Source organism: Manis javanica, chromosome 15 (assembly GCF_040802235.1).
Source record: "Manis javanica isolate MJ-LG chromosome 15, MJ_LKY, whole genome shotgun sequence".
NCBI lineage: Eukaryota > Metazoa > Chordata > Mammalia > Pholidota > Manidae > Manis > Manis javanica.
In genome coordinates, this window is record NC_133170.1 from 36,237,263 (window position 1) to 36,381,441 (window position 144,179).

At 43.1% G+C, this 144,179-nt stretch overlaps 1 protein-coding gene across 5 annotated transcripts; it reads right to left on the minus strand.

The window, feature by feature from the left end:
- Nucleotides 1-20,226: 20,226 nt before the first annotated feature.
- LOC118969761 (prostatic acid phosphatase-like) lies at nucleotides 20,227-86,296 on the minus strand. 5 transcript variants are annotated; one of them, XM_073223418.1, is made up of 7 exons: nucleotides 86,078-86,296; nucleotides 81,813-81,911; nucleotides 76,269-76,361; nucleotides 54,092-54,224; nucleotides 50,055-50,137; nucleotides 40,285-40,388; nucleotides 20,227-23,403 (listed from the first exon to the last, which is right to left on the minus strand). In XM_073223418.1, exons 1-7 carry the CDS (start codon nucleotides 86,183-86,185, stop codon nucleotides 23,307-23,309), a joined length of 717 nt encoding a protein of 238 aa, XP_073079519.1. In that variant the 5' UTR covers nucleotides 86,186-86,296; the 3' UTR covers nucleotides 20,227-23,306. The 5 variants fall into 5 exon arrangements, with proteins under 5 accessions (XP_073079519.1, XP_073079524.1, XP_073079521.1 ...); XM_073223422.1 differs by lacking the exon at nucleotides 20,227-23,403 and adding an exon at nucleotides 38,755-40,059; XM_073223423.1 differs by lacking the exon at nucleotides 40,285-40,388 and having other exon boundaries at nucleotides 86,078-86,295.
- Nucleotides 86,297-144,179: the final 57,883 nt, after the last annotated feature.

A 144,179-nucleotide genomic window follows, 5' to 3' on the forward strand; every position in this document is an offset into this window, starting at 1 on the left:
GACAAAGATCACAGAGTCAACACGTGAGGAGACAGACCTAACCAGTCTTCCTGAAAAAGAATTCAAAACAAAAATCATAAACATGATGACGGAGATGCAGAGAAATATACAAGAGCTAAGGGATGAAGTCTGGAGGGAGATAACAGACACCAGAAGAAGATTACAGACAACCAGAAGGAGATTAAAGAAGGGAAACAAACTCTGGAAGGATTTATGAGCAGAATGGATAAGATGCAAGAGGCCATTGATGGAATAGAAACCAGAGAACAGGAACGCATAGAAGCTGACACAGACAGAGATAAAAGGATCTCCAGGAATGAAACAATATTAAGAGAACTGTGTGACCAATACAAAAGCAACAATATCCATATTATAGGGGTACCAGAAGAAGAGAGAGAAAAAGAGATAGAAAGTGTTTTTCAAGAAATAATTGCTGAAAACTTACCCAAACTGGGGAAGGAAATAATCAAACAGACCACGGAAATACACAGAACTCCCAACAGAAAGGACCCAAGGAGGACAACACCAAGACAAATAATAATTAAAAGGGCAAAGATCAAGGACAAGGACAGAGCTTTAAAGGCAGCTAGAGAGAATAAGGTCGCCTGTAAAGGAAAACCCATCAGGTATCATCAGACTTCTCAACAGAAACCTTACAGGCCAGAAGAGAAAGGCATGATATATTTAATGCAATGAAACAGAAGGGCCTTGATCCAAGGATACTGTATCCAGCACGATTATGATTTATATATGAAGGAGGGATTAAACAATTCCCAGACAAGGAAAAGTTGAGGGAATTTGCCTCCCACAAACCACGTCTACAGGGAATTTTAGAGGGACAGTTCTAGACGGGATCACTCCTGAGACTAAACAGATGTCACCAGAGAAAATAAACTCACAGCAAAGAAAGCAGACCAACCAAATACTAACTAAAGGCAAAAAATAAAATCAACTACCAAGTAAAAGCACTTAAAGGAAGCACAAAATAGCACAGAATAAAACAACCAACATAAAAAGAATAGAGGAGGAGGAATAAGAAGGGAGAGAAGAAAAGAATCTCCAGACAGTGTATATAACAGCTCAATAAGCAAGCTAAGTTAGGCAGTAAGATACTAAAGAAGCTAAACTTGAACCTTTGGTAACCACGAATCTAAAGCCCGAAATGGCAATGAGTACATATCTTTCAACAGTCACCCTAAATATAAATAGACTGAATGCACGAATCAAAAGACACAGAGCAATAGAATGGATAAAAAAGCAAGACCCATCAATATCCTGCTTAGAATAAAGTCACCTCAAACCCAAAGACATGCATAGACTAAAAGTCAGGGGGTGGAAAAATATATTTCAGGCAAACAACAGTGAGAAGAAAGCAGGGGTTGCCATACTAATATCAGTCAATATAGACTTCAAAACAAAGAAAGTAACAAAAGATAAAGAAGGACGTTACATAATGATAAAGGGCTCAGTCCAACAAGAGGATATAACCATTCTAAATATATATGCACCCAACACAGGAGTACCAGCATATGTGAAACAAATACTAACAGAACTAATGGGGGAAATAGAATGCAATGTATTCATTTTGGGAGACTTCAACACGCCACTCACCCCAAAGGATAGATCCACTAGGAAGAAAATAAGTAAGGACACGGAGGCACTGAACAACACACTAGAACAGATGGACCTAGTAGACATCTATAGAACTCAAATCCAAAAGAAACAGGATACATATTCTTCTCAAGTGCACATGGAACATTCTCCAGAATAGACCACATACTAGCTCACAAAAAGAGCCTCAGTAAATTCCAAAAGACTGAAATTCTACCAACCAACTTTTCAGACCACAAAGATATAAAACTAGAAATAAATTCTGCAAAGAAAACAAAAAGGCTCAAAAACACATGGAGGCTTAATAACATGCTCCTAAATAATCAATGGAACAATGAACAAATTAAAATAGAGATCAAGGAATATATGGAAACAAATGACAACAACAACACAAAGCCCCAACTTCTGTGGGACACAGCAAAAGCAGTCTAAAGAAGAAAGTATACAGCGATCCAAGCACACTTGAAGAAGGAAGAACAATCCCAAATGAATAGTCTAACATCACAATTATCGAAACTGGAAAAAGAAGAACAAATGAGGTGTAAACTCAGCAGAAGAAGGGACATAATAAAGATCAGAGAAGAAATAAACAAAATTGAGAAGAGTAACACAATTGAAAGAAAATCAATGAAACGAAAAGCTGGTTCCTTAAGAAAATAAACAAAATAGATAAGCCTCTAGCAAGCTTATTGAGAGAAAAGGAGAATCAACACACATCAACAGAATCAGAAATGAGAATGGAAAAATCATGACAGACTCCACAGAAATACAAAGAATTATTCAAGACTACTATGAAAACCATTATGCCAACAAGCTGGAAAAGCTAGAAGAAAAGGACAACTTTTTAGAAAAATACAACCTCCCAGGACTTACCAAGGAAGAAACACAAAAGTTAAACAAACCAATTACGAGCAAAGAAATTGAAACGGTAATCAAAAAACTACCCAATAACAAAACCACGGGGCCGGATGGATTTACCTCGGAATTTTATCAGACACACAGAGAAGACATAATACCCATTCTCCTTAAAGTTTTCCAAACAATAGAAGAAGAGGGAATACTCCCAAACTCATTCTATGAAGCCAACATCACCCTAATACCAAAACCAGGCAAAGACCCCACCAAAAAAGAAAATTACAGACCAATATCCCTGATGAATGTAGATGCAAAAATACTCAATAAAATATTAGCAAACCGAATTCAACAGTATATCAAAAGGATCATACACCATGACCAAGTGGGGTTCATCCCAGGGATGCAAGGATGGAACAGCATTCGAAAATCCATCAACATCATCCAACACATCAACAAAAAGAAAGACAAAAACCACATGATCATTTCCATAGATGCTGAAAAAGCATTTGACAAAATTCAACATCCATTCATGATAAAAACTCTCAGCAAAATGGGAATAGAGGGCAACTACCTCAACATAATAAAGCCATATCTGATAAACCCACAGCCAGCATTATACTGAACAGCGAGAAGCTGAAAGCATTTCCTCTGAGATCGGGAACCACACAGGGATGCCCACTCTCCCCACTGTTATTTAACATAGTACTGGAGGTCCTAGCCATGGCAGTCAAACAAAACAAAGAAGTACAAGGAATCCAGATTGGTAAAGAAGAAGTTAAACTGTCACTATTTGCAGATGATATGACACTGTACATAAAAAACCCTAAAGACTCCACTCCAAAACTACTAGAACTGATATCGGAATACAGCAAAGTTGCAGGATACAAAATTAACACACAGAAATCTGTAGCTTTCCTATACACTAACAACGAATCAATAGAAAGAGAAATCAGGAAAACAATTCCATTCACCATTGCATCAAAAAGAATAAAATACCTAGGAATAAACCTAACCAAAGAAGTGAAAGACTTATACTCTGAAAACTACAAGTCACTCTTAAGAGAAATTAAAGGGGACACTAATAAATGGAAACTCATCCCATGCTCATGGCTAGGAAGAATTAATATCGTCAAAATGGCCATCCTGCCCAAAGCAATATACAGATTTGATGCAATCCTTCTCAAATTACCAGCAACATTCTTCAATGAATTGGAAAAAATAATTCAAAAATTCATATGGAAACACCAAAGACCCCGAATAGCGAAAGCAATCCTGAAAAAGAAGAATAAAGTAGGGGGGATCTCACTCCCCAACGTCAAGCTCTATTACAAAGCCATAGTAATCAAGACAATCTGGTACTGGCACAAGAACAGAGCCACAGTCCAGTGGAACAGATTAGAGACTCCAGAAATTAACCCAAACATATATGGTCAATTAATATTTGATAAAGGAGCCATGGACATACAATGGCAAAATCACAATCTCTTCAACAGATGGTGCTGGCAAAACTGGACAGCTACATGTAGGAGAATGAAACTGGACCATTGTCTAACCCCATATACAAAGGTAAACTCAAAATGGATCAAAGACCTCAATGTAAGTCATGAAACCATTAAACTCTTGGAAAAAAACATAGGCAAAAACCTCTTAGACATAAACATGAGTGACCTTTTCTTGAACATATCTCCCCGGGCAAGGAAAACAACAGCAAAAATGAGGAAGTGGGACTACACTAAGCTGAAAAGCTTCTGTACAGCGAAAGACACCATCAATAGAACAAAAAGGAACCCTACAGTATGGGAGAATATATTTGAAAATGACACATCCGATAAAGGCTTGACGTCCAGAATATATAAAGAGCTCACACGCCTCAACAAACAAAAAACAACCCAATTAAAAAATGGGCAGAGGAACTGAACAGACAGTTCTCTAAAAAAGAAATACAGATGGCCAACAGACACATGAAAAGATGCTCCACATCTCTAATTATCAGAGAAATGCAAATTAAAACTACAATGAGGTATCACCTCACACCAGTAAGGATAGCTGCCATCCAAAAGACAAACAACAACAAATGTTGGCAAGGCTGTGGAGAAAGGGGAACCCTCCTACACTGCTGGTGGGAATGTAAATTAGTTCAACCATTGTGGAAAGCAGTATGGAGGTTCATCAAAATGCTCAAAACAGACCTACCATTTGACCCAGGAATTCCACTTCTAGGAATTTACCCTAAGAATGCAGCAATCAAGTTTGAGAAAGACAGATGCACCCGTATATTTATCGTAGCACTATTTACAATAGCCAAGAATTGGAAGCAACCTAAATGTCCATCGGTAGATGAATGGATAAAGAAGATGTGGTACATATACACAATGGAATACTACTCAGCCATAAGAAGTGGAAAAATCCAACCATTTGCAGCAATATGGATGGAGCTGGAGAGTATTATGCTCAGTGAAATAAGCCAAGCGGAGAAAGAGAAATACCAAATGATTTCACTCATCTGAGGAGTATAGGAACAAAGGAAAAACTGAAGGAACAAAACAGCAGCGGAATTACAGAACCCAAAAATGGACTAACAGGTACCAAAGGGAAAGGAACTGGGTAGGATGGGTTGGCTGGGAGTGATGGGGGGGGGGAAGAAGAAGGGGGGTATTAAGATTAGCATGCATGGCGGGGAGGGAGAAAGGGGAGGGTGGGCTGCATAAAACAGAGAGGACAAGTAGTGACTCTACAACATTTTGCTAAGCTGATGGGCAGTAACCGTAATGTGGTTGTTAGGGATGACCTGATATAGGGGAGAGCATAGTAAACATAGTATTCTTCATGTAAGTATAGATTAAAAATTTAAAAAAAAAAAGAAAGAAAGAAAGAAAGAAAAGGGGGATTACTCCTTGATAGGATAAAACTATTGTAAATCAAAGATCAACGCATGCTTTAAATATCCTTAATGTTGATCACTTAAAGGGTGTCAGATGATCAGCTATGGAGGTACTCTTTTCTGATAATATTCCTTTCTTTTAATAAAAAAAAAAAGCAGTTACTGTGTGCTGACCTCCAATGAGTTCTGCACAATGGTATAGAGGGCCTGTCAAAGTGTGGGCAAAGGGTCTGTTTGTTTCTATGCAGAAGATCAAGGCCTAGCTTGGATACCCAGAAAATGAACTAAGATACGATATGAGGAGGAGCTTCCGGCATCAGCACTCTCTGGAGGACTCGTGCCGGGGGATGATCATCAAAAAGCCTCCACAGGGATCCGGATGATGCTGCGGTTGTGGCTGCATCCAGCCCACCGTCTCCTGGACTTGCCATAGGAATGAGGAGGGAGATGTCTAGGCTGGCATCTGCATACAGTGAGACAACGAATTTGACCGGATCTGTACTGTTGGAACTCAACCAGGAGTTGGGAGGGGTGCAAGGTGTAGCACTCCAAAATCTTATGACTATAGACTATCTATGGTTAAAAGAACATATGGGATGTGAACAGATCCCAGAAATGGGCTGCTTTAATTTGTCTGATTTCTCTCAGACTGTTCAAGTACAGTTGGACAATATGCATCATATCATAGACAAATTTTCACAAACGCCTAGGGTGCCTAAATGGTTTTCTTGGCTTCACTGGAGATGGATGGTAATTATAGATTTGCTTTGTTTATGTCACCGTATTCCTATTATGTTAATATGTGTGTGCAAATTAGTTAGTAGTTTAAAACCTATACATACTTAAGGTACTCTACAAGAAGATATGTCAAAGAAATAATCAATCGTCCCATGTTTCCTTCCATATGCTACATCTGTAGCTTTTCTTCTTTCTTCCTAATTACAACCCTTAAATAGAATTCGTGCCTCATATCGAATTTACCGAGTATCATAATTCCTCCAGGTGGTAAAGATACCTTGAGACAAGTGCTGGGCATAGAAGCCACAGGGCATAAATCTGCAAAGAAGTAAAATGCTAACCTTTTCAAAAAATATGGCTTCTCTCTCACTTACCAACTTTACATTTCCCTGTATGGCCCCGGAAGATGACTGGTTAGCCAGAGACGGGTAAGATTCCTCAAGGGAGGAACAACCTAAGACAAGCACAGTCACAGGGGGGCCATCAGGTGAGAATTTGGGGATCAACAGAGGTGAGGCTCAGAACCTCACCCCCCCTGCTTTGAGAGAAATCTTCTGCATCCGTGGATGTTTTGCTGCCCTTGTCTAGCCTGGATTAATACTTAGTCCATAGGCACACACCTGATCATCTGATCATCTACATTTGCCCTCTTACAGCACTAAACTATGTTTTCTACCTTTATCTTGCATCTACCTACCACTTCAGCATTTTATTAAAAATAAAAATAATAATAATAATAAAGGGAGAAATGTGGGATCAACATATAAATCACGTACAAAAATCAAACGAATATTCATATTTGACCTGATTGTTTATAGGTCATAATGCGTGATCAAAACCGAAAGTTTCTGTGATGAATACCCTTGTACTGTTCACCATGTAAGAATTTATTCACTATGTAAGAATTCGTTCACCATGTAAGAACTTGTTCGTTATGCTTCAGAAGATTGGAGACTGACGAGAATTAGACTTGAGATGGATTAATGATTGTACATTGAGCATTGACCCCCCTATACTGAATTTTATTGTTGTTAACAACCATTTGACCAATAAATATGAGAGATGCCCTCTAAAAAAAAAAATAGATGGATGGATGGGTGGATGGATAGATAGGTAGATGATAGGAATGTTTAGTCTTTCCTTTAGATTTCCATCCCCCCCTGCTTCTCTAAATTGGTATTTTAGTATTTGGAGTGGGGGGGGGTGGAGAGGAGCGCCACAGCTCTACTCTGTCAAATCTGCTCCATCCGCTGCTTTCCAGACTGATCTGAAGTCCCTTGTCCACCTGCTTACTACATACTTGGTTAGCTTCTGACGCTGCAACCTAGAGGTTAAAGCCCAGTCCTGGTGAGAAAGTCTAGTCCCATTCCCTTGCTCTGTGAACCCCTTGGCTTTAACCGTTACTCACTGCTTAGATTTGGAGGCTGCCTTATTATTTCTAGGACATATCTTTTTCTTAATTTTGAGTTATGTTTTATATGCATATTCGTGTATATTTAAATTTATGTTTATATTTATAAATTTATATGTATTAAAGTATTTTTTGATAAAAAAAAATGGCAAAGACAGACTTTTAAAAGCAGCTAGAGAGAGAAAAAAGATCACATACAAAGGAAAACCAATCAGGCTATCAGCAGATTTCTCAACAGTAACCTTACAGGCCAGAAGGGAGTAGAATGATATATTAAATGAAATGAAGCCAAAGGGCCTCAAACCAAGAATATTCTACCTGTCAAGATTATCATTTAAATTTGAAGGAAAGATTAAACAATTTCCAGATAAGCAAAAGCTGAGAGAATTTACCTCCCACAAACCATTTCTGCAGTGCATTTTGGAGGGACTGCTAGAGATGGAAGTATTCCTAAGGCTAAATAGATGTCACCAGGGGAAAGAAAACCACAGGAAAGTAGAACAATTAATTACTAAGTAGATCCAAAGTCAAATCAACTACCCCCAAAGTCAATCAAGGGATAGACAAAGAGTACAGAATATAATAATACCTAACATAAAGAATGGAGGAGGAAGAAAAAGGAGGAAAAAAGAATGTTTAGGTAGTGTTCGTAATAGCATAATAAGTGAGTTGAATTAGACTTTCACCCTTGAAAACTTGGTAACCACAACTCTAAAGCCCGCAATGGCAATAAGTACATACCTATCAATAATTACCCTAAATGTAAATGGTCTGAATATACCAATCAAAAGACAAAGAGTCATTGAATGGATGAAAAAACAAGACCCATCTATATGCTGCCTACAAGAGACTAAATTCAAACCCAAAGACATACAGAGACTGAAAGTGAAGGGATAGAAAAAGATATTTCATGCAACTAATAGGAACAAAAGAGCAGGAGTTGTAGTACTTGTATCAGACAAAATAGACTACAAAAACAAAGAAAGTCACAAGAGAAAAAGGACAGTACATAATGACAAAAGGGTCAGTCCAACAAGAGGATATAACCATTATAAATATCTATGCACCCAACACAGGATCACCTACATATGTGAAAAAATACTAACAATTAAGGGGAAAATGGAATGCAAAGCATTCATTTTAGGACACTTCAAGACACCACTCACTCCAAAGGACAGATCAATCAGACAGAAAATAAGTAAAGAGACAGAGACACTGAACAACATATTAGAACAAATGGACCTAATGGACATCTACAGAACACTGCACCCAAAAGCAGCAGAATACATTGTTCTCAAGTGCACATGGAACATTTTCAAGAATAGATCATATACTAAGCCACAAAAAGAGCCTCAGTAAATTCAAAAAGATTGGAATTGCACCAACCAGCTTCTCAGATCACAAGATATGAAACTAGAAAAAAATTACACAAGGAAACAAAAAAGCCCACAAACACATGGAGGCTTCACAACATGCTTCTAAATAATCAATCGATCAGTGGCCAAATAAAAACAGAGATAGAGATTAAGCAATATATGGAGGCAAATGACAACAATAATTCAACACCACAAAATCTGTGGGATGCAGCAGAGGCCAAGCTAAGAGGGTAGTATATTGCAATACAGACCTACCTCAGGAAAGAAGAACAATCCCAAATGAGCAGTCTAAACTCACAATTAATGAAAATAGAAAGGAAGAACAAATGAGGCCCAAAGGCAGTAGAAGGAAGGACGTAATAAAGATTAGAGGAGAAATAAATAAAATCAAGAAGAATAAAACAATAGAAAGAATCAATGAAAGCAAGAGCTGGTTCTTTGAGAAAATAAACAAAATAGATAAACCCTAGCCAGATGTATCAAGAGAAAAAGATAGTCTATGCATATAAACAGAATCAGAAATGAGAAAGGGAAAAATCACTAATGACACCACAGAAATACAAAGAATTATGAGAGAATACTTTGAAAGATTATATGGTAACAAACTGGATAACCTAGGAGAAATGGACAACTTTCTAGAAAAATACAACCTTCTAAGACTGACCAAGGAAGAAACAGAAAATCTAAACAGACCAATTACCAGCAATGAAATTGAACTGGTGATCAAAAAACTACCTAAGAACAAAATTCCTGGTCCAGATGGTTTCACTGCTGAATTTTATCAAGCATTTAGTGAAGACATAATATCCATCCTCCTTAAAGTTTTCCATAAAGTAGAAGAGGATGGAATACTCCCAAATTCATTCCATGAGGCCAACATCATTCTAATACCAAAACCAGGCAAAGACACCACAAAAAAAGAAAATTACAGACCAACATCCCTGATAAACATAGATACAAAAATACTCAACAAAATATTAGCAAACTGAATTCAAAAATACATCAAAAAGATCATCCATCATGATGAAGTGAGATTCATTCCAGGGTTGCAAGGATGGTACAACATTCAAAAATCCATCAACATCATACACCATATCAACAAAAAGAAAGACAAAAACCACATAATCATCCCCATAGACACTGGAAAAGAATTTGACAAAATTTAACATCCATTCATGATAAAAACTCAACAAAATGGGTATAGGGGGCAAGTACCTCAACATAATAAAGGCCATATATGACAAACCCACAGCCAACATTATACTTAACAGAAAGAAGCTGCAAGCTTTTCCTTTAAGATAGGAAGAAGACAAGGATGCCCACTCTCCCCACTTTTATTCAATATAGTTCTGGAGGTCCTAGCCATGGTAATCTGACAGCACAAAGAAATAAAAGGCATCCAGATTTATAAGGAAGAATTCAAATGGTCCCTGTTTGCAGAAGACTTGATATTGTATATAACAAACCCTAAGGAATCCACTCCAAATCTATTTGATCTAATATCTGAATTCAGCAAAGTTGTGGGATACAAAATTAATACACAGAAATCTGCTGCATTCCTATATACTAACAATTAACTAGCTGAAAGAGAAATCAGGAAAACAATTCCATTCACAATTGTATCAAGAAGAATAAAATACCTAGGAATAAACCTAACCAAGGAAGTGAGAGATCTATACTCTGAAAACTACAAGATACTCATGAGAAAATTAAAGAAGATGCCAATAAACGGAAACACACATTTTGCTCATGGACAGGGAGAATTAATATTATCAAAATGACCAACCTCCCTAAAACAATAAAAGATGCAATGCAATTCCTATCAAAATACCAACAGCGTTCTTCAATGAACAAGAGCAAATAGTTCTAAAATTCATATGGAACCACAAAAGAGTGCAAATAGCCAAAGAAATCATGAAAAGGAAGAATAAAGCAGGAGGAATTATGCTCCCTGACTTCAAACTCTACTACAAAGTGACAGTAATCAAGACAATTTGGTACTTGCACAAGAACAGACCCATAGATGAGCGGAACAAACTAGAGAGGCCTCATATAAACCCAAGCATATATGGTCAATTAATATACAACAAAGGAGCCATGGGTATGCAATGGAGCCATGGATATACACCTCTTCAGCAGCTGGTGCTGGCAAAACTGGACAGCTACACATAAGAGAATGAAACTGGATTATTGTTTAACCCCATACACAAAAGTAAACTCGAAATGGACTAAAGACTTGAATGTAAGTTATGAAATCATAAAACTCTTAGAAAAAAACATAGGCAAGAATCTCTTGGACATAAACAGGAGCAACTTCTTCATGAACACGTCTCCCTGGGCAAGGGAAACAAAAGCAAAAATGAACAAGTGGGACTATATCAAACTAAAAAGCTTCTGTACAGCAAAGGACACCATCAGCTGAACAAAAAGACACCCTACAGTATAGGAGAATCTATTCATAAATGACGTATCCAATAAGGGGATGACATCCAAATTATATAAAGAGCTCACACACCTCAACAAACAAAAAGCAAATAAGCCAATTAAAAAATGGGAAGAGGAGCTGAATAAACACTCCTCCAAAGAAGAAATTCAGATGGCCAACAGACACATGAAAAGATGCTTCACATCCCTAATCATCAGAGAAATGCAAATTAAGACTACAGTGAGATATCACTTTACACCAGTTAGGATGGCCAACATCCAAAGGACAAACAACAATAAATGTTTGTGAGTATGTGGAGAAAATGTATCCCCACACTGCTGGTGGGAATGTATACTACTTCAACCATTGTGGAAAGCAGTATAGAGGTTCCTCAAAAAATTAAAAATAGGGGCAGAGCCAAGATGGCAGCATGAGAAGAGCAGTGGAAATATCCTCCCCAAACCACATATATTTTTGAAAATACAACAAAGACAACTCTTCCTAAAAGAGAGAACAGAAGACGCAGGACAACATCCAGACCACATCCACACCTGTGAGAACCCAGCACCTCGTGAAGGGGGTAAGATACAAGATTTGGCCCAACAGGACCTGAGCACCCCACACCCCAGCTTCAGGTGGGAGGAGAAGAGTCGGAGCAGGGAGGGAGAGGGAGCCCAGGACTGCTAAACACCCAGCCCTAGCCGTCCGCACCAGAACGCAGACACAGTGCATGCGTGGGGTCCTGGATACTAGGGAAACAGGACAGTAAGACCTGTGAGTGGGTCCCTGCAGCCGGTGCCCTGGGGACAAAGAAAAGCAAGTGCTTTTTGGAAGTCTTAAAGGGACAGGGACCCCAAAACCGGACGGAAGTGTCCTGGGACACTTAGTCCAGGAGCAGGGAACTCCAGGCACCCTAAACCCCTGGATAGCAGTTCAGCTCAGAGGCCCCTCACAGAGATAAACAGCCTCCCAGCCATTACCCCTGCAACGCGACTCCACCATAATGGAGCAGCAGCCCAAGGCAGGCCACGCCCAAAGCAACAGCAGAGATAAACTCCATAGTGGCCAGGCAAGAATCAGAAGCCCGGTCTGTGCACAACTGCCCAGCACAAGCCACAAGAGGTCGCTGTTCTCCCAGGAGAGGAAGGCCACAAACCAACAAGAAGGGAAGTTCTTCCAGCCATCACTCATGCCAGCTCTGAAAACTATCTCTATCGCCATAAAAAGGCAAAATTTGAGGCAGACGAAGATTACAGAGACAACACCTGAGAAGGAGACAGACCTAACCAGTCTTCCTGAAATAGAATTCAAAATAAAAATCATAAACATGCTGACGGAGATGCAGAGAAATATACAAGAGCTAAGGGATGAAGTCCGGAGAGAGTTTACAGACGTCCAGAGGGAGATTACAGATGTCCAGAAGGAGATTACAGAAGTGAAACAAACTCTGGAAGGAATTATAAGCAGAATGGATAAGATGCAAGAAGCCACTGATGGGATAGAAACCATAGAACAGGAATGCTTAGAAGCTGACACAGACAGACATTAAAGGATCTCCAGGAATGAAACAATATTAAGAGAACTGTGTGACCAATCCAAAAGGAACAATATCCATATTATAGGTGTACCAGAATAAGAAGAAGACAGAAAAAGGGATAGAAAGTGTATTTGAAGAAATAATTTCTGAATACTTCCCCAAACTGGGGGAGGAAATAATCAAACAGACCACGGAAATACACAGAACTCCCAACAGAAAGGACCCAAGGAGGACAACACCAAGACACATAATAATTAAAAGGGCAAAGATCAAGGACAAGGACAGAGCTTTAAAGGCAGCTAGAGAGAATAAGGTCGCCTATAAAGGAAAACCCATCAGGTATCATCAGACTTCTCAACAGAAACCTTACAGGCCAGAAGAGAAAGGCATGATATATTTAATGCAATGAAACAGAAGGGCCTTGATCCAAGGATACTGTATCCAGCACGATTATGATTTATATATGAAGGAGGGATTAAACAATTCCCAGACAAAGAAAAGCTGAGGGAATTTGCCTCCCACAAACCACCTCTACAGGGTATTCTAGAGGGACTATTCTAGACGGAAGCACTCTTAAGACTAAACAGATGTCACCAGAGAAAATAAAATCACAGCAAAGAAAGCAGACCAACCAAATACTAACTAAAGGCAAAAAATAAAATCAACTACCAACTAAAAGCACTTAAAGGAAAAACGAAAGAGCACAGAATAAAACAACTGACATATAAAGAATGGAGGAGGAGGAATAAGAAGGCAGAGAAGAAAGGAATCTCCAGACAGTGTATATAACAGCTCAATAAGCAAGCTAAGCCAGACAGTAAGGTAGTAAACAAGCTAACCTTGAACCTTTGGTAACCACGAATCTAAAGCCTGCAATGGCAATAAGTACATATCTTTCCATAGCCACCCTAAATATAAATGGACTGAATGCACCAATCAAAAGACACATAGTAATAGAATGAATAAAAAAGCTAGACCCATCTACATGCTGCTTACAAGAAACTCACCTCAAAGCCAAAGACATGCACAGACTAAAAGTCAAGGGACGGAAAAACATATTTCAGGCAAACAACAGAGAGAAGAAAGCAGGGGTTGCAGTACTAATATCAGACAAAATAGACTTCAAAACAAAGAAAGTAACAAGAGATAAAGAAGGACACTACATAATGATAAAGGGCTCAGTCCAACAAGAGGATATAACCATTCTAAATCACCCAACACAGGAGCACCAGCATATGTGAAACAAATACTAACAGAACTAAAGGAGGAAATAGAATGCAATGCATTCATTTTAGGAGACTTCAACATGCCACTCACCCCAAAGGATAGATGCACTGAACAGAAAATAAGTAAGGGCACGGAGGCACTGAACAACACACTAGAACAGATGGACCTAATAGACATCTATACAACTCTACATCCAAAAGCAACAGGATATACATTCTTCTCAAGTGCACATGGAACGTTCTCCAGAACAGACCACACACTAGGTCACAAAAAGAGCCTCACTATATTCCAAAAGATTGAAATTCTACCAACCAACTTTTCAGACCACAAAGGTATAAAACTAGAAATAAATTCTACAAAGAAAACCAAAAGGCTCACAAACACATGGAGGCTTAACAACATGCTCCAAATTAAAGTAGAGATCAAGGAATATATGGAAACAAATGACAACAACAACACAAAGTCCCAACTTCTGTGGGACGCAGCAAAATCAGTCTTAAGAGGAAAGTATATAGCAATCCAGGCCTATTTAAAGAAGGAAGAACAATCCCAAATGAATAGTCTAACATCACAATTAATGAAACTGGAAAAAGAAGAACAAATGAAGCCTAATATCAGCAGAAGGAGGGACATAATAAAGATCAGAGAAGAAATAAACAAAATTGAGAAGAATAAAACAATAGCAAAAAATCAATGAAACCAAGAGCTGGTTCTTTGAGAAAATAAACAAAATGGACAAGCCTCTAGTCAAACTTATTAAGAGAAAAAGACAACCAAAGCACATCAACAGAATCAGAAATAAGAATGGAAAAATCACGACAGACTCCACAGAAATACAAAGAATTATTAAAAACTACTATGAAAACCTATATGCTAACAAGCTGGAAAACCTAGAAGAAATGGACAACTTCCTAGAAAAATACAACCCTCCAAGACTGACCAAGGAAGAAACACAAAAGTTAAACAAACCAATTACGAGCAAAGAAATTGAAACGGTAATTAAAAAACTTCCCAAGAACAAAACCCCCGGGCCAGATGGATTTACGTCGGAATTTTATCAGACATACAGAGAAGACGTAATACCCATTCTCCTTAAAGTTTTCCAAAAAATAGAAGAGGAGGGAATACTCCTAAACTCATTTTTGTGAAGCCAACATAACCCTAATACCAAAACCAGGCAAAGACCCCACCAAAAAGAAAATTACAGACCAATATCCCTGATGAATGTAGATGCAAAAATACTCAATAAAATATTAGCAAACCATATTCAAAAATATATCAAAAGGATCATACACCATGACCAAGTGGGATTCATCTCAGGGATGCAAGGATGGTACAACATTCGAAATTCCATCAACATCATCCACCTCATCAACAAAAAGAAAGACAAAACCACATGATCATCTCCATAGATGCTGAAACAGCATTTAACAAAATTCAACATCCATTCATGATAAAAAGTCTCAGCAAAATGAATATATTGGGCAAGTACCTCAACATAATAAAGGCCATATATGATAAACCCACAGCCAACAGCACACTGAACAGCGAGAAGCTGGAAGCTTTTCCTCTGAGATCGGGAACAAGACAGGGATGCCCACTCTCCCCACTGTTATTTAACATAGTACTGGAGTTCCTAGCCACAGCAATTAGACAAAACAAAGAAATACAAGGAATCCAGATTGGTAAAGAAGAAGTTAAACTGTCACTATTTGCGGATGACATTATATTGTACATAAAAAACCCTAAAGACTCCACTCCAAAACTAATAGAACTGATATCAGAATACAGCAAAGTTGCAGGATACAAAATTAACACACAGAAATCTGTGGCTTTCCTATACACTAACAATAAACCAATAGAAACAGAAATCAGGAAAACAACTCCATTCACAATTGCATCAAAAAGAATAAAATACCTAGGAATAAACCTAACCAAAGATGTGAAAGACCTATACCCTTGAAACTACAAGTTACGCTTAAGAGAAATTAAAGGGGACACTAACAAATGGAAACTCATCCCATGCTCATGGCTAGGAAGAATTAATATCGTCAAAATGGCCATCCTGCCCAAAGAAATATACAGATTTGATGCAATCACTATCAAATTACCAGCAACATTCTTCAATGAACTGGAACAAATAGTTCAAAAATTCATATGGAAACACCAAACACCCCGAATAGACAAAGCATCCTGAGAAAGAAGAATAAAGTGGCAGGGATCTCACTCCCCAACTTCAAGCTCTACTACAAAGCCACAGTAATCAAGACAATTTGGTACTGGCACAAGAACAGAGCCAAAGACCAGTTGAACAGGTTAGAGACTCCAGACATTAACCCAAACATATATGGTCAATTAATATTTGATAAAGGAGCCATGGACATACAATGGGGAAATGACAGTCTCTTCAACAGATGGTGCTTGCAGAAGGGGACAGCTACATGTAAGAGAATGAAACTGGACCATTGTCTAACCCCATACACAAAAGCAAATTCGAAATGGATCAGAGACCTGAAGGTAAGTCATGAAACCATAAACTCTTTAAAAAAAACATAGACAAAAATCTCTTAGACATAAACATGATGACCTCTTCTTGAACACAACTCCCCAGGCAAGGAAAACAAAAGCAAAAATGCACAAGAGGGACTATATTAAGCTGAAAACTTCTGTACAGCAAAAGACACCATCAATAGAACAAAAAGGTACCCTACAGTATGGGAGAATATATTTGTAAATGACAGATCCGATAAAGGCTTGACATCCAAAATATATAAAGAGCTCACTCTCCCACCTCAACAAAGAAAAAACAAATAATCCAATTAAAAAATGGGCAGAGAAACTGTACAGACAGTTGTCAAAAAAAGAAATTCAGATGGCCAACAGGCACATGAAAAGATGCTCCAAATCTCTAGTTATCAGAGAAATGCAAATTAAAATCACAATGAGATATCACCTCACACCAGTAAGGATGGCTACCGTCTAAAAGACAAACAACAACAAATGTTGGCGAGGTTGTGGAGAAAGGGGAACCCTCCTACACTGCTGGTGGGAGTGTAAATTAGTTCAACCATTGTGGAAAGCAGTGTGGAGGTTCCTCAAATTGCTCAAAATAGACTTACCATTTGACCCAGGAATTACACTCCTAGGTATTTACCCTAAGAATGCAGCCTCCAGTTTGAAAAAGACAGATGCACCCCTATGTTTATAGCAGCACTATTTACAATAGCCAAGAACTGGAAGCAACCTAAGTGTCCATCAGTAGATGAATGGATAAAGAAGATGTGGTACATATGCACAATGGAACATTATTCAGCCATAAGAAGATAACAAATCCTACCATTTGCAACAACATGGATGGAGCTAGAGGGTATTATGCTCAGTGAAATAAGCCAAGCAGAGAAAGACAAATACCAAATGATTTCATTCATCTGTGGAGCATAAGAACAAAGGAAAACCGGAAGGAACAAAACAGCAGCAGAGTCACAGAACCCAAGAATGGGCTAACAGGTACAAAGGGAAAGGGACTGGGGAGGATGGGTGGGTAGGGAGGGATAAGGCGGGTGAAGAAGAAAGGGGGTACTATCATTAGCATGCATAATGTGGGGGTTGGGAGAAAGGGGAGGGCTCTGCAACACAGAGAAGACAACTTGTGATTCTACAACATTTTGCTATGCTGATGGACAGTGACTGTAATGGGGTTTGTAGGGGGAATTTGGTGTAGGGGAGAGCCTAGTAAACATAATATTCTTCATGTAATTGTAGATTAATGAAAACAGAAAAAAAATAGAAAGAAAAGGGGATTACTCCCTGATAGGATAAAACTACCTGCAAATCAATGATTGATGCATGATTTACATATCCTTAATTTTGATCTTTTAAAGGGAGTCAGATGATCAGCTATGGAAGTACATTTTTCTGATAATATTTCTTTCTCTTAAAAAAAAAGCAGTTCCTGTGTGATGATCTCCAATAGGTGCTTCACAATGGTATAAAGGTCATATCAAAGTGTGGGCAAAGGGTTTGTTTTTGTTTATACAGAGGATCAAAGCCTAACCTGGCTACCCAGAAAACGAATTAAGATACGATATGAAGAAGAACTTCCAACATCAACATTCTCTGGAAGAGTCATTCCAGAAGATGATCATCAAAAAACTTCAACAAAAATCCTGGCGCTCTTGCAGTTGTAGCTGCATTCATCCTGCCGGTTCCTGGACTTTCCATTGGAATGAAGAAGGAGATATCTAAACTGGCCCATGCATACAGTAAAGCAACGAACTTGACTGGTTCGATATTGTCGGAACTCAACCAAGAATTAGGAGAAGTGCAAGTCACAGTGCTCCAAAATCGTGAGACTATAGACTATCTACTGTTAAAAGAACATATGGGATGTGAACCGTTCCCAGGAATGTGCTGTCTGTTTTAATTTGTCTTATTTTTTTCAAACTATTCACATTCAGTTAGACAATATCCATCATATTATTGATACGTTTTCACCAATGCCTAGAGTACCTAACTGGTTTTCTTGGTTTCACTGGATATGGATGGTAATTGTAGGTCTGCTTTTGTTATGTAGCTGTATTCCCATTATGTTAATGTGTGTACGAAATTAGTAGTTTGTTAAAACCTATACATGCTTATGTTACTTTACAAGAAGATATGTCAAAGAAATAATCAATCTTCCCATGTTTTCTTCCATCTGCTACTTCTATGGCTTTTCTTCTTCCTTCCTAATTACAACCCTTTAGTAGAATTCGTGCCTTATATCAAATATTACCAAGTATCATAATTCTTCCAAGTGGTAAAGATACCTCAAGACATGCTGGGCATAGAAGCCACAGGGCATAAATCTGCAAAGAAGTAAAAAGCTAACCTTTTCAAAGAATATTGCTTCTCTCTCACTTACCAACTTTACATTTCCCTGTATGGCCCCGGAAGATGACTGGTTAGCCAGAGACAGGTAAGATTCCTCAAGGGAGGAACAACCTAAGACAGGCACAGTCGCAGGAGGGCCATCAGGTGAGAAATTGGGGATCAACAGAGGTGAGGCTTAGAACCTCACCCTCCCTACCCCCCACCCACCCATTTTGAGAGAAATCTTCTGCATCCATGGATGTTTTCTTGCCCTTGTCTAGCTTGGATTAATACTTAGTCTATAGGCACAGACCTGATCATCTACATTTGCGCTCTTACAGCACTAAATTATGTTTTCTACCTTTATCTTGCATCTACCTACCACTTCAGCATTTTATTAAAAAAAATAATAATAATAATACTGGAGAAATGTGGGATTCACATATAAATCAAGTATAAAAATCAAATGAATAATCATATCTGACTTGATTGTTTATAGTTCATGATGCATGATCAAAACTGAAAGTTTCTGTGATATGACTGCCCTTGCACTGTTCACCATGTAAGAACTTATTTACTATGGAAGAACTTGTTCACCATGTAAGAACTTGTTCATTATGCTTCAGAAGATTGGAGACTGTTGAGAATTAGGCTTGGGGTTGATTAATGATTGTGCATTGAGTCGCCTGTACAGAATTTTATTGTTGTTAACAACCATTTGATCAATAAATATGAGAGATGCCCTCTCAAAAAAAATAGTGATTAGAATAAAAATTTGGATCAAGGGGCTTATAGAAATTTTGAAAAAATAGAATGGATAGAAATTAGGAGTGGATAGAAGTCCCATAACTATATCCAAATTAAGCTTAAATTTTTATTATGAGCATTACTCCAAAATCAAAAAGTTCTTACATTTAGATAGATTTGGGGGTTTTCTGTAATATGTGTTAAGTAGCATCCTTTTGTATTTTTGTTATACATAAAAAGTTTTAAATTTGCACACAGTAAAAAAAAATTAAAAATAGAAATCTCGTTTGACCCAGGAATTCCACTCCTAGGAATTTATCCTAAGAATGCACTAGCCCAGTTTGAAAAAGACATATGCACCCCTATGTTTATGTAGCACTATTTACAATAGCCAAGAAATGGAAACAACCTTAGTGTCCATCAGTAGATGAATGGATAAAGAAGATGTGGAATCTTTATCCAATGGAATATTATTCAGCCATAAGACGAAATCAAATCCTACTATTTGCAACAACATGGATGGAACTAGAGGGTATTATGCTCAGTGAAATCAGCCAGGCAGAGAAAGACAAGTATCAAATGATTTTAATCATCTGTGGAGTATAAGAACAAAACAAAAACTGAAGGAACAAAACAGCAGTGAACTCACAGAACCCAAGAATGGACTAACAGTTACCAAAGGGAAAGGGACTGGGAATGATGGGTGAGAAGGGATGGATAAGGGTGGAGAAAAAGGGGAATCACAATTAGCATGTATAATGTGGGGGGGGGACACGGGGAAGGCAGTATAACACAGAGAAAACAAGTAGTGATTCTATAGCATCTTACTACACTGATGGACAGTGACTGTAGTGGGATATGTGGTGGGGACTTGATAATAGGGCGAGTCTCATAACCATAATGTTGTTCACGTAATTGTACTTTAATGATAGCAAAATTTTTAAAAAATGTGAAGAAAGCAAACATCACCCCAGATTATGTTAATATTTTGGTGAAATTCTCCCCATTTTGTTTTTCATTAAATCATTTTTGCTTTCAACAATGTGGTGGAGAACATTCTCTGTCAATATTTCCATCATCTTTAATGGCTGTATACTATTGCATTTTATGGTCATACCACATGTATGTTTTAATCAATATTCTGATGATGGAGATTTAGATTTTTTCCTGTTTTCTCTATTATAGACAATACATCAGTGAATATCTGTGTATGTAGATCTTCTACATATATCTTAGTCATAGTCAAAGGGATGCATGCTTTTCATTTTCATACACATTGCCAGAATGTCCTTCAAGAAGACAGTTTCAACTTTCACTCCCCAAATTAATGTCATGAAAGCTATCAGTTTCATTCATCCTTGCCAAGCTGATCTATGAAAATATTTTAATTTTCACAGCTTTCATTACTGAGAAATCAAGATAAACAGAAAGAAGTTTTGAAATTAACTCAATACTTCAAGGAAATAGCAAAATGAACTTTTGGAGCTAAATCACAAATACTGAGAAAAGTATCTCCTAAAGAAGCAGGGCCAAAAGTCATAAATTATACCAGCATTTACTGAAGATACTTGAGATCCATGAACTCTTGTTTTTGTGTTAGGAATTATTATGATAGTAATGAGCACTGAAGCAAATGCAGACTGCTTATACTTGGTGTTCCAGTTTTTGTACATCTAATTCTATATTTCTTAAAGTTCATAGAAGTGTGATATAAAATATACATTTTCTCTCTTTCTTACTGTTATTATTACCAAATATTTTCTCCATATGACTATTTTTCCATGCACACCAAAGAGAAGAATGTATCCTCAACAATGTCATTTTGTGACTTTGGAAACAAACAAAAGAACACATTTCTGATTAAACAAATTCTAATTTTATAAATGTATCTTAAGAATATAATTGGACAAAAGTATAAAAATGGATATATTAGACGTTCATCATAGCCTTGTTAGTAATGGTAAAAATGTAGGAACAATATAAACACTCAGCAGTAGAGATTCTGTTTAAAAATTACTGAAGAGGCAAAACCACAGAGACAGAAAGGAGTCTAGTGGCCACCAGTGACTGTGGGAAAAGAGAAATCAGTTTCTTTTGGGGGTGATGGAAACGCCCTGAAGTTAGACTGTGGTGATGAATGCACAGCTCTGTTAATAGATCAAAACTATTGAACTGTATACTTTAAGGAGGTCCATTTTAATGGTACTGACTTATATCTCAAATAAAGCTGTTTTAGAAATGATGTAGTCCATTAAATCAGTGGAATACTCTATCATATATGATGTTTATAATAACTGTTAAATTAAAAAAGCCACTTAATCTGCCACAATAGAACAGAAACATCAAGTTTACCCTTACTTCATGCTAGTGTACCTGCCCTGTGGTGTGAGTGGGAGGAGGAGGAGGGAGGAACTCCAGGCTCGCCGCTCCGCCCTGCCGAAGCCCCTCCCTAAGCAGGGGTTGGAGGCTGCAACAGGGCTGGGGGAAGCCAGAGGGCACTCTGGAACACTGGCCCATCTGCTTTCTTGGCCTCAAGGCAAGTGTGCCCCACACTTTAGGGTACATTAGTGTCACCTGAAATGCTCATTTAGGAAAAGAAGTTCAGGTCCCCTTCCTTGAGGTGATTCAGTAGTTCTGTTCTGAAAACTAAGCCCTTTTCAGCAACCAGCTGGTGATTCTGACCCTGCACTTTGGGAAGCACTGCTCTGAGTCTGTAAGAGTCAGTGGGTCCTGAACACCCGTGTGATCAGGGGGCCTGGGAGACACCAACCCCCTGCAGTGCAGCTCCGCGGAGAGGGGAAGGGATGTGGGCGTGGTCTGGGAAAGGGCCCCTGACTCGACACTGAGAAACCAGCTCTTCGCGCCTCCTCTGCTCCTCCCTAGGGGCAGGGCCTTGAGGAGAGAGCACAGACTCTCCGAGCCTCTTCATCCTACCCATGAAGCCTCTCTCGCAGGTTTGAGAACCACATGGCAGATGACAGCACTTAGAAAACCACAGAGAGCTAAAAAGATTGGAGGTATTGTTAAATATCTTTAAACATTAAGGGATTAGATGATATGAAGACCTTCCAAAGTATGTGAACATGTTTGTGTGAGAGAGAAAATGGAGAAGAGAGCAGATGGGAAAGGGAGGCGAGACAGAGCAAGGAGGTGGAGGTGCCCAGACCAACCCACTGCTCGGTGCCTTTGGGGTTTCTCAAATTCTTGGGTTGGATTTTTGTTCTCTATTCATTCTAACTAAATTTCTTTATTTTTTATTTCTGCCTTTTTCATAACATCTGAATTTTTTGAAAAAATATTGAGTTTGTACTGTACAAAACAAATGATCTCTGGAATCTTCATGTTAATATTATCTGCACCCTGTATATTTTATCAATTTCCATTTTTATGCTGAAATATTTTAAAGTGAATTATAGATATCATGATATTATATCCCTAAATATTCAGCATGAATCTCTAAAAAGATATTTTCCATAGGCCTTCAATAGCATTTCACGCCAACTCAATGAATAGTAATTCCGTATTCTTAACTCCTTCTCTTGTACATTCAGATTTCTCCACCTATCCATAAAGGTGATAGGAAATCAATCCAGGAACTTATAGGAGCCATCCAGGTTGTTCCAATCTTCATGGGGATGCAAACTGCCTCAGGGACTGCTGTCATTTCCATGAGCTCCCGTGCTCCTGCGTCCTCTTCCCTGAGAGTGGCATGTCCCAGTAGGGGCTGCTTCTGTGGCCTGGATCCTGGAATGAAGAAGATTCATGGCAAGTGCCCATCAGAGCTACCCTCAACTTGCAGGTGACATGTAATACAGGTGGGCAAATAAATTCTTTGTTTTTGTAAGCCACTGGTATTTGAGAATCCGACCACAGAATTACCAAGAGGACTGTCCCTCTGAGGTCTGGTTGGCCATGTTACTTGTTTTACCATGAAGTGGAGTGAATGTGATGTGTGCCAGTTCCAAACACAAGCTTTAAGAACTACTGTCAGGTATTGGTGAACGAGTAGGGGTCGCCTGTTCTTTCTTGATATCAAAGGCTTTACTGAAAGCCTTGGAGAAATCGTCAGTATAATAGCTGCTCTGCAGAATCACATAGATTCTACAAAATAGGTGAGTTCTAGACCTGCTCACTGCAGAAAAGGGGGACTTATGTCCATTCCTTGATGAAAAAATGCTGCTTTATGTAAACCAATCAGGAGTACTCAGAGAGGCAGCAATGAAATCAGCTGATCCAGCCTCTCAGTTTCATCCACAGCTCTCAGAATCATGGGGAGTTTGGTCCCACTTTTGGAACTTGGCATCCAGGCTACCCCCTTTTTTGGACCCCTGTTAATGCTTTTCCTAGCCCTGCTGTTGAGGCCGTGCTTATTGATCCTCCTAGTTAGATTAATTTCTTCTAGACTCAAGCCCATCAATACCAACATCCTCCTCTGTCATGGCTTCAGACCCTTGCTGAAAAAAGAAGACCCCAACTTCCCCAGCTTCATGGGACCCCTGATGGCCACCTGTGTGGTTGCCTGGCAATTACTCCATCCTGATAGACTGCAAGCATTTTGGATCCAAAGGACTGCAATGTCCTATAACAAGAAGCAGGCAGACTAGTCCTTGCCCCACTTCCCCAGTGATTTGGGTCCAAACTGCTAAAGGCAGGGATGTTAGACAGGAAGCCAGAGATAAGCGGGAGGAGAGGTCGCGGTGACCATGGAGCTGCTGCGACTAGAGAACTGAGTCTACAGAGAGCTTCCACCACAGAAAATCCCTGGCAGGGGCACTGAAACCACAGAGACAATTCCACAAGCTAGAGTCCAACTGGGAGTGCTCCTGGGCCATCCCGAAGTGGCTTTTCCTCATTATAAAGTCATTAGAATAAATCTGCACTGCAGTTTAACCCCCCTGATGGGCAATCAGAGAGAATTCTGGGAAAGAGCATGTGCAATAAAAATCAGCTTATATCATTGCCAGCCTGTCAATCAACACTTGTTTCCATAACAATATCCCTCCTAAAAACTCCTTGCAAACCTCAGGAAAAGAACTTTCCCAAATATTTGGGGCCATTAGACACTAGGATGGAGGCCTGTAATTACAGAGTGTAATAAACTTGCTTGTCTGCTTTCTTGACTTTGGTTTCACTCTGACTTTCCTGCATCACCGAAACAAACTCCTTCCCAACTCCTGGAGTGCAGTCCCACCAAACTGGGGCAAGGAGGAAAGGCCGCTTTTTAATGAGTACTTTTTTTACTCTCTTTAGATGTTCATGAATGGCTTGTGTAAGTAAAAAGCAAACTTTTGAACAGTGGGTGGAACTCACAGAGCAGCTCAGGCGGGGCTCCTGGGAGCTTGCGCAGTGACCCCATGGCTACCACACTCACAGAAGGGAGGACGTGGTCCAGACAGGCCAGTGAATGCACAGCAGATGTGGGTCTGGTGTGTTTCCATTTTTCAGGTGAGAAACTGAGCTTTTAGACAGTGATGATATGTTCCTGGGTTTTGAGAAGGTGAGACATGACACCAGGGCTGGCACAGACACACATATGCCACACAAAGACTCACATAAAGACAGGCACACACACACAGTTTTCCCTGCACGCTGCCTGTAGTATTTACTCAGAGAAGAGCACACAGGTTCACCCAGCATGCATGTAACACACACACACTGACTCATGTAAACTGACACACACAAGTGCATGCACAACCATGAATACAATGCATGTAGACTTGTCCACAATTACACACTCACAACTATACACACACCCAGAAGCAGAATCCCTCCCTGGATTTATACACAGACACACCCACACATACGAACACATGAAATAACATGCAGCACACCACAGCCCTGCTGCTCCCTCACAGCCTCCCCACCCACCCCCAGAGCTGGGCTCTCTGGGCCCTACAGGGATGCAGCTGGGACAAGGAGGTGGTGAGCGCAGAACAGGGTGGTCTCCACCTTTGCAAGTTCAGGTAGCAGCTTGTGAATGTGTCTGTGGGTCAGCATGGGTCTGTGTGTGGTTGTATGTCATCTGTGAGCCATGACAGTGTGTGCTTGACGAACGTGTTCCGCTGTGCACCAGGCAACAAGTGGGACTGGGCCAGCGCTGAGCAGGGCAGGCCAGGTGTGTCTAACTGCACAGGTGGGAGTGCTGGGTCTGAGGCTGGCAATGGGTGTGCAGTGAGCCTGAGGGTGGGGAGATTGCCAAAGTATATGACCCCCAGGGTTGTGCAGATATATCCCTGTGTCAGTGTGGGACCACTTTCCCTCCCCTTCCCAAACCACCTCCCCAAATGGGATGCAGGTTTAAACAAAATGGAAGAGACTGGGGCCTGGCCTCAGGGATTTGCTACTTAGAAAATCGTATAAAGTGCCCTGGCTGGGGGTGGGGTGCAGTGGGGATTCCCCTGGAGGGAAAAAGCAACACTTTGCCTCCCCTCCCCACCCCCATATCTGGCCACCCTGGGCCAGCTCTGGGAGGCAGGCCTGGAGCACAGAGTGTGAGGGGAGTCTCTTTGGCACACCCCTCCCCACAACCTAACCCTGAGCTTCTGTAACTGCCCATCCCTCAGGACTTCTTGATCCTCTGAGGGAGGCCACCCACCACCCAGTCCCCCTCTGGGGCAGGTCCTTGTACACTAGCAGCCCCTGGTGGGAGATGTGATTGTGTCCTGGAGCCACACCATGCCAGAATCTTTAGCATGGACCCCTTTAGTCTGTGCAGATGGTGGACCCCCAGTTAGGGAGAAGTAGAGGTGAAAGAGTGGAGGTGAGATAGAGAACAGAGCTTTGGCAAGGGAAAGGAAGCACCTGCCCCCCAGTAGCCCAGGTATAAAAAAAAGGAACTCAGAGGATAAGAGTGTAGACCTATCCCCAAGAATAGTCACTCAGCACCAGTCACATGCACACTGTGACATCCCACTGTCACCTGGAATGCAGCCACACCACACGATACAGTTCGCCACTCATGGGCAACTCCCTAACCACTACACACTCACAGGGGACACCCGTGGTCACCCAGGGTACACACAGCATCCTGGAAATCCTGTGTTGACACTTTGGGAGCACAGGAGCCCCCAAAGCACCCCTTCAGTGTGGATACTACCTGACACGGGCAGCAGACAGACCACCAGAACCCTCACATACAGTCAGGGATGGTGGCTGGCCTAGGGTGCACCTGCTTCCTCCCAGCCGGGGTCCTGCCTGCAGAGCAGGGGCTGGTTCGGTGGCAGTCCCTGGGACTGGGGGTGTGGCCGCCGGCCTGACTCCAGGTTCCGGGCTCCCGCGGACACAGCTGCACACTCTCCACCCGCTCCTCAGAAACCATTTTCCACTAGCTAGCACACTGCGCTTGGCTTGGCCTGGGCACGGCAGGGGGCCACCCACCTTGCAGGGCCCGCCAGGCGCCCCTTCCCGACCCAGGCTGCTGCCCCTGCCCCAAACCACTCTCCCCCGGAATCTGGTCAGGCGCTCTGGGTCACGCGCTCCAGCCTCTCACCCGACCAGGGGCCAGGCGGAGGCCTGGCCTGGGGAGGACCCAAGCCCAGGAGACCCACCCTCCCCGCCAACTCCTCGGCGCCCATGCGGAGTCCCCCCACCTGGCGTCCCCAGCTGCGCCCCGTGCCAAATCTGCCCCAGGCCACGGTGGGTAGGTGGCGGCGGGCGGGGTTCTAATTGAGCCCCTCCTGGGCAGACTCCGCCCTCGCACCCCCAGACCTTGCATCTTTCGCGGGGAGCCCACGCACCACCGCAAAAACTCCCCGGGCATAAAGGAAAATGGGGTGGCGATTTCCCGCGGCGCTGCGGGCTGAGGAGAGGTTGGCGTCTGAGCCAGCCCACCAGGTTCCCGGCCAGGCAGGGCCAGAGGCAGGAGTCGGCGGCCCCCAGGGAGGGGCGGCCGCGCCCTGCCCGCCGGCCCGCAGGTGTCCCCGCCAAGCCAGCCCTCCCCTACGCTGCAGGCACCCAGCGCTCTGGCCCTACCTGCCGCTCCCTCCCTGGCCCCGCCATGGGGCGGGCGGCCAGGCGCCATGGCGGTGGGTTGCTGGGCCCTGGTCGGGCAGGCTGTGGAGGGGGCGGATCGTGCGGGCGCGTCCACACACACACACACACACACACACTGCAGGGACGCTGGCTGCCCGGGCCTCCTACACTAAGGCACACAATGCAGAGGCTGGCGCGTTGCACCCAAGCACCCACAGCATGCCGCAGACACACAGCCTGTGGGTGTCACCTGTATGCGCAGGGACCCCCGCACATGGCTGGCGCAGGGTTTCAGACACACCCCTCCGGCAGGAGGCCTCCAGCACAGACTCATACAGCCTGCGGGGGACACACAGACGCGCCCTGCATACTCACGGCTGTGGGATGTCAGCCAGACAGCCACAGCCTCCATGTTGTCACATCCACAGACTCCCAACCTATAGGGTGTCGTCCAGACATTCACACAGATCGACAATTGTAGAAAGATACTCCAGAGCCCGGACTGACCTAACAGCTCCCAAGACCAAACCCCAGGCCACCACACCAGCCACCCTGAGGGCAGGTGTCAATACACAGTCACAAGCAGAAAAGCGGGAAGACTGGACAGATGCAGACAGAGAAACTCAGAGACCCAGGGCGACAGACTGGGGGACAGGGTGCCCTGGGGGTCTGGAGGCGTTCCAGGCAGGGTGGGGGTAGGGAGCATGCTGCACGGCCCCATAGGTGGGAGAAACAGGCATCCCCCCTCCCTCCCCATGGTGATTAATGGCGATGCCTCTGCAGTAGGGTAGGCGACTGGCAGAGGAAGGTCAGTGTACCACCCTTGCAGCATGGGCTTCAGCGGGCTGGGACGCAGTGCTGCAGGGCCCCCCACCCCATCCCCAAGCAGGCTCCCTCCTCAGGCCTCCACTGAGTAGCTGAGTAGGTGTCTCCCCTTTTCCCCCACCCAAGCTCTGCTTCTGGCTCAGCTGAGGGAAAAGGGGAGGGACGTTGCCCAGACCTGGTGGGGTGTATGAAATTCTGTCATCTCCCGTCCAAGGTTCCCCCTGCCTGTGACCCCAGTTCCCCTCCCTGGGGCTCCAGAATCCAGACTCCTCTGGAAAAGTCCTTCCCAGCTTCCCCGTGGAGGACGCCAGGGTTTAGTACTAATACCTCCATCCCCATTTCAGGGATGAGGAAACTGAGGCTCAGAGAAGTTTAGACACATGCTCAAGGTCGCCCAGTTGGCAAGTTATGATGGTTCAGTGGACACTTTCCTGACTGAATCACCTAATTTTAACTTCTTTCACAATATGAATAGGCTAAGAATCTCCGAAATCATCAATCCTGGTTCTGTTTTGCTTAATTCTCCCCTCCATCTTTGGATTTCCTCTTGGATAAGCAGCAAGAAGAAAATGAGCTGCACCTCTCACAATTACCTGGAAATTTCCCTCCACTAAATAGCCAAGTCCACCACTTACAAATTCTGCTTTCTGTATAACAATTCTACTAAGCTCCTACCACTGTATAACAAGGATACCCTTTCCTGCAGATGTATTGCCCTGCAGTTCTTCCATCATAGGGCATTCTTAGGAGACAGACTGATTAACAAACCTATAAAAATAACTGTAGCCTTACAGAGACCAAATAAAGGATAACAAACAATAATGTTTGGCACACATCAAAATAGGTAAAGATTTTTAAGTTGATAAAACCCAGTGCTGGTGAAGATGTGGTGAAACAGGCATTTTCATAAATTGCTTGGAGGTAAATTGTGTACAAATTGGGAAAACAGTTTGGCATGCATGGAAGAGGCTTAAGACAAGTTCAGACTTTATGGCTCAACTTCCCAAAGTCTAATTTGAACTTAGGAAGACATATGTATGTCCCTAAGGATAATTATACTTGCCATATACTTGCAAAAATTGCTACAGATCAATGTTTGACAACTTTTCACATTATCACCCTGTAGCTCTGGGAGAAGGGGGGTTTCTCTTCACTGGGCAAGTTCACTATGAATTCAAAGAGACAAAGAAAGGCAGGGATAAAAAGTTGGGAAGGAAAGGGCTTATTTTCATGGTGGCCTCGCCTCACTCTAAGCCCAGGCTTTCCGTGAGAGCTGCAGCCCCCTTCCCAGGTTGCGAAGCACTCCTGCTCCACCCCTACACCCAGGCTGAGCAGGTGAGTTTGAGCTTCCATTTTTGGCAGAAGCCCTCTGCCCACATGGCTTTTGTGTTTTGGGGATTCAGTAATAAATGGAATTGTTTTGTCTGGGTCAGAAGTGGGGAAACTGGCTTCCCTAATGACATACCCCTCCCTCTCCGGCAGAGATTACAAGATGTCCATCAAACTCCAGGGAACCACACTCTTATGGCCTGGGTGACTGCAGCACTTCTGGCCCATGTGGCCCAGACAGGGTGATTTGCCATCTTTCACCACTAGATGGCAGATGTGTGCTGAGCTCCGAAAGGTGTTCATGGGAGTTGGGCATGAAAAATATCATCTACGATATGGACCATCAGGGTCCAAATGAGGAGCTGTTCGCGGTGGGAATGAGAAATATGATGCTTCAAAAAGTTTCCCCATCTCTCTTGGGTCCCTAGTGATTATTCTTGCCCCTCACTTAGGGAAACCGATAAATGAGATTACTCATTCTATAGAAGATCTAGGAGAGGTTGAGACAATGAGAGCTTGGAAGGAAATGCAGTCTGCTGCTGAGAGAAAGGGTTTAAAGGGCCCTGGGAAGGTCTCTAGCACCCAGATGTGGGTTGATTTGAAAAAAGGTGAGGGGAGTAAAGGAGTAAGTAGATGGACAGCCCAATAAGACATTACTATGGCAGCAGTTAAAGCTGGAGCATCAGTTCTGGCCTCTGAGATACAACGCATGGAAATGGGGGCAGAGCTACATGTCCAGCCCATGTGTCTGCAGGACTTCCTGTGGGAGAGTTCTCAGATCTCACCTGGGCCCCCACCCCCACAGGAAGACAATTGGGTGGTGCAGTTTGACTGGGGTGGTCAAGGCCCCCACATTGGGTGGAATGGTGGGGACCAGAGGCCACATGCTGAATTAGCAAATCACTGGTCTCAGTGAATATGTAGTGTGTACTAGCTCTGGTGGACACACGAGCTGAATGCTCCCTGATTTATTGTGACCCTGAGCAGTTTCCTTGGACCCCCATTGTTATAAATAGTTGCAGGGGTATTGCTGTCAGAGTGGAGCAAGCCTGAATCCCTTTGGAATAGGGCACCTAATCCTTTGTCTGTTGTTACACTTACCTCTGGTTCTCTTAAATATAACTGTGGCATTATTGCAAGTGGTTTTTTTCTTGTAGGCTACTGAAAAGTGTTTATCCTGTACTTCACACAAATTCTGGGCCTTTATGCCATTTGGCATGAGAGGGCATCAGGTGGGATGAAATGTGCACTTACCTCCACCATTGCAAAGTGGGCAGTCAAGGCCATACAGGCCTTAAGTGAGAGAGACCCGTCAAGGTTCTGTGAGCTGGATGGCCATGTGACTGATGATGACAGTGGCTGGGACCTCTGGCAGCAGCTTGCTGGTCATTTGCCTTAAGCTTCCCCAGGGAATTATGAAGCAAATGACTTGGTCCAAGGCAGAAGACAATGTGGGCTGTAGCCATCAGTGAGAACTGCCTCTGAGTTTTGGAGAAGTCAGCAGAACCCCGCAGGGGTGCATCGTGTGATGAATCCCACAGAAGCCTGGAGACTACGTGGCCTTAGACATTTCTATACGTGGACCAGTGATGGCGGCTTGCCCTTCTTTCACCTTGAGGACAAGGCCTGGATCTGGCCTCCTGCATATTATGGTAATGTACCCAAAATGGCTGGAAGGTAAGAGCATCTTACTGGGAGTCTTGTCTAATTATTGTGGCCAGTGCATGCACCTCCAGTAGCCCTACCTATCAACCCATCACTCCCACAGTGAGAGAGGTGAAGGTCTGGTATGTTAGACCAGGATGGGACCTCATTATTGCCACAGTTCTATCACAGGACCACTCTCTTGCATGAATCCTAACTGATGGACAATATTTACCTATGTTGGTGTCCTTAAAACATGTGTCTTATTGCCCTTAAGGTCGATCTCCTCCACAAATGGACTGGGCCAACACCCCAGCAACAGCTGCTGTCTCTGCCAAGGCGAATGGCCACTTCTTGTACTAGGAAGTTCCCAACACTGAACACAATCTGTCACCCCAAAATTTTTACCTGCTGCCCCTAGGTTCAATCTTGAAGACCACACAGAACAAATCCAATTCTTTTTCCTTAAAGAAGTTCAAATATTGAACTCACTTTTTAGAGACCTCTTCATGTTACAGACTCTTAAAGAATGTTCTGGGGGCTAAAACCAGTGGTATGTTAGTAAGCTGGATCTATATAAACAAAAAATAGAACTGTGATTTGTGGAATATGCTGATTTCTGTGGTGAAAATATATGCAGCATGATGCCACGACCTGTTTCAAACTGCTGAAGTGAGATCATTGCACCCATGAGAAGCAATGTACACATTTCACTCTTGAGATCTGTTTGATCTGGCTCTGGCCTACCAATCCTTAAGTTTTCTTTTTATTAACATTTACTGCTAAATTATATCTCACTGTATTTGGATATGGAATAATGTCTTGAGGAAAATTATTCTACAAACATGCTTTAAGTAGATTTAATGAGAGGAAGGGACAGATTGGCTGTGGTGGATGGAGAGAGGCTGGGATCAAAAGTAACTCCTAGGTTATTGGGTGTCACTTCTAATCAAGATAGAAAGAGTAGATTCCAGGAGGAAAGGTACCTAATTATACATACATTGAAAAAATATTTATTTAGTGCTAATCCATTCTAGGTGCTGAGGATAGAATATAGGAGGGAACACAACAGATACAAAGCCTTGCTCTTGTGGAGATGATTAGAATTGGCCCCTTGAGGAAACCTGTGGGAATCTGTTTGGACCCTGATCCTCTGCCAAGTAACTCCCATCTCCTCTCCAGATTCAAGCTGCCAGGACGTTTGCTGAATGCCTTTCTGGTACCTTGTACTGCACCGTTAGAAACCTCCATCCAAACGGAAGTCATATGGTGCCGTCATCACCTCCTCCTGATGTTCCTACCGCCTCCCACCTTCTCGATCCAGGAACTCTTGTTCCCATAGCAGCCCTTGTAGTTGTAAGACATAACCCTTGTTATTCTCTGTAATATGCATCTTTTTACTTCCCCACTACATTGTATTTCCCAAGGGCATTTTCTGAGCAAATTCAATTTTAAGTAGATGAAGCAGAGCAGTCTATTAGCTTGGCCTTTATCTCAAGTAGCAAAACCAACTAAAAACATTTTCAATATAAAATATTCATTTTAACCAGCTGAATCATTTTTACTTTATATTAATATTTTCCCTGCTCTTACATTAAAGTAAAATCCCCAAACAAGAATAGAGCCCATAAAAATCTGTCCTTCAGGAATTTTATTCTGCTTAAACCTCACACACACTTTTCAAAATGCATTGTAATTGTAATGCTTTTGAGAAACTTCTGGCAAAAAAGATGGCAGAGTAGGAAGGCAAGGTGGAAAACTCCTTCCACATACACATTGAAGAAGTGACTACAGAAAAAAGAACTAACTCTGAAAACTACCTGAAGACCATAGAACAGGCCACCTACCCCTGGGGAAGGAGAGGAGACCACGCAGAGAAGGGTAAAGTGGCACAGCCGTGACCGAGCAGGACCCACGCCCTTCCCCCATCAAGCAGAAGGGAGCAGAACAGAGCAGGGATGGGATAGGCGCCCAGGAACTCTGCACACCTGGCCCTGGAGATCTGCCCTGGGACAGAAGTCCACATTGCACTGGGCTTTGGTGATTAATAGGGATGGACACCAGGGAGAGGGGAGCACTCTGGGAGGCTGAGACTCCTGTTGCTTGTGAAGGACTGGCATGCTCCATAAGTTCCGCTGAGACCCAACTCAGAGGCTAGAGTTTGAGAGATTTACCAGCAGCAGGAAGGGTGCCAGAGGTGCAGGGGCTGGATGGAGCTTTGCCCACAGGAGAAAGGGCAGACAGATGATTATTTCTGCAGCCCTCCCTCAGTCCAGCTGCAGGGCACTCACAGGAACCAGCCCCAAATGCTCCACTGCCCTGCTGGCAGCTCAGCCCTGAGGCACTGCCCTGTGCACCTTCCCTACCCATCCTGTTGTCCCGGTAGCACCACCATCACAGCAAGGCAGGGAGCATGGCCTTCCCACCACAACACACAGAAAGGTAGCAGCATGGCTCACAAAGCCTATACTGGATACACAAAGACTTAAATAAGAAATCAAATCATACCACTAAAGAAAACTGGCAAATAACAAGAGAAGAGTATATTAGAGGAAGAAAAGATCAGAAAAGACATGCAAAAACAACCTGAAAACAATGAATAAAATAGCAATAAGTGCATACCTATGAATAACTACCTCAAATGTAAATGGACTGAATGCACCAACCAGAACACACAGGGTGGCAAAATGGCTAAAGAAGCAAGACTCGTCTATATGTTGCTTACAAGAGACTCATGTCAGACCTAAAGACATACACAGGCTGAAAGTGAAGGGACAGGAAAAGATATTACAGGTAGAAAAAAGCAGGAGTTGCAGCACTATATCAGACAAAATAGATTTCAAAACAAAGAAAGTAACAAGAGACAAACAAGGATATTACATAATGATAAAGGGGTCAGTCCAACAAGAGGATATAACCATTATAAATATCTATGTACCCAATATAGGAGCACCTAAATATGTGAAACAAATACTAACAGAACTAAAGGGAGGAATAGATGGCAACTCAAGTCATATTAGGGGATTCTAACAGACCACTTACATGAATGTACAGATCAACCAGACAGAAAATAAATGAAGGAAACAGAGCACACTTGATCATATGGACTTAACAGATGTCTACAGAACATTCCACCCCAAAACAGCAGGATACACATCTTTCTCAAGTGCACATGGAATGTTCTCCAGAATAGATAACATATTAGGACACAAAAATAGCCTCAATAAATTTAAAAAGACTGAAATTATATCAAGTATCTTTCCAGATCACAATTGTATGAACTAGAAATCAATTACACAAAGAAAATTTTAAAAAACTCACAAACACATGGAGGCTAAACTACATGCTTCTAAATAAACAATGGACCAAAGAAAAAATTAAAACAAATCAAGAAATACATGTAAACAAATGAAAACAAAAACACAACAGTTTAAAATATGTGGGATGCTGCAAAAGTGGATCTAAGAGGGAAGGACATAGCAATACAGGTTTACCACAAGAAACAAGAATAACCTCAAATAAACAGTCTAAACTCTCAACTAAAGAAACTCGAAAAAGAAGAAAAAATGAAACCCAAAGTTAGTAGAAGGAGGGACATAAGAAAGATCAGAGGAGAAATAAGTAAAATAGAGGAGAATTAAAAAAATAGAAAAAATTGAAACTAAGAGCTGGTTCTTTGAGAAGACAGACAAAATAGACAAACCCCTAGCCAGACTTATCTGAAAAAAGAAAAAAAGAGAGAGGGCACAAATAAACAAAATCAAAAACAAAAAAAAAAAAGGAATAGTTACAACATGCCACAGAAATACAAAGAATTATTAGAGAATTCTATGAAAAATTATATGCCAATAAATTGGGCAATCTAGGAAAAATGGACACCTTCCTAGAGAAGTACAACCTTCCAAGACTGACCCAGAAAGAAGCAGAAAATCTGAACAGACCAGTCACCATCAATTAAATCAAATTGGCAATCAAAAACTCCCAACAAAGTCCAGGACCAGTTGGCTTCACAGAAGAATTCTACCAAACATCTAAAAATCACTAATACCCATCCTCCTTAAAGTTTTCCAAAAATTAGAAGAGGAGTGAACACTTCCAAACTCATGCTATGTGGCCAGCATCACTTTAATTCCAAAACCAGACAGACACTGAAAAAAAAATTATAGACCAATATCCTTGAAGAACATAGATGCAAAAATCCTCAACCAAATATTAGCAAAATGAATTAAAAAATACATCGAAAGGGTGATCCATCATGACCAAGTGGGATTTATTCCAGGGATGTAAGGATAGTACAGTACTTGTAAATAAGCCAATGCGATACACCACATTAACAAAAAGGATAAAAATCACATGATTATCTCAATAGATGCTGAAAAAGCATTTGACAAAATTCAACATTCATTCATGATCAAAACTCTCAAACAAAATGGGTATAGAGGGAATGTACCTTAACATAATAAGTGCCATATATGACAAATCCACAATTAAAATCATACTCAATGGCTAAAAGCTAAAAGCTTTTTCTCTAAGATCAGGAAAAAGACAAGGATGCCTACTCTCACCACTTTTATTTAACATTGTACTGGAGATCCTACCCATGGCAATCAGACAAGAAGAAGAAATAAAAGGCATCCAAATTGGTAAGGAAGAAGTAAAACTGTCACTATGTTCAGATGACATGATATTGTACATAGAAAACCCTAAAGACCCCACCAAAAGACTGTTAGAACTAATAACTGAATTCAGAAAAATTGCAGGATACAAATTAATACACAGAAATCTCTTGCATTCCTATATACTAACAATGAACTAGCAGAAACAGAAATTAGGAAAACAATTCCATTTACAATTGCATGAAAAAGAATAAAATACTACTAATGAACCTAGCCAAGGAGGTGAAAGACCTATACTCTGAAAACTACTATACTCTTGAGAGAAATTAAAGCTACAAATAAATGGAAATTCATCCTGTGCTCATGGATAGGAACAATTACTATTGTCAAAATGGCCCTCCTGCCTAAAGCAATCTACGGACTCAATGCAATCCAGCATTTGTCAATGAACTGGAGCAAATAATTCTAAAATTCATGTGGAACCACAAAGGACCCCAACTAGCCAAAGAAATTCTCAGAATGAAGAACATAGCTGGATATATTATAGTTTCTGACTTCAGTCTGTACTACAAAGGTACAGTAATCAAAGCAGTACGATCCTAACACAAGCACAGACCCATAGATCAATGGATTAGAATATAGAGCCCAGATATAAAACCCATACATCTATGGACAATTAATAGATAATAAAGGAGACATGGATATAAAATCAGGAAAAGACAGCCTCTTCAAAAACTGGTGTTGGGAAAACTGGACAGCTACATGCAAGACAATGAAACTGGATTGTCTAGCTCCTTACACAAAAGTAAACTAAAAATGGGTTAAAAACCTGAATGTAAGACATGAAACCATAGAAGAGAACATAGGCAAAAATCTTTTGAGCACAGGTATGAGCAGTTTTTCTAGGTACATCTCCTCAAGCAAGGGAAACAAAATAAAAGATGAAGAAGTGGGACTACACCCAACAAAAAGCTTCTGTACAGCAAAGAACACCATCAACAGAACAAAAGGCATCCTACTGTATGGAGAATATATTTGTAAATGATTTATCTGATAAGGAGTTAATATCCAAAATATATAAAGAATTCATATGACTCAACCATAACAAAACAAATAACCCCGTTAGAAAATGGCCAGAGGACCTGAACAGACATTTTTCTGAAGAAGAAATACAGATGTCCAACAGGCACATAAAAAGATGCTCCACATTTTTCATCACTAATCATCAGGGAAATAAAACTCAAAACCACAATGAGATTATCACTTCACACCCATCAGAATGGCCACTATCTGAAAGACAAGAAATAACAAGTGTTGGTGAGGATGTGGAGAAAAAGGAACCCTCCTACACTGTTGGTGTGAATGTTAGTTGATGCAGCCACTGTGGAAAGCAGTATGGCAGTTCCTCAAAAACTAAAAATAGAAATATCATATGACCCAGTAATTCCACCTCTAGGAATTTACCCAAAGAAAACAAAATCCCTGATTAGAAAAGACATATGAACCCCTATGTTTATTGCCATATTATTTATAATAGCCAAGACATGGAAGCAACCTAGTGGCCATCAGTGTATGAATGGATAAAGAAGACGTGTTACATATACACAATGGAATATTATTCAGCCATAAGAAGAAAACAAATCCTACCATTTGCAACAGAATGGATGGACCTAGAGGGTATTACGCTCCGTGAAATAAGACAGATGGAGAAAGACAAATATCATATGATTTTACATATTTGTGGAATCTAAAACCAAACCAAAACAAAATGAACAAATAGCAGTAGACTCATAGACACTGAGAAGTAACTGGTGATTTCCATGGGGGAGGGGCTATGGTAGGTTGGTGGGAGGGGGTGGGGGATGAAGGGCACAAAAATTCTCTATCATAATCCGAGTTTTCTGTAGGAATGGCATCACAGCATGGAGAATATAGCCAATGAATCTGTAACATCTTCTTATGTTGAAAGATAGTAACTGCACTAGTGGGAGTGAGGATTTAGTAATTTGGGTAACTGGTGAACAACTGTGTTTTTACACCTGAAACCAATGTAAGATTGTACCTTGTAAGGTACACCTGAAACCAATTGTAAGATCTGTACTTCAATAATAAATAAATAAATAACTTATACTTGTTAAGTACTTAACAAAGAAAAGTAATACTTTTGAAATTCTTAATAATGACTTTATTTACTACTCACACTTGGCTCACCACTGGAGGAAAGTCCCACACATGGAGAAGAAAGAATAATGGAATAATGAGATAATGGCCCCAAGACCACACATCTACTTGGGAAAGAAATAACAAAAATAAACTTATCAATTAATGTCTTGTGTCAGTCATTCCATGATCAACTAGGAGAGGGGATGGCTTTGCTCTATAGACTCTGGCATCGAGTAGAAAATACCTCTAGATGCCATTTCATCCTTATCCTTAATAGTGACATAGCATGGTGTTCTCCAGATGTGTTCAATCTGCCACCTGGCATATCTACAGGACTCTGAGGAGTGTCACTGGAACATGATATTTTCTTGTATAGTGAGTAGTTTTAGCCAGACCTGTGAGTGTGTTTAGGTTTTCTGAAGTCACAGAATGAAAGCGTTATACATTCCTTTTGTCCTCAGAACAGGTTTCACAGGAAGAGTGAGGGCGTGCGGCTCACACTGAGTCTCATTCCGATAGTACATCTCTATGAAGTACTCCCTGGTGGAAGAGGGTAGAGGACAGAGCTGTTAGCTCTGTGTTGTTGAACTGCCATTGAATTTCTTTCCCCATGACCTGTAACATGTCAGCTGAAGGACTACTGGAAGAATCTGTGGGCCAATTAAGTCACAGGAATAGGGAGACTGCGGCAGGTGGGACTGATCTGGAAGGAGGAAATGAGAGGTCTGGTTTCTTAGATAAGCAGGGGAAAAGGAGGTGGAAACCAAGGTGCTCAATCAGAGAAGATGCTGAGAGGTTTGAGGGTGATTTGAGGAGCCTTTGAATAAGAAGTAGGGGGCGGGCAATGAGGTACTGGGTGTTGTTTCCCCTGTTCTCTCCCTTTCATGCTTCTTATCTGCTCCTTCATTTCTGTTTTTAATTCTCTCAGTATTTCTTTCCACCTTTCCCCTGAATGAATGTATCTCCCCTCTCCTTAACCAGGCCATAAACATGGAACTGAATGATATATAACATGTGCTTGAATATACAGCAAAGCTTTATCAATGATATACTCAGAAAGAAGGGGTGGTGTATTTTCAAGTCCTGTGTTCTCTCATATTAAGGAGGGCTCTCTCAATACTGTATTTCATAAAACTATGTAATGTTTGGCCTGAACAAACCTTGCAAAGCTAGTATGAGGTGCTTGTGGAAGTCATTTGCCAAAGAGGCAGGAGGGAAATTCAAGCAGGATTCAGCAATCCTTCTTGGTGTGGTGACCTCACCATGGCAACTCCAAATGTTATAAACAAGTCTTTTAAAACATCTCTTTAAAAAGCAGTAACTACAAATAGTCACTTATAAGGTCTATTTTTTAAAAGTTCCCTGATATTATGTGAATGAGGACTTTTATTGTAGGATAACTTTTCCAATGACAGCATCTTCTATCTCAAGATGATATGCAAAGATAACTAATATTCCACCGAAATTTTTTGTGATTCTTTTTCCATAAAATAGAGTTATGGCTGAAAATGTAACCCCAGACCCCGTTGCACCTAGCTGGGTTGAAGTGGCTAATTATAGCCAGAAAGGAGGGGGAAGGGCTTTGTGTCCTTCTGGGATAAGGTTGATGAGCACGTTGCCTTATCCATCCTCTCTTCCTTTCTGCAAGGCACCTGCAGGTGAACACAGTCCAGAAATGGAGCCCTGGGTCCCCACAGCACATGTGTGAATGACAGCATGGCAAGGCACCTCCAACTGGCCAGGCGCACCTGCATCAGACTGTCATATGAGGGAAAATCAATCTCCACTGGGTCTCTGAGGATTCAAGGTCCATTTGTACAGCAGCCCAAATCACTCTTATTAGCCAATGTATCTGGAAAACAGGTTTTGGTGTGCAAAATGGGCTCTACCAGTAAAGAGAAAACACATACAGTTTGGGTAAAATTGTTTCATAAAACTTGAAAGTGGAAAAAAGCATTTTTATTCACTTAACTAAAAATTAAACTTTTTAAGACTATATTAAAGTCAATACCAATCATAATAATAAAAACTGAGGTCCAGTGATATTAACTGTGAAGAGCTGCTCTTAGACACTTACCCCTTCTCAAGATACAATTCCATTAAGTGGCAGGAAGCATAGGGAGGAAGGATTCCGTTGTAAACATACAGCACCATCTGTAGGCCACTCACAGTAGTGTCGTGCTACAGAGATTTGAAATAAATCATTTTTTATTTTTGTCTCCAGTTGAGATTCATGTTCAGTACGTATGCGCCCAGCGCCTGTAAGTGCCGCCAGGGCTTGTGATTCGGTTACTTCTGTCATGCTCCCAATGACTCAAGTAGAGAAGGGAAAACTGATTCCAGTTGGCCATCTGCTGTGTGTCGAACAGTGACATTCACACACATACCACTATTTCCCTTTAAAAGATGAAGAAATGGACCCAGGTAGATCAAGTAACTTGGTCAATGTCACATAACTGAAAGACGGAAGAAAGGGAATTTGGGTCAAGTCCTTTGATTCTGTCCCATTCCTTTTCCCAATAGAACATATCTCTGCTTTAGCTTGTTTTGTTGACTATCATTAAGTTTTACAATATCTTGGAACATTAATGCTGGATTACATTTTTTCTATAGATTAGAACAATCTGTGACTTTAAAGTTAGGGAAGAATATATGAGATTTTAAGTGTTTAGAGAGGATAAAAGGTAAGGAAGTAAGCTTGTAGTGTAAAAATAATTTAAACGTTTATCCCAGAGTGGCTGGAAAGCAGAGGGTACTATAGTGTTCAGTCCCAGTTTTGCCACTGATTAACCACATAACTTTTGAAAGCCTTCAACTTTCATATGTACAAAATGGGTATAACATTTCATTGCTTAAATTTTGTGGCAGTGTACACATAGTCAAAAGAGGTTAGAACAGATTTACTAGAAAAAGAAATCGAGTCACACAAGTTAGAACTGGAAACCAGATCAGAGACTAGAAAAACCAGCAGAACTGACTGACCTCAGGCTCACCTCTTTCCAGGAAGCCTTATACTTTGTTCCCTGCAGAGCATGTTCTCTAGTTTATATCACTTAGAACCCCTAATGATAAACTTCCCTGTCTTTAATCACTTCTCCTGTCTTTACTGCAGAAAGGAAAACATGGCTCTTTCCAGACAAAGCCCATCGGAGAGGCCCCCTGCCATGGAGAAGTGGGTGGGAGGCTGAGCCGCCTGCTGCTCCCTGTCCCCTGCTCATCCCCACTCCATGGATGGCCGCTTCCATGCATGGCAGACACATCTGCAGCCTTCTCCCCGTCTGCAGCCTTCTCCCTGTCAGTGTCCCCGGGGTGGCCATCTCCAGGATCCCTCTCTCTTTCTGCACTCAAGCATAACTCTACCTTCAATGTGCTGTTTGTCCTTTTCTCTCTTCTATCCCCTCCACCATCTGGAGCTTTCTGCTGTGATTTCCAGCCCATTTCTCTAATCTGTACATCCTCCCGGCCCACGACATCCTCTGTTAATAGTTTCACCCTCCTTTCGGCCATCAAGGCTTAAAACACCGCCCTCAATCTGTGGCTTGACCTTGCGCATCACCCCCTCCACTCACGTGCCAATCCATCCCCAGGTCCTCTCAGCTTTTCCTCTCCTGCTGCCCTGGCTGTCATCTAAGCAGAAGTGATGGTCCCCCCTCTGAGGCACCAAACGTTTGCTTGCATGGCATTGCTATACTGCTTTGTCAGGTACTTATGTGTTTACTTGTCTTCTTGTCAGGATTAGTTTGTAAGTTCCTCAAGGGCCAGAATTATGTACTTAATTTTAAAATTAAAATTTTAAGCTTAAAAAATAAAATGAAAGGGGGCGGAGCCAAGATGGCGGCATGAGTAGAGCAGAGGAACTCTCCTCCCAAAACCACATAGAATTATGAAAATATAACAAAGACAACTCCTAAAATAGAGACCAGAGGGCACAGGACAACATCCAGACCACATCCACACCTGTGAGAACCCAGCACATCGTGAAGGGGGTGAGATACAAGCCCCGGCCTGGCAGGACCCGAGCGCCCCTCCCCCCGGCTCCCGGCGGGTGGAAAGAAACCAGAGCGGTTTTTTTTTTTTTTTTTGGCGAGTGCTTTTTGGAAGCCTTAAAGGGACAGGGACCCCAATACTAGGGAAATAGGGCAGCAAGACCGGTGAGCGGGTACCTGAGAACGGCGCCTGAGGACAAACAATATCGCACGTATCTCCCTTTTTTTTTTTTTGGTGAGTGCTTTTTGGAAGCCTTAAAGGGACAGGGACCTCAATACTAGGGAAACAAGGCAGCAAGACCGGTGAGCAGGTGCCTGAGACTGGCGCCTGAGAACAAAGAAAATTGCGCGTTTTTTACCTTTTTTTTTCCCTCTTTCGTTGTTGCTGTTGTTGTTTTGGTTTGGAGAGTGCTTATTGGAAGTCTTAAAGGGGCAGGACAGGACACTTAGCCCAGAGGCAGGGAATCTGGGGATCTCTGGGCACTCTAACCCCTGGGCAACAGGGAACACAGAAGCCCATTATGGAGATAAATAGCCTCCTGGCCACTCCCCATCCAACGGGGCTCCACCATTTTGGAGGAGCAGCCCCAGCCAGGCCACACCCACAGCAAAAGCGGATCTAAACTCCATAGCAACGAGGCAGGTAGCAGAAACCCTGTCTGCGCACAGCTGCCAAGCATAAGCCACTAGAGGTCACTATTCTCCCAGGAGAGGAAGGCCACAAACCAACAAGAAGGAAAGCTGTTCCAGTGGTCACTCGTACCAGCTCTGCAAACTATCTCTATCACCATGAAAAGGCAAAACTACAGGCAGACAAAGATCACAGAGACAACACCTGAGAAGGAGACAGACTTAACCAGTCCTCCTGAAAAATAATTCAAAATAAAAATCATGAACATGCTGACAGAGATGCAGAGAAAAATGCAAGAGCAATGGGATGAAGTCTGGAGTGAGATCACAGATGTCAGGAAGGAGATCACAGAAGTGAAACAATCCCTGGAAGGATATATAAGCAGAATGGATAAGATGCAAGAGGCCATTGAAGGAATAGAAAACAGAGAACAGAAATGTATAGAAGCTGACATAGAGAGAGATAAAAGGATCCCCAGGAATGAAACAACACTAAGAGAACTATGTGACCAATCCAAAAGGAATAATATTCATATTATAGGGGTACCAGAAGAAGAAGAAAGAGGAAAAGGGATAGAAAGTCTCTTTGAAGAAATAATTGCTGAAAACTTCCCCAAATGGGGGGAGGAAATAATCAAACAGACCACGGAAATACACAGAACCCCCAACAGAAAGGATCCAAGGAGGACAACACCAAGACACATAATAATTAAAATGGCAAGGATCAAGGACAAGGAAAGAGTTTTAAAGGCAGCTAGAGAGAAAAAGATCACCTATAAAGGAAAACCCATCAGGCTAGCATCAGACTTCTTCACAGAAACCCTACAGGCCAGAAGAAAATGGCATGATATATATAATGCAATGAAACAGAAGGGCCTTGAACCAAGGATACTGTATCCAGCACGACTATCATTTAAATATGATGGCGGGATTAAACAATTCCCAGACATGCAAAAGCTGAGGGAATTTGCTTCCCACAAACCACCTCTACAGGGCATCTTACAGGGACTGCTCTAGATGGGAGCACTCACAAAAAGAGCACAGAACAAAACACACAACATATGAAGAATGGAGGAGGAGGAATAAGAAGGGAGAGAAGAAAAGAATCTCCAGACAGTGTATATAACAGCTCAATAAGCGAGCTAAGTTAGGCAGTAAGATACTAAAGAAGCTAACCTTGAATCTTTGGTAACCACAAATCTAAAGCCTACAATGGCAATAAGTACATATCTCTCAATAGTCACCCCAAATGTAAATGGACTTAATGCACCAATCAAAAGACACAGAGTAATAGAATGGATAAAAAAGCAAGACTCATCTATATGCTGCTTACAAGAAACTCACCTCAAACCCAAAGACAAGCACAGACTAAAAGTCAAAGGATGGAAAAACATATTTCAGGCAAACAACAATGAGAAGAAAGCAGGGGTTGCAGTACTAATATCAGACAAAATAGACTTCAAAACAAAGAAAGTAACAAGAGATAAAGAAGGACACTACATAATGATAAAGGGCTCAGTCCAACAAGAGGATATAACCATTCTAAATATATATGCACCCAACACAGGAGCACAAGCATTTGTAAAACAAATACTAACAGAACTAAAGAGGGAAACAGACTGCAATGCATTCATCTTAGGAGACTTCAACACACCACTCACCCCAAAGGATAGATCCACTGGGCAGAAAATAAGTAAGGACACACCGGCATTGAACAACACACTAGAACAGATGGACCTAACAGACATCTATAGAACTCTACATCCAAAAGCAACAGGATATACATTCTTCTCAAGCGCACATGGAACATTCTCCAGAATAGACCACATACTAGCTCACAAAAAAAGCCTCAGTAAATTCCAAAATATTGAAATTCTACCAAACAAGTTTTCAGACCACAAAGGTATAAAACTAGAAATAAATTCTACAAAGAAAACAAAAAGGCTCACAAACACATGGAGGCTTAACAACATGCACCTAAATAATCAATGGATCAATGAACAAATTAAAATAGAGATCAAGGAATATATAGAAACAAATGACAACAACAACACTAAGCCCCAACTTCTGTGGGATGCAGCAAAAGCAGTCTTAGGAGGGAAATATATAGCGATCCAGGCACACCTGAAGAAGGAAGAACAATCCCAAATGAATAGTCTAACATCACAACTATTGAAACTGGAAAAAGAAGAATGAGGCCTAAAGTCAGCAGAAGAAGGGACATAATAAAGATCAGAGAAGAAATAAACAAAATTGAGAAGAATAAAACAATAGCAAAAATTAACGAAACCAAGAGCTGGTTCTATGAGAAAATAAACAAAATAGATAATCCTCTAGCCAAACTTATTAAAAGAAAAAGAGAATCAACACAAATCAACATAATCAGAAATCAGAATGGAAAAATCACGACAGACTCCACAGAAATACAAAGAAATATTAAAGACTACTATGAAAACCTATATGCCAACAAGCTGGAAAACCTAGAAGAAATAAAAAACTTCCTAGAAAAATACAACCTCCCAAGACTGACCAAGGAAGAAACACAAAAGTTAAACAAATCAATTACAAGCAAAGAAATTGAAATGGTAATCAAAAAACTACCCAAGAACAAAACCCTGGGGCGGGACAGATTTACCTGAGAATTTTATCAGACACACAGAGAAGACATAATACCCATTCTCCTTAAAGTGTTCCAAAAAACAGAAGAGGAGGGAATACTCCCAAACTCATTCTATGAAGCCAACATCACCCTAATACCAAAACCAGGCAAAGACCCCACCAAAAAAGAAAATTACAGACCAATATCCCTGATGAATGTAGATGCAAAAATACTCAATAAAATATTAGCAAACAGAATTCAACAGTATATCAAAAGGATCATACACCATGACCAAGTGGGATTCATCCCAGGGATGCAAGGATGGTACAACATTCGAGAACCCATCAACATCATCCACCACATCAACAAAAAGAAAGACAAAAACCACATGATCATCTCCATAGATGCTGAAAAAGCATTTGACAAAATTCAACATCCATTCATGATAAAAACTCTCAGCAAAATGGGAATAGAGGGCAAGTATCTCAAAATAATAAAGGCCATATATGATAAACCCACACCCAGCATTATACTGAACAGCGAGAAGCTGAAAGCATTTCCTCTGAGATTGGGGACCAGACAGGGATGCCCACTCTCCCCACTGTTATTTAACATAGTACTGGATGTCCTAGCCATGGCAATCAGACAAAACAAAGAAATACAAGGAATCCAGATTAGTAAAGAAGAAGTTAAACTTCACTATTTGCAGATGATATGATACTGTACATAAAAAACCCTAAAGATTCCACTCCAAAACTATTAGAACTTATATCGGAATACAGCAAAGTTGCAGGATACAAAATTAACACACAGAAATATGTAGCTTTCCTATACACTAACAATGAACCAATAGAAAGAGAAATCACGAAAACAATTCCATTCACAATTGCATCAAAAAGAATAAAATACCTAGGAATAAACCTAACCAAAGAGGTGAAAGACTCTGAAAACTACAAGTCACTCTTAAGAGAAATTAAAGGGGACACTAACAAATGGAAACTCATCCGCTGCTCATGGCTAGGAAGAATTAATATCGTCAAAATGGCCATCCTGCCTAAAGCAATATACAGATTTGATGCAATCCCTATCAAATTACCAGCAACATTTTTCAACGAACTGGAACAAATAGTTAAAAAATTCATATGGAAACACCAAAGACCCCGAATAGCCAAAGCAATCCTGAGAAAGAAGAATAAAGTAGGGGGGATCTCACTCCCCAACTTCAAGCTCTACTACAAAACCATAGTAATCAAGACAATTTGGTACTGGCACAAGAACAGAGCCACAGACCAGTGGAACAGATTAGAGACTCCAGAAATTAACCCAAACATATATGGTCAATTAATATTTGATAAAGGAGCCATGGACATACAATGGCAAAATGACAGTCTCTTCAACAGATGGTGCTGGCAAAACTGGAGAGCTACATGTAGGAGAATGAAACTGAACCTTTGTCTAACCCCGTATACAAAGCTAAAGTCAAAATGGATCAAAGACCTGAATATAAGTCATGAAACCATTAAAGTCTTGGGAAAAAACATAGGAAAAAACCTCTTAGACATAAACATGAGTGACCTCTTCTTGAACATATCTCCCCGGGCAAGGAAAACAACAGCAAAAATGAGCAAGTGGGACTACATTAAGCTGAAAAGTTTCTGTACAGTGAAAGACACCATCAATAGAACAAAAAGGAACCCCACAGTATGGGAGAATATATTTGAAAATGACAGATCCGATAAAGGCTTGACGTCCAGAATATATAAAGAGCTCACAAGCCTCAACAAACAAAAACAAATAACCCAATTAAAAAATGGGGAGAGGAACTGAACAGACAGTTCTCTAAAAAAGAAATGCAGATGGCCAACAGACACATGAAAAGATGCTCCACATCGCTAATTATCAGAGAAATGCAATTAAAACTATAAAGAGGTATCACCTCACACCAGTAAGCATAGCTGCCATCCAAAAGACAAACAACAACAAATGTTGGTAAGGCTGTGGAGAAAGGGGAACCTTCCTACACTGCTGGTGAGAATGTAAATTAGTTCAACCATTGTGGAAAGCAGTATGGAGGTTCATCAAAATGCTCAAAACAGACCTACCATTTGACCCAGGAATTCCACTCCTAGGAATTTACCCTAAGGACGCAGCAATCAAGTTTGAGAAAGACAGATGCACCCCTATGTTTATTGCAGCACTATTTACAATAGCCGAGAATTGGAAGCAACCTAAATGTCCATCGGTAGATGAATGGATAAAGAAGATGTGGTACATATACACAATGGAATACTACTCAGCCATAAGAAGAGGAAAAATCCTACCATTTGCAGCTATATGGATGGAGCTGGAGAGTATTATGCTCAGTGAAATAAGCCAAGCGGAGAAAGAGAAATACCAAATGATTTCACTCATCTGAGGAGTATAAGAACAAAGGAAAAACTGAAGGAACAAAACCGCACCGGAATTACAGAACCCAAAAATGGACTAACAGGTACCAAAGGGAAAGGAACTGGGGAGGATGGGTGGGCAGTGGGGATAAGGGGGGCGAGAAGAAGTGGGGTATTAAGATTAGCATGCATAGTGGGGGGGAGGGAGAAAGGGGAGGTAGGGCTGTACAACACAGAGAGGACAAGTAGTGATTCTACATTTTGCTATGCTGATGGACAGTGACCGTAATGTGGTTTTTAGGGGGGACCTGATATAGGGGAGAGCATAGTAAACATAGTATTCTTCATGTAAGTGTAGATTAAATATTAAAAAAAAAAAAATCGGTTCCTGTGTGCTGACCTCCAATGAGTTCTACACAGTGGTATAGAGGGCATGTCAAAGGGTGGGCAAAGGGTCTGTTTGTTTCTATGCAGAAGATCAAGGCCTAGCTTGGCTACCCAGAAAATGAACTAAGATATGATATGAGGAGGAGCTTCCAGCATCAGCACTCTCTGGAGGACTCGTGCCGGGAGATGATCATCAAAAAGCCTCCACAGGGATCCGGGCGATCCTGCGGTTGTGGCTGTGTCCACCCCACCATTTCCTGGACTTGCCATTGGAATGAGGAGGGAGATGTCTAGGCTGGCATGTGCATACAGTGAGACAATGAATTTAACCAGATCTGTACTGTTGGAACTCAATCAGGAGTTGGGAGGGGTGCAAGTTGTAGCACTCCAAAATCTTACGACTATGGACTATCTACGGTTAAAAGAACATATGGGATGTGAACAGATCCCAGAAATGGGTTGCTTTAATTTGTCTGACTTCTCTCAGACTGTTCAAGTACAGTTGGACAATATCCATCATATCATAGACTAATTTTCACAAATGCCTAGGGTACCTAAATGGTTTTCTTGGCTTCACTGGAGATGGATGGTAATTATAGATTTGCTTTGTTTATGTCACCGTATTTCTATTATGTTAATATGTGTGCGCAAGTTAGTTAGTAGTTTAAAACCTATACATACTTAAGGTACTCTACAAGAAGATATGTCAAAGAAATAATCAATCCTCCCATGTTTTCTTCCATATGCTACCTCTATAACTTTTCTTCTTCCTTCCTAATTACAACCCTTAAATAGAATTCATGCCTCATATCGAATTTACCGAGTATCATAATTCCTCCAGGTGGTAAAGATACCTCAAGACAAGTGCTGGGCATAGAAGCCACAGGGCATAAATCTGCAAAGAAGTAAAAAGCTAACCTTTTCACACAATATGGCTTCTCTCTCACTTACCAACTTTACATTTCCCTGTATGGCCCCGGAAGATGACTGGTTAGCCAGAGATGGGTAAGATTCCTCAAGGGAGGAACAACCTAAGACAGGCACAGTCGCAGGGGGGCCATCAGGTGAGAAATTGGGGAACAACAGTGGTGAAGCTTAGAACCTCACACCCCCGCCCCCTGTGTTGAGAGAAAGCTTCTGCATCCATGGATGTTTTATTGCCCTTGTCTAGCTTGGATTAGCACATAGTCTACAGGCACACACCTGATCATCTACAATTGCTCTCTTACAACACTAAACTATGTTTTCTACCTTTATCTTGCATCTACCTACCACTTCAGCAGTTTACTGAAAATAAAAATAATAATAAAGGGAGAAATGTGGGATCCACATATAAATGAAGTATAAAAATCAAACGAATATTCATATTTGACCTGATTGTTTATAGTTCATAATGCGTGATCAAAACCGAAAGTTTCTGTGATGAATGCCCTTGTACTGCTCACCATGTAAGAACTTATTCACTATGTAAGAATTCGTTCACCATGTAAGAACTTGTTCGTTATGCTTCAGAAGATTGGAGACTGAAGTGAACTAGGCTTGAGATGGAGTAATGACTGTGCATTGAGCATTGACCCCCCCTATACAGAATTTTATTGTTGTTAACAACTATTTGATCAATATATATGAGAGATGCCCTCTCAAAAAATAAATAAATAAATAAAATGAAATTTTAAAAAGAGCCAACCATGTACACACAAGCACATATCCAGGAGCTCTGACAGGTCAGTATTTAACAGCTTTGAACAGGTGTCTGCCACCCAGTGGGCAATAAGGAAACGGTGGCGAGGACAATGAGCCCTGCTTAGAGAGGCCACACGCTTGAACCCAGATGTTGAAAGAAGACAGAAATCCTTACTGCAGAATACATGATCAGTCTGCAGCGGCTCGCGGGCTGTGCTGCGCTCCTCATGTGATTCAGGACCTCACCGACCAGGACACCTTGAAGAAGACAAACCAGCAATGGAGTTGAACCGAACATGGGCATATATTTTTTTTCATAAGCCTGAGTCTCATGATTCTCAACATTTGAAAAGAGGGAAAGAACAAATTTGGGTTGAGCATCTGCTCTGTGCTAGTAGCATAATTTATGTACGTTATTTAATGGAATCCTACTTGTACTCCCTGCTCATAGGAGAGGGAGCTGAGTCCCGTGACACGGCTCCCAGAGCTGGGGAAGGAGAGCTGCGCCGGTACCGGAGGACTCCACTGTCCAGGCTCTGTTAAAGCCTGCACCAGGGGGCTGAGGAGCCGGCAAGGGCTGCAGATGGCTTTCCCACCCCGCTGTCAGCCAGTGCTCTTCTCAGGAATAGCCTGAAGTGACAGCATGACATGTGCTTCTCTGCCTTCGCCCATCCTGCTTCTGTTCTCTGGCACCTGGCCCCGTGGGAGGCCGTGAGGACAGCAGCTCTCGGCATGCCTGTGCCGTTTCCTGTGGGCTGTTTATCCAGGTCCCCAGGCCCACACTGGTAGCATCCTGAGCCTTCACATGAGGGCTCCGTCTGTCCTTGGTGGAGGAGAGCTGCTGCCCATCACACCCACTGCCCCAGTGGGTGGGGAGCATGAAAGGCAGACGCATGCCTCAGAGCCTCCATCCTGTGGTGGACGCTGAAGGCTCAGGGGTGCTGTTTTGAGGACATTACCTCATGAATGTCCACACCAACACCTGAAGATTCCTTGTGTCTGTTTGGTGGTCTCTCTACTACACATGTACTCTCCTGGCTGAATGATGACCAGATTTTTTTTTTAATTAGCAAGGCATTCATATTAACAGAGTGACAATAATTCCAGTCTTGGTGGTCCGCTCAGCAAAAACACACTGAGCAGCTCTGATGGGCCAGATACTATGCTAGGTCAATCAGACATAGCTCCTGCCCTCAAAAAGCTCATAAAATAGCAAGAAGAGACCTTATTCTTCTTTTCCCTAGGCACCGTAAAGGGTTAATTATGGAGTGGGTGGTCTGATTTCCTGTAGATGGTGGGACATCCTTGACTAGGAATAGAAGAAGTGAGATGCTGCATTTCCAGCAGGTCCACCTGTCTCTGCTTCCAAGAAGGCTGCCTCCTGGGGGTCCTTCAGGGACTTCAGAATGATCTTAAGGCCACGCTGGTCCTGAACTCTGTGGCCAAGTTTCCAGAGGCCATGACAGCTATCTTCAGTCAGCAGCTGGTCCTCACCAACAGGAGCCTTGGCGGCAGCCCTGAAAGGCCAACAGTGCAATATGGTGTCAGCTCTTGGTTCTGGGGTGAGGGTACACCCTGCCCCAGAAGAGACTAGGTTACCACGACCATCCCCAGGCTCTGTACTAGTAACTGTGTTTTATAGGAAGGAAAACTGAGGCTTAAAGAAGTTCAGTGACTTTTCCAAGATCACACGACTCGAGAGCAGAAGGCCGAGCTTCTCCGGACCCAGCGTGTCCTGCCTGGCAGCCCTCCGCCCTGGGTGGTGGGGCCTTGCTGTGGCCAGGCTGCCGTCCAAGTCCCCTGGTGCACCACTCATTGAATCTGCATGAACTTGACAAAATGCTATTGGTTGTACATAATCTTCCCTTATTTTTGGGCTACAGCAAGGGCTGCAAATCTCTTTCTGTAAAAGGCTAGGTAGTGAATATTGGAAGCTTTGCGGTGCATGTGACCTCTGTGATTGTGCACTCGGGTGGAAGCACAAAGGCAGCCATAAAACTACCTGAGGGAATGAGTGTGGCTGAGTTTCAGTAGCATTTTATTTACAGAATATGGACAGAAGGTTGGTTTTAGCTTATAGGCTATAGTTTGCCATCTCTGGTGTACAGCAAGAAGAGGTTTCCATTAACATAGTTATGACCAGCCATTTATCAGCTTTAAAAATTTTCTTGGTGTGTGTGTGTGTGTGTGTAAGTGTGCCTGTGTGTGCATGTGTGTGTAGCACAGGAGATTACTGCTGGTGACACCTCTGAAACTGATGGAGCAAAAGTTTTGACAAAGGTCAGAAGATACCTGATATTCCTATGTGACTATGTCACCCAGACAATACAGGACAGGTTTTCTTTGTATGACTGTGTTCAACCAGTTCATAATTCAACAAACATGTGGCTGACAAATCTCTTGTCCAGCCAAATCTGAACAATTGGCTTGTGTTTTGGCAGAAATCAGGAAATGACTTCTAGGCTTATAAATAGCCCTGGACTCCACCAGAACATGGGACAAGTGAGTTCTCATGAGCCTTCTGGGCCCAAGACCAAAGGAGCCCGTCAGGGAAGGACTCCTACAGGCAGAACCATGAGATGGGGAAACAGGCCAAGCAAGGAGAACCGACCTCCCCAAAATGCTACCTCTTGTAGCCAAAGGAGAACAGAGGTGGGAGGACAGGCAGGCTGATAGGGAAACCCATCTTTCCTTCATGTGTGGGCCTGATATCTATTACTAGAATATTGTCAATTACTGCCTAGCTATCCCTGCACTTTCCTTTACATCTCTTGCATCTAGACAGGTGCTTCTGAAAGGTTAATGAACATGTGAACACCTAGGGATTTCATCGTAATACAGATTCTAATTAAGCTGGTCAGGAGTGGGGCCTGTGACTGCATTTGTAGCCAGAGGCTTGGTGATCTTATGGTATCTGGCCATGGACAGCGTTTTGAGTAAAAGGAGCTGAATTCTGAAGTCCATCATGACTAGGGAAATAAATGGGGGGAAATAAATCAGCAGTCCTGTCCCTACCATCTGATGTGGCTTGGGATTGAGTCCTGCTGCTGGTACCCGTAGGTGCAGGGGGGAGACCTGGTGCTTGTATAGCCGATGGGGCCCTGCGTCCACCCTTTGAGTTCTTTGTTGTTTAGGACATAATATTAAGCTGATTCCTGGGCTCTGTTCCTACACACAGCCCTCAGTGAGCATCCTTCCAGTCTGGCCCAACCCCCAGGATGCTTTTCCTCTAGGTGTCTCCTGGGGTTCTGCTGAACTTGTCCTCACCTCACGGTGAACAGGGTCTGGCAGTGGTTGGAGTCCCGAGAGGTTGTACCATTTACCTCAAACTGTCTAGAGTATATGACTCGGAATATATCCTGTGGCTTAGAATTCCTTCACTGCCAGGCCACCCTGACATACTGACCTCCTTTTGCTCTCCATGCTGAGTTTTGGCTCTCCATTACTGACACCGGACCCCACACTCCTCTGGGGCCTTGGCCTGCCTGCCCAGCTGCCACCAGCGGCCCCCCAGCTGCCTGGTCCTGGCTCCTTCCCTTCACCCGCCGGTCCTGGTATCATGGGCTCCACCGCCTTTTCTGGGTCTGCCTTCATCACGGCAGGATGTCCTGGGCTTCAAAGGACCAAATCTAGCTGAGAAGGGGCATCACTGAGAAATAAAACACCTCTCAGCACCAATGGAAGACTTAAGCTGTGCCATAAATGCAGGAACTGCACCAGGCATTACTCTGCAAAATAAAACTGCAGAGCATGTTTCATTAGCTTTAACAGTGGCTGCCAGCAAGGGTTTGAGGAAAACACACCACTGTTGTTATACCTCCCACTTGAAAAATTCATCCTATAGGCCATCAGAACAATTGATACACAATTGTTAGATGCAAAATTGTTGAGTCTTTGATCTGAAAGGATGAAAAATATTATTCAGCTTAAGCCCAAAACTTTTTTTATCCAGATGAGAAAACTAAAGCCCAGAGGGTAAACTAAAGGTACTAGAAATGATTATAATGACACATAATGTTTATTGACAATGTATTATCAGGTACTGTTTGTCCTAAGCCTCTTGAATATATACATTCATTTGAATCCTCACTGCCTGTAACATGGTGTCATCATTACCCTATTTTGCAGAATGGAAACTGGTAGAGAAGTGATTAAGTGACAATTTCAAGGTCACAAATCCAATACATTCCTCTCATTAGTTTGTATACTTACCCCCTTGCAGTCTAGATTTCTCTTTCTGCTTGTGAATCCCATACAGGGACAGGAGGGACAGTTCTGATAATTCTCTCAACTTAGCCATGGTGTCCCCTATGACCCAGGAGGGTAAAGTGAAATTGTGAACACCCTGTCACAAAGAAAAAGGAAAAAAGTGTGCATTTTTATTTCTGACTATCCTCCTTGTTTCTTAATCTCCTTTTCCCCACGGGAACTACTAGGTCCAACCTTTCTTGTACTGACATTTATTCTAGGAAAACATTACTTTGTTATAAGTAGTAGTGGAATTTTCAGAAGGAAAATTCACCAAAATGAATGCTCCATTTTCTACAAGTCCATAGCTTTCAGCTTCACTGTGGGTCAAAGGAATGATTCCTGTTTTGTGAGTAAGGGTGCGGTAGGGCGAGAACGTGCCTCATCCCTTTCTGAAAGGTTTAGGAACCTCTCTCTTCTGTGTGGAAGGTCAGGAACCCATCTGATGGGGTGGGATGCTGTTTCCTGGAGAGCTGCGTCAGGGGCCTGAGAGGGAGGAGGGGCAGGGCCTGGGACAGCACCGTCATAAGTCATCCTGCCTATGGGGAAAATGCCCAGATACAAACAGTCTAGTAAGAATGGGGGGACCCCATCTGAAGGCTAAGATTCCATTTTAAAAACCAGGGAGTTAGGAGGTAATATTTCAAACATACTTTATGGTAATTAGCCAACAACTGACCTTATTTCAAGGCAGGGCAAGCAGTTCTAAACACCATGTTGCCACTGCTTGAGGGGAACTATTGTCTTGGAGAAGAACAGGATCAAGAAATTCCTTGTGTTAAGCTCACCTTACAGACTATGTGGAGGGCTGACTGAGCAGGCGACACGATGTCCCTCCCTGCAGAGGCCCCGAGGCCACATGGTGAGCCTACCCACCCTTGGCTCTTGGCCTCATTCTTGGAATCTTTAAAAACCATGAATCCTAAGCCTTTAACCTTTTCTGAGGTTGCCCACCCACCCCTCTCCTTTGAGTATGGACTTTGCCTTAAATAAAGACTTCTTGTTGCGCAGATTATTGCATTTTGGCTCTGCATTCTTCCAAGCCTCTTGGGAAGTTAATACAAGACCCTCTTTCCCCACGTTAAGTGTCTTTGTTACTCTGCTATTTCATTCAATTTTCTAGACTCAAGCACAAGTCTTCACTTTCTCTGTCCTACTTCAGACAAGTCGGGAGGGGCTGCTGAGGTCTCTGCTTTGGGCCTGCACATTCCCACTGCCTGATTCTATATGATCATGCTCCTTAGCAGCCTGCCTGACAATCTCCTTTCTTTGCCTTTGGGAAGTTATCAGAACATAATCTCCCTCCATCCAGGGCTCTGCAGCTCCCCCAAATCCTGGGGTGGTGGGGGTTCAGTTCCCATGCTGTGCAGATTCATGTGGACACTGGACACCAGGTGACCCTGGCTTCAGGATTTGGCAGGCATCTGCCCCATGCTGAGCAGGAGTTCAGGGAGCTTCCCTTCCCCCCCTCTGCTGCCTGCACAGCTGCTGCCATTCACTTCTTTTCTTGCTTTAATGAATTCCTTCCTTACCCATACTTGTCTGACCTGTTTGGGAATTCTTTTGTGATCAGAGTCAAGAATCCTTCCCCATCTGAGTTGAGGTTTTATATAATGTGCAGGGAGATACCTCCCCAGATGCAGCTGCCCAGCAACAAGAGGACAGCTAGAAAAGGTCATAGATAACTGGAGCCTTCAACACTACACTCCCACTCCTATCAGCTTCCAGTTCCCTGCCTTTTGGATGAGTCACAGTCTCAAGGTGTTGGATTCTCCCTGAGGAGGACGCCGCCCCAATTCACTCACGAAAGGCGTCTCTTGATGCAACAAGCAAGAGGAATTTATTCAGGAACCAGCTAGCGGGGGTCCAAGTTAGTCCGACGCAGCGGGTCTCAACAAGGACCCTGAGCACACAAAGCCAGAAGGTTTTATAGCATTTTCAAAGGGGGCAACATTTTCCACAATCACAATACAGTGTTTTTTCATAGACACATAAATCTTTGGCTGGGGCCACATCCTGGGGTCTGGTTAGATAAGATTACCTTCGGAATGTTTAGGGTGGTTCTAGCAAGATAAGCTTGGTGTGTATGATTAACTGATTTGAGGTCAGCTAACTAAAGGTCACTACATTTAACACTGGCTGACTAACTTGCTTTTCAAGATTCTAATAATTTTCCTCCTTCTAGGTTAGGGGGTGGTATTTAAGCCTTTAAGATGGCTGTACTTCTGCTAACTTTTGATTTTTCAGATCCTACATTTCCCCACTTCTCTTTAGGGGCATTCCAATCATGGAATGTTTGTGTCTCCTTGTTGGGTGAGTGAATGATATTGTTGCCTCAACATCAGTACATGAACGGCACTCACTCTTTTTCTAACAAAAGTTATCAGCCGATTTAATATACAGGGTCCTAAAGTGAGGAGCAACACAAGGATGAGTAAGGGCCCAGACAGAGTGGATATCAGGGTTGTAAACCACGGGGATCTAGTGAACCAAGATTCAAATAGCCCTTGGCCGGCTTCCCGTTCTTTCTTTCTCTGGTCTAGCCTTTCCCTAAGCTTTGACATTGAATCTCTTACTATTCCAGGATGATCTGCAAAAAAGCAGCATTCTTCTTTTAAAGCTGCACACAGTCCTCCTTCTTTTAGGAACAGCAGATCCAGCCCTCGTCTATTCTGCAAGACTACTTCAGAGAGGGAAGTCAGAGATTCTTCAAGTTTTGTAATGGATTGCTCTATGGTCTTTAAGTCTTCATTAATAGCTGTCCTTAGTCCTTCATAATGTTGGTTCCCTTGGACTGTAGGATCTGAAGAATCAAAAGTTAGCATAAGTACAGCCATCTTAAAGGCTTAAATACCACCCCCTAACCTAGAAGGAGGAAAATTATTAGAATCTTGAAAAACAAGTTAGTCAGCCAGTGTTAAATGTAGTGACCTTTAATTAGCTGACCTCAAATCAGGCTTATCTTACTAGAACCACCCTAAACATTCCGAAGGTAATCTTATCTAACCAGACCCCAGGATGTGGCCCCAGCCAAAGATTTATGTGTCTATGAAAAAACACTGTATTGTGATTGTGGAAAATGTTGCCCCCTTTGAAAATGCTATAAAACCTTCTGGCTTTGTGTGCTCAGGGTCCTTGTTGAGACCCGCTGCGTCGGGCTAACTTGGACCCCCGCTAGCTGGTTCCTGAATAAATTCCTCTCGCTTATTGCATCAAGAGATGCCTTTCGTGAGTGATTTGGGGTGGCGTCCTCCTCTGGGAGAATCCAACATTTGGGGGCTCGTCCAGGATCATGCGCTCACCCCGCTTCACTCCCAAAGTCGCTCTTGGAGGAAGAGGTAAGATTAGTGGCGCCTTGGTTTGTCTGTGTTCTGTTTTCTGTTTTTCAGTGAGACCGGTCAGAATTCTGAAAGGGGGTACCCACTGTCTGGCAGCTGTCCCAATCCCGTAAAGGGGTCGAGACTGCGGTTGGTAGACGTACTAGGAGCACCGCAGGCTGCAACCCTGGGGGACGCCTTGGGGAGGTTGGGAGGCCAGGGACGCCTGGTAGCCTCCCGTCTGTTTTCCGGCAAGGTGAATCTGATGAGATAGGGTTGATTTTCAGGCGCCAGGAATATCAACCCTCTGATTCCTCTCGGTTTCTGTTTGAAAATCTGAGAAAAAACAAAAAGCAGCCGCTGTGTGTCTAATCTGTGTGTGTCTGTTTTTTGTGTCTTTCACGTGCCTAATAATTGTTATACTGACAATGGGACAGACTCAGACAACCCCCTAAGGGTGTAAATGAATATATCTTTCTACCTCCGGATGGTATTAATGAAATTGATTTAAAGACAAGCGCTTGTGAAAATTGAGTATTCTAAAACTTTCAGAAAACCTGATAAAAAAGTGTTAAGCATTAATGCTAATTTGAGTTTGCCTAAGGCGGGCATGTCTTGGTAGTTGTCGGCTGCCTGAGTTTACCTAGAGTCATTTGAGTCATGTTATCTGCTAAATCTTTTAAGAATAGAATGCTTAGAAGCTTGGCTTTGTCTAGTGTTCAGTGGGGGTCTTGTGAGTAGGCTAGCTTAGTTGTTGCAGGTAGGTGAGCTGGATAAGTGTGGCAAGTGAACACCTTTTTAATTGTGTGTTGCAGTGTGTATGCCTACCTGCAGCCTGAGAATCTTTGTAGTAACTTAAAGCCTTAGAGTTTTGTTAAGTTGAGAAGATGTGCTCTGTGTTTGCTGGGAGATTGTGCTGTGAAGCTCATGGTTGCAGAAATTGTAGAATGTGTTCGTAAGTTTATTGCCGGAGACCAAAAGGGCCCACACCCATAAGATGGCGGATTTCCTGCTTCTTTTCCGGGTTTACTATTCCCGCCAGTACCCACCAAGACCCAATCACCCTTGTACACATTCCTGCTAGCACCACTTGGTGACCAATCATCTTCTGACCCTCCCCTTCCTTGCTGACTTGTATAAATTAAGCCTGCTGCAAATAAACTGCGCCAGCTTGATCAGACATCCTGTCTTGCTGGTCGTTCTTTGTGTCCCTTGCTTGTTCATTTCTGCAGGCGTCTCCGGCTACACTCCACGTTAATCCCGCGGGTCGGGACAACTGGCGCCCAACGTGGGGCCCCCCGGGACTCCTGCTGAAATGTCTGCTCGGAAGCCCTGGCCAGGCATTCATTTGAGTCACCGCACGGGTATTGACCTGATGTCGACTCTGCATGGAGAAGGATCACTGCGGCTCACCCGTCCGTAATACAGATCCTTGAGAGGTGAGTAGACGAATCCCCCAAGCAAGATTCCAAACAACCTCTTGGGTGTTCAGCAGTCCATTTGATCTTATCACTTCCCTCCAGTTTGCTGCCGCGATTTATTCCTTGTTTTGTTCACTAGTTGTTCCTCTCTGAAAACCTTGTGTTTACTTTGGGCTAACGGTCGTTCACCTCGAAGGCATACCCGGGGGACTCCGACTCCAGAGTCCCTGCCCTAGAGGGTCCGAGCAGGCGGATTGTACCTGCCGACTGTCCTACGTAAACAAGGGCTCGTCTGAGCTGACGAGAGTGGCTCCAGTGTTTCAGGACATTGATGTAATTGCAGCTAAATTGGAGGAAAGGATTCAAATTTTTACAGTGCAAGGGTTGCGGCCATAGTGATGGGCAACTCTCTGAACTCCCATGAAGTCTTCCTTACTGGACTCAAGGAGTCCCTCAGGACACGAGGAATTAGGGTTAAAAGAAAAGACCTTAGGTATTTTTTTACTTTTATCCATGAGACTTGTCCCTGGTTTCCCCTAGAGGGCACTATTGATCACAAACAGTGGAAAAGAGTTGGTGATGCCCTTCAAGATTTTTAATCGACCTTTGGCCCTGAAAAAGTTCCTGTCTCAGCATTTTCATATTGGAACCTTATTCATGACGTCCTTGAAGTTCATTCACAAGATCCCGACATTAAAACTATAATCAAAACAGGAGAAAAAGCTCTCAGAGAGGACTCCCGACCGCCCTCTGCCTGCCCTTCAGTAGCCGTAGATATTCTTGACGAACCCATAATTCCTACTAACAAATCCCCTGAATTTCAACCAGACACAGAATCCCCAAATACCCATGATAAAATTGATACCCAGGACATAGCTGATCCCCCTAAGATTCCAAATATTTATCCCGCACTTACGTCCTTTAAATGGCAAACAACCAGGACATTTTGCTCGCCAGTGCCAGGCAGAGACTCAGCCTCACCCGCCTCGCACTTCCCTGCCTCATACACCCCTGACTCATACTCCCCCCCAAAACCCTATGCCCTCGGTGTCGGCGTGGTTTCCATTGGGCTAATGAATGCCGTTCTAAAACGAATATTGAAGGTACCCCCCTTCCACCACTCCAGGGAAACTCCCAGAGGGGCCAGCCCCTGGCCCCACCACTGAATACGAACCAAGGGGCTATCAGGTTCATTCCCCAAGCTCAACAACAGCAAATCCTCCCTGCGCAAGCATCAGCTCCCTCTCCCGTGCCACCCCAGGAAGCGCAGGCTTGGACCTCTGTTCCGCCACCGACACAATATTAGTACCCGATCAAGGTATTCAGTTGCTCCCCACAGAAACCTATGGACCGTTACCCTCCAGTACCTTTGGTCTAATATTAGGACGGGGGAGCTCTACATTAGCTGGCCTTCATATTGTACCAGGAGTTATTGATAATGATTATACAGGACAAATTACCCTCCTAGCTTCTGCTCCGACAGGCCCAATATCTATTTACAAAGGAAAAAGAATAGCTCAACTCCTATTGCTCCCGTTAGACTTAACAAACAAAAGTTACAATAAAAATTTCAGATTGAATGCTGCCTTTGGTTCCTCTAATGCTTATTGGGTGCAACAAATTACCACTGAATGGCCTTTGTTAACCCTACAATTAGATGGCAAGTCCTTCGAAGGTTTAGTTGATACAGGAGCAGATGCTACAGTAATATCAGCCCAACAGTGGCCTCCCAGTTGGCCCTGCAGTACGTCCATAACCCATCTCAAAGGCATTGGTCAATCTACTAACCCAAAGCAAAGTTCTAAAATCTTAATTTGGAAGGATAAGGAGGGAAATTCAGGACAAGTCCAACCTTACATAGTCGCTGGATTGCCCATTAATCTATGGGGCCGTGACATTCTATCCCAATTGAAGCTCGTCATGGCCAGCCCAAATGACATAATTGCCCAACAAATGCTTAATCAAGGCTATCTGCCTGGCCAAGGTTTAGGAAAATACAGTCAAGGCATAAAAGAACCCCTTACTGTTATACCCAAGAATGACCGTTTCACATATTCTGTTACAACCGATGCAGTTACCAAAGCTAGCCAATATCATGCTCTTCACCATGTGAATGCTCATACTCTTCGGCTTTTATTTAAACTCACCAGAGAACAAGCTAGGCAGATTGTTAAAAATTGTTCAGGGTGTGTTACCTCACTGCCCCTCCCCCATTTAGGAGTCAACCCGAGAGGTTTACTCCCTAATGAGATCTGGCAAATGGATGTTACCCATATTCCTGAGTTTGGAGCTCTTAAATATACCCATGTGACTATCGATACTTACAGTGGTTTTATATTTGCCACCCTTCACAGTGGGGAAGCCACTAAGAATGTCATAGCCCATGTTCTTCAATGCATTACTGTTATTGGTAAGCCTCAGACTATTAAAACAGACAATGGACCTGGATACACTTCGCAAGCGTTCCAAAATTTTTGTCACCAATTTCAAATCAAGCATATCACTGGTATCCCGTACAACCCCCAAGGACAAGGAATAGTCGAGCGGGCCCATCAGACAATAAAGAGTACAATTAACAAACTTAAAACCAACACAGCATACCCTATAAGAGGCTCTCCAAAAAACCTCCTTAATCATGCTTTATTTACACTCAATTTCTTACAATTAGATAGCCACAATAAGTCAGCCGCCGACAGGTTGTGGCACCAAGAAACAAAAACCCAATTTGCAGAAGTCCTATGGAAAGATCCTTTAACTTTTAAATGGCATGGTCCCGACCCAGTTCTTATCTGGGGTAGAGGTCACGCCTGTGTTTATGATACACAGGGAAACGGACCTCGATGGTTACCCGAACGCCTTGTTAAACCCATCAATACTTCTTCAAAACGAAATTGTAATAATTCAATACATTCCAGGGAGGAGAATCCACCCTGAGAACAGTTTTTCCTTGCCTTTCAGGGAGAAGATAAATATTCATCATCATTGGACAAGGTAAGCCCATCTGACCTTTGTTAGCACAGTTGTAGGCCCACTACCAGTGATCTTGCCTATTTTCATTTAAACCCTAAAATGTCATCATGTCTACTACCCATTCCCTTATCGCTACTGTAATAGTCACTGTTGTCCTAGGAGGGTTTGGACCCCCTCCAAATAAGGAAGAACTCCTCATTCAGCTGTATGGAAGCCCTTGTGATTGTAAGGGAGGAGTGATGGATTTAGAACCTAGCCTGAGAGGACATACACAAATAACATCTCAAGGGACAAAATATTTACCTGGTCAAATTATTACCAGAAGACCCGTAGACTGCCAAGACAAACTAGCATACCTCACAGCAGATATCTCTGCATCTGGAGTGGGTTGGACTCCCCAGTCTTGGAAATGTGTAAGAAAACCCAAAATTATACCTACAATTGATGGCAAACCAGGGCCTTGTCCCGACCCCTGCCAAAAAGCCACTGAATTACACTCTACCTGTTACCGCACTGTCCAACAGTGCACTGGTGCCGATGGCAAAAAATATCTAACAGCCATCTTACAAAATGGTTATGCTGGTTCCTTTGGAGGCGAGTATGATTATAGCAACCCCCAAGGACATTCTAAATATGCTCAAGCCTCCTGTCATGGTAAACTTGGCAAGGCGACCTGCTGGCCACTGCAAGCCCCAATCCACATATCTGATGGTGGTGGACCAACAGATCAGGTGAGAGAAGCCCAAGTTCAAAAGAAAATTGAAAAAATTATCAAAGAAATATACCCTCCCCTAGAGTATCACCCTCTAGCCTTGCCCAAGTCTCGTGGCATAGATCTTGACACCCAGACTGCTGATATTCTAAAAGCCACCCATAGCGCACTAAACGCTACTAATCCCAGCCTTGCTGAAAATTGCTGGCTATGCATGACCCTTGGTACGCCTATGCCCCTCGCAATTCCCACTAACGCTACCACTACACTGCCAGAACAGAATTGTACTCTTAACTCACCCTTTAGAGTACAGCCTGTAGGATTTAACACATCCCTATGCATACAAAAGCAGCCCCAGAATAATAGTGATGACGTGAACGTAGGATTTGCCTCTTTCACAAATTGCTCCCAAGTTTCTAATTATTCCTCAGCTCTCTGCCCTGCTATTGGACAAGTTTTTATCTGTGGAGGAAACCTGGCCTTCACTGCCTTACCCTCAAATTGGACTGGGTTATGTGTGCAAGCCAGTATTCTCCCAGATATTGATATTATCCCAGGAGAAAAACCTATCCCTATACCCAGCTTTGAGTATATGGCAGGGCATTCACGCTCTAAAAGAGCCATCCAGCTTATCCCAATCCTAGTAGGCCTCGGGATTACTACCGCAATGGCCACAGGAACAGCAGGGGCAGGAATAGCCATACATTCCTACCATAAGTTATCCCATCAATTAATTAATGATGTTCAAACACTCTCAGGAACAATCAATGATCTCCAGGACCAAATTGACTCACTTGCAGAGGTAGTTTTGCAAAATCGTCGAGGTTTAGATCTCACAGCAGAACAGGGAGGTATCTGTTTAGCTTTGCAGGAAAAATGCTGCTTCTACGCCAACAAGTCAGGCATTGTTCGGGATAAGATAAAGATTCTCCAAGAAGATCTCGAGAGAAGAAGGAAAGAACTCCAGAAGAACCCTCTTTGGACAGGATTGAATGGACTCCTCCCGTACCTCCTTCCTATATTAGGCCCTCTTTTAGGATTACTACTAGTACTTTCTTTCGGCCCCTGGGCTTTTCAAAAACTTACAATGTTAATCAAACAGCAAATTGACTCCCTCGTAGCAAAACCCATACAAGTTCATTATCACCGCCTTGCTTTAGCTGACCAAGGTGTGAATCTTTACATAGAGCCCTAAGCTGGCAATAAAATAAACCAGGAACGAGCTATGTCAAGGTTTCTTGTCCTGTCCCTTGACAACATCTCTGGGCAATTAAGGCGGGTAGTCAATGACGGGTAATTAAGAGGTTGTACCTGTAGAAATACAGGACAGACACAAGACCTCTGATAAAAATAACAGGGGCCGATCTAATACTGGGGCAAGCTCCTATTTATGTAGGCCGATCCAGTATTAGGGCAAGCTCCCCTGAAGACACCAGGCCGACTCCAAAAAGAGGCAAGCTCCTGGAAAACAGAGGCCAGGTACTAAACCTCTAGACCTAAGACAGGCACCGTCTACCCAGTGGATAAATAGCTCCAAGTTCCTGTCCCAACCCCTCCTAAAAGAATAGAAAAGGAGGAGATGCCGGAGACCAAAAGGGCCCACACCCATAAGATGGCGGATTTCCTGCTTCTTTTCCGGGTTTACTATTCCCGCCAGTACCCACCAAGACCCAATCACCCTTGTACACATTCCTGCTAGCACCACTTGGTGACCAATCATCTTCTGACCCTCCCCTTCCTTGCTGACTTGTATAAATTAAGCCTGCTGCAAATAAACTGCGCCAGCTTGATCAGACATCCTGTCTTGCTGGTCGTTCTTTGTGTCCCTTGCTTGTTCATTTCTGCAGGCGTCTCCGGCTACACTCCACGTTAATCCCGCGGGTCGGGACAGTTTATCAGTCTAGGGAATGTTGGTTTGACAGTTTGCAGTGTCCTGCTTCTCAGTGTTCACTGGAGGTTGAAGTTTCTAATAGTTTTGAGTTCTGGTTAGAACTGCTTAAGGTGATGGAGAGGGCATTTCTCTATGCTGCAAGATGTATGTTTTGATGAGAGAAAGTGTAAAGAACGGAAATTCGTTTTGTTGAAAGTAAAAGAGAGTGATTGTTAAAGAGAGAGAACACTGAATGTAAAAAGAAAGTTGTAGAAGGCTTGTGGAAGAGTTAGTATAGTCATGCTATGTGAAATTGAAGCGAGTAAGTCTTGGTATCGAGTGCACAGCAAAATTAGAATCTCGTTTCCAGTTAAACAGTTTTTTTAACTGTTAGTCTGCTCTTAGTGTTGAAAGATCAAAGCAGTTTCTCATGCTTAAAGTCTCAGTGAGTTGCCATAAAATCGTAATATTAAAAAGACTAAAAGCTAAAGTTTGTTAACTGTATAACTCTTATTTGCCTTTGAAATATTTTGTTATTGAAAATGATTGCATGGCCTGAGAAATTGAATTCCTAAGCAGAATGGTAACAAAGCTTTTTTCAGCTGATTAAATGCACTTAGTTAACAAACCAAAATTTATTCTTAAAAATTAAACTGTAGAATCTGGACAAGATTATGTTTCTCCCAGAAAAATAGGTTTCACTGTAAAGGTTTAGATAGATGAACGTGTGACTACTTTTGAGAAAAGTTGTAATAGATTTTTTTGAGAACCACCAGGTCTTCCTGTTTAATTTATATGCTGTGGATATGTTTGTATGTTTTAAAAAACATGGAGGACTCCATATTTTTTAATGCAAATAATCTTATAAGCTGCTATGCAAATTCTATTAAAAAGCTCTATCTACTATTAAAGAGTAAAACATTCTTGAAGCTTTCAGGGAAGACCTGTAGACTTAGGCACTTTCTCTGCTTTTTTGTATCTGGTCTTAGACAGTTATGCTGAGTTATGTTCTTATTATTTTCACTGTTTGTAAGCTATTGATTGTAAGCCAAAGGTCATCATTTCTCAGTCCCTAAATGAAGAAGTAAAATGCCTGATCTCTTTCATCTCAAAGCATATTTCTGGTCATATCTGAATATCTGTGTGAAAGAAAGAGACATTTAAAGTTGAGATTCTGCTTAAACTTTTAAGTTGAATTTGACTATAGCCATATTCATTCTTTGTATGTATCTCTAACAGGTCTTTTGTATGCCTGGTGATATTATACTCTGCCTTCAGTTTAGACAGTTCTTTCAGCTAAATGTGAATTCTTATTGTAGCTTTTTTTCCCTTCCTGAAGATGAAAGCAGAGGAATCTACCATCTGCTACCATTCTCTCAAGAATGCTTAGTAACGTAGAATTATTTTGACTTTCTATATATTGTCTTTTAAACTGACAGCAGCAGTCTCCCCTGCTGCCCCACCTTTTTAAAGTATCTCGTTTACTGTGCTGGGTATATAGATAATAAATGTGTAATGATAGACAGTTCTAATAGAATTAAATGCAAAAAAGTGCTTTTACCTCTAGTTAACTCTGACATGTTCCAGAGGGCCCCTGGAACATGTCAGAGGATTTTTTTCTCATTGGAGAAAGTATTTGACTGGTTTGGCTTGTTTATCTGATATATATATACATACATACATATATATATATATATATATATATACCAGAAAAGCACTGTCAAAGAGAATGATGCTAAATTTTGTTAGTGAATGTTTTGTATTACAGAAATATCAGAATTTCCTTATGTCAACTGTCTTACAGTAAGCTCTCATCAGATCTTAAACCATTGTCATTTGTAAGTCTTTTGTCATTTATAGTCAGTTTTGTTATTCCTAAACTAGTAAAGAACTAGATTTGAGCAGAACAGGTATTAGTTACATAAGATAACATAAACTAAAGAAAATGATTTTGTGTCTTTTTGTTTCAAATGTTGCTGATAAAGTGTTTTAACCTTGTTCTCTTAAACTGACAACAGTTTAGTAAATGACTCAGAATTGAAACATCCTTCTCTCTACCTGATCCCTCCAGAGTTTAAAAACTTTCAGTGACTGTTTTTGTATTCCATGGCAGTATGTTTATTTGCATGAGTTCAATAAGAATCTGCTTTCCTTGTGAGAAGACTACTTAAGAACACTGGTTATACTACCAGGGCTGTGACTGGAATGTCATACCTGAGAGACATGTGCATGGACTCAGATGTGAACAACTTTAAGGAACTAAGATTGACTTTATAAAGCCAACAAAGCCCCTTGGAAGAACTGGCCTGGTACCTTGCTTACAGAGTTCCCAGCAGCCTTACCAGGTGAGTAAAGAAGGTCACTTCCTGGCAGGTGCAGAGACCTCGAGAAGAGAAGAATTCATCCAAATCTACAGGTACTGCAGGCAAAGCCTGATGGCAAGTCTGGCTTGGCTGTCTGGCCTCAAGAGGCCTTTAAAAGTTCAATCTGAAATTCCTTACAAAAAGTTCCAGCAAAGCATATTTAAAAGAGCCTGTGTAATCAATTGCTCTTCTTGCTGCACCTGTGCAAATAATCAAGCCAGCTGTTAATTATTTTCTTAACCTAGTTACTTCTAGTAAAAATGAGAGTGATTTTAGAGAGAAGTATTGTTTCAATAATGCAGCCTCCTTTCAGAATAAAAAATCCAACTCCAGATGTTGCTACATAACCTAATAACACAATTTGTTTTATCTTGCCTAGAAGCCACAAAACTGCAAATAGTAATAGAAATGAAACCCAGAATGGAAGCGCCAGCCTTCTGAGGCCCTCTCAACTGACCAGTGATGATGCACCCTTTACTGCGCCCCCGTCTCAGCACGAAGCAGCCAGAGCGGTCATCGCCCCTTTTCCCTAGCAGCAGCTAGAGTCTCTATCTGTAGAAGAAAGAATGAAACCATACCCATAGCCTTCCCTGGTAAAAACAGGTATTTAATCCCTCTTCCCGAGGGATAGTGGGCTTGTAACACTGGAGTGACCCCATGTGTCTCTACTTCTGCCTTCAACTCCTCCCGTGATTTCTGTATCATGGTCCAGCTGGTGCCCAGGTTGATGTATCATGATGATCTCTCATTCGTAGCTGAATTTGAACCTAGGCATAGATATAAGAGAAAGCCGGTCTCGCTGACCTTAGCTGTGTTGTTAGAGATAAGAGTCGCAGCCAGAGTGAGAATGGGGGCAGCCGCTATTGTCCAAGGGAACCAACATTATGAAGGACTAAGGACAGCTATTGATGAAGACTTAAAGACCATAGAGCAATCCATTACAAAACTTGAAGAATCTCTGACTTCCCTCTCTGAAGTAGTCTTGCAGAATAGACGAGGGCTGGATCTGCTGTTCCTAAAAGAAGGAGGACTGTGTGCAGCTTTAAAAGAAAAATGCTGCTTTTATGCAGACCATTCCGGAATAGTAAGAGATTCAATGTCAAAGCTTAGAGAAGGGCTAGACCAGAGAAAGAAAGAACGGGAAGCCGGCCAAGGGCTATTTGAATCTTGGTTCACTAGATCCCCGTAGTTTACAACCCTGATATCCACTCTGTCTGGGCCCTTACTCATCCTTGTGTTGCTCCTCACTTTATGACCCTGCATACTAAATTGGCTGATAACTTTTGTTAGAGAAAGAGTGAGTGCCGTTCATGTACTGATGTTGAAGCAATAATATCATTCACTCACCCAACAAGGAAACACAAACATTCCATGATTGGAATGTCCCTAAAGAGAAGTGGGGAAATGTAGGATCTGAAGAATCAAAAGTTAGCATAAGTACAGCCATCTTAAAGGCTTAAATACCACCCCCTAACCTAGAAGGAGGAAAATTATTAGAATCTTGAAAAACAAGTTAGTCAGCCAGTGTTAAATGTAGTGACCTTTAATTAGCTGACCTCAAATCAGGCTTATCTTACTAGAACCACCCTAAACATTCCAAAGGTAATCTTATCTAACCAGACCCCAGGATGTGGCCCCAGGCAAAGATTTATGTGTCTATGAAAAAACACTGTATTGTGATTGTGGAAAATGTTGCCCCCTTTGAAAATGCTATAAAACCTTCTGGCTTTGTGTGCTCAGGGTCCTTGTTGAGACCCGCTGCGTCAGACTAACTTGGACCCCCGCTAGCTGGTTCCTGAATAAATTCCTCTTGCTTATTGCATCAAGAGTTGCCTTTCATGAGTGATTTGGGGCGGCGTCCTCCTCTGGGAGAATCCAACAGGATAATAGTGGCTGCCCCCGTTCCCACTCTGGCTGCCACTCCTATCCCTAACAACACAGCTAAGGTCAGCGAGACCGGCTCTCTCTTATATCTATGCCTAGGTTCAAATTCAGCTACGAATGAGAGATCATCATGATACATCAACCTGGGCACCAGCTGAACCATGATACAGAAATCACGGGAGGAGTTGAAGGCAGAAGTAGAGACACATGGGGTCACTCCAGTGTTACAAGCGCACCATCCTTCGGGAGGAGGGATTAAATACCTGTTTTTACCGGAGAAGGCTATGGGTATGGTCTCATTCTTTCTTCTACAGATAGAGACTTTAGCTGCTGCTAGGGAAAAGGGGCGATGACCGCTCTGGCTGCTTCGTGCTGAGAAGGGGGTGCAGTAAAGGGTGCAGCTAGGTCTCCATCACTGGTCAGTTGAGAGGGCCTCAGAAGGCTGGCGCTTCTATTCTGGGTTTCATTTCTATTACTATTTGCAGTTTTGTGGCTTCTAGGCAAGATAAAACAAATTGTGTTATTAGGTTATGTAGCAACATCTGGAGTTGGATTTTTTATTCTGGAAGGAGGCTGCATTATTGAAACAATACTTTTCTCTAGAATCACCCTCATTTTTATTAGAAGTAACCAGGTTAAGAAAATAATTAACAGCTGGCTTGATCATTTGCACAAGTGCAGCAAGAAGAGCAATTGATTACACAGGCTCTTTTAAATATGCTTTGCTGGAACTTTTTGTAAGGAATTTCAGATTGAACTTTTAAAGGCCTCTTGAGGCCAGACAGCCAAGCCAGACTTGCCATCAGGCTTTGCCTGCAGTACCTGTAGATTTGGATAAATTTCTCTCTTCTCGAGGTCTCTGCACCTGCCAGGAAGTGACCTTCTTTACTCACCTGGTAAGGTTGCTGGGAACTCTCTAAGCAAGGTACCAGGCCAGTTCTTCCAAGGGGCTTTGTTGGCTTTATAAAGTCAATCTTAGTTCTTTAAAGTTGTTCATATCTGAGTCCATGCACATGTCTCTCAGGTATGACATTCCAGTCAAAGCCCTGGCAGTATAACCAGTGTTCTTAAGTAGTCTTCTCACAAGGAAAGCAGATTCTTATTGAACTCGTGCAAATAAACATACTGCCATGGAATACGAAAACAGTCACTGAAAGTTTTTAAACTCTGGAGGGATCAGGTAGAGAGAAGGATGTTTCAATTCTGCTCATAAAGATAGTCATTTACTAAACTGTTGTCAGTTTAAGAGAACAAGGTTAAAACACTTTATCAGCAACATTTGAAACAAAAAGACACAAAATCATTTTCTTTAGTTTATGTAATCTTATGTAACTAATACCTGTTCTGCTCAAATCTAGTTCTTTACTAGTTTAGGAATAATAAAACTGACTATAAATGACAAAAGACTTACAAATGACAATGGTTAAAGATCTGATGAGAGCTTACTGTAAGACAGTTGACATAAGGAAATTCTGATATTTCTGTAATACAAAACATTCACTAACAAAATTTAGCATCATTCTCTTTGACAGTGCTTTTCTGGTATATATATATGTATATATATATCAGATAAACAAGCCAAACCAGTCAAATACTTTCTCCATTGAGAAAAAAATCCTCTGACATGTTCCAGGGGCCCTCTGGAACATGTCAGAGTTAACTGGAGGTAAAAGCACTTTTTTGCATTTAATTCTATTAGAACTGTCTATCATTACACATTTATTATCTATATACCCAGCACAGTAAACGAGATACCTTAAAAAGGTGGGGCAGCAGGGGAGACTGCTGCTGTCAGTTTAAAAGACAATATATAGAAAGTCAAAATAATTCTAGATTACTAAGCATTCTTGAGAGAATGGTAGCAGATGGTAGATTCCTCTGCTTTCATCTTCAGGAAGGGAAAAAAGCTACAATAAGAATTCACATTTAGCTGAAAGAACTGTCTAAACTGAAGGCAGAGTATAATATCACCAGGCGTACAAAAGACCTGTTAGAGATACATACAAAGAATGAATATGGCTATAGTCAAATTCAACTCAAAAGTTTAAGCAGAATCTCAACTTTAAATGTCTCTTTCTTTCACACAGATATTCAGATATGACCAGAAATATGCTTTGAGATGAAAGAGATCAGGCATTTTACTTCTTCATTTAGGGACTGAGAAATGATGACCTTTGGCTTACAATCAAAGCTTACAAACAGTGAAAATAATAAGAACATAACTCAGCATAAGTGTCTAAGACCAGATACAAAAAAGCAGAGAAAGTGCTTAAGTCTACAGGTCTTCCCTGAAAGCTTCAGGAATGTTTTACTCTTTGATAGTAGATAGAGCTTTTTAATAGAATTTGCATAGCAGCTTATAAGATCATTTGCATTAAAAAAATATGGAGTCCTCCATGTTTTTTAAAACATACAAACATATCCACAGCATATAAATTAAACAAGAAGACCTGGTGGTTCTCAAAAAAATCTATTACAACTTTTCTCAAAAGTAGTCACACGTTCGTCTATCTAAACCTTTACAGTGAAACCTATTTTTTCTGGGAGAAACATAATCTTGTCCAGATTCTACAGTTTAATTTTTAAGAATAAATTTTGGTTTGTTAACTAAGTGCATTTAATCAGCTGAAAAAAGCTTTGTTACCATTCTGCTTAGGAGGATAAATTAAGAAAACAAATAATCAGTAACAACTTTAATCATTTGTTGGTTAGAGATTTTTCCACTTATAAAAGTATATGGAATAAATAATTCAATTTCTCAGGCCATGCAATCGTTTTCAATAACAAAATATTTCAAAGGCAAATAAAAGTTATACAGTTGTTAACAAACTTTAGCTTTTAGTCTTTTTAATATTACGATTTCATTTTTTTAAAAAATATTCTGGCAACTCACTGAGACTTTAAGCATGAGAAACTGCTTTGATCTTTCAACATTAAGAGCAGACTAACAGTTAAAGAAAACTGTTTAACTGGAAACGAGATTCTAATTTTGCTGTGCACTTGATATCAAGACTTACTTGCTTTAATTTCAATAGGCACGACTATATCTGTAAGAACATAGTAATTTTTTCTTCATTTGCCCCATGGTCCCAAGCACATAAGCCGGTGAGAATTATGCCTGTTGTTTAATTTATATGCTGTATGTTTTAAAAAAATCATGGGGGATGAAAGGAAAGGAGCGACACATAGCAGCAATTTACCGGAGAGTTCCGCTTTATTAGGGAAAGGTGCTGGGTTATATAGGAAGGGGCATGAATTGATTGAGGTGTCACTTCTATGGGGCTGGTGGCTGTTGGCTAGGTGCTGGGATTGGGAGGGGAGCGAGAGGTGATTGGGCTTCAGGTGGTGCTGGCGGGAACCAAGGACCCCCCCGCCCCCCCCTCCCAAGAGAAGCCGGAAGTTTGCCATCTTACTGGTGGTGGTCCTTCAGGGGACTCTCCATATTTTTTAATGCAAATGATCTTAGAGCTTTTAATAGAATTTGCATAGCAGCTTATATCTACTATTAAAGAGTAAAACATTCTTGAAGCTTTCAGGGAAGAACTGTAGACTTAAGCACTTTCTCTGGTTTTTTTTGTATCTGGTCTTGGACACTTATGCTAAGTTCAAAAAAATTGCTTTTACCTCAAGTTAACTCTGATATTTTCCAGAGGGCCCCTGGAACATGTCAGAAGAATTTTTTCTCATTAGAGAAAGTATTTGACTAATTTGGCTTATTTATCTGATATATATATATATATTTACCAGGAAAGCACTGTCAAAGAGAATGATGCTAAACTTTGTTACTGAATGTTTTGTATTACAGAAATATCAGAATTTCCTTATGTCAACTGTCTTACAGTAAGCTCTCATCAGATCTTTAACCATTGTCATTTGTAAGTCTTTTGTCATTTATAGTATTATCCCTAAACTGGTAAAGAACTGGATTTGAGCAGAACAGGTATTAGTTACATAAGATTACATAAACTAAAGAAAATGATTTTGTGTCTTTTTGTTTCAAATGTTGCTGATAAAGTGTTTTAACCTTGTTCTCTTAAACTGACAACAGTTTAGTAAATGACTATCTTTATGAGCAGAATTGAAACATCCTTCTCTCTACCTGATCCCTCCAGAGTTTAAAAACTTTCAGTGACTGTTTTCGTATTCCATGGCAGTATGTTTATTTGCACGAGTTCAATAAGAATCTGCTTTCCTTGTGAGAAGACTACTTAAGAACACTGGTTATACTGCCAGGGCTTTGACTGGAATGTCATACCTGAGAGACATGTGCATGGACTCAGATGTGAACAACTTTAAGGAACTAAGACTGACTTTATAAAGCCAACAAAGCCCCTTGGAAGAACTGGCCTGGTACCTTGCTTACAGAGTTCCCAGCAGCCTTACCAGGTGAGTAAAGAAGGTCACTTCCTGGCAGGTGCAGAGACCTCGAGAAGAGAAGAATTCATCCAAATCTACAGGTACTGCAGGCAAAGCCTGATGGCAAGTCTAGCTTGGCTGTCTGGCTTCAAGAGGCCTTTAAAAGTTCAATCTGAAATTCCTTACAAAAAGTTCCAGCAAAGCATATTTAAAAGAGCCTGTGTAATCAATTGCTCTTCTTGCTGCACTTGTGCAAATGATCAAGCCAGCTGTTAATTATTTTCTTAACCTGGTTACTTCTAATAAAAATGAGGGTGATTTTAGAGAAAAGTATTGTTTCAATAATGCAGCCTCCTTCCAGAATAGAAAATCCAACCCCAGATGTTGCTACATAACCTAATAACACAATTTGTTTTATCTTGCCTAGAAGCCACAAAACTGCAAATAGTAATAGAATTGAAACCCAGAATAGAAGCGCCAGCATTCTGAGGCCCTCTCAACTGACCAGTGATGGAGACCTAGCTGCACCTTTACTGCACCCCCTTCTCAGCACGAAGCTACCAGAGCAGTCATCGCCCCTTTTCCCTAGCAGCAGCTAGAGTCCCTATCTGTAGAAGAGAGAATGAGACAAAGACCAAGACTCACTTTATCCTCTGTAAGTAGGCAAAGAACCTGCATTGAGAGAGTTCCTAAAACTTACACCTCCCTCTGCAATAGGACAGAAGTAATCAGCACCAACCCAGCTTATTCTAACAAGTAGTAGGCCTGCCAAACCAGAGTCACTCCATGTGTTACCTTTATCAAAGAACGCATTAGTACCATGCAAATCATAGCGTTGAGACAGAACTATCAGAGTGTTAACCAAACAGATGACCCCTAATTTCATGATTGAAATAGATACAAGAAGAAGAGGGGAATGTAAGAATCGAAATAGGTTAGCATAAGCATAGCCATTTTAAAGGCCTAGAAGCCATTTTCTGAGTATGTGATTTAATCTGGGCCTGGGTAAGGCCTTGAAAAACAAGTTAATCATGAGCACCGGGTGGTGGGCAGCTGTGACCCTTGGTCAACTAACCTTGGTCAGTTAATCTTACATACCAAGCTTATCGTGCAGAACCTCCCTAACCATTGAGGAGTAGTCTTATCCTGCCCTTGCTTAACCCCAGGATGTATGTCTTGCAAGAATAATGTATAGTTGTGGAAAATTACTATGAGTTAAGTGCTTTGAAAATGCTATATAAACCTTGGCTCTGAGTGCTCGGGGTCCTTGTTGAGACCCGCTGCGTCGGGCTGACTTGGACCCCAGCAGGTGGCTGAATAAAGACTTTGCTTGAATTTACATCTCTATGCCTGTATAGTTTGTTCTCTGGAGAAGCCTCGGAAGCCAGGACCCTAACACTCAATTTTCACAAGTACTTGTCTTTAAATCAATTTCATTAATACCATCTGGAGGTAGAAAGATATATTCATTTACACACTTAGGGGGTTGTCTGAGTCTGTCCCATTGTCAGTATAACAATTATTAGGCACGTAAAAGACACAAAAAACAGAGACACACACAGATTAGACACACAGCAGCCACTTTTTGTTTTCTTCAGATTTTTGACTAAAAACCGAAAAGAATTGGTAGGTTGATACTCTTGGTTCCCTAAAATCAACCCTATCTCATCAGATTCACCTTGCCGGAAAAACAGGTGAGAGGCCACCAGGCGTCCCTGGCCCTCCAATCTCCCCAAGGCATCCCCCAGGGTTGCAGCCTGCGGTGCTCCAAGTACGTCTACCAACCGCGGTCTCGACCCCTTTACGGGATCGGGACGACTGCCAGACAGTGGGTACTCCCTTTCAGAATTCCGACCGGTCTTGCTGAAAAACAGAAGACAGAACACAGACAACTCAATGCGCCACAAATCTTACCTCTTCCTCCAAGAGCGACTTCGGGAGTGAAGCGGGGTGAGCGCATGATCCCAGATGAGCCCCCAAATGTTGGATTCTCCCAGAGGAGGACGCCACCCCAATTCACTCACGAAAGGCATCTCTTGATGCAACAAGCAAGAGGAATTTATTCAGGAACCAGCTAGCTGGGGTCCAAGTTAGCCCGACGCAGCGGGTCTCAACAAGGACCCTGAGCACACAAAGCCAGAAGGTTTTATAGCATTTTCAAAGGGGGCAACATTTTCCACAATCACAATACAGTGTTTTTTCATAGACACATAAATCTTTGCCTGGGGCCACATCCTGGGGTCTGGTTAGATAAGATTACCTTCGGAATGTTTAGGGTGGTTCTAGCAAGATAAGCTTGGTGTGTATGATTAACTGATTTGAGGTCAGCTAACTAAAGGTCACTACATTTAACACTGGCTGACTAACTTGTTTTCCAAGATTCTAATAATTTTCCTCCTTCTAGGTTAGGGGGTGGTATTTAAGCCTTTAAGATGGCTGTACTTATGCTAACTTTTGATTTTTCAGATCCTACATTATAAGGCTAACAATCTTCCTTAAAACAGATGCTGATGATAAGCTAAAAATACTGGGAAAGTAGCATGGGCTTGGGTCAAGGCACTCTACCATGAAGAGGGATAAACTGTGTCATTTGTTATAGAGAGGGAACTCTGAGGGTAACTGTTACACCCCAGACACTCACAATGACCTCAAAATCAGGAGTGAGTATAAATATGTGGGTGGTCAGAACTCTGCCCCAGGATTCAGTCAACTGGTTGGAAAAACAGGATTGCAGAGTACTCCTTCTGGCCAGCAGGTCGAGCATGGTGAGTGGAAAACACCATGTAGTCTTGAAATTTATTTATCTAGCTGCAAAGATTATTGCATGTGCATTGCACAGCAAGGAAGAGACTCTTTCCCAATTAACCAACTTCAATGACATGGCTTAAAGTTGGCTTGCCTATTTCTATATCCAGAAATCAGGTAATTTTTTTCTCTTTCTGTATAATAACATTGCTTTTCACATTAAAATCCATGACAGGAGCCCAACATTTCTGAGTAACTGAAAAATAGGTTAAGAGGCATGGGCCAGAAGAAAAAAATTTTGCTTGCAATTTTCTAAAGGGTGAAAAACAAATAATGGAGAAAAGTCAGAATTTTTACATTGATATAAAGAAGTCTTGAATTATGTTTCAATGTCAAAAGTATAATACATCTGCAAAAAACTGAAAATGTATCCATCAGCTTCAAAGTAGGCATAAATCATAAAATCAGATTGCAAGTTAATCTTTGATTTTTTTCCCTTTTACCTCACAAAATAAAGGGTCGTAGACTCTACTCCAAATTCCAAAAAGGTCCTGGCTATGGTATCCGGAAAGTTTTGGCAAGGTTTCTATAAAATCCTGAAACACACACAAAGGAAAAAAAAATTTCTCCACCAGGGTTTCTCAACATCAGCATTAGTGATATTTTGGACTGGATATTCTTTGTTGGGGGGGATGACCTGCATGTTATGGGGTGTTTGGCAGCATCCCTGGCCTCAACCAACTAGATGCCAGCATCGTCCCTAATCCCTCAGTTGTGACAACACACAGTGTCTCCAGACATCTCCAAATGTTCCCTGGTGGGGCAAATTTGCCCCCACTGAGAACAGCAGTTCTTCACGTAAAAGTGCATCAGTAATATCTGCTATGATAATTCCAGCCCAATGATTTCTACAGATACCACAGGATCACTGTTAATTGTCATATTAAGAATATGGGATGGCTTACTGCCACCTGAAATCAGAGTAAGTGCTGCCTCAAAGGCCTTTTGGAAGTAGGTGAAGTGTAACTCACATGCACATGGGTGGTCAAGGTAAGGGGTAAGGCTGGTCTGAGGCCAAAGTTACTTTGAAGATCAATGCAAAACATCTAAGTAAAATATTAGCAAATAATTCAATATCATTAAAAGAAAGGAGCTTGATTCTAGACATGTAAAGACTGGTTCAATAGTAAGCAAATTTGTGAATATAATCAATTAATCTCATAATATAATTTAGAATATAATCAATTTTATAATTAGTGAATATAATAAATCAAAAGTTACTTATATATTAAAAATGGTGAGAAAAACTTTCAAAAAATTAAACACCAGCATTTATAAAAATACTCAAGAAAACAGGACAGATCGCTTGTTCGTTAACTTGATAAAAATGTATTTGGTTCCATGCTTGGTAGGGAAACACTTCCAAAATCCAGAGTAAACAAGATGCCTACTACCAATACTATGATGTAATACGGTACTGTAAATACTAGCCAATGTAAAAAGGCAAAAGAAATTCCAGGTGTAAATACTGGAAAAGTAGAGTAAACCACAATTATTTGTAGATATCATAAACCCAGAATAAACTTAACAAAAAATGTAAAGATCTATATGAAGGAAACCTTGAAAAAATCTTGAAGAGAAGAACAAATAGGAAAATGAACCACATTTTTAGAAAAGCAGACTCAGCAACTGAAGCTGCAGGTCCTCCCAGAGTAATTCATAAATGTTATATGATCAATAAGAACACGAAAAAGTTTTAAAAAATATTCCTGGAATTAGGTAAGTTGATGCTGAAGTACACAAAGAAAATAAAAACATAGCCATGAAAACTCAGAACAAGTGGAGAATCAGCTTATATTAAGTCTTAATAATTAACAACAGAGTGGTTTTGGCTAATGAAGTGAAAGAATAATTGAATAAAATAAAAATTACAGAAATACACCCCATACATATGGGAATTTTAATATACAATAGCTCAAGTTAGTGGAAAAAGATGAACTATTCAATTAATAGTGGTGAGGCAATCAGGCAATCTTCTGGGAAAAACTTAGGCAGGATATACACCTCATACCTCACACCAGTAAGAACTGGAAAATGGATCCGATGTGTAAATGCAGAAATGAAGATACAGTAGAATTAGCAGAAAGCACTGTAGACTTCCTTTATAACCCAGGAGTTGAGAGGGGCTTCCTATATATGACGACAAGTGCGTAAACCACATATGGATCTATCCGCATGCTTACAACTACCGGGAAAATACTGTGGACAAAGTCAATAGGCAAACAATAAAAGCAATGCTTTTCATGTCCCAGAAAATATGTTAAAATGTATAGAGAAATCTCCTAAAAATTATAGGAAAAGGAAACTAGTCATTCCAAAGAAAAACAATCAAGAGATACAAATAGAAGAGGAAATATCAATGGTATTTACCTGAATAAAAATACCCAAAGCTCACTCATGAAAGTACTACAGCATAGTGCTCTCCAACAGTGGTGACACTGGGCTTCCTTGTCTCCTGATTGTACAGGGGACACTTCTAGGGACACCACCTTTCCCTCACAGGCTGACACATGCCCTGTGTAGGTGAGGCTGTCTACATGCTGTCGGGAAAGCTGTGGAAAGCAGTCCCTCTTGTGTGTTGCTGACAGGAACAAGAGTCGCCATGAGCTCCTTGGAAGCAAATTTGATAATGTTTCAAATTGCCCCAGAATTTCTACTTCTGGGATATTATTCTATAGATATTATCATGAAATTATTATATTAAAAAATTCATTCTGACTGTAAAAGATTGCAAATGACTCACATTTCCATCAATAGAGACAGGTTACATGAATTATGGTATATCCATAAATTCATATACACAGCTGTACAAATAAGAATGAGGAAGCTCTTATGTACAGATATTTTTAAAATACTCTGTTATATGAAAAAAAACTAAGGCATCCAATCCTGTCAGTAACAGATCACTTTTGTGTAAAAAAAGCAGAACCCACCAGAATACATTCATATTTATTTGCTTGTGCATAAGGAACTGCTCAGCTATGCAGGAAACACTGCCAGTGGCCACTGAGAGGCACTCCACTGTATTCCCTTTCATATTTTTCCAATTTTGAATGGTGTGAACCTATTATAGATCCAAAATATTATTTTTAAAAGTACAAAGCATTAACCTACCTTTGGTATAGTCTTGAAAAGGGATACTCCACAAAGTGAAAACAAAACAAAAGACTGTCCTTTGTCTATGACAACCGTAGCCCCAGCCCCCCAGCCTCAGTGATGCAGGTCATTTTAAAATCACATTTATCCGAGGAGAACCAAGATGGTGGTGTGAGTAGAGCAGCAGAAATCTCCTCTCAAAACCATATATATTTTTGAAACTACAACAAATACAACTAATCCTAAAAGAGAGACCAGAAGACACAGGACAACAGCCAGACTACATCCACACCTGTGAGAACCCAGTGCCATGCAAAGGGGGTAAGATACAAGCTGCGGCCAGGCGGGACCCGAGTGTCCCTCACCCCAGCTCCCGGTGGGAGGAGAGGAGTCAGAGTGGGGAGGGAGAGGGAGCCCAGGACTTCTAAACACCAAGCCCCAGCCATCCTCACTGGAGCGCAGACACACTGTGTGTCCATGGGGTGCTGGAAACTAGGGAAACAGAACCGTAAGACCTGTGAGCGGGGCGGGTCCCTGCAGCCAGCTTACCTGGGATAAAGAAAAGTGAGTGATTTTTGAAAATCTTAAAGGAACAGGGACCCCACAGCTGGATGGAAGCATCCAGGGACACTTAGCCTAGCAGCTGGGATCCCGGGGAACTCTGGGTGTCCAAACCCCCACAGCATACCTCAGAGGTCCCTCACCATGATAAACAGCCTCCCAGCTGTTCCCCCTCTGACGCGGCTCCACCATATTGGAGAAGCAGCCTGAGGCAGGTCACGCCCACAGCAACTGCTAAATAAACTCCATAGCAGCCGGGCAAGATCAGAAGCCCTGTCTGCACGCAGCTGCCCAGCACAAGCCGCTAGAGGCCACTGTTCTCCCAGGAGAGGAAGGCCATAAATTGGCAAGAAGGGACTTTCTCTTACCCAACACATGTGCCAGCTCCCCACAAATATATCTATCGCTGTGAAAAGACAGAAGAAATTGATACAGACCAAGATCACAGAGGCAAACCCTGAGAAGGAGATAGACCTAACCAGTCTTCCTGAAAAAGAATTAAAAATAAAGCTCATAACCATGCTGATGGAGTTGCAGAGAAATATGCAAGAGCTAAGGAATGATGTCCAGAAGGACATTACAGAAATGAAACAGTCTATGGAAGGATTTATAAACAGAATGGATAAGGAGCAAGAGGCCACTGATGGAATAGAAACCAGAGAACAGGAACGCATAGAAGCTGATGCAGAGAGAGATAAAAGGATCTCCAGGAATGAAACAATATTAAGAGAACTGTGTGACCAATCCAAAAGGAACAATATCCACATTATAGGGGTACCAGAGGAAGAAAAGAGAGAAAAAGGGATAGAAAGTGTATTTGAAGAAATAATTGCTGAAAACTTCCCCAAACTGGGGGAGGAAATAATCGATCAGACCATGGAATTGTACAGAACTCCCAACAGAAAGGACCCAAGGAGGACAACACCAAGACACATAATAATTAAAATGGCAAAGATCAAGGACAAGGACAGAGTTTTAAAGGCAGCTAGAGAGAGGAAAAAGGTCACCTACAAAGGAAAACCCATCAGGCTATCATCAGACTTTTCAACAGAAACCTTACAGGCCAGAAGAGAATGGCATGATATATTTAATGCAAGAAACAGAAGGACCTTGAACCAAGAATACTGTATCCAGCATGACTATCATTTAAATATGAAGGAGGATTAAACAATTAACAGAGAAGCAAAAGTTGAGGGAATTTGCCTCCCACAAACCACCTCTACAGGGTATTTTAGAGGGACTGCTCTAGATGGGAGCACTCCTAAGACTAAATAGATGTCACTAGAAAAAATAAAATCACAGCAAAGAAAGCAGAACAATCAAATACTAACTAAAGGCAAATAATAAAATCAACTATTCACAAAAGCAGACAACGGAAACACAAAAGAACACAAAATAAAACAACCAACATACAAAGAATGGAGGAGGAGGAATAAGAAGGGAGAGAAATAATGAATCAACAGACAGTGTTTAAAATAGCTCAATAAGCGAGTTAAGTTAGACAGTAAGATACTAAAGAAGCTAACCTTGAAACTTTGGTAACCACGAATCTAAAGCCTGCAATGGCAATAAGTACATATCTTTCAATAATCACCCTAAATGTAAATGGACTGAATGCACCAATCAAAAGACACAGAATAATAGAATGGATAAAAAAGCAAGGCTCATCTCTATGCTACTTATAAGAGACTCACCTCAAACCCAAAGACTATAGGAACAAAGAAAGACTGAAGGAACAAAACAGCAGCAGAATCACAGAACCTAAGAATGGACTAACAGTTATCAAAGGGAAAGGGACTAGGGAGAAAGGGAGGGAAGGGAGGGATAAGGGTGGGGAAAAAGAAAGGGGGTACTAGGATTATCATGTATAATGTGGGGGTTCACGGGGAGGGCTGTACAACACAGAGAAGACAAGTAGTGATTCTACAGCATCTTACTATGTTGATGGACAGTGACTGTAATGGGGTGTGGGGGGGATTTGGTGAAGGGGGGACCATAGTAAACATAATATTCTTCATGTAATTGTAGATTAATGACAACAAAATTAATAATAATAATAATAATAATAATAATAATAAAAATAAAATCACATTTATCCTGTTCCAGCCACGCACTTGCACCTGGTTCTTCTCAGGGACATAGGTGTAGGATCTGAAAGGGGCTGACTTCTTCCCTGGCTTGTGGCCCCAGCCAGGTCAGGGGCCTGGCAGTGAGCGCTCTGACCCATGTGGGGACTGCCTCTCGCACATTCTTCCCACAGTTTTAAGAAGCCAGAGCTTCATCCTGTCTTGGCTTCACACTCATACACTTAAATGACACTTTTTTTTAACCTTATAAGGATGCAGCCTCTTCTGGAATTCCTTTGATTTCAAAGTCTCTTTCTCAAGTTCTTGAAAACGAGGGCAGTTTCTGAAAGGCAGGTATAGCAACTGAGGACAAAAAAAAAATCATAAATCCTTTATGAGTCAGAAGAACATCATGAAAAAAGCTGCAGCCATATTTTCAGTTTCACTTGGTGCAAAGCAACCTGAGTCAAGGATTCAAATGTGTTTGGGCAGAGTGGAAATTCTAAAATGAGGGAAACTTGCTACATGGTCTACATGTCTTAAACATAGGAATATGTACCCAGAACTGAAAAGCTTTTTTTCCCTTTCATGAACTTGCCTTAATAGGACTGGACTGTTGGTAAATATTTACACTTTCTGGCTTTCCGTATGAATTGGCGATCAATTATCTTGCTCCCTCCCAAACCTCTCTCATTTCTAGCCCTAGATACACACACACACACACACAAGTATAGAGAAATGAATTAGTGGTTCCAGAAGGAATTTTAAGAAATCAACTAACTATTTGCTAACTTAGGTTCTTACAAATTTGCAGACTGTTAAAATAAGGACATATACTAAATATACAGAAACATATACTTAAAAACCTATTATAAGGACAAAGTGGTCTTTCTGAAAGAGTTCAAATTCAACAGTCTCTTTCCTTTTAACTTATAAACTAGAGGTTGGTGACCCCAGATTTCAGTCTGTGGCCCTCACATCCCATCTCCGCTGGTCCAGCATTTCCAGCCCTGGGTGGGTGTCGCTGCTGTGATGTTTCTTTCCTCTCAGTTAAATGTAGTACACAACTAAACTCAACCTCTTCATTTTTAAAGATGGCTTCTTTGTAATTCTCTACTTTTGCCAATGGCAAAATTTATCATCGTACTTCATATACTAGTCACCATTTGCTTGTCTACTTTCAAAATAGATCTAAAACAGACTTCTTTTCTGTACCGACACTGTCCCTGCACAGGGCGAGCCACCATACTCTCTCTTTGGTCAGCCAGTGTCCACTCTGTCCACCTTTACAATTCATAATCTGCCTAGCAGCTACACTGAGCCTTTATATTTCATTTTTGTAAATACTAATCTTTTTAAAATACCAATCAGATCGCACCATTCTGTGGTTTTTATAACCTTCTTTGGTTTTCTGTCTCTTCTGGAATAAAGTACAAACTCAGGCCCTAGAGACCATTCTGCCCTGCTTTCCTGCCCCTGTCCCGCACCCATATTCTCCTCCAGTGGCACGGCAGGCCCACCACTGCCCACTCACTGCCCACCCCATTTGGGCACACAGGCCTGGTATCTGTGGACTGTCCCCATCTGAGATGCTCCCCCAACTGACTCCCAGCCCAGGTCTTCCAGCCATCCTCCCTGGTCACTCTCATGTTGCTCTGTTTTCCTGCCTCCAGAGAACTCATCACCATTTGAAGTTGTATTCATTTACTTCTTTATATTCTATACTCCATAAAACATTAACTCAAGGATGGCCAGGATTTTGTCTGTCCCATTCACTACTGTGTTGTCAATGCCTACAGGGCCTGAAATACTAGCAGCTACTCAGAAAACTCAAAAAAATAAATAGATTGCTTCCTGCCTGTCATTACTGATTCTCTGTCACCTTGTCTTACCCTGCTCCCCTTCTTCTGACATCTTTACCACTGATTTCAGGCCTCCATTTCCTCACTCCTGAACAGCTTCAGCAATCATTCTCGGAAGCTTCTGACATCTTTTCCTTCCAAGCTGGTCAGACCAGTGCCTCAAAGCCCCATCTTCCTGTGTGTGCAGTACTGGGGAACACACGCAGGCATCTTTTATGTCCTCTGCTTTACATCTAAATGTCCCTGCATGGGATTCCAATTTTTTCCATAGGAGAAATGACTTTGAGGGGAAAGGCACAGGACTGTTCATTTAAAGATCTAGTTTTTCATGAATTACTTAACCTTTCTAGACTTTCATTTTCTCACCTCACATATTGAAAGAGTCAGACTGATAATAAATAAAAGAATCACCTGAACATCTGTCCAGCATTTTGCAGTTTGCAGTCTTTTCCATTTCTTAACTTATTTGGTTCTCACAAATTCCTATGAAGAAGTTAGGTGGGTATTGTTTCCATTTTACAGGACGGGAAACCGAAGTGCAGGGAGGCAACTCAGTCAAGTATCTGAAGTGGTACTTGGCTCTAGACCCAGGTTTCCCAGCTTTAAATCAGCCCTACTTCTGCATCACATTGCGTTTCAGTCTCAAGAATTCCTTTTTGCTATTACATTTGGATTCTCTAACCCGTGCCTAGTGTAGTTATTCAGTCTTATTCTCATTCTTCCTAAATGTCAACTCTGGACACAGAAGGGCAAGCACCCTGTACATTTGCTCCTGGCCGTGGTCTGGGGCTACCTTCCCTTCTCTTCCGAGGGCTACCTCAAGTTCTCATTCTCTCCATGAAGACTTGAATGGCCGCCCTTGGTAGGTCCACGAAAGTCTCATTCACTGAGTTCCTCTAGCCTGAATGGCTTGTACTTGAAATCATCACCCACTGACTTGTACTGTGTTTTACACACTTCACACATGCAAATATCTTTTCATTAAATCGATTATAAACTAGAGAAGAAGTATGGCCTCACATTTCCCTTATATTTCTCTACAGCAATTAGCAGAGCTCTGGGAATAATTTTGTATTGATCGAATTTGTTAGATTTCTTAGTTGATGTTAGGACTGTTTTCATGTCAGTGGGTAGGTGGCTGTAGGCTGTAGGCAGGTGATCTGCTGTGTCTCCCTCTCCTCCTTGTGTCTCCCTGACAACACCTGTATTCTCTTTGTGATGTAATTTAATTACTATCTTTCAGGATTAAGGGTTATAGCTATCTTGGGTCTCCATTGGCTAAATCTGGTGCTGCTGTTCCAGACTATGTATAAAAAGCTGTGGTAAAAGTGATTCATTAATTTTTCTTGTTGAAAGAAAATATTCACAAACTCCTAAGAACACTGACAATTATAATACTTTACTCCTGGATTCTATGAAGGAAGAGACCATAAATAAATCATCCTGTCTTTGCAGGAAATACCAGAAAAATGTGTTGGAATAGAAGATTAACTAGAGTGAGGTTAACAGGCTCAGACTGATTCTACAAAGCATTCGGGAGGAATTCTTGTCACCAGGTGCAACAATTACATCTAACTTCTAGGAGTACTGGCAGGGCAAAGAGCTTCAGCACCTTGCCCAGCAGTCAGTGGGACCTTCTGGGCCCAGCAGTCACTCTCAGGCTCAGCCACAGAGAGATAAGGTGACCGTGATTACCATGTGGCTGCAGGGGAATTAGGAAGGATTGCAGAATTCTATGTCCCTATTTCCTTCATATAGTCTTAAATCTCACACCTGGACATTAGATTTATTTATTGCTATTTTAAAAATAGCAATTCCTCAAGAGGGACAGGAGCCGAGGGACAGTGAGCAAAACAGGAAAAGGAGAAATGGAGGTAACAGGGAAATCTAAGACAGCAACCAAGGGACACAGGAATTAATTCCAGGACTTGGATGTAACATGGGTAAGTCCCCTTTGCAAACTCTACTTTCAAACGCCAACGGTGTATTTTCTTTCCTTAACATCGTGCATTAAGCCTTCACCTACTTTTCACAACTTGTCACGCATACCCTGGGTGGGGAAACGTGATTTCAGTGGTATGGGGAAATCAGAAATCTCATGCTTAGGTTAACTTTTATGCTTCAAAAGCTATTTATTTTAGCATATTTTCCAATTTCTTGTTAAACAAAAGGGGAAGGGGCTACTTAATTCAGAAAATGACTGTTCTTCAGTTTGCCAACAAGTCATCGTTAAACTGAATGAAGCAGGCTTAATGAGGCTTCTCCTGGCCTCCTGTGGAGTCTGCATTCGAGGCAGCTAAGAGGTTTGGTAATTAGATGTCTGCCTGCAGATGGGTCACTCAGGTAAAATTTATCTCTGGTAGTAGCCCTTACTTTCGGAAAGACCCCAGTTTAGATTATTCTAGGTAGTTAAGGAAGAGGCAAAGGCTTCTCTTGAGTCCCCCAGAGTCTTGATTTGCCTGCAGCTCAAAACAGCTCAAAGGCCGAAGGGGAACGTGTGTTACGTAGAGTCAGTGACTATATACAGCGAGGGCAAAATGAGCAGAGCGCAGCCTTAACGTCAGGACCGATCCTCCGTGGGGAGGGGCTCGGCCTCGGGGGGACGAAGTGAGGCGGGCTGCGACCCGACGCTGGGCTGCGGGCAAGCAAGGAGCCGCGCTTACTCACCATGGTCACGAAGCGCAGGTCCCTGGCCGCCGCGCCTGGTCCTCTCCAGTAGGCGAGCAGGAACCAGAAGCCTGCCGCCTGGGCGCCCGGGAGCGGCGCGGCTCTCATGGCGGCGGGAGATGGGAGGTATCGCCTGGGTGGGGAGCCGCCGGCGGGGCAGGCTCTTAACTGAGGCCTGGCTAGGGAAGGAGGGCCCGGGAGAAGCCCGCCCAGGACCGGCAGAGCCTCCCGTTGGCCTGGGAGGGGCCCGGCGCGAGCCGGGCGGAGGTCCGGGGCTGGGGGGCGGAGATCAGGGGCTGTGGGTTCAGGTAGAGCGCTGGGGCCTGGGAGCTCCTTGGGGTTACAGAGCACTCGGCAGAAGTGTTTTTCACTTCGTCTTTTCTCTAGAGGGGATACTGAGATGGGGACCATGGATGTAGTCAGAGTAGGGTGAGGGCCTCCGGAGGGGTGGCGGGATATTTGCAGTCAGAGCAATGTAACTACATGCAAGGAACCCCCCCTTCTAAAACTCTATGTTAAACATTGAGCTCTAGAATCATTCTTCAGTGAGGTCAGTTAATGTTCCCCAGATAAAGAAGAGTAGCACATGTTTTATTATGCTAATCATTTGTAACCATGTGTAAGATTCACTTTAGCATGCTGAAAGGCCCAGGCCTATGTGCTTTCCTCCTTCAGATCTGACAAAATGATTTTGCACACTGAGCAACTAACTTAGCATGCAGACCCAGCTATAGAGGGCATGGTAAAAAGCATGAAGAATTCCATCTTAAAGATAAGATTGCATTTTAACACCCAGGAAGTTCAAGAGGCAAGATTCTTTAGCAAGTAGACAATACCTCAGCCCACCTTGGGGGCTGGGCAGGCAACCTTTTGATGTGCTCCCAGACAAAGGCGCCAGTGTCCCAGAGAGAAATCAAGGCAGGAAATTCCTTATGTTAATTTTTAATATTCAGGGACTACTTAACAAGTCCCCACCCCTAAGTTTTTTCATGTTCTCGAAAAATCCTCAACTGCCTATAAAACCCCTAGACAACGCACCACTATGGACTCCCTTGTCCCCTCCTGGTGTGAGCCGGGAGCTCTGTCCTTTCACTGTATCTCTAAATAAAAGCCTGTACCTTGCTCTCCTACCTTGACTGTTTGTGAAGCTCATTCTTCGGCTCCGCAAACAAGAACCCTGGCATCAGTATGACACAGCATTCACCTTGTGAGTTGGGAAAGGGGTCTACCCTAGCTTAGGAAACCTTAGCGCAGTGATTCCTCATCTTCTCTGAGTCCAGAATCGCAAGGGAAGAATCATGGGTGGACCTGCAGAGAGGGCGCATTTGAGATCTATTCCTCCAGACAAAGGCGGCTCCCTTTTCTAAAACTCTCATGTTACTGAAGGGGTTCAGAACAAGCCTCCTGAAAACATGCCACTTTGGCATATGAACTATTTTGAGCAATCAAGACAGGCTCTGGGGGGCTCAAGAGAAGTGTATGCCTCTTCATTAACTACATAAAATAGTCTAGACTGGGGTCTTTTCCAAAATAAGGGCTATTACTGAAGATAAATTTTATCTGAGTGACCCATCTGTAGGCAGGCACCTAATCGCCAAGCCTCTGCTCTTACTTGCCCTGTGAGTCAGCCGCCTCCCCTTTGAAGCCCAGGCACCCTCCCCATTCCTTAGCTCAGGATGGCAGACACACCGCGTTTGGCCCTGCTTTGAACCTCTCATGCATGTGGGGTTCTCGTGTGTACAAAATTAAACTTGATCTTCTGCTCATCTTTCTCATGTCCATTTGATTCTCAGGCATGGGAAGAACCTGGAGGGGCAAATTTTCCTTTTTCACATGGCCTATAAGAGGTATTTTTAAATTGAAGAAAAGTAAGAGCAATTAATTTTGAACATTTTTAGTCACACTGTAAGATATTTGGGGCTCCCCTGTGGTATCCCAGAATTAGGATTAGCAGTACCGTTCCTACTCTGGCACGGTTTAACCACAGACTAACTCCAACTCTATTGTCACCCACCAGCTCCGGCCATGAGCCTGCATTCCAGGTGAGTCATACATACCACCGCCTCTCCAGCTGTGAACCCATCCAGACTGCAAATGAGTGCAAATGAGGATCCTGGGCTGAGGAAATCTGTCCCTATTTCCCCCAGGCGGCTGGCCCCGCCCGCACAGGCTGCTAGGGGAGCTGCCCACTGAACTGCCTCCACCCCTCAGCAGAGGGGGCGCAGTGGCTTTTCCCACAGCCTGTTCTACTTGCTCATACCTGCGATAGGAGGGTTCTGCTGTTGTGTGATCATAAGACATCCTAGAATGTGTATGGGGGAGCAGCTGCTGTTTCTGGAGTGGTAAATGTATGAAGAGTGAATGTATGTGTGGTTAAAATCAGACATTTAAGGGGGCTTGTAGCCCTCTCTTTGCCATCACATTTTCCACCTGCCAATCCCCACTGTCATTTTTTTTTTTTTGAGAGGGCATCTCTCATATTTATTGATCAAATGGTTGTTAACAACAATAAAATTCTGTATAGGGGGGGTCAATGCTCAATGCACAATCATTAATGCATCTCAAGCCTAGTTCTCGTCAGTCTCCAATCTTCTGAAGCATAACGAACAAGTTCTTACATAGTGAACGAATTCCTACATAGTGAATGTAACGGAGTGCAGAGAGCATCAAGTCAGGAAAAAGAACTAATGACACTTAACCTGACTGCCTAGAGCGAGAGCCACCCAGTCTTTTCTTGTGTAAATTACCTGAGGCTTCTGAGAAATGCGCCTACCCTAAGTTAGATAACTAGAAGTGGGCAACAGCCTGGGAATGCCTGGGGATGTAACCCGTGATAAATCACATAGACATGCTTGGGTAAGCAAGAGATAACAATTGAAGCAGGCAGGCAACTGGCGTGTTCCCTAAAAAGGTTACAATGTTTCCCATTGGTTACAATACAGAGTGTGTTTTAAACCTATTAGTTGTAGAACTGTGCGGGCTTTGATGTAACTGCTGTGAAGATCCTATATAATCAATACCCAAAGTTGCTTCGGGGTCAGCAGCTCGGACTCGGCCTGCGTGTCAGGGGAGGTGCTGTCGACCCCAGCTTGCTGGCTGAATAAAGACTTTGCTTGGATTTTCATCTCCCTGTCCATGTGTCTTGTTCTCTGGGAAACCCTGGAGTACTAGACCTTAACAGTGAATAAGTTCTTACATGGTGAACAGTACAAGAGCATTTATCACAGAAACTTTCAGTTCTGATTACGCATTATGAACTATAAACAATCAGGTCAAATATGAATATTCGTTTGATTTTTATACTTGATTTATATGTGGATCCCGCATTTCTCCCTTTATTATTATTATTATTATTATTTTTATTTTTAATAAACTGCTGAAGTGGTAGGTAGATGCAAGGTAAAGGTAGAAAACATAGTTTAGTGTTGTAAGAGAGCAATTGTAGATGATCAGGTGTGTGCCTGTGGACTATGTGCTAATCCGAGCTAGACAAGGGCAATAAAACACCCATGGGTGCAGAAGCTTTCTCTCAACACAGGGTGGGGTGGGGTGAGGTTCTAAGCTTCACCACTGTTGTTCCCCAATTTCTCACCTGATGGCCCCCCTGCGACTGTGCCTGTCTTAGGTTGTTCCTCCCTTGAGGAATCTTACCCGTCTCTGGCTAACCAGTCATCTTCCAGGGCCAGACAGGGAAATGTAAAGTTGATAAGTAAGAGAGAAGCCATATTGTTTGAAAAGGTTAGCTTTTTACCTCTTTGCAGATTTATGCCCTGTGGCTTCTATGCCCAGCACTTGTCTTGAGGTATCTTTACCACCTGGAGGAATTATGATGCTCGGTAAATTCGGTATGAGGCACGAATTCTATTTAAGGGTTGTAATTAGGAAGGAAGAAGAAAAGCTATAGGGGTAGCATATGGAAGAAAACATGGGAGGATTGATTATTTCTTTGACATATCTTCTTGTAGAGTACCTTACGTATGTATAGGTTTTAAACTACTAACTAACTTGCGCACACATATTTACATAATAGGAATACGGTGACATAAACAAAGCAAGTCTATAATTACCAGCCATCTCCAGTGAAGCCAAGAAAACCATTTAGGCACCCTAGGCATTTGTGAAAATTAGTCTATGATATGATGGATATTGTCAGTACTTGAACAGTCTGACAGAAATCAGACAAATTAAAGCAACCCATTTCTGGGATCTGTTCACATCCCATATGTTCTTTTAACTGTAGATAGTCTATAGTCGTAAGATTTTGGAGTGCTACAACTTGCACCCCTCCTAACTCCTGATTGAGTTCCAACAGTACAGATCCAGTCAAATTCGTTGTCTCACTGTATGCACATGCCAGCCTAGACATCTCCCTCCTCATTCCAATGGCAAGTCCAGGAAACGGTGGGGTGGACACAGCCACAACCGCAGCATCACCCGGATCCCTGTGGAGGCTTTTTGATGATCATCCCCCGGCACGAGTCTTCCAGAGAGTGCTGATGCCAGGAGCTCCTCCTCATATCGTATCTTAGTTCATTTTCTGGGTATCCAAGCTAGGCCTTGATCTTCTGCATAGAAACAAACAGACCCTTTGCCCACACTTTGACATGCCCTCTATACCACTGTGTAGAACTCATTGGAGGTCAGCACACAGGAACTGCTTTTTTTTTTTTATTAAGAGAAAGGAATAATATCAGAAAAGAGTACCTCCATAGCTGATCATCTGACACCCTTTAAGTGATCCACATTAAGGATATTTAAAGCATGCGTTAATCTTTGATTTACCAATTGTTTTATCCTATCAAGGAGTAATCCCTCTTTTCTTTCTTTCTTTTTTTTTTTAATCTTTAATCTACACTTACATGAAGAATACTATGTTTACTATGCTCTCCCCTATATCAGGTCCCCCCTAACCCACTGTCATTTTTAATGGGTGAGATTTTGATGCAGGGAAATTTGAGATGGGTGTAGGGAAAGGGGATGAAGATTTGGGAGGTAGTTCAGGGCAGAGATGAAGCAGCCGCACTGACCCCTGCATCGGAGCTGCTTATTTCTGAGCTATGCGCCTTCCATTGTGTCTGACACCTGATTCTGCTCAATGACCTATTTCCTCAAGGATCAGCTTGGCTCCTTGTTCTATCTTCTTCCTTGTCTCGCCCTTAGATTGATGCCTGGTTCTATCCTGGCTATAGCCTTAGTGGCCCTGGCAATAACTCTGGTTCCCTAACCCACCTATGCCAGGGTGTGTGTGGTTGGATAAATCCTACTTCCAACCCAGACCTTACTTTCTCTCTGTTACCTCCTCAGTAAGGACTTCCTCATGTAGAGTGTCGATGATCTTAGTGCCAGTGATTAGCAGAATTTACTAGTTGAATCACATTTGTTCCCTTGCGGCAATTCTTTCTCTGTACATTAAGTGTGCCACTTCCAATCAGTAGTGCGGGGCTTCCACCAGGAGAGCAGCCTAGGCTCATTGGAAAGCAAACTCCCAGATGCAGATTTGCAAATAAGGAACTAATTAGGGATGCCCTCTGGGTCCACAGTGGTAAGGGGAAGGGAAATAAGCAGGGCTGGGCAGAAGGAGAGGTCCTCAGATGATCTGCTAGAAGTTCTAATGCTGACATGGCCTTCTGGAGTTCTCCTGAACTGGGGCAAGATAGCCAGTCATTCAACAGAGGCTGCTTCTGGCAGGGAGAGTGACTGTGGGCAAGGCGTCTTCCCTCTGCCATGGCAGTTCCCCAAGGAGCTGGCAGCTGAGTGATGTCAGACAACAAATTCCCAAGAGCTGTGGGGAACTCATCCTTTGGCTCATGAGGGGAGATCTGGGGGGTGTAGCAGAATCCGTGACATTATAGGACAACTATAGGAAAAAGTTGTACAGGAACAATTACAGGAGAAAAATTCATGATCCTCAGTGGCAAAGGGCTATGAATACATAAATGTGCCTCATAGTAAAATTCTGGGTTGGAGTTAAGATCCATCAGTGGGTATATTTTCATTGTTCAGGTAGGGAGGCTGTGATTAAACTCTCTGATTGCTGTTTTTCACATTTGTATTATTTGGCACATGGTGCCCTTTGGACTATTGGGCATTCAATAATACTGATTAATCAACAGTCAATATACAGGCAAATTGTTGCATCAGAACCTTACTGCACTGTTAGCTGCCTTGAGACAAAATTTAATAATATAAGATGGTCTTGGAGTAAAAGTTTCCCTCCCCACAACCGCAACCAGTCACTGTGTGTGTGTGTGTGTGTGTGTGTGTGTGTGTGCGCGCACATGTCTGTTTGCCCTTGGCATCAGGCGACTATTTTATTGTTTTATATTTAGACAAACACCCCCCAGACCACCAATGACTATGTCACTGGAATGTCACAAAAGTAATGTGCAACTTCAGAGGTCATCTTTTTTGGACTTCTCTAACTCTACCTGGATAAGCATCACTGGGGAACCTAATAAAATGCAAATTCCTGGGCCTAGTTGAAGAGGCTCAGTGAGGAGTGGTTACAGTGGCCGCCCAACCAGTATACTGGCACCTGAGGCAAAAGGAAAAATTTTTAATTTTGATTTTTTTTAATGATAAATTGTTGTACATTAATCAGTATTTTTAGGATAGATATTATGTTTAACTACTATTTATCTTGATCAGGGAGTTTTCTGACCCTCCTTTACCTTAATGCCTCACTCTCCTTACCCTGGTTCCCAGATGTGATTCTATTAGCAGATGGGGAGCAAATACTCTTTCCTTTGGAGATGAGATGATCGACTTCCTCTGGTTCTGCCTCCAAGGAAGGTAGGCCAGGTCTGGATGACTAGAAGAGGCATCAGAATTGAAGGGAAGCAGGTCCTTCCCGGTGTTGAACTGAGCAGAGCCGGCCTCCACTGCTCCCTGGACTGCAATTACCTGCACGGGCAGCCCCTCTCATAGGCTTCCCCTTGTAACAAAGCTGCTTTTCTCACCCTTCGGAACCTAAAGCCTGGCAGAAAGAGGTGACAGCGACTCCTAACTGAGAAAGAGCTTGGAAAGCAAGGCCGGGTCCAGTCTTTCTGAAACTGTCCCCTGGGAATGAGCCTCCATTGTTCAGGTGCTGGCAAGAAATAGGGCACTTGTGTTTGGCCACATCACCTTGTGTGTCATTCCAAGGCTCTAGTTACTGGAATAACCAGGCAAACACTGTCCTGTGCTGTTTCACTGGTACTACAGCATTAAATGCTGAGCACAGTATCAGTTCTATAGTACTTCAAAGGGAAGGGAAAGAACTCGCAACTTACAAAAGCCCATCCTCTCTCATTAGTATAAATGTGTATTGAAGAAAAGACTGCACACTCACATTTTAATGGTGAGTTTTTATGGACTATGTGATTATAAATGGTTTCATTTTCTTATTTCTACTTTTCTCTATTTTCTAAATTTCTTACAATGACAGATATTTTTATTAAAATCAGAAAAGAAAATTTAAAGTGTCTAATATTAACTATATACCATTTCACATTTGATTATTATCCTCAGTTATAGAAGGTGGGCCTGAAAGCTAACTCAGTATATAGCATTGTTCACCTGACTATTCCTATCACATGGCTGGTTCCTAAGCCATAAGAGGGAACATTTTCATTTTCTTGCTCCCATTTGTGCCCCTGTCCCCGTCTTCCATCTTTGGATGTGTCTTGTATTAAAAAGACTCTACAAGTCCTTGGAGTATCATGAACCTCCCAGGATAACACAATATCCACTTAGAAAGTCCTGTTTGTCCTTAAGAATTTCCTGAATCAAATCAGGTCACTGCCTACTAAATACCTTCCACTGGCTTCCCACCACAATTGGAATAAAATCCAAAATCCACCCCCCATGTAGCCTGGCTACTGCTGCCTCTCCAGTTTATGCCTTCTCTCTCCTTTGCTCACTGCACTGTGGCCACATGGGCCTCAGTGCCCTTCAGACAAGCTGCCATGGGCCATGACACACACGCCACATGCACTGTGCAGACCCCTCTGACACTCTCCTTCCATAGATGGGCCGATGCTCTTACTTCACTGCTTCCTTGATCACCTCAGTTAAGCAAGCAGCTCCCAGCAGTCCATCATTCCAGCCCTTGCCATTTCTAGCATAGCCCTTTTCATACCTGACACCATGGCATCTACCTGTGCTTGGCCTGTTGTCTCCCCACCAGGGCAGGGGAGTTCACTGCTGGGTCCCCCAGCAATACCTGGCACATAGAAGGGCTCAGTAAATATTTGTTCAATGAGAAAGGCTTACTAATCAACTCCTTTATTACAAAAAACTCCCAACATGTTTTGAAACTTTCTTATAATATGCAGTGGTTCACCACACACTGCTTGATGGGGAGAGCTTCATGGTGAGCTGCAGGGCAGCCTCTGCCACATCACTGTGAAGTTGCCCATAGGCTTCCAAAACGTTCTAAATATATCCGTTTAACCCCATTTCATCCTTCTTAACTTCTCAACAAATTTATTAGAATAAATTTACTCAAATAAAATTGAATAACCTGAAGTTCATGTACTTTACCTGACACTATTCATTAGAAATAATAAACACAAAATATTCTTAGCATGAGAAAAACTCAAGCACTTTGGTAACATAAGTATTTGGATATCATTTAGATACAGGAAACAAGATTTTTATAGTCCCAGTTTTGGATAACACAAACTCTTCATGGAAATTATTGCAGTAATGTACAGAAAGATCAGATTACATGGCTACAACACTGTTTCAATCAGAAAACTCTTGTGACTCAAATGAAAACCACAGGAAACTCCATTCCCTGACCCCTTCTTTTCATTGTCAGAATGTGTGACAGAAGACTGGGGTCCTTACAGCTGAAGGATTTTTTTTAAAACGTCATTAACTGTTTTTTTCTAATTGATGTATAGTTGATATCCAATCTTATATTAGTTTCAAGTATACAATACAGTGGTTCACCAGTTCCCCCCATTATTAAATCCTCAACCTAACTATCTGTGAACATAGAAAGATGTTTCAGAATTATCGGCTGTATGCTCCATGCTGTACTACAATCCCTGTGACCAACTTACATGATTGAGAATTTTGTGCCCCTTTATCCCCAGCTACCTCCCCACCACTTACCTACTCCAGTCCCTCCCCCATGGTAACCACCAGTCCCTTCTCAGTATCTGTGAATCTACTGCTATTTTTTTTTCATTTTGTTTTGTTTTTAGATTATACAAATAAGTGAAATCATATATTTGTCTTTCTCCACCTGGATTATTTTACTTAGTATAATACCCTCCAGATCCATCCATTTTATTGCAAATAGCAGGATTTCTTTCTTATTATGGCTGAATAATATTCCATTCTGTATATGCACCACCTCTTCTTTATGCATTCATCTACTGATGGACACTTTGGCTGCTTCTATATCTTGGCTATTGTAAATAATTTGACAATAATCATGGGAGTGCATGTATCTTCTGATCATGAATTTTGTTTTCTTTGGATAAATTCCTAGAAGTGGAATTACTGGGACATGTAGTATTTCTATTTTTAGCTTTTTGAGGAACCTCCATATTGCTTTCCACAGTGGCTGCACAAATTGACATTCCCACCAACAGTGTAGGAGGGTTCCCTTTTCTCCACATCCTTGCCAACACTTGTTATTTCTTGTTGTTTGGATAGTGGCCATTCTGACTGATGTGAGGTGATAATCTCATTGCGGCTTTGATTTGCATTTCCCTGATGGTTACTGATGTGGAGCAACTTTTCACGTACCCATTGGCCATCTGTATTTGGCCAACAGAAGAATCTTTGAAGGAGTGTCTGTTCAGGTCCTCCACCCATTTTCTAATGGGATTGTTTGTTTTTTTGTTGTTGAGTCATATGAGTATCAGATAAATCATTTATGAATATATTACCTATATTGTAGGCTGCCTTTTGTTCTGATGATGGTGTCCCTTGATGAACAGAAGCTTTTTAGTTTGATATAGTCCCACTTTTCAATTTTATTTCCCTTACCCAGGGAGATGTGTCTAGAAAAAAATTGCTCATGCTTGTGTTCAAGAGATTCTTGCCTACATCTTCTTCTAACAGTTTTATGGTTTCATATCTTACATTTAGGTCTTCAGTACATTTCAAGTTTACTTTTATAAAGTCAAAATGGATTGTAAAATGAAGTTAGACAGTAATCCAGTTTCATTCTCTTGCATGCAGCTGTCCAGTTTTCCCAACAACAGTTATTGAAGAGAGTGTCATTTCCCCTTTGTATGTTTTTGCCTCCTTTATCATATGTTAATTGACCATATATGTGTGGTTTCTATTCTGTTCCACTGATCTATGGGTCTGCTCTTTTGCCAGTACCATGCTGTTTTTGTTACTGTAGCTTTGTAGTATAGCTTGAAGTCAAGGAGCATAATATCCCCAGCTGTGTTCCTCTTTCTCAGAATTGTTTTGGCTATTTGGGGTCTTTTGTGGTTCCATATGAATTTTAGGATTATTTGCTATAGTTCATTGAAAAATGCTGTTGGTATTTTGATAGGGACTGAATTGAATCTGTAGATTGCTTTAGGAAGGATGGCCATTTTAACACAATTCTTCCTATCCATGAGCATAGGATAGATTTCCATTTATTTGTGCCTTCTCCAATTTCTTTCATGAATGTCTTAGTTTTCATAATACTAAGGTCTTTCCCCTCCTTGGTTAGGTTTATTCCTAGGGTTTTTCTTTTTGATGCAATTGTGAAGGAATTGTTTACCTGATTTCCCTTTCTGCTACTTCATTGTTAGTATAGAGGAATACAACAGATTACTATGTATTAATTTTGTATCCTGAAACTTTGCTGAATTCAGTTATTAGTTCTAATAGTTTTTCTGATAGAGTCTTTAGGGTTTTCTATATATAGTATCACGTCATCTATAAATAATGACAGTTTTACTTCTTCCTTACTAATTTGGATGCCTTTTATCTCTTCTTGACTTATGACTGTGGCTTGAACCTCCAGTACAATGTTAAACAAAAGTGGTGAGAATGGACATCCTTGTCTCATTCCTGATCTGAGAGGAAAAGTTTTTGGCTTTTCACCATTTGGGCATGATGTTAGCTGTGGGTTTATTGTAAATGGCATTTATTATGTTGAGGTATGTTCCCTCTATACCCTTTTTGTTGAGAGCTTTTATCATGAATGGATGTTGGATTTTGTCAAATGCTTTTTCAGCATCTACTGAGATGATCATATGGTTTTTATCCTTTTTGTTAATATGGTATATCATATGGATTAATTTACAAGTATTGTACCATCCTTGAATACCTGTAATAAATCCCATGTGGTTATGATGGATGATCCTTTTGATGTACTTTTTTATTGCATTTGCTAATATTTGGTTGTGGTCATTTATTTCTCTGTTCATCAGGGACATTGGTCTTTAATTTTCTTTTCCTTTATTTGTAGTGTATGTATGGTTTTGGTATTAGAGTGATGCTGGTCTCATAGAATAAGTTTGGAAGTATTCCCTCCTCTTCTACTTTTTGGAAAACTTAAGAAGGATGGTATTAGCTCTTCTTTAAATGTTTGGTAGGATTCAGCTGTGAAGCCATCTATACCTGGTCTTTTGTTTGATAGTAGCTTTTTGATTACCAATTCAATTCTGTTACTGGTAATTGGTCCATTCAGATTCTTTTCTTCCTTGGTCAGTCTTTGAAAGTTGTACTTTTCTAGTAATTTGGCCATTTCTTCTAGGTTGTCCAATTTTTTGGCATATAATTTTCATAGAATTTTCTAATAATTATTTGTATTTCTGTGGCATGTTGTAACTATTCCTTTGTTGTTTTAGTTTTTGATTTTGTTTATTTGTGTCCTCTCTCTTTTTTTCTTTTTTCAAATAAGTCTGGCTAGGGGTTTGTCTATTTTGTCTGTCTTCTCAAAGAACCAGCTCTTAGTTTCAATTTTTTCTATTTTTTTAATTCTCCTCTATTTTACTTATTTCTCCTCTGATCTTTATTATGTCCCTCCTTCTATTAACTTTGGGTTTCATTTTTTCTTCTTTTTCTTTTCTTCAGTTGTGAGTTTAGTTGTGAGATTGTTTATTTGGGGTTGTTCTCATTTCTTGAGGTAAGCCTGTATTACTATGTACTTCCATCTTAGAGATTCTTTTACAGCATCCCACATATTTTGAACTGTATTTTTGTTTTCATTTGTTTCCATGTATTGCTTGATTTCTTCTTTGATTTGTTCATTGATCTATTGATTATTTAGAAGCATGTTGTTTAGACTCCATGTGTCTGTGGGTTTTTATTTTCTTCATGTAATTGATTTGTAGCTTCATAACATTGTGATATGAAATGATGCTTGATTAAATTTGAATCTTCTTAAATTTATTGAAGCTCTTTTTGTGTCCTAATATGTGATCTATTCTGGTGAACATTCCATGTGCACTTGAAAAAAATGTATATCTTGCTGCTTTTGGGTGGAATGTTCTGTATATATTTGTTAAGTCTATCTGATCAAGTGTGTTGTTCATCTGAAATATTTTAAAGTTAGTGCTACTACAGGCATTATGGAAAAGTAATGCGAGTCATAAGATATATACTAAATATCAGTTGCTCAATAATGCAAGTAACCTGTATAAAAAAGAATTCTTAGCTTAGAGAAGTTCTAACAAAAACGTGTTTGGTTAATATATTTAGTACCATGGTATGGCTTTACAAAATCCCATTTTGTAATCCACAAAACAATGATACGTATCAAATGGTTGCCAACTCCACCTCTTCTCAAAGACCCCACTGGAACCTAGCTACTATGCTAAAACCTAAATCATCATCCCTTTTGCTATGTCCACTGTAACCAGGACAGAGTGGTTTGTTTTTTAATCAGTTTGTTCAGATGATGAATTATTATTAGGCAGTAGTTCTCAAAGTATAGGTTAGGGATGCTAAGACCCTTCAGGCGGTCCTTGAAATCCTTTCACTGGATTCCTGAGATCTATTCTGAGGGTCCATGGGTTCAAAACTATTTTTATAACAATACTAAAATATTATTTTCTTTTTCACTGTCATCCTCTCATGCATATTATTGGAGTTTTCCAAAGGCAGAAAAAGTGATGACATCATTACTCTGACAGCAAGTTGAATGTGTGCTTGTATATTCTTGCATTAAAAAATTTCTCAGTTTTAATTTTGAATACAGTAAATATCAACAGATACAACCCACACAAACAAAAGCTGTTAAGGATCTCCAATTATTTTTAAGAATGTACAGGAATCCTGGGACCAAATGTTTGAGAACTGTTGCTACAAACAAGTTAATGATTCAAAACCTGTGTCGAGTGCCCACTCTGAACAGACTATGGGAGCACCAGGTTTGAGCAGACACAACCCCTCCATTGAGGAGAATACTACCTTGTTGGGGAAGACAAACAGTTATAATGTGATGAAGCCAGTGAAACAAGCACAGAATATTATGGTTGCTAAGAAGAGGAACAATGACTTAATCATTTACTGACCAAGTATTTCAGTCAACAGGAAAGACATGGAGGAGTGAGAGAGCCTGATGCCCTCAAGGAAACTGCAAGGGGCCAGGTCAGGATATCCTACCTTGTATTTTCGGCTACTTTCATAAATCTGGTGATTATTATTGGACTATATTCAAAATGACCCACTGAATGATATGTTGTAAATGTTTAACAACTGGATCTGAAAAAAAAAAGACACCTGATTTGTAACATTTGCCCACCTCTGTGGTGTGAATGTTCCCATCCCAGCTGTTCTCAAGCCACCACTGTCTCTCCACTGAGCATGGGACCTAGAGAGAGGAACACACCACCATATGTCTGTGTGTAGTAGCTCAGCATGCTTAATACATTTACTGACTGTGAGTGTGAATAACCCTAAGAGACAGATAATAATGCAATGCAGTAAAATAATTTGAAAGCGGTGAGTTTTGAATATCATCTTTATTTTTAATATAATTTATTTAGTTTTAAGTGTAATTTATATATTTATTTTTTAATAGTAGTTTAATTTTTAATAGCGGCTTGTGTTGAGCAACCAGCTTGCAAATTTTTCCTGAAAATTTAACAATTTGTTCTTGCAAGCCAGTGTAAGTTGGCTTCAGCATGCCAGTGGATCTACCACCTCCTTAGAACCACATTGTTAATTATGGTGTCATCACAGTTTCCTCATTTTGGAGAGGGAAGAAAATGGGACATTCTGACTGAGAGCCAGGTGGGGAACTGTAAAGTTCCATTATGAATGTAGCTATGCAAGGAAGTGGGTGGCAGACAGAGTGGGTGGGGGGGGTGCAAGGCCTGAAACATAAAAAGAATGGGTAATTATGGTAAAGAGCATGAAGAATGGTAATTATGAAGTCAAGTTCAGAGAGCAAATGCTACCCAGTAGAAACAGGCGCTCCTCAGAGAGGGCATTACATTTATGGAGTGTCTACTGCACACTGTGAACTCTGCCAGGCACATGGCACATTGTATGTCATCTATACGTGTCACATGGAGTCACATGCTCCAAAGGCAGATACCTCAAAGAGTGCCAAGTAAGAATGCAAACTCAAGTCCAGCTTCAAAATCTTTGCTCTTTCCATTTCATCGACCAAGGATAGAATAGAATACGTACAGGGTAGTGGAATAGGGGTATCTGGGAGCAAAAACCAAGGAGACAATACTGAGGGCCAAGTGGCATCTATGAAAGGAAGATCACCGCGGGGGAGCCCAGCAAGGCCAGTTCCAGGCAAGGCAGCCCTCTGCTCAGAGGCCGCTTCCCGAGGGCAGCTCTGGGGTTGCCAAGGGACAAGAGATACTCTCGTGGTGAGAGAGAATTCTTTTTTCCTTTTTCAGGAAATGCCAAGAGCTTTGTGCACGGCTTTGTGTCAGCAACAGGAGAATCAGTGTGGCAGCTGAAGGAATGTGGAAGCAAACGCAGGAGTCCAAAGGAAAGAACATCAGATTTACGCGTATCCATGCGAAGCCCCAGCGAGGGAGAAGGAAGAGGAGGCGGAGGAGGAGACCCCAGGGAGGCGGCGCCCGGCTCTGCGCCGCCCCCGCCACTACTGTTCGCAAGGGCCCCGCAGCCTCTCTCCTGTCCGCGCCGCCCCTCCCCTCCCAGAGGATCGCAGGCGCCAGACACAGCCCGGCGGATGCCAAGAGTCAGAGGCACAGCCCCTCACTGGGAATAGAGCCCCTAAAGGGGTCAGGGAGAGGGAGCGGGCAGCGGGGACCCAGGCGGAGGTGCAGGTCCAACGCCCGGGAAAGCAAGTGGCCGGGAGGGCGCCAAGGAGAAAGAGCCTCAGGCGCAGCACAGCACTGAGGAAGCCTCAGCCCGCAGAGTGGGGGCTCCGGTGCAACAGAAGGGTCCGGAGCTGGGCACGAGTTCTGTGTCCCACCAAGCTCGGTCATTGCTGGGACCCCCCTCAGTCTCCATGTAACACGTAGCCCAGAGGCAGAATGATGGAGGGTGGGGGTGTGTGGGGGCTCAACAATGTCACCCAGAGTCTAGGGCATTCTTTCGTCTTTTCTCTCCCTCAGATGAACTCTACTCACAAGGTGGCTGCCTCGGGTGTGGCACAGCTGCGGCTCCTGCAGCACCTCTCCCCGCGGCTCATCCACTCAGCGCAGAAAACCTTCTCCAGAGCCCCACCCTGATGTTTGCTAACTGAACCGTATCACCCCGCCGCAACTGACTGACCCGCGGTGCGCGAGGGACCGCTGCGACTGGCAGACCACCCCCGAACCATCCCCTGGAGACAGGAAGGGGCCTCGTCCCATAAGCACATGGCCGTCTGGTTCCTGAAAAAGATTTGCCTCCTTTCCACAAGAAAAAATGTTTGTGGATGCTGTGAGCAAGAGACAATCAAGTCAGGTACAGATTTGTGAACATGTGGAAGAGCAGGAGGTTTACTTGTTTAATGCAACTGTTACAGCTCTTACCACCCTGGCTCTCAGCCTCAGCCTCACAATGAAATTATGTGGCATAAAAAAAATACCTATGTCTGGATGTCACCTCCAGGGATTCTGATTTAATTGATATGGGGTGTAGGCTAGGCATTTGGATTTTTAAAAGCTGCCCCAAGTGACTCTTAATGTGCCATAAAATTTGATTTATTACATGGCAGGTTCTGTTTAAAATGCTTTAGAAAGTGTTAATCTGTTTAATTCTCTTAACAGTCCTATGAGAAAGGTACCATATTAAACTCCATTTTATAGATGAGGAAATTATGGCACAGAAAGATTAAATTCCTTACCTAAGAACAAGCCAAGATTCAGACTCTGGATGTCTGGCTACATACCATGCTCTAAGACACTATATCACGTGGAATAAAGAAGCAACAATCCTATAGAGAAGTATTTGAAATGCCTATTAAAAATCCAAGTAGAGATCTTGAGCGGCCATAGTTTATGTGAATCTGGAGTCCGGGAGAGAAATTGCGACTACTGACGTAAAGCTGCTTATCCTGGGTGTAGAGATGGTCTATAAAGCGCAGGCTTAAGTGAAATCACTGATAGGGAGATGTCAAAGAGAAAAGGAGAGGCAAATCTGTACGAAGAGAAAGTTGATTGGTGTGGGAACCAGAATTAGCTGTGAAGAGCAGGAGGGATCTTACAGCACAACAGACATGCTCTAAAACTAGAGTGTGGTGATAGTTGCAAAACTTTGTAATATACTAAAAACATTGAATTGTACACTTAAACTGGATGAATTTATGGTATGTAAATTATACCTCAATAATGTTAGAAAGAGAACAGAGTTTGGTGGCATGGCAACATTTCCAGTGCAAACAGAAGGGGGGCTTGCAAAGGTGTGATGAGGCCTTGGAGGGACGTGGAGGACAGGAACACAGCAGCTGGGCTTTGGGAGTCCTCCCGGGAGGAGGTGCCCTGGGGAAGAGGTGCCCCAGAGAGAAGGTGCCCCAGGGGGCAGTGCTCGGCTGTTTTGAAATCCCTGAGTGTTTGCAGAAGAGTGGTGAGGACAGAAGCAGTAGCCACTGAATTTGACCAGAGGAGGTCATGCTGACTCTGAGGGCTGCAGAGCAGTCAGACAGCCTGGGATGGGAGTGAGGGGTGAGGATGAAGGAACAGCAGCCAGCCAGGCTCCTCATGGCCTCTGGTACTCCAAGGCTTGTAGATGTTCCCCCAGTTCTCTACTTTCATTTCCCACCATGTTCTTCCTGGGAGTGTGTCTTTGTCTGAATTCTCCCTTTTATAAGTCATATCTGTTAAGGCCCACCTTAATGACCTCATCTTGACATCTGCAAGGACCCTATTTCCAAATAAGGTCACCTCACAGGTCCAGGGATCAGGACTCCCAACACCTGCTGGGGAGACATAATCTGACCCACATCCTGTCTCCTTCCCTTCCAGGGCACAGCTGTCACCGCTGTCTGCTGTCACTGCTCACACCGCCCCACAGGCTCTCTCCTTTGCCTTGGACTGCTTGATTTTGGTTCTTCACTGACACGTTAGCACTTCTGTCACAGGGTGGTCGATCAGGCAGTCAATGTTTTACAATTTCTTTACTTTCTAAATACTATTAGGACACTAAAAATCCATTCATTATGGATTTATGAAAATAATAAAGTATAAAGAAGAAAAGTTACCCATAATACCATCAACAAGTGGTTGAGAGAAAACAGTATTGTTACTGGGTCATAGCCCAGTTCCCAACACAAGTCTAGCTGCTCATCACTCAAAAGCTCGAAACTTGAGAGATAGAGTTGGTGAAAAGCAAAGATGGCTTTGTTCACATGAAGCTGGTGATGCAGGAAGACTGTAGATGTGTGTCCCAAGACCATCTCCACAGGGCCATTCAGAGCAAGAGCGTTTTAAAGGGGAACAGAGGGGAGACAGGCAGGGCCTGGCAGTTAATCAGTGGCTTACGGCAACTTGCCCGTGGTTAGGGAGGCTGTGTGCTTCACTGCTGCCTTATGTTCATATCCATGGCTTCCAGGGAGCTCCAGGCAAAATTCCCAAAATTCAGAAAGTTCTGGTGAGAGAGCAACATGTAGAAAGAGGTTTAACTTCCTAGCTTCATTCAAAATAGAGTGAGTTAGGCTTTGTTAGTGCCTCCAGCAGTATCATAAATGAACAGTAGTTCACTGCATTTAAGACATCATTGATTTTAAATGGATTCCAATTTCAAAAGGTGAAAATGTCTGTCTTAGAATCAATAAAATATGGTATATATATATAGTGGACATAAATATGTACAGAATTGGAACCACAAAATTCCATGAGAATCTCCCAAATTCCAAAAATCACACCAGTTTTTGTATCCCACAGTTTTTCTGAGCATTAGCTTAAGTATTTTCCTAAGATGTTATATATGTTTTTAAAATTATGTTAATGATTGCATATAATAAAGTGTAATGGTTTAACATTTGTATTTTACTAATTTTTCCCCTTATTTTCAATTACACTGAAATAAATGTTATGTATAAATAATATGTATTTTTTTATTATTTCCTCAGGATAAATTCCAGAATTGTGTAGATAAAAAGAAAAGCTGACCACTATACTAAGAATGACCAAAAAGATTTCTAAGGCCTAAGTGTTGAAATTTCATTAACTCTGGGAGTCTCGAAATGGCCACCCTTGAAAACTTAAACTTTTGTCCTCTCTAATGCCATTTGTTAATTAAAACCAAGTTAAAGCTAAACAAAGTATGCATCACCACATCTCTTCTCCTTTGCTGTCCAGATTCCTGCTCAAGGTCAGAAGACAAGCAAAAAGCTTGCCCTTCACCTTACTGCTCTTTGGCGCCCGGATGTAAATTGCCTCCAACCCACTTTCCTTGGCATCACATACTTTATGTGAGTAGAAGGGCCTCTCTGAAACCCTGTCTTCCTTGCCTGTCTCCCTGAAGATACAGAAACCTTTGCAAGACTTGGGGGGCTCCTTGAAACATTTCTCCTCTCCATAAGAGTTCATGTTTCCATGCTTCTAAGTCCTTGCTCTGGCTCAAATAAAACTCATCTTCTCTATTTCAAGGTCACTAATGAATTTTTCCTGCACAATTGCACCTACTTTATTAAAAGGTATGACTTTTAATAAAGCTGTTCATAGAATTGCAAAATTGTTTTAGGAAACTTCTTTCTCTCCCTATCTCTTTCTTGCTTGCTAATATGATATATAAAAGATAGGATTCTGTTGTTTTGTTAGGTATTCCTGCAGTTATTGGCAAACCCAAACATGTATTTCTTTATTCACTTACCCCTTCACTAGGTTCTGCCTCCATAATGATCTTACAGCTGCAGGACCTTGCAAGGATCATTAACCTTGTCTTGTCCTTTGCCCTCTTCTCTGAAGGTGATTGTAGGAAGGTGGATGGAGGTGGGGAGAGGGGGCTGATGGTGGATAACGTCTCAGTTGCAGAGCTCATTCCAGACATGGAGTCAACATGCACCATGCCGAGAGCCCTCAGGCAGTGCCAGGGTGCTGGGAATGGCCCACAATCCTGAGAAGCTCCAAGCCTCCTCCGGTTTCTGCCCTGACCTCCACACTCCCTTGCCGTAGTATGTGAACCCACTCTTCAGCCCAAGGAGACAAGGCAGACTTGAGAAAGGTCCCCCACCTTCTTGTCAGGCTGCCCATCTGATAAGAAAGCTTTCTCTGCTTTAAACCCATGGCTCAGAGGCTGGCTGACTGAATGAGGCAAATTTGGATTTGGGGGTTTGGTAACATGGGTAAATATAAAAGGTTTATTTTAAATTTCTGTTTTCTTGGCCATTTAAATTTCTTCTTTGGTAAATTTTTTGTTGATGTTGCTTAGCACTTCTACAGGATTTAAACATTTTTCATGTTGATTTATTTGTCTTTAAATATTAAATATTTTATGTATTACAAATACTTTTTATAGTTTGTTTACATTTTGTTGATATTTTTGACACACTAGAGTATTACATTCTTGTATAGTCATTAGATCATTTTTTTTTTCAACTTTTTAAACCACAGAAAATGGTTAGTCAATTTCTCACCAGAGCTCTAATAAGTCCCATCTGTGGAGGCTAAATTCAGACAATTAAATGAAAACTGAGGGCAATACACAGCACCTTCTGAAAGCTTTTATTGTCTGGCCCTGAGGCCAGGGCTTCACACCATCCTTAGAACAACTCTAAAAGGGTTGGTTTACAACTTTGGGAGTCGTGGGGTTTGGGGGTGAAGGTCTGAAAGGCCCTGGGAGGGCAGGGAGAGACTGAAGGAGAAGCAGGCTCCAGAAGGGTGGATGGTAAGTGTAATAAGCAAGGGGAGGCTTGTCCTGAGCACCCCAAGATAGGACATTCCTGCATCAGCCAAACAGAATCTCAGTTTACACAGAAGCCTTACCTGGCTTTAGGCATGCCTGCCTTCTAGAGGTTCTCAACAACATGCTGCTCTCTCAAGACTGTGTCCTTTAAAGTAGCCCCCAGCCTGGTAAAGGTGGGCAGAAGGCATGTTTCAAGGGCACAGAGGGGCTGGAAGCCTCCATTGCCTGGGGCCAGCTCAAGAGTCAGTAGCAGTCACATCCTTCTGATGACCTCCTGTGACAGAATGGTGGCTGTGTCATCCCCAACGTATGGATGAAAGAAGAGAGTTCGGAGGTTAACAGATTTTCTCAGGACAGTGAGTTAAGGGTCAGGGTTAAACCCAGGATTTCTTAAATATAAAGCTGGCATTTTTAGTCATTCTGCCATATCTCTGCTGAAAGGTATGTAGAATCAGAAGTTTAAAGTCATGATAATTTTTTTTTTTGTAGATAGTTATTTTTTATTGAAGGGTAGTTGACATACAGTATTACATTAGTTTCAGGGGTACAACACAATGACTCAACATTTATATACATGATAATTCTAGCTACCAGCTATCAACATACAAAGTTGTTACAATATTTTGACTATATTCCTTATGCTATACATTACATCCCGGTTACTTATTTATTTTACAATTGGAAGTCTGTACTTTTTTTTTTTTTTTTTTGAGAGGGCATCTCTCATATTTATTGATCAAATGGTTGTTAACAACAATAAAATTCTGTATAGGGGAGTCAATGCTCAATGAACAATCATTAATCCACCCCAAGCCTAATTTTCATCAGTCTCCAATCTTCTGAAGCATAACGAACAAGTTCTTACATGGAGAATAAATTCTTACATAGTGAATAAGTTACATGGTGAACAGTACAAGGGCAGTCATCACAGAAACTTTCGGTTTTGATCATGCATTATGAACTATAAACAATCAGTTCAAATATGAATATTCGTTTGATTTTTATACTTGATTTATATGTGGATACCACATTTCTCTCTTTATTATTATTATTTTTAATAAAATGCTGAAGTGGTAGGTAGATGCAAGATAAAGGTAGAAAACATAGTTTAGTGTTATAAAAGAGCAAATGTAGATGATCAGGTGTGTGCCTGTAGACTATGTGTTAATCCAAGCTAGGCAAGGGCAGTAAAACATCCACGGATGCAGATTTCTCTCAGAACAGGGGGGGTGAGGTTCTAAGCTTCACCTCTGTTGATCCCTAATTTCTCACCTGATGGCCCTCCTGCGACTGTGCCTGTCTTAGGTTGTTCCTCCCTTGAGGAATCTTACCCGTCTCTGGCTAACCAGTCATCTTCTGTGGCCATACAGGGAAATGTAAAATTGGTAAGTGAGAGACAAGCCATATTGTTTGAAAAGGTTAGCTTTTTTACTTCTTTGCATATTAATGCCCTGTGGCTTCTATGCCCAGTATTTGTATTGAGGTATCTTTACCACTTGGAGGAATTATGATACTCGGTAAATGCGATATGAGGCACGAATTCTATTTAAGGGTTGTAATTAGGAAGGAAGAAGAAAAGCTATAGAAGTAGCAGGCGAAAGAAAACATGGGAAGTTTGTTTATTTCTTTGACGTATCTTCTTGTAGAGTAACTTCAGCATGTATAGGTTTTAAACTACTAATTAAATTGTGCACACACATTAACATAATAGGAGTACAGTTACATAACCAAAGCAGACCTATAATTACCAGCCATCTCCAGTGAAACCAAGAAAACCAGTTAGGCACCTTAGGCATTTGTGAAAACTTATCTATGATATGGTGGATATTGTCCAACTGAACAGTCTGAGAGAAATCAGACAAATTAAAACAACCCATTCCTGGGGACTGTTCATATCCCATATGTTCTTTTAATAGTACATAGTCTGTAGTTGTAAGATTTTGGAGCGTTACAACTTGCACTTCTCCTAATTCTTGGTTGAGTTCCAACAGTATAGATCCAGTCAAGTTTGTTGTTTTACTGTATGCACAGGCCAGCTTAGATATCTCCTTCTTCATTCCCAAAGTCATGATAATTTTTTCAAGTATTATCTTGATATTTAACTTAGCAAAAAGTATTGTTTTTCTTTCATGCATTTATTTAACAAATATTGATTTAAATCTGAACTTTACTGAGCACTTCGGTTGGTAGATGCTAGTCATACAGAAACAAACAAAGCATATTCACTTTTGGGAGGTATTTCCAAGTGAGGCATGTGAAATCATAAATAGTTACTTAACATGTGGGCATGAAGTACTTGGAAAACAGTGGAATCTACCTCTGTATGCATGTGTCACATTCTTTCATTATTCTTTGAAAACCTAGGTCATTCATAAGTAAATTGACCCCAAAACTTGAAGTTATCTTCATCACATGACCACAAGTCTTGTTAAAAAGAAAGACACAGGTCCATCATGGAGTCAACAAACCAGGGCCTAGTACTTAAACCCAAGTACCATTTCAACCTCCCCCAGAAACACAGTCAGTCAAGAATTTTCCAGTCAGTGTCACTGATAAAATAAGGTGTCACAGAGCCTTCCCCATCTGCCCTAAAATATTAAGTCATCTGCATTGTAAGGCCCCTTGCATGTCCCCCTAAGAGAAAATGACTTTGCCTTAAATAATCCCTTCTTTTCTTTTCTTAATAACTTTCCTCTACTCTCGTGTCTATAAAAACTCTTCCATTCTGTACAATTCCTCAGAGCATCTCTCTACATGCTGGAGGGGATGCTGCAATTCACAAACCACTTAATAAAGCCAATCATATATTTAAATTTACTGGAATGAATTTGTTTTTAAGTCTATACATACCCAGCTGTAAGAATATAGTAATTTATCCTCCATTTACCCCATGGTCCCAAGCACATAAGCAGGTGAGAATTATGCCTGGGCTTGCCTGGGGCTTACCCCGCCTTATCTCTAAACATCCTAACCCTCCCCCAAGGCAACAGGCCAAGGCAACAGGCCAAGCAGATCCACCACAATAAAAGGCGCAATGCTGCTGCCCTCTCTCTCTTTGTCTCTGTCTCTCTGTCCCCCTGCTCTCCCTGCTCACCCGCTCTCTCTCTCTCCCTCTCATTCCTTCTCTCTCTGTCCTACTGCTCCCTCTGTCTCTCTCTCTCTCTCTCTCCTCTCTCTGTCCCACTGCTCCCTCTCTCTCTCTCTCTGCTCTCTCTGTCCCACTGCTCTCTCTCTCTCTCTCTCTCTTTCTCTCTGTCCCACTGCTTTCTCTGCTGCTCCCTCTCTCTCTCTCCCCACCCCTCTCTGGGACAGCCACTCTCTCTTTCAGATAATACAATCTCTTGCGTGGGCCTGTGTCTCCTGAGTCATTCTGGGTAAGGAGGGTTGCGGCAAGATACCCTTTCACCAGCCACTTGTTTCTCATTCTCGCATAAACTATTGTTAGTTCTCTACTCCCTCTGTTCTCAGTACAAACTCTTTACAAGCTTTTCTGAGCAATAAATCTGCTGTGTGCCTTTTGGACAAATGAGTGGTTTGGAGTAGAGGATGTTTCTCATGTTCCCAAATGGGCATTTATGAAGTCTATCTATGGAGGCTCACTGGTGGAGGTAAAAGAAGGCTGCCCCTTTTAGAACACGCTTTATTTCTGTCTGTCTTCTTGAGTTTGTAGATAAAGTGAAGGTTCCTGTGGCCAGGATTCTCACCTGGCCCTGGTTGGCTAGCTCACTAAACACGTGTGGGCAACACGTTGTTACCAACTCTATATAAAGAGCTCCGCCCATTGCTCTGGGTGACACGGTGGCACGGCTACAAGGCTGCAGGAGAGCAGAGCAGAGGCTGGAGTGGTGGCAGCGCTGAGGACAGAGACTGAGATGGCTGCGGGGGCTGAGAGGCCCAGAGGCAGAGACCGGCTTGCTGTGTGCAGATGTGCTCTGAGGGGATGGGATTCTACTGGCCACCATAGGAATAAAGTTGGGTATAACCCTTTCACCCCAATAACATTCTACTGTCATTTCTTCGGTCACATTGAATCCATAGTGAACTTGCCTGGGGCTGAAACCCATTAGCAAGACAAGTTACTATCCACTTCCTACAGAGACCTCAGGGAGGGGCTGGCAAATTTAACTTCCTAACAGTTAAAATGTTTTGACTTTTTTATAACATTGTATAGCATCCTGTTTTCCCATCACCACAGATTTGGAAGTGACCTTAAGTGCTCATTAATTTCTTTTTTCCCACACCCTTCCCACCCTGACTTCCTCTACAGAGAGCAATGTGGTGAAGGAATTTAGACAAGGGGCAGGTTTTATCCTGGTTCCACAACATGCAATCTGCGTGTCTCCAAGGATGGAGAGGAAGATTTAATTTTTCCACTTTATGTTTCTTGTTGAACTTACTCCTTTAAGTACAACTGTTTTAAGACTGGACCTCCTGGGCACTTGTTTTACATGGGTTATGCTTGCTGGCAAGCTGGTTGGGGTGAGGGATTCTTGGATAGCAGTGGGATGTGGTCTCTGCTTTCCTGGTGTAAGTGTAGCTGTCACTCACTCTGGGAGGCTCAGCAGAGCCTTTGAGCCCAGAATTTGCACCTGTGTGGCAGCAGAGAAAGATTTTCCATTTTACTTGACAAGTAGTTGCCAAGACTGAACCACATTTTTGAGGTGAAAACAATGTGCTATGTAAAAGTGACTGCCTACAATAGGTAAAACATATAGTAGGCAGAATTTTTTTAAATATAGGCCTTCCTGATGTTAAATGTCAAGGTTGATTAAGCACCTTTCATGTTCTAGGCACTTTATATATGTGACTCATTTAATACAATAATCTCAAGAGATAGGATGTATATTCTCATTTACAAATGAGGAAAGAATGCTCAGAGAGGCTAAGTGATTTGCCAAAGGTCATGCCAATAGTAAGTGGCAGAACCAGCATCTGAAGCACAGGTCACTGGGTCCGAAGCCTGGGGCCTTACCTCCATGCACCACTGCCTCCCTCAGACAGGCACTGCCGGCCGTGCTGCCCAGGGACATTTTCCTCTGAACTTTGAACAACTTCTCCCAAAGGAGGTTCTTCCTCAGATCTTCATGGTTTTGAGGATTGAAGAAGAGTGAGTTAAGAATGATAGGCAGCTATTTACAAGTTGATTTTGAGGGACGTTCATGACCTTGAAGAGAAGTGCCAATCCTACAACAATTCTCACACCACAGAGAAGTCCTCTTTTGAATGAGAGCCTGACCCTGGTTGACGAGCTCCCACACCATGTCTACCATCTCCCTGCGCACCTCTGAGTTCCCTGCTCTCAGATGAGGAGCCACAGGGGGGTCCTATGGAGGGTGTTACTCCCTAGGAGGAACTATCATATAGTTTGACTATCGGCAGAGCCTACATCTGAGCATGCAAATTAAATGCAAATATGTTTTAGGCCTTTCCCATAATTGCCTGTTGCCCATTCAGTTCTTATAACCCTGTCAGTGAGTGGTTATTGAAGGGTCCCCACCAGTAAGATGGCGAACTTCCGGCTTCTTTTCGGGGTCCTCGGTTCCCGCCGGCGCCAACTGAAGCCCAATCACCTCTCGCCCCCCTCCCAATCCCAGCACCTAGCCAACAGCCACCAGCCCCGTAGAAGTAACACCACAATCACCCTATGCCCCATCCTATATAACCCAGCACCTTTCCCTAATAAAGCGGAACTCTCCGGTAAATTGCTGTTGTGTGTCGCTCCTTTCCTTTCATTGGTGCCGAAACCCGGGAGACGGGACACCCCAACTGGGCCCCGTCTTCCCCCAACACCAGCAGCAGCTTGCCCTCGTCCTCTTTTTCCGGCGCTGGCTCATCACACTCACCACTCCTCTCTGGCCTTTAGGTAAGTCCCCCCCCCCCCAGGGTGGGCCACTCTTCCCTGAGCTATCGCAGTGCCATTGACCGTGATCGTCCGGCAAGGCCCTGACGCTCGGGGACAAGGAGGGAACGCTCCCCGCCTCAGGCCTTCACGGCTGCGGCGGACCCTCAGGCCCCTCCTCCAAAAGCCATAAACCCCCACCTCAGCTGAGACTTTTTAAGCAAAATTTCCCCGGGGTGGGCCACTGTTCCCTGAGCTATCGCAGTGCCATTGACCGTGATCGTCCGGCAAGGCCCTGACGCTCGGGGACGAGGAGGGAACGCTCCCCGCCTCAGGCCTTCACGGCTGCGGCGGACCCTCAGGCCCCTCCTCCAAAAGCCATAAACCCCCACCTCAGGCCTTCACAGCTGCAGCAGACTCTCAGCCCCCCCCCCAACAGCCATAAATGAGGTGACTCCTTTGCGGATGAGAACGCTCCTTTTCCCGCTCCCTCCTCCTTCTGTTCCGTCCGCCGAAACCTGTTCGGCCTGCCGAAAACGCCTAGCGCTAGGTACCTCGTGACTCCGGCACTCTGCCTTCTTAGGGAAGTCTGGGTGACGACCCACACTTCCCAAGAAATTCCGACTCGTATACGAGTTTCCGCAGACCACCAAGGATCATTGGGGACTCCCTTTGTCTCCTTGTGGTCTGCCTCCAGTCCGAGGATCCCCGTTCGTCTTCCCCTGTTTGTCTCCTTCTCTGTCCTTTAGCCATTTTGTCTCCTTGTGGTCTGCCTCCAGTCTGAGGATCTCCGTTTGTCTTCCCCTGTTTGTCTCCTTCTCTGTCCTTTAGCCATGGGAGCCTCCTCATCCCTCCCTGAAAGTTCACCTCTTGAATGCCTGCTTAAGCATCTAGCTACCCTCTCCCTGACGCCTGATATAAAACCAAAACTTCTCCGTAAATATTGCTCCCAAGATTGGTCGACATACCCCCTAGACAATAACAACCAATGGCCCGCAGGGGGAACTCTTGATCCTAACATCACTCGCAATCTCTTTAACTACTGCCAGCGCCTGAAAAAATGGAAGGAGATTCCCTATATCGAAGCTTTTCGCCTCCTAGCTCAAAATCCCAGCCTCTGCACCACCTGCTCCCCGCCCCAAGTTCTCCTAGCCTGCAAGCCGTCTCCCTCCCCTCCACACACTCCCAGTCCCTCTTCAATTACCTTTGACCCGGCCGACGAGCCTCCACCATACAGACTTCCCCCTTCAGCCCCTCCCCCTCCTACAACCCCTCCACCCTCCGCCGCCACTGCCGCCTCTTTCCCCATGGCAGAAGCCTCCCGTCCTCTCCCTTCCCCTTCTTCTCCTACAACAGCCCCTCCCCCTTCCTCTACCGCCGCCACCGCTGCCGCTTTCCCCGCGGCAGAAGCTTCCCATCCTCTCCCTTCCCCTTCTCCTTCTACAACAGCCCCTCCCCCTTCCTCTACCGCCGCCACTGCTGCCGCTTTCCCGCGGCAGAAGCTTCCCATCCTCTCCCTTCCCCTTCTTCTCCTACAACAGTCCCTCCCCCTTCCTCTATCGCCGCCGCCGCCTCCACCCCCGCAGAAGCCTCCCATCCTCTCCCTTCCCCCTCCTCCACCATCTCCTCCTGCACCTCACCACCTCCTCCTCCGTCCCCCTCACCTTCCCCCCTCCCGCAAATCAAGCCTGAGCCTTTCAGCCCCCCTCTAACTAAGTTCCAAGAGCCTCGTCCGTCTTTGCCCCCTCAGATTCGGTCCCGAGAGCCTCCCAAAATTATCGCGGCTTTGCCCCCATTACCTGTTTCCCCTGCACAGACTGAGCCAGAACCCTTCAGTCCCCCTCAGACTCGGTCCCGAGGGCCTCCCAAAATTATCGCCCCGCTCCGGAAAGTAGCAGGATCCGAAGGCATCTTGCGTGTTCACGTCCCTTTCTCCTTAGGAGATTTAGCCCAACTAGAGAAACGCCTAGGTTCCTTTTCCACTGATCCCACGACCTACATCAGGGAGTTTCAATGGACCCTCCAGTCTTACAGCCTCACGCATCATGACATCTTCATGCTCCTGGCCAATACTCTCCTCCCTGAGGAGCGTAGACGAGCTTGGGACTTCGCCCAAATGCATGCTACCGAAACCCACAGGACTGACCCCACCTGTCCCCCTGATCCCACTGCTGTCCCCGAACAAGACCCACACTGGGATTATAACACCGCTGTCGGTCTCCACTCTCGAGATATTTTTGCCTCCTGCTTAATAGCAGGTCTAAAAAAGGCAGCTCGTAAAGTAGTCAATTTTCAAAAGCTCCAAGACATAATTCAAAAGAGAGATGAAACCCCATCCGAGTTCTTAGATAGACTCACTCAAGCCCTATTACAGTATACCAGCCTGGACCCAGAAACACCTGAAGGAAGACAGGTCCTTATGACATACTTCCTAGCTCAAAGCTACCCCGACATTAAAGCTAAACTCAAAAAGTTAGAACAGGGCCCCGCTACCCCACAGACTGAGATCCTAACAGTGGCCTTTAAAGTCTTCCATAACCGGGAGGAGGAGAAAGAACGCCGTAAACAAAAAGCTGATCAGGCCAATTTCCAGATGTTGGCCCAGCTGATAAAAGCACAACCTGGGCGCCCCTCTACAGACAAGCCCCCCCAAGGAGCTTGTTTCAAGTGCGGAAAAGAGGGACATTGGTCAAGGGCGTGCCCCTCCCCCAGATCTCCTACCACCCCATGCCCCAGATGCCACAAAAAGGGCCACTGGGGGTCTGATTGCCCAACCACCAGAAGGGGAGGCTGGACGAACAACCCCCATCCTAAGCCCACCGTAGTGGGGCTGGCAGAAGAAGATTGACGGGGCCCGGGGGCTTCTCGCCCGACCATTTCCATCACCAAACAGGAGCCCAGGGTTACTTTAACAGTAGACGGTCGCCCCATCTCCTTCCTCCTAGATACAGGAGCCACCTTCTCAGTCTTGCGAGAATACCGGGGCCCTACCACGCCAGCCATTACTCCTATAGTCGGGGTAGGAGGTAAACAGATTTTCCCATTAAAACCCCCCCCCTTTTATGCACAATCCTAGACAGTCCCATACCTTTCTCCCACTCCTTCCTAGTTATGCCCCAGTGTCCCATCCCTTTACTAGGACGGGACATCCTTTCCCTCCTCCACGTTTCCATAACTATATCCAATCCCACAGCCCCCAGTACTCCCTTTCTGATGGCCCTCATAGCCGACAACCCCCCTCTACCCAATGAAAGCTCCGGTTCTGCCCTTATACACCCTGTAAATCCCAAAGTTTGGGACATTACAAGCCCCTCCATGGCCCTATGTCCCCCTGCCTCTATCAAATTACGTGACCCCTCTCAGTATATCTGTCAGGCCCAATACCCCCTAGCCACTTCAGCCCTCATAGGCCTCCAACCCATCATTCAAGATCTCTTAAACAAAAACTACCTCAGACCCACTCACTCCCCATTTAATACCCCCATACTAGCTGTTAAAAAAAACAACGGATCTTTCCGCCTTGTCCAAGACCTTCGCCTCATCAACATAGCCGTTGTCCCTATCCATCCCTTAGTTCCAAATCCATACACCCTCTTATCGCAGATCCCTGCCTCGGCATCCCACTTCTCAGTCCTAGATCTCAAGGACGCATTTTTTTCTATTCCCCTAGACCCCTCCTCCCAAGATTTTTTTGCCTTCACCTGGACGGACCCATACACCAGACATTCTGTTCAGCTTACTTGGACAGTTTTACCACAAGGCTTCCGAGATAGTCCCCATATTTTTGGACAAGTCCTAGCTCAAGACCTCAAACAGTTTCACCATGATCACCCCGAGTCCACTTTATTACAATATGTAGATGATCTTCTGCTCTGCAGTCCCTCGTGGGAACAGTCTCAACTTGACACTGCGTCTCTACTTAACCTTCTAGCTTCCAGAGGTTACCGAGTATCCCCTGCCAAAGCTCAAATCTCTTCCCCTTCTGTCACTTACCTTAGATTCCTTCTGTCTCAGCAAAGAAAGTCCATTACCTTAGACAGAAAACGACTCCTCTCTGACCTGCCCGTTCCCAAAACCAAGACAGAAATCCTTTCCTTTCTAGGCTTGGCTGGGTATTTTAGAGCGTGGATCCCTAACTTCTCCCTGTTGGCAAGACCCCTATACGACCTCAGCAAGGGCCCCCCTGAAGAACCATTATCATCCTCACCCCGACACTCCTTCATTAAGCTCCGTCAAGCCCTTGTAAAAGCTCCAGCTCTCCATCTCCCTGATTTGTCAAAACCCTTCTCATTATACATTCATGAGAGGTCCAGTCAAGCTCTAGGAGTCCTAGGCCAATATTATGGCCCATCCTTTGCCCCAGTAGCTTATCTCTCCAAGCAATTAGACCCCACAGTTCGGGGATGGGCCCCCTGCCTACGGGCATTAGCCGCTGGACAGCTCTTGCAGAAAGAAGCTCATAAACTAACATTCGGAGCGCCACTTACCATTCTGTCCCCACATCACCTAAAAGATCTCTTAACCTACAAAAGTTTACAGACTCTCCCCCCCTCCAGACTCCTCACCTTACTGTCCTCTTTCCTCCAAAATCCAAACATTTCTTTCCTCCCCTGCCCGCCCCTAAATCCGGCCACTCTTCTTCCTCTGCCCTACTCTCCTCATACTCCCTCGCATGATTGCCTAGAAGCCCTTCACAACTTCCTTCCATGCCACTCCACGATCTCCGAAGGAGCCCTCTCACACTCCGACCTCATCTGGTTTACTGATGGGTCCTCCTTTAAACATGAGGGCATCCACTACTCAGGATATGCAGTAGTCTCCCTAGAAGATGTCATTGAAGCACGAGCCCTACCCCCTGGTACAACCAATCAGCAGGCTGAACTCATTGCAGCCACCAGAGCTTGCACTCTGGCCCGGGACACGTCTCTCACATTGTACACTGACTCCAAGTACGTATTCCACATTCTCTTGTCCCACGCGGCAGTATGGAAAGAACGAGGCCTCCTCACCACAAAAGGGAATTCCATAACTAATTCAGCCTTAATTACTAAACTTTTAGAGGCTTCACAACTCCCACACCGACTAGGCATAGTCCACTGCAAATCACATCAAAAAGATGACTCCCCCATTGCAAGAGGTAACAACAAGGCCGACAGAGTAGCCCGGTCAGTTGCCCTATCAGAAAACGCACCAGGCAACAATCCGTCTGCCCTTGCAGTTTTAGCCTTATCACAAGATGCCCTCTGCTCTCAGGACAAAGAGTCTCTCTTCCGCCTCTTACATGACCTGTTCCACCCCAGCCCCCAATCCTTAATCCATTTTTTACAATCTTTTTTTCCTCTCTCTCCTGAAGACAAAACCCTACTTAACCAAATCACCTGCAAGTGCACCATCTGCCAACGCACTAACCCTAATACCCCCCTCAAAGCCCGACCCTTCCCGGCTCATCAAGCAAGGGGTAATGTCCCCGCTGCAGATTGGCAAATAGACTTCACTAACATGCCCCCTGTACGACCTACCAGATACCTACTCGTGCTAGTAGATACATTTTCAGGATGGGTTGAAGCTTTCCCCACCACTAACAAACGAGCATCCGTAGTTGCCTCTATCCTCCTCACCCAGATCTTTCCTAGGTTTGGGATGCCCACTTCCCTCCAATCAGATAACGGCCCTGAGTTCACTGCCCAAATTATCCAGAACCTCTCCAAGTCGCTCTCGCTCCCCTGGCATTTACATTGTCCTTATCGACCACAAGCTTCAGGAAAAGTAGAAAGAGCCAATAGGACTCTAAAAGACATCCTGACCAAACTATCTCTAGAACTACACCTTGACTGAGTTCGCTTACTTCCCTTAGCTCTACTCCGCATTCGAGCCCTCCCAAAGAAACCTTCCTTCTTGTCACCCTTTGAGATCATGTACGGCCGCCCGATTCTACCCCTGGGGCTCCCTTCCCACAAAGGACCAATTCCTCCCAATATAGCCCTTCCACTATTCTCTCTCCTCCGCACTGAATTGTGGAAATATCAAGATTGGCTCCTTCCTGATCCATCCGCCTCCCAAAATCGTCCTGTCTTACAGCCCAGCCAACTAGTGTTTTATAAGCCACCAGAGGATCAGCCCTCTCTCACTCCGAAATGGGAAGGTCCACACCCAGTTATTCTCTGCACCCCCTCGGCTGCCAAGCTCTCACTGCCTGATAACTCTGTCACCCCTTGGATTCATATCTCCAGGTTGAAACCAAATACCCAAGACTCACCTTCTCTGGACACCCAAGACCCATCAGTCACAATCCAGAGTCCTTCGGACACAGCCCAAGACGCTGTCTACTCTACCACGCCTCATCCCTCTGATCCCTTGAAGCTCCGCATCTCCCGTGCACCCTCTTTGCCATCCATACCGGAATCATGACTTTTTCCTCCTTTGCTGCTCTCTCGCTTTTTTCCCTCATTCCTATTGTCTTCCCTGCCGCCCCATCCTCCTTTGTATGGCGATTCAAAGTCAAGCAGACTTACACACAGCATCAAACAAAAGTTACTGCCCTCATTGCCACATCAGACTGCCCTCTGAAAGGCTGCTCTGAGCCTTTGTACCTCCACTTTCCTCCCTCCACCGAAGTATTCATTTACAGCTACCTTTATTCTCCCTACCTCTGCTTCCTCTATGACCAAAGACAAGCCTATTGCAGGTGATGGCCAGACACCTACGGGGGATGCCCCTACTGGTCTTGCACCATTCACTACATGGGTGACTTCCAGTACCCACAGTATTACTCCTCCAACCGTTTCATGAAATATCCCAACAGCTCATTCTCCTTATCAATCCCAGATCCCTGGGACTCTCGATGGGCTGCTGGAGTAACAGCCTCAGTTTACTACAAGGGGTCCTCGACCCCCCATGGTACCCTTCATATCTCTCGAGAGTATGTTCCCTCTCGCTCCCAGATCTCTCAAGTTGCATCAGATATCAGACATTCCGAAAAAGTCATTATCCAAACTCTTGACGGCGCCTCTTCATCTTCTTATTCCTCCTACTCTTGGTTACAGCTCATTCAAGACACCACCATCTTTCTCAACCACACCCTCAACACCGCCAATTGTTTCTTATGCGCATCACTACAGCGCCCACTGCTGGCCGCCATGCCCCTTAATATTTCCAACTACTCCTTCCATGCAGAAGGACAACCCCTCCGTCCCCTGGCAGACATACCCCTATGGGAGCCAGAATACCCAGATAATCTCACCATCCACCACTGTGTAGGCCCAACTCCACCCCCCTCCAGTGCACTTCACTGCCTCTCTATCTACACCCCTACCTCCGGCTCTAAGACTTTTACACAACCGGGACACTTCTTTTGGTGTAATGGCAGCCTTTTCAACTCACTGCCTCTCAACTCCGATACACCCTGCATTCTCGTCACCCTAATCCCACAGCTTACACTTTACAGCATGGCAGAATTCCTTGAGCTCCAACCTCCCTTGCCCTCGCGCACAAAAAGGGCTGCTTTCCTTCCCATCATGGTCGGTATCTCTTTAATCACCTCAGCCATTGGGGTGGGGTTTTCAGGAGGAGCCTTGGGTCACTCTCTATGGGCAGTTAGAGATCTCGACGCCAAACTTGAGGGAGCCCTGGCATCCACTGCCGATTCCCTAGCCTCTCTCCAAAGACAAGTCACTTCGCTAGCTAAAGTCACCCTCAAAACCGGCGGGCCCTAGATCTGCTTACAGCCGAGAAGGGCGGCACCTGCGTCTTCCTCCAGGAAGAGTGCTGCTATTACATCAACGAATCCGGCATTGTAGAAACTGACATCACCAAACTCACTGACCTTGCCTCCAGCCTCCACTCTGCTTCCAATTCCAACCCATTCTCGTCAATACTAACAAACCCCCTCCTCACCTGGCTCTGGCCCATTGCAGGCCCCATAATAGTCATTCTTCTTGTCTGTCTCTTCTTACCCTGTATAATAAAGTTCATCAAATCCCAAGTCGGGAAAATCTCTAATCAAGCTTTCAACCAGCTTTTACTCAGGAACTACCAGCTTCTGGCCATGGAAGACCCCTCACCCTCACGTGACCTCCTCACCACATGCTGAGATGGACCCCTCTCTCCGCTGGAAACTGTTCCTGGAAACAATAGCCGCAGACACCTGGCTCCTGACACCCATATCCTCTTGGCACCATTAGAATCAACAGGTCCTCAACCTATGGTTACAGGGAACCTTCATTCATTTCCAACCTGAAGAAGTCCACATCTACTCATCCTTACTGTGGGGAGTCCTATCAACCCTTTCCTCCCAATCCTCAAACCCTCAGTCCCTTCTCCGCCCCTGTTCAGCAGGAAGCAGTCAGAGAGAAAGCAACGTCCACAAACCCATAGAGGAGAAAGGGGGGAATGAAGGGTCCCCACCAGTAAGATGGCGAACTTCCGGCTTCTTTTCGGGGTCCTCGGTTCCCGCCGGCGCCACCTGAAGCCCAATCACCTCTCGCCCCCCTCCCAATCCCAGCACCTAGCCAACAGCCACCAGCCCCATAGAAGTAACACCACAATCACCCTATGCCCCATCCTATATAACCCAGCACCTTTCCCTAATAAAGCGGAACTCTCCGGTAAATTGCTGTTGTGTGTCGCTCCTTTCCTTTCAGTTATCACTTCCCCAAGAGCAGCTGAAGTCAGAAACCTTGGTGTCACCCTGGATTCCTTCACCTCTTAAATCCTTTCATATCAGGTATTGTGTGTCAAGCCCAGGACCTCACTGTAATGCAGGTGACGTGGGTCTAGGGCTCAGACCCCGATCTAGTTTTCCTAGAAAATTAATGAACTTCTCTGTGTCTCCATTTTCTTATCTTTAAAGGATACTATTTTAGTTTCCTGTGGCTTCTGTAACAAATTACCTTACTTTTTGGTGGCTTAAAACAACACAAATTTACTATCTCCCAGGTCCCCCTGGGCTGAAAGCAAGGCGCTGCTGAAGCTGGGTTCCCCTTCCCAGGGCTCGAAGGGCCCCTCTGTCTCTCTGTGGGCTCCACCCATGGCACCAGTCTGGCTCTGACCCTTTGGCCTCCAGTTTAAGTACCACTGTGACCACACTGGACCCGCCTGAGTGATCCAGGATACTGTTATCCCTGCTTTAAGGTCGGGTGATAAGCAACCTGAAGTCCATCCGACCAGTCTCCCTTAGCGCACCCACAGACTCTGAGAACCAGGATCTCTGGGGGACATTGCACTGCCCACCACAAGGGCCTGCCTCACAGGGCCACGACGGGGACTCAGGGAAGGAAGCCCAGGGAGCACTTTGCACGGGGCTCCACCTGATGTACGTGCCCTACGGTGTGAGCCACGGTGAGATTGTTACACTGTGTACACAGTCTCTCTCTCACCTCCCCGCAGCCAGAAATATATTTTCACAAGACCAGTCTCGCGATGTTTCCCCATCCTGTTCTTCTGTTACCCTGTGATTCCTGCATACCAATCCACTGTTCTCTGCCGGTCTGACTGTCTGCCTTCCACTAGAGTATAAGTGAAAGTGTGGTCCATGGACCAGCAATGAGCCTATTGAACCCCCATCATCCCACCAAAATGAATCAGAATCTGCATTATTACAAGATTTCCCAGTAACTCACATGTATATTACAGTTTGAGGACAACTGTGCAGGAACACACATCATTGGTAAATAGTAGATGCTTAATAAATGTTTAGTGAATAAAATAGTAAGAATATACTAGGCACTTGTGTCAGGTGTGTGGAACACTTAATGGCAGACATGATTTCTCACAGCTGCTTGCATTATTCTGCTCTTGGATTTTGCTCTTTGTGTGACCTACATGATGACCATCACGGAGTGATTTAAGGTGGGAGTTTAAACTTCTGCAGAATTAATCAGGTGCATGATGAAGTGCAGATGGACGAGGATGATGTCTTTTGTTACCACAGTATTCCCGCACCTGGGTTAACACTGGTACACAGAACATACTCCACAAACATAGCTGAGTAAGTGAATCTGACCCATGTGTTTTCCCCCAAGGGAAACTTTGCCTCAAAGGGCAAAATCTTTTCAGCTCAAATCCATTCAGGAAGCTGCTTTCGGAGCCCAAGGAACAGGACATACTGTGGTCTCTTCTTGTCCCACCAGAGGAGGCTGTTAATCTCTGAGAACACACAGGTGGCTCCTCTGGAAATTAAACACCCAAATGAGACAGAAGGACATGAAGCTGGAGAACCCTGTCTCCAAAGACAGAAGCCATTTTTATTGGTTAATAACACACACAGTAGGCACCACTCTCCATGGCAGAACTGTTGCTGAAGGGTCAGTAATGAGAAGGCACCTTGGCAGTAGATCACGGCAGGCCTGGGGGTGTGGCCTCTGACCCACAGAACAGTGCCAAGCGCTAGGGCAAAGGCAGCAGGAGACTCAGATGAGGGCCAGCAGATCTCAAACAGGAAAAGAAAAGAAATCTGAGGTAACAGAGTCCCAATGGCCAAGGACTTTAACATTTCCTCTGTGATGAGAAATTGGAAATTAATGCCAGGCCTTTCTCAGTGGACACACTGCTGGAGTTGTGTGGTAAACCATGTGTTTCTTCTTCTGTTGTCAGGGCTCCTTCGTTCTTAACTAATTGTTTGCTTTTGTCATCAAACCCTGAATGAAACAATGCCTACAAGTATTGTTATAAATAGCTACTTGGCCTGGGTGGACCCAAGTGACAAGTATGCAAAGCCAGGACACTGGATACACCTCCCCCCACCTCACTGACACAACGATGCCTGTTTTTCTCCATGGGCAACTTCACACTCCACCCACTGCGCTGCCCCTTGCCTGCAGCCCCAGGGTCGCTACTGTGCTATTCTACGTATCTGTGAGAGCTGGCGTGACCATCTTCTCAAAGTCTTACCTGACTTCCCCAAGGGGGTGTCTGTCACGTCTCCTCTGTCTCACAGCCTTTGTCTACCCCTCTGAGCAACATAAACCTACTTACTCCCCTTCTCTTCCCTCTGATGCACTGGAAACTATTTAGGTATAGCCTGCACCTGATTCCCCTTTAACCTTCCCAAATTTCATGGATCACCAGCACCTAGGAGGCACCTTGCAAATGTTTGCAAACATCAGTGTTGTAGCCACGGGTGGCAGGCAGGCCTCCCCAGTATTAGGAACACCTCAGCAAAGGGACACTTCCGCTGTGGATGGTGCCTGGCTGTACTGTTTAGCTGGGTGAACAGGCCATGACTGTGCCTGGTGGGCGGCCACCATCCTGCACTGGACAGACTGCTCTGCTTGTCAATCAACCCAGTTAGGAGAAAGATAATGATCTCCTTGTCTGATGAACAGACCATAGTCATGCCTTCCCAGTGAGCTAGTTGCCAACTACTTTGTATAAGCTAATGATGTTGCAACACACTGGCTTCTAACTCTTATCATCATCATTATTTGGAAATCATTTGAACTTTTATTACCAGAGAAACTCTGGAGTAAACAGAACATCTGGAGTAAAGACCCAGCTAAAAGTAAACATGAAATTCTGTCTTTGGAAAGATTTTCAGTTTAGTTATTCTAAAGGCATGCCAATAGAAACCTACCTGTGAAACTAGGGGTGTGCAGCCCATCCCTCCCCCTTTCTTTCTCCTTTCCCCTCTCCTTTCTTCCTTCATCTTCCTCAGTATTTATTGAGCACATACATGATCCAAAACAGATCATGTTTTAGGTATAGAAGATACAAAGTGAAGGAATCCTAGTCCCCTACCACCCTCATTCCACCCCAGTTGCTTTCTCTCTAGGGATTTTCTTTTATGAAAAGAGAAAGAAAAAACGAATTTGTAAAAATTGGAATTTAGAATTTGTGAAAATGAATTGAGAGTAAGAGCTAGCAGCCAGTGATTAGCTTTGTATGAATTGGCCCAAAGCATTTTGAAAGGTAAAAGTTCCCATCAGACAGCCAAACTCATCATTTAATTGCCATAAATCCAGATTGTCTTCATTTGTCCTTACCATACCACATAATATCAAGTGAATATAAGATGTGGCCCCTGACCTTGGGAACATCATCATTGGAGCAATACCTTTAATGGGAATCTGAAGTTCTTTGCCAGTGTGATGAAAGGCTGTCATCACTATGTCAGTACAGGAGCTGGAAGACACCAGGTTCTAAGAGTTGACTAGCTGAGTCTAAACCACTATTGAAAGTGTGAACCCCAGACGAGCACATTATTGTCACTTGGAAACTGCTAAAAAGGCAAATTCTTAGGCTTTAAGTCAGGGCTACTGAGTCTGAAACTCTGGGGGTGGAGTGGGGTGCAGTGGCAATGTATGTTTCACCAGCCTCTCCACCATCCTGAGCAGGTTCAGGTGTGACTGGGAATCACGGTGTGGTCCACTCACCAGCAGCTTCAACATCTCTGGGAACTGGCTGGAAAGGCTAATTGAGCCCTACTCTGACCTGTTAAACCAGTGTCTGCATGTCCACAAAATTCCCAGGTGATTTGTATGCACAGTAGGTCTATGAAGCCCAGCTTCAGCCCAGATGGTGCCTTGACGGGCACTGAGCTAGAGCCCAGCTGTAGCTCCTTCCACCTCATCATCACATCACTGCAGCACACCAACACGCTCCACTGCTTCCCTCTGCACTTGTGCGATGCTACAAGGAGCTGGCGTTTTGGAAACTCGGACAGAACCAAGGTTTCTTGCAGAGCAGGCTCAGTTCCTGTCCACAGAGACTGAGGGTGGTACCACATGAAATACTATTGATTTGCCAACAGACTGCTATTAAAATTGTTTATCAATTTTCCTTTTTCTTAAGATACAATTAATTTTTTGTCTGAAGCAAGGGTCATAAAATTTCCAACATAAGTGGATCAGATAGACTTACAAAGTAATGAGTAATGGGAAGAATCTGGGATTTCTCAGCCTGTATTACTTTGACTAGTATATCAAGGCCAATAGAGCCAATATGATTAATAAGATACTGCAATTCTTCCATAAGAAGTTGGTAATTAGCTGTTGTCCCCTGCCACCCCTGCCCAGCAACTCCTCTGGGCTTTCCCTCGGGCTCCTGTGGATTTCTCAGGCATGTCAGGGGCCCTGAGCCCTGAACAATGTATTGCATTGTTTCTGATTTCTTGGTACTCCAACTCTACCACCTATTAGATACAGGCAGTCCTTGTTGTCTGCAGATTCTACATTTATGACTATGTGCATTTGCTACAAATTATTTGTAGCCCCAAGTCAAGACTCACAGTGCCTTTGCAGTCATTTATTTGTGGACATGTGTGAAGTGGTGAAAAATTTGACTGGCATGACATGCGTGACCCCAGCTGATGAGTCGGCCCTCCTGTAGGCCGACTTCCATCTCCTGCTGTAAACAACCCCTTTAGCACTGGCATGTTTACAGTTTTGTGCTTTTTATTGGTGACTCCCCAAAGACTAATGCTGATGAGCTGTCTGTTGTTCCTAAGCCAGAGAAACCTGTGCTTGCCTTACAGAGAAAACGTGTGTTAGATAACCTGCCTCAGGTGTGTGTCACACTGCCATGAGTTCAGTGTCAATAAGTCAACAATATTTATTAAATAAGGTGTCTTTAAGCAGAAACACACATGAAACAAGGTTATATATTGATAAACTTGCAGGAACCTTATTGTATTTTCCCTGGAAGCAATCATTTGTAATTCGTATACAGCATAACTGCCATGAATAACAAGAACTACCTGTATTTAGAGTATCACTCAGGGGGTATGGTTTATAAATGTTTTAATCTAATTCTTTACTTTTGATAGCTTTGCTGAAAATGTACAGAGTGCTATCACCCTGCCTTCACACAAAGTACTTGCTATGTGGGAATGGAGCACAGAGCGACCAAGTATTGCAGACACATTTTCTGAAAATACAGTGTGTATGCCTTCATCTTTGTACTCTCAAGGCAGCATTTACTAAACGTTTCCAGTATATGTTTCATTGATTATGATTCCTAAAGGGGAAATTCATGAGCTGGTGATGAAACTGTGGGAAGGAATAGCGATCTAAATTGGAGCCCTGGCCAATGACCCTTGCAAAAAAGAGTGGATGAGAGGCCAGAGGCAGTGACCAAAAGAACATGTTCCCTGCCCTATGAGCACAAAGCCACAAGCAAGAAAGACATGTCAACAAATGATTCCTACTCTGTAATCATGGCCATATTAGAACTGTTGTAGGGAAAGCTATAGGAAACTGGAGGAGGTAATGCTTTATTTTTATAGAGGGTTTCATGGAGAAGGAGATATTTTAGCTGATTCTGGTAGAGAGTTCTTTAGGTAGGCCAGAGGGGGAGGTGGGCCAGAGGCTGGGAGCAGGGAGGATTCTAGGCAGAAGGAGCAGGAGGCATGCTTGCATCAGGGCCTGTCGGGTAGGGGTGGGGTGGAGTAGGATTTTGAGCGGATAAGGCAGGACAGAATGCTGGGGATGGGAGAGGAGTGGTGGGCAGATCCCCCCACCAGGGGTTTGCACTTTACACTGGAGGCCAGAAGAAAGGAGAACAAGATCTGAGGTTAGAAGCTCACTTTGGCAGCAGTGGGAAGACAGTGGGAATGGGGAACTCTGTGCTCCTCTCAGGCCTGTGTAACCCAGCTCAACCTGCCTCTCCAGGAAACATCTCTGCCCTGGTTGCTTCTTAGCTATGCTCTGTTTCTCTAAACTGAACCTTTTCAGGCTTAAGTGGACATAGAAATCTCACTGAAACATACATTCTGATTCAGTGGGGCTGAGTGTGGTCAGAGCTCCGCAGGTCTAGGGAGAGTGCCCCGGGGCTGCAGTGCTGCTGGCCCACAGGCACACTGTGGGGAAAGGCTGCAACCTGCGTGCACACTGGAATAACCTGGGGCTTAGAAAACAAAGCCCCCAATATCCTGAGACTCTAATAATTCCTGGTGGCGAGGGTGTCCCCTGTCAGCCAGATTATTCCAGGAGAGCAGGAAGGAAACCATATTTTGAGCTTCTTGGGTCACCTCTTTGACTTATCCTTGCCTTCTTATGATATTTGTTTTGAACTTGCTCCCTGAGAATGGCACTAGCTACCTTCTCCCACAATGCAACAAGCCTTGTCATTTCACACATGTGGCTTCTTTCCCATTCCTTTAAGATGCCCCGTACTGTGGTGCATTGGAATGGTGAGAGCAATTGATCACCCTTAAGCTGTTCCTAATTTTGTAAGAAATAATTTCAAGGTATTACCACATTGGCTCTTATTTATGGAAGGGAAGGGCTACATTTTATTGTTATTTTTAGGTTCATTAGGTTAAAGAAATTTCTTCTATTCTTTGTGTTAGGACTTTTTCTTTTGTTAAAAAAATTTTGAATGTATTTTAAAAAATTATTTATTTACTTATTTTTATTGAAGTGTAGTTGATATACAATATTATATTGGTTTTAAGTATGCAACATAGGATTTGACAGTTATCTACACTATTAAATGCTCACCTCAGTAAGTCTAGTTATCTGTCAGCATAGAAAGATATTATAGTATTATTGATTATATTCTGTATACTGTCCTTTCATCCCTGTGACTAATTTTTATTATAATTGAGATTTGGTGCCTCTTTATCCCCTTCACCTATTTCATGTGCCCACCTCAACCCCTCCCCCATGGTACCCACCAGTCTCTCATTTGTGTCTATGAGCCTATTTCTGTTAAAAATTATGAATATTATTGATGTTCATCAAAGGTGTTTTTTTTTAAATTTATTGGGATGACATTTTCCTCACTAAGTTCTTAAGGCAGAGAATTACAATAAAGGATTATCTAAAGTTAAACTATCCTTGCATTTCTGGGGAAGAATCCATTTTGTTATTCTTTGGTACACTACTAGGGTTGCTTTGCTAGCTGCTTCTATAATAAAGAGAAAGATTGTCCTGTGACTTCTTATCCATGCTGTTCAGTTTGGACATCAAAAGGTTTTATGAAACTCACTAAATTATTGTTTACCTATTTCCTGAAAGAATTTGAACATTGGAAATTGTTTCTTGAATGTTTAATAGAGCTTGATGGTTAAATTATTGGAGCCCATGGTTTTTATTTTTGGTAGATTTTTAACAATAATTTAAATTCTGTACCAACTGTAGTGTTCAGTGATTTCTATAGTGTAAACACTCTCAACATGGCTGATACAAAGCTATCATCAGTTAACAATTTACTCACAAAATTCCTTAATACTTAATAATTGGCTCCTGGATTCTTGTAGGAGGTGGTCCCTTGATTATAGGGCTATATCTTTTGTGATTTTAATTGAAATCATATAATATTTTTTCTAGAAATTTGTCCATTTCTATTTCAAAATTTATTAGCATAAAATTATTCATGATATTATTTTGGCATGTTTTGAATCCCTACATCACATCTAATCACGTCTTTTCCATCTTTCCACATCAGTGGGGGCTCCTCCTTGATCAATCATGCTGACAGTCGGTCCACTTTGTCTTTGTCAGTCCTCTGTGCTGTATGCTTGTTTTATATTGTATTTACTTCTACTTATCTTTGCTTTTTCTTACACTTAACTGGTTTGGGCTTGTGTTACTTTTTTGTTAACTTCTTCAGTTGGAAGCTGTGTCAGCAAAGGGCAGTGGCAGATGCAGGTGAACTCTCAAAGGGCAAATGAACCAGGGAGAGTCCAACAAGGACAGCGTTCATGCTGATGTGCGGGGTGGGGGAGACCAGGACCCAGGATGCACCCCGGGCCAACAGGAAGCTGGAGCTGCTGCTCAGCCTGCAGTTGTGAGGGAAGGTGTAGTGTTTTCAGACCTTGGGAGAGACCTGTAGCCTCGGAGAGGAGCTTCCTAAGAAGAGCTCTGACTGCAGGCAGTGTGGACTCTCCACTCAGACCACAGCTCAGTGAGGGGGACAGAGAACAAATAACCTGATCTCTCTTCCTTCCTCTGATGCCGGCCTGAGCCACAAACTGGGCTCAGCCAACTAGGAGCCAGCTGAGAGGTGGAACCAGCTGAGAGGTGGCCGGGAGTGTATGGTACTTGCAGGTGAGCCTTGGGGCACAGAATAAGGACAGGAGGGTGGCTGAGAGGGTGGTGAGTCAAGGGGGTTGGCAGAGGGACTGTGGTGCATGCATGCCAGCCCTCTCCATCCTTGCTGATTTGTGTGTTTAAGACTGTGCTTTTCCCTCTGCGTTCTATTTTAGTGACATCTCAGAAACCATAAAGTGAGGTATATTCATTTGTGTTTTGCTATTTTGTAGATTCTGCTTGTAAGATAAATTCTAGCCAAAATAAGCAGGTGAAGAGAGACAATAAAGGGCCTGGTAGTTTATTTGAATGCAAATTCCCGGGCGAGGTTTCTCAGTCTACAGAAATGGAGGCTGGGAACGTTGCGCCCAGCAGGGCAGGCAGCAAGTTTTAAAGAAGGTAGGGGAAGGGAGAGCTTAGATTTACAGCAGCACGAGGATTGGCTAGCCTAAGGCACATTTTTCAGGTTTGGAGGGGGCAGCAGGTGGGGACTTTGGCACATCATCAGTGTCTGAAGTGCTCACCCCTTCCCCCAGAGCCTTCAACCTTACATTCCAGCCTTTTGGTCACAATGGGCAACGACTTGATCTGGCTACTTCTGGCTGACAAGGGCGTTGTGGTGGTGGTGGTGGGGGGTTGTAGCATGTAGTTACATTGCTCTGACTGCAAATATCTTGCCTTGCTTTCTCCAGAGGCTCTCACTTTATTCTTTCTATGGTATGGTCCCTGTCTCATTCTCTCCTCTACAGATAGAGACTCTAGCTGCTGCCAGGGAAAAGGGGCGATGACCGCTCTGGCTGCTTCATGCTGAGAGGGGGCACAGTAAAGGGTGCAGCTGGATCTCCATCACTGGTCAGTTGAAAGGGCCTCGGAAGGTTGGTGCTTCTATGCTGGGTTTCATTTCTATTACTATTTGCAGTTTTGTGGCTTCTAGGCAAGATAGAACAAATTGTTATTAGGTTAAGTAGCAACATCTGGAGTTGGATTTTCCATTCTGGAAGGACAAACTTGACGAGATTAAGAATGCATGACTGAATATGAGAACTAGAAATATGAAGAGTTTAATTGAGAACCATAGACAGGTATCACGGGGAAACTAGAGTTCTGGATTGAGTTTACATCTCAATGACTAGTTTTAGGATTTAGTATAGATAAGACTGCATTATTGAAACAATACTTTTCTCTAAAATCACCCTCATTTTTATTAGAAGTAACTAGGTTAAGAAAATAAGTAACACTTGGCTTGATTATTTGCATAAGTACAGCAAGAAGAGCAATTGATTACATAGGTACTTTTAAATATGCTTTGCTGGAACTTTTTATAAGGAATTTCAGATTGAATTTTTAAGGGCTTCTTCAGGACAGAAAGCCAAGCCAGACTTGCCATCAGGTTGTGCCTGCAGTACCTGTAGATTTGGGTGAATTCCTCTCTTCTTGAGAGTCCCAAGACATTCCTGAGGTTCCTGCACCTGCCAGGAAGTGACCTTCTTTACTCACCTGGTAAGGCTGCTGGGAACTCTGTAAGCAAGGTACCAGGTCAGTTCTTCTAAGGGGCTTTGTTGGCTTTATAAAGTCAATCTTAGTTCCTTAAAGCTGTCTGTTCATATCTGAGTTTACACATGTGTCTCTCAGGTATGACGTTCCAGTCAAAGCCTTGGTAATATAACCAGTGTTTCTAATTGGTCTTCTTACAAGGAAAGCAGATTCTTATTGAACTTGTGCAAATAAACATACTGCTATGAAATATGAAAATAGTCACTGAGAGTTTTTTTTTTAATTCTGAAGGGATCAGGCAGAGAGAAAGATAAAGTCTCAATTCTACTTATAAAGGCAGTCATTTACTAAACTGTTGTCAGCTTAAGAGAAAAAGCTTAAAACACTTTAACAGAAACATTTGAAACAAAAACTACAAAATCATCTTCTTTAGTTTACTTAATCTTATGTAGCTAATACTTGTTCTGCTGAAATCTAGTTCTTTATTAACTTAAGAGTAATAAAACAGTGACTATAAATAATAAAAGAGTTACAAATGACAATGGTTAAAGATCTGATGAGAGCTTACTGTAAGACAGTTGACATAAGGAAATTCTGATATTTATGTAACACAAAACATTCAGTAACAAAGTTTAGCATTATTCTTTTTGACAGTGCTTTCTAGGTAATTTAGCAGGTAATTATATATCAGATAAATAAGCTAAATTAGCCAAATACTTTCTCCAAGGAGAAAAAAGTTCCTCTGACATGTTCCAGGGGCCCTTTGGAAAATATCAGAGTTAACTAGAGGTAAAAGTACCTTTTTGAATTTGATTTTGGGAAGCTGTTAAAAGTTTTAAGACACTTGCTTAAATAGGATTATAGGTTGCTATGAAGCAATATTTATCTATTTAACCAGAATGACAACAAAATACCTCAAAGGCAAATAAAGAAGGTTACACAGTTGTTAGCAAACTTTAGCTTTTAGTCCTTTTAATGTTAAGATCTCATTTTCTTAAATACTCTGACAACTCATTGAGACTTTAAGCATGAGCAAGTGCTTTGATAAAACAATTAGAGAACTTTTTGCAATTTTTCAATATTAAGAGCAGACTAACAGTTAAGAAAACTTTGTCTTTTTAACTGAAAACAAAATTCTAATTTTTCTGTGTACTTGATACCGAGATTCATTTGCTTTAATTTTATATAGCATGACCATATTAAATTCTTCTACAAACTTTCTACAACTTTCTTTTTATATTTAGAGTTCTCTCTTTAAATAAACAGCTGTATTTTAGAACAAAGTTGGTTTCTTTTATCAAGACACATTCTTTAGTATGCAGAAATGTTTTCCTTATTACTTTAAGTAGTTTTAATTAGAACTTAAAACTATTTGGTACTTTAATTTTTAGTGAACACTGAGAGGCACACTATTGTAAACTGTTACACTAGCATTGTTTGGATTGACAAATTTATGAACATTTTATAATTTCTGTTAATTATGAGCTTTACAACACAATCTCTCACTAAGCACAAAGTATATCTTTTTAACTTAGCAAAATTTTAAGGTTTTAGGTTACCACAAAGTTTTTAGGCTGTAGATAGGTATACACACTGTAACACACAATTAAAATGGTGTTCACTTGCCATACTTATTTAGTTCACTCATTCATAACAACTGTGGTAGATTACTTACAAGACCTTTACTGAATATTAGACAAAGCTAAGCCTTTAAGCATTTTATTCTTAAAAGATTTAGCAAATAACACCAACTTAAATGACCTTGGGTAAACTTAGGCAGCTGATAACCACAAGGACATGCCCGCCTTAGCCAAACCCAAATTAACATTAATGCTTAACATTTTTTATCAGATTTTCTGGAAGTTTTAGAATGCCCAATTTTCACAAGCATTTGTTTTTAAATCAATTTTTATTAATACCATCCAGAGGTAGGAAAATATTTTTCATTTACACACCTAGACACACAAACATACAAACGGAGACACAACAACTACAGTCAGCAACACCTCCCACACAAAAACATATACACAGACAGACAAACCAATATAAGACTTGAGTCACTGATATCCAATTGCCTTCTCTCTCCTCAGCTTCCTGTCCATGGCTTCTGGAACCAGAAGGCAGGAGGAGAGTGTTATGGTGGGAGAAGAGGGTGGTGAAGGTGGAAGAAGAGGGGTAGGGGGTGGTGCAGCCACTGGAAGAGGAGAGCAGAACAATGGCATGGTTGAAAATGTAGGACTTTAAGATGGCAGTGACACGTATGAAGACAAAGGATTTAAAGATGGTGATGGAGAGAGGGGGAGGGGATTGCAAGCTGAGGGAGGCAGGTGACTGAGGTCTTCTGGCGAATCTGAAAAGGAAGGACTGGGCAGAGTAAGAGGCTGACAATCTTTAACTGGAGATTGGGCCAGGGGAACCTGAGTCATTGAACACTTAACATAAAGGTCTGGGCGGGAGCAAAAGTCCAAAAAGCCTGCACATATGGGATTTCACTGCACTCTCTGCTCCAGTGGCAATAATTAATCAAGTCAGTGAGGAGGCCAAAATTGAAAGTTCCCTCAGGGGGCCAGTGAGATTGATTGTCCAAGGGATACTGAGGCCTGGCCTCAGAGCAAAGAAAGTTTAGCTTCCATTTGCAAACTTCCCAACACAAATATAGAGTAGCCAAATTAGAAATGAGACACCGCAATGGGGTCTGAGCCTCCACTTTTGAGGGCTGGTTCTCTATGTCTGCACCACTTCTTAACTAATCCTGCTGAGAGGAGCAACCAGCATCCCAAGCACGCCAAGTCAGGGGACACGTCCTGGGAGCCTGTGGTAGGGATGTCTCCCCAACCAAAGGGCCAGGGGCGGGTCGGATGCCCACAGAGGGTGGGCTGGATGCCCAAGGCACCAGATGCCCCACCTGGACATAGCTATGATTTCTAACGGACCAGGTGAAACAGGAAGGGAAACGCACTGTGGGAAACTGAGGGACTCACCAGAAAATTGTCTACACAGCAGAGAGCAGGCTGGGTCCCAGGTCGGGGAAGGAGGGGGCAGGGCCACTGGTGGCCAGTTGGGGCCCCACGCTCACTCTCCTTCCTGGGTTTCGGCACCAAATGTAAGATAAATTCTAGCTGAAATAAGCAGGTGAAGAGAGGCAACAAAGTGCCAGGTAGTTTATTTGAATGCAAATTCCTGGGTGAGGTTTCTCAGTCTACAGAAATGGAGGCTGGGAAAGTCATGCCCAGCAGGGCAGGCAGCAAGTTTTTAAAGAAGGTAAGGGGAGGGAGAGAATAGATTTACAGAGGTGGAAGGATTGGCTAGCCTAAGGCACATTTTTCAGGTTGGGAGAGGGCAGCAGCTGGGGAGTTTGGCACGTCATCAGTGTCCGACATGCTCACCGCTCCCCCCAGTGCCTTCAACCTTACACTGCTGAAATTTCTTCTTTAGCCTGTGAGTTACTTAAATGTATGTTTCTTATTTCCAAACAGAAGGGTTTTGTGGTTTTCACTTTGGAATTGATTTCTGACTTAATCACACTGTGATGTGAGACTGTGGTCTATTTTGCACTAATTCTAGGGAATTTTTTGATGCTTGCTTTTTAGCGAAGGGTTTCATGTGCTTAAGAAGATTGCGCACTCTGAAGCACTCAGTTGCAGTAGTCTGCATATGTCTATTTTAAACTTCTTGATCTATCAATTACTGAGAGAAGTGTCTTAAAATCTGTCATTATGATGGTGGTTATTTTTCCTATTTCTCTTTTGCTTTCTGTCGATTTCATTTATACACTTGAAAAATATATTATTAGAAAGACAGAATTTAGTCATTTCTTCCTAGGGAATTCAACTGTTTGTAAAATGTACTGTCAACTTTTTTTTTTGTCCAAAAGTGTTTTGTATATGTGTCTCCCTCTGGTGGGAGCAGTGCTCATATCCTCCTCTTATAATTCCTGCTAATCTTTCAAGTCCCACCTCACCTGTCACATTCACAAGGAAGCTTTCTTTTTATTTTTTATTTATTTATTTTTATTTTTATTTTTATTAGTTTTATTTTGGTATCACTAATCTACAATTACATGAAGGAGATTATGTTTACTAGGCTCCCCCCTTCACCAAGTCCCCCTCACTTACCCATTCACAGTCACTGTCCATCAACATAGTATGATGCTGTAAAATCACTACTTGTCTTCTCTGTGTTGCACAGCCCTCCCCGTGACCCTCCCACACTATACATGTTAATGGTAATGCCCCCTTTCTTTATTCCCACCCTTATCCGTCCCTTCCCACCTGTCCTCCCCAGTCCCTTTCCCTTTGGTAACTGTTAGTCCATTCTTGGGTTCTGTGCTTCTGCTGCTTTTTGTTCCTTCAGTTTTCTTTTGTTCTTATACTCCACATATGAGTGAAATCATTTGGTACTTGTCCTTCTCCACTGGGCTTATTTCACTGAGCATAATACCCTATAGCTCCATCCATCTTGTTGTGAATGGGAGGACCCTTTTTTTTCTTATGGCTGCATAATATTCTATTGTGTATATGTACCATGTCTTCTTTATCCATTCATCTACTGATGGACATTTAGGTTGCTTCTACATCTTGGCGATTGTAAATAGTGCAGCGATAAACATAGGGGTGTATCTGTCTTTTTCAAACTGGAGTGCTGCATTCTTAGGGTAAATTCCTAGGACTGGAATTCCTGGGTCAAATGGTAAGTCTATTTTGAGCATTTTGAGTAACCTCCATACTGCTTTCCACAATGGTTGAACTAATTTACATTTCCACCAGCAGTGTAGGAGGGTTCCCCTTTCTCCACAACCTCACCAACATTTGTTGTTGTTTGTCTTTTGGATGGTAGCCATCCTTACTTGTGTGAGTTGATATCTCATTGTGGTTTTAATTTGCATTTCTCTGATGACAAGCGATGTGGAGCATCTTTTCATTTGTCTGTTGGCCATCTGAATTTCTTATTTAGAGAACTGTCTATTCAGCTCCTCTGCGCATTTTTAATTGGATTATTTGCTTTTTGTTTGTTGAGGTGTGTGAGCTCTTTATATATTTTGGATGTCAACCCTTTATCAGATCTGTCATTTATGAATATATTCTCCCATACTGTAGGATACCTTTTTGTTCTATTGATGGTGTCCTTTGCTGTACAAAAGCTTTTCAGCTTGATATAGTCCCATTTGTTCATTTTGCTTTTGTTTCCCTTGCCCAGGGAGATATGTTCAAGAAGAGGTTACTCATGTTTATGTCTAAGAGATTTTTGCCTATGTTTTTTTCTAAGAGTTTTATGGTTTCATGACTTACATTCAGGTCTTTGATCCACTTTGAATTTACTTTTGTGTATGGGGTCAGACAGTGATCCAGTTTCATTCTCTTACATGTAGCTGTCCAGTTCTGCCAGCACCATCTGTTGAAGAGACTGTCATTTCCCACATTGTATGTCCATGGCTCTTTTATCAAATATTAGTTGACCATATATGTTTGGGTTAATGTTTGGAGTCTCTATTCTGTTCCATTGGTCTGTGGCTCTGTTCTTGTATCAGTACCAAATTGTCTTGATTACTGTGGCTTTGTAGTAGAGCTTGAAGTTAGGGAGTGAGATGCCCCCCCCCCCAGCACTTTATTCTTCCTTCTCAGGATTACTTTAGCTATTCAGGGTCTTTGGTGTTTCCATGTGAATTTTTGAACCATTTGTTCCAGTTCATTGAAGAATGCTGTTGGTAGTTTGATAGGGATTGCATCGAATCTGTATATTACTTTGGGCAGTGAAGGGCCCCCAACAGTAAGATGGCAAACTTCTGGCTTCTCTTCGGGGTCCTCGGTTCCCGCCGGTGCCACCTGAAGCCCAATCACCTCTCGCTCCCCTCCCAATCCCAGCACCTAGCCAACAGCCAACAGCCCCATAGAAGTAACACCACAATTACCCCATGCCCCTTCCTATATAACCCAGCACTTTTCCCTAATAAAGCGGAATTCTCCAGTGAATTGCTGCTGTGTGTCGCTCCTTTCCTTTCATTGGTGCCGAAACCCGGGAGACAGGACACACCAACTGGGCCCCGTCTTCCCCCCGACACCAGCAGCAGCTTGCCCTCGTCCTCTTTTTCCGGCGCTGGCTCATCACACTCACCACTCCTCTCTGGCCTTTAGGTAAGTTTTTCCCCCGGAGTGGGCCACTCTTCCCCGAGCTATCGCAGTGCCATTGACCGTGATCATCCGGCAAGGCCCTGATGCTCGGGGATGAGAAGGGAACTCTCCCCGCCTCAGGCCTTCACGGATGCGGTGGACCCTCAGGCCCCACCTCCAACAGCCATAAAGCCCCGCCTCAAGTCTTTATGGCTGCGGCGGACCCTCAGGCCCCTCCTCCGACAGTCATAAACGCATTCACCGCCCTTTCCATCAGTGCTGAAACTTTTAAAGCAAAATTTCCCCGGGGTGGGACACTCTTCTCCGAGCTATCACAGTGCCATTGACCGTGATCGTCCAGCAAGGCCCTGACGCTCGGGGACGAGGAGGGAACTCTCCCTGCCTCAGGCCTTCATGGCTGCAGCGGACCCTCAGGCCCCTCCTCTGACAGCCATAAATCCCCACCTCAGGCCTTCACGGCTGCGGCTGGCCCTCAGGCCCCTCCTCTGACAGCCATAAATCCCCACCTCAGGCATTCACAGCTGCAGCAGACCCTCAGGACCCCCTCCAACAGCCATAAATGAGGTGACTCATTTGCAGATGAGAATGCTCCCTTTCCCTCCCCTCCTCCTTCTGTTCTGTCCACGAAATCTGTTCTGTCTGCCGAAAACTCCTAGCGCTAGGTACCTCGTGACTCCGGCAAACTGCCTACTTAGGGAAGTCTGGGTGACGACCCACACTTCCTAAGAAATTCTGACTCGTATACGAGTTTCTGCAGACCACCAAGGATCATCAGGGATGCCCTTTGTCTCCTTGCGGTCTGCTTCCAGTCCGAGGATCTCCATTCATCTTCCCCTGTTTGTCTCCTTCTCTGTCCTTTAGCCATGGGAGCCTCCTCATCCCTCCCTGAAAGTTTACCTCTTGAATGCCTGCTTAAGCATCTGGCTACCCTCTCCCTGACGCCTGATATAAAACGAAAAACTTCTCCGTAAATATTGCTCCCAAGATTGGCCGACATACCCCCTAGACAATAACAAACAATGGCCCTCAGGGGGAACTCTTGATCCTAACATCACTCGCAATCTTTTTAACTACTGCCAGCGCCTGAAAAAATGGAAGGAGGTTCCCTATAGCGAAGCTTTCCACCTCCTCCTACCCCACCCCCTCCCAAGTTCTCCTAGCCTGCAAGCCGCTGCCCCCGCAGAAGCCTCCCATTCACTCCCTTTCCCTTCTTCTCCTACAACAGCCCTTCTCCCTTCCTCCTCCACCATCTCCTCCCCCATCTCACCTCCTCAACCTTCATCCCCCTCACATTAAGCCTGAGCATTTCAGCCCCCCCTTTAACTAGGTCCCAGGGGCCTCCTCCGTCTTTGCCCTCATCACCTATTTCTCCCCTGTTAGGGACCACCTTTGTCTTCTCACATGTTTGTAGGGAGAATGGGAAAACACCTTCCCCCATGTCTGAACACAACGTGGGATAGCACAAGCTAGAGAACAACCGGTGCAGTCCTTAGAAGTTATCTGTCCACAAAAACATATCTTGTCCTCTAAGACGAGCCAAGACTCCTCACTCTGAAAATAGGGAGACCTTGAAGATGTGTAGAAACACCGCCCCTGCTTCTAGCTATGCCCTTCCCCCACTTGCAGATGTGGCAGGAATGGAGAACAAAGAACATTCTGTCTATGCATTCCATAAACAATTAACTAGAGCCCTGCTGTAGATCAGTTAGTAGAGCATGGGACTCTTAACCTCAGAGTCATGAGTTCAAGACAAACTAGAGCGGCAGAGGCAAGCAGCTGGGCTGCTAGCTGGAGACACGTGGGTCCGATTCTATCTTTCTTTATTTTCTTTGCCCCCCTTCTGCACTTCAGGACCTACTCGACTAGGCACGGCTAGACCACGTCACTCCCCCACAGACTGAGCCAGAACCCTTCAGTCCCTCTCAGACTCAGTCCCGAGGACCTCCCAAAATTATTGCCCCCCTCCGGGAGGTAGCAAAATCTGAAGGCATCGTGCGCGTTCACATCCCTTTCTCCTTAGGAGATTTAGCTCAACTAGACAAACGTCTAGGTTCCTTTTCCACTGATCCACGACATACATCAGGGAGTTTCAATGGACCCTCCAGTCTTACAGCCTCACACATCATGACATTTTCATGCTCCTGGCCAATACTCTCCTCACTAAAGAGCGTAGACGACTTTGGGACTTCACCCAAATGCATGCTACCAAAACCCACAGGACTGACCCCACCTATCCCCCTGGCCCTACTGCTGTCCCAGAACAAGATCCACACTGAGATTATAACACCGCCATGGGTCTCTGCTCTCGAGATATTTTTGCCTCCTGCTTAATAGCAGGTCTGAAAAAGGCAGCTCGTAAAGTAGTCAATTTTAAAAAGCTCCAAGACATAATTCAAAAGAGAGACAAAACCCCCTCCAAGTTCTTAGACAGACCCACTCAAGCCCTATTACAGAATACCAGCCTGGACCCAGAAACACCTGAAGGAAGACATGTCCTTATGACATACTTCCTAGCTCAAAGCTACCCCAACATTAAAGCTAAACTCAAAAAGTTAGAACAGGGCCCCGCTACCCCACAGGCTGAGATCCTAACAGTGGCCTTTAAAGTCTTCCATAACCGAGAGGAGGAGAAAGAACGCTGTAAACAAAAGGCTGATCAGGCCAATTTCCAGATGATGGCCCAGCTGATAAAACCACAACCTGGGCGCCCCTCTACAAACAAGCCCCCTCCCCAGGAGCTTGTTTCAAGTGCAGAAAAGAGGGACATTGGTCAAGGGCATGCACCTCCCCCAGATCTCCTACCACCCCATGCCCCAGATGCCACAAAAAGGGCCACTGTGGGTCTGATTGCCCAACTACCCAAAGGGGAGGCTGGACGAACAACCCCCATCCTAAGCCGCCGTAGTGGGGCTGGCAGAAGAAGATTGACGGGAACCGGGAGCTTCTCGCCCGGCCATTTCCATCACCAAACAGGAGCCCAGGGTTACTTTAACAGCAGATGGTCACCCCATCTCCTTCCTCATATATACAGTAGCCACCTTCTCAGTCTTGCGAGAATACTGGGGCCCAAACACGCCAGCCATTACTCCTATAGTCGGGGTAGGAGGTAAACAGATTTTCCCATTAAACCCCCCCACCTTTATGCAAAATCCTAGACAATCCCATACCTGTCTCCCACTCCTTCCTGGTTATGCCGCAGTGTCCCATCCCTTTACTAGGACGAGACATCCTTTCCCTCCTCCACGTTTCCATAAGTATATCCCTCCCACAGCCCCCAGTACTCCCTTTCTGATGGCCCTCATAGCCGAAAAATCCCCTCTACCCAATGAAAGCTCTGGTTCCGCCCTCATGCACCCTGTAAATCCCAAAGTTTGAGACATTACAAGCCCCTCCGTGGCTCTATGTCCCCCTGCCTCTATCAAATTACGTGACCCCTCTCATCTATATCTGTCAGGCCCAATACCCCCTAACCACTTCAGCCCTCATAGGCCTCCAACCCATCATTCAAGATCTCTTAAACAAAAATTACCTCAGACACACTCACTCCCAATTTAATACCCCCATATTAGCTGTTAAAAAAATCAACGGATCTTTCTGCCTTGTCCAAGACCCTCACCTCATCAACATAGCCGTTGTACCTATCCATACCTTAGTTCCAAATCCATACAGCCATTTATCGCAGATTTCTGCCTCAGCATCCCACATCTCAGTCCTAGATCTCAAGGACCTATTTTTCTATCCCTCTAGACCCCTGCTCCCAAGATTTTTTCATCTTCATCTGGACGGACCCATACACAAGTCATTCTGAACAACTCACTTGGACAGTTTTGCCACAAAGTTTCCGAGATAGTCCCCATATTTTTAGACAGGTCCTAGCTCAAGACCTCAAACAGTTTCGTCATGATCACTCCAAGTCCACCTGATTACAATACGTGGACGATCTTCTACTCTGCAGTCCCTCGTGGGAACAGTCTCAACTTGACACTGCCTCCCTACTTAACCTTCTAGCTTCCAGAGGTTACCTAGTATCCCCCGTCAAAGCTCAAATCTCTTCCCCTCCTGTCACTTACGTCAGATTCCTTCTATCTCAACAAAGAAAGTCCATTACCTTAGACAGAAAACAATGCCTCTCTGACCTGCCCGTTCCCAAAACCAAGACAGAAATCCGTTCCTTTCTAGGCCTGGCTAGATGTTTTAGAGCATAGATCCCTAACTTCTCCTTGTTGGCAAGACCCCTATACAACCTCAGCAAGAGCCCCCCCTAAAGAACCTTTTTCCTCCTCACCCCGACACTCCTTCATTAAGCTCCATCAAGCTCTTGTGGAAGCCCCATCTCTCCATCTTCCTGATTTGTCGAAGTCCTTCTCTTTATACATTCTTGAGAGGTCCAGTCAAGCTCTGGGAGTCCTAGGCCAATATTATGGCCCATCCATTGCCACAGTAGCTTATTTCTCCAAGCAATTAGACCCCACAGTTCAGAGATGGGCCCCCTGCCTACGAGCATTAGCCACTAGACAGCTCTTGCAGAAGGAAGCTCATAAACTGACATTCAGGGTGCCCCTTACCATTCTATCTCCACATCACCTAAAAGATCTCTTAACCTACAAAAGTTTACAGACTCTCCCTCCCTCCAGACTCCTGACCTTACTGTCCTCTTTCCTCCAAAATCCCGTTCACCCCCTTTGCCATCCATACCCGAATCATCATGACTTTTTCCTCCTTTACTGCGCTCTCGCTTTTTTCCCTCATTCCTATTGTCTTCCCCACCACCCCAGCCTCCTTTGTATGGCGATTCAAAGTCAGACAGACTTACACACAGCATCAAACAAAAGTTACTGCCCTCATTGCCACACCGGACTGTCCTCTGAAAAGCTGCTCTGAGCCTTTATACCTCCACTTTCCTCCCTCCACCGAAGTGTTCACTAGCAGCTACCCTTATTCTCCCTACCTCTGCTTCCTCTATGACCAAAAACAAGCCTATTGCAGGCGATAGCCAGACACCTACAGGAGATGTCCCTACAGGTCTTGCGCCATTCACTACATGCTACATGTGTAACTTCCAGTACCCACAGTATTACTCCTCCAACCGTTTCATGAAATATCCCAACGGCTCATTCTCCTTATCAATCCCAGATCTGTGGGACTCTCGATGGGCCGCAGGAGTCACAGCCTCAGTTTACTACGGGGGGTCCTCGACCCCCCATGGTCACCTTCAGATCTCTCGAAAGTATGTTCCCTCTCATTCCCAGATCTCTCAAGTTGCATCAGATAGCAGACATTCTGAAAAAGTCATTATCCAAACTCTTGACGACGCCTCTTCATCTTCTTATCCCCGCCCCTCTTCCCATTTATCCAACTCTTCGTTACAGCTCATTCAGGACACCACCATCTTTCTCAACCACACCCTTAACACCGCCAATTGTTTCTTGTGTGCATCACTACAGCACCCACTGCTGGCCACCGTGCCGCTTAATATTTCCAACTACTCCTTCCATGCCCTCCTTCCAACTACCCCTCTGCTCCCTGGCAGACATACCTTATGGGAACCAGAATACGCATATAATCTCACCATCCACCACTGTGTAGGCCCAACTCTACCCCCGTCCAGCGCACTTCACTGCCTCTCTATCTACACCCCTACCTCCGGCTCTAAGACTTTTACGAACCGGGACACTTCTTTTGGTGTAATGGCAGTCTTTTCAACTCACTGCCTCTCAGCTCCGATACACCGTGCATTCTCGTCACCCTAATCCCACAGCTTACACTTGACAGCATGGCAGAATTTCTTGAGCTCCAACCTCCCTTGCCCTCATGCACAAAAGGAGCTGCTTTCCTTCCCGTCATGGTTGGTATCTCCTTGATCACCTCAACCATTGGGGCATGGTTTTCGGGAGAAGCCTTGGGTCACTCTCTATGGGCAGTTAGTGATCTCAACGCCAAACTTGAGGGAGCCCTGACATCCACTGCCGATTCCCTAGCCTCTCTCCAAAGACAGGTCACTTCGCTAGCTAAGGTCACCCTTCAAAACCGGCGGGCCCTAGATCTGCTTACAGCCGAGAAGGGCGGCACCTGCGTCTTCCTCCGGGAAGAGTGCTCCTATTACATCAACGAATCCAGCATTGTAGAAACTGACATTACCAAACTCACCGACCTTCCCTCCAGTCTCCACTCTGCTTACAATTCCAACCCATTCTCTTCAATACTTACAAACCCCCTCCTCACCTGGCTCTGGCCCATCGCAGGTCCCATAATAATCATTCTTCTCGCCTGTCTCTTCTTACCCTGTATAATAAAGTTCATCAAATCCCCAGTCGGAAAAATCTCGAATCAAGCTTTCATTTCCAGTCTCCACTCTGCTTACAATTCCAACCCATTCTCTTCAATACTTACAAACCCCCTCCTCACCTGGCTCTGGCCCATCGCAGGTCCCATAATAATCATTCTTCTCGCCTGTCTCTTCTTACCCTGTATAATAAAGTTCATCAAATCCCCAGTCGGAAAAATCTCGAATCAAGCTTTCAACCAGCTTTTACTCAGGAACTACCAGCTTCTGGCCACAGAAGATCCCTCACCCTCACGTGACCTCCTCACCACACACTGAGATGGACCCCTCTCTCCACTGGAAACTGTTCCTGGAAACACTGGCTGCAGACACCTGGCTCCTGACACCCATATCCTCTTGGCACCATTGGAATCAACAGGTCCTCGACCTATGGTTACAGGGAACCTTCATTGATTTCCAAACCTGAAGAAGTTCACATCTACTCATCCTTACTGTGGAGAGTCCTATCAACCCTTTCCTCCCAATCCTCAAGCCCTCACTCCCTTCTCTGCCCCTGTTCAGCAGGAAGCAGCCAGAGAGAAAGCAACGTCCACAACCCCATAGAGGAGAAAGGGGGGAATGAAGGGCCCCCACCAGTAAGATGGCAAACTTCCGGCTTCTCTTCGGTGTCCTCGGTTCCCGCCGGCGCCACCTGAAGCCCAATCACCTCTCGCCCCCCTCCCAATCCCAGCACCTAGCCACCAGCCACCAGCCCCGTAGAAGTGACACCTCAATCAATTCATGCCCCTTCCTATATAACCCAGCACCTTTCCCTAATAAAGTGGAATTCTCCGGTGAATTGCTGCTGTGTGTCGCTCTTTTCCTTTCAGGCAGGATGGCCATTTTGACGTCAAGGAAGCTTTATTGACTCCCCCATCTAGGTCAAGTCCCTGTCTATGTGCATGATTTAGCATCTTCCTTGTCCCTTTTAATTATTGCATAGTTTATGATTTTACATTTCCAAGTGATTATTTGATTCCACATCTGTGCCCCTTAATAGACCATGAGATCCATAATGGCAGGAAAATGTTTGCAGTTGCTCATTGTGTCTAGAGGCACCTGGTCTTGGAAATCAGTAAATTCTTTTTAAGTGTTTGATGACTAAATACTGAGTGAAAGCTGATTGTAAGGTCAGTGTATC

Excerpts from the sequence above, each read along its gene's own strand:
- LOC118969761 (XM_073223418.1), bottom strand. The coding sequence starts at position 86,185 with ATGAGAGCCGCGCCGCTCCCGGGCGCCCAGGCGGCAGGCTTCTGGTTC. Across the intron at positions 40,389-50,054 it reads GACTGATCATGTATTCTGCA|CACGACACTACTGTGAGTGG; the intron begins GTAAGGATTTCT and ends AAATCTCTGTAG. Across the intron at positions 23,404-40,284 it reads GAATTGTATCTTGAGAAGGG|GATCCAGGCCACAGAAGCAG; the intron begins GTAAGTGTCTAA and ends TCTTCATTCCAG.